The 118,606-nt window shown below is 47.0% G+C and overlaps 1 protein-coding gene and 1 long non-coding RNA gene across 6 annotated transcripts; one reads left to right on the plus strand and one right to left on the minus strand.

The window, feature by feature from the left end:
• Positions 1–805: 805 nt before the first annotated feature.
• Positions 806–97,986, minus strand: FLI1 (Fli-1 proto-oncogene, ETS transcription factor). 5 transcript variants are annotated; one of them, XM_077305291.1, is made up of 10 exons: positions 97,664–97,986; positions 94,441–94,548; positions 43,499–43,710; positions 34,444–34,601; positions 29,033–29,236; positions 22,743–22,811; positions 6,915–6,980; positions 5,406–5,468; positions 4,169–4,216; positions 806–2,491 (listed from the first exon to the last, which is right to left on the minus strand). In XM_077305291.1, exons 2-10 carry the CDS (start codon positions 94,504–94,506, stop codon positions 1,962–1,964), a joined length of 1,416 nt encoding a protein of 471 aa, XP_077161406.1. In that variant the 5' UTR covers positions 94,507–94,548; positions 97,664–97,986; the 3' UTR covers positions 806–1,961. The 5 variants fall into 5 exon arrangements, with proteins under 5 accessions (XP_077161406.1, XP_077161408.1, XP_077161409.1 ...); XM_077305293.1 differs by having other exon boundaries at positions 94,468–94,548; positions 97,664–97,985; XM_077305294.1 differs by lacking the exons at positions 94,441–94,548; positions 97,664–97,986 and adding an exon at positions 80,789–81,179.
• A 4,013-nt stretch (positions 97,987–101,999) lies between these two features.
• Positions 102,000–108,150, plus strand: LOC143821730 (uncharacterized). The gene is made up of 2 exons (XR_013225888.1): positions 102,000–102,128; positions 107,362–108,150. It is a non-coding gene; the product is annotated as an uncharacterized LOC143821730 (long non-coding RNA).
• Positions 108,151–118,606: the final 10,456 nt, after the last annotated feature.

Here is a 118,606-nt window from a genome sequence, read left to right on the forward strand (position 1 = left end):
CCACCAAAATGGCTGGAAGAGATTTCCATCGTAGGGAAACTGGTGGCATGGTGGCCTTGGAGTCACCATGGGCTGGATCCAACTGTTGGGAATGTTTCTAAAGATGTGCTTTCACTCATGGGAGAATTCCCACGACAGGAAGGACCTCATTGGATCCAGTTCATGGTCAGCTTTGGTCAGTAGAGTTTTAATATCATCAGAAAGAGACTAAATACTGTTCTTTTTGTATTGGGACCCAACTCCAGTTAATCATAACTCCAGTTAATCATAACTGGAGTGGGGGGTTGGGATTATATTATTTATTCATTCATTCACTTGAGTTATATACTCACTGCAACATCTCAGGGTGGCCTAATAATACTAAACCCCTTCCCTTCCATGCTGTAGTTTCTTGAGTAGAGCAAGGGACTCTAATAGAGTCCGTACACCAGCCCCATCAATTTACAGTTTTTTGGGGGGAAGCTATGAAAGTTTAGATCAGGGGTCCCTTCTTTGCGTCTATGGGCACCTTTTGAATTCTCTATATAGGGCGGTGGGCACAGCCACCAAACTGAAATGGAGCCACAAACAGAAACAGCTCATGTGCAAGGGAGAAGGTCATTTAAAAGAGCTACTCGGAAAGATGAGTGAGAAAGAATAAAGCCAACAATGAGGTGACGGCTGCCACTGAAAGAAAGTTATTTTCATCTGCCTAGCCAATTAGATTCCCAGTGCACCTAACCCTTTGCTTTTAGAACGGCTGCATTCTTCCTTCCAGAATCCAGGCATTCTATTTTTTTCCATCAACAGAGACGTTACATATATATATATTTTCCTTTTTTCCACTTTATTTTTTAGCAAAAAAAATTACAAAGCTGAAACCCAAATGTACAGATAGAAAAGATGTACAAATTAAACTTTAAAAAAAAAAAAAAAAACCAACAACGGATTTGCTAGTAAAAAACACCATCCCCCCAAAAAACCAAACAACTTGCATTTGTGACCGAGGTCAACTCGTTTAATTTTTTTAATCTTTTTCTTAACACTGTGAGATATAGGTAAAAACATAGCTCTGCATAATTTATACAGTAAACTGCCTTCTGGTTCGATTGACCTTCTGAGTGGCTGTCTGACAAACGCACAGCGTTCGTGAATCGGTTGTGTTTTTGCGACTCCCGGCACTGAAGCCAAGTGCTGGGAGCGGCTGTCATTTATTTGAGTCCCGTTTCATGTTCGTAAGAATGTCTGCCTCGATGCATTGCGATTTCCCACCCAAACTTGACTTTGGATGTTCCCAAAAAAACACACACCATATAACACAATGATCTTGACAAGTCCCTTCAATGCCCTTGATAGTCTTAAAATATACATATTTATTTATATGAATATATATATATATTTATATAATATGTATTTCTTTTTTTCCAGTTGGGTGAAAAGATAAGCCTTTATGGGCTTCAAAGCTTAGCTTCCAGTTGGCGCCACCAAAACAGGTCCTCTCCAGACAATATCTGGATCTTCCTTCTGGTTCCCCCAAACCGGAAAAATATTTGCCATTTTGTTTGGGGTGAACAATAATCTTCTAAGACCCATGGGTCTTTTTTTTCCCCTTGATGTTGACTGTGCTTTCCATCATTTGTTAGGAGCTGGCATGATGATCTCCACAACGTATCTGTAAAGCTCTCGACTTGGTCCAACAGAGGCTATAAGGCTTGGAACCAAAATAGTAAATATATATCATTATAATACTGGCCCGTTGGGAAAATCCATCTGCCCGTTTGAGACTGAAGAAGCAAAGTTACAAAAATAAAAAAAAAGGTTTACTCCAATAATTAGAATAATAATAATAAAAATAATATCCAGTTTTTCAGCTTTTCTCCCCGGCAAAACAATGGAAGTCCAACAAAAAAGACCATAGATACATCCAAGAAGGGAAGAGAATCGCCAGTTGGACTGAGAAAGGCCACATAAGGTGAAAAGATCTAGTAGTAGCTGCCTAGGTGTGATGGCATGTGGGAGTTTGGATGACGTGGTACGTTGGGATTTGGGTATATGCTTCCCGTGGGGGGAGTCCAATAGGGCGACGCAGCTCCAAAGAAACTGGAGGAAGTGACGGGCATGGAGGAAGGATGCGGAGGCACAAAGTTCACTTTCTGCTGGTGCGCATGATACGAAGGCATGTAGGGCAGATCCGACGGATACTTGTACATCGACGACTCAGTTGGATGGGGCTGAAGAGCTTGGGCAATGCCGTGGAAGTCAAATTTATAGGCGTACCTCTTGCCATGTACTTTGGTCATGATGTTTTTGTCATAGTAGTATCGGAGGGCCCGGCTCAGCTTGTCATAATTCATGTTGGGCTTGCTCTTGCGCTCTCCCCAGCGCCTGGCCACCTCGTCGGGGTCCGTCATCTTGAATTCCCCGTTAGTCCCTTCCCATGTGATGCAGCTGGCGTTGGAGCTATCCGACAGTAACTCCAGTAGGAACTGCCACAGCTGGATCTGTCCACTGCCTGCAGGAAGACAGAGGGAAAAGGCAGTGATGTTATTGCTACATTAGCTGATGGCAATGAAAGACTACCGTAAATCGTCTCTGTCCGTGAACCAGCTGCTGAGTTCATGGCAAGAAAGCAGCTTTTCCTAGAGAAAGGGGGATGTGGTGGGTTCGTAAAACCTTCTGCTTTGCTCCAGTCTGAATCAGACCACTTAAACCTTTAGAATTTACTTTCCCAAATGGCTGGGAGTTCTGGACACGGAATCCCCAGAGTACGTCCCTCTGCAATCACAGGAATTGTAACATTGCCTTACAGTAAAGGTAAAGGTATCCCCGGTGCAAGCACCGAGTCATGTCTGACCCTTGGGGTGACGCCCTCTAGCGTTTTCATGGCAGACTCAATACAGTAGGGCTGGCTAAACTGTCCTTACAGTAGGGCTGGCTAAACTGTGACTCTCCAGATGTCCATAGACTACAGTTCCAATGAGCCCCTGCCAGCATGTATAGTCCATGGACATCTGGAGAGCGACCAGTTTGGCCACCTCTGCCCTACAAGGTTGTTCTAAGAACGACAACAAAATACTGTATGTGAAGTGCTTTGAACATCTCAAAAGCACAAAATAAGGCGGGATGTAAATTTACAGATCAAGGAGAGGTTGATCTGGTGAGTTTAAGGAGGTTTCCACTAACAGGTGTGCCCTCTGTACAAAACTCCGCATTCAGAATATAACCTATGATAATCATATTTTTATTTCATGGAAGAAAGACACAGCTATAACTCCAGACCATAAAGAATCATGAAGTATTGATCTAACAGCACGAAGAAACGTGATGGAGATCACGTCTCGCCGTCCGTATACAAAAGAGAAACAATGGCCTCAGTTTGCCACAGGGTCATGCAGGGAAGAGAAAAGGGGCTTTTGCTAATCAAAACCAAGCTCCTCACTTAGGGATTCATATTTCAAAGGGGAAAAGATGTCTTCTTAAAGGACACACCATCCCCCCCCCCACACACACACAGTGTTTACAGCACAGTGGAAGAGCCAATTCTGGTTACAGGATTGAACCCAAACCAAAGTTGAAAGGTTAAACCTTCCCCCCTCCCTTTGGTTTCAAGGTAGAATCATAGAACAACAGAGTTGGAAGGGACCTCCGGGGTCATCTAGTCCAACCCCCTGCACTATGCAAAACACTTACAACCCTATTTTTATTGGCAGACAAATATGCAGTATCTTCACTACACCTGTTTGATGTCTGAGAAGTGGAAGATCAGTGTGAATAATTTGTAATTCCCCTTGGCTTGAACTTAAAAATCTCCGATTTGGCTTCATTTCTCCCTTGTGCAATTTGAAATTGTAAATCTTTATTTCCATATTTTGTTTCTCCCGGCAGCCAACATTCCCACCCATGAATGTTGACACTTGTAGCTCAGTTTGTGCATCAATAAGTCAACATTACGTATATGATAGGCATTAAAGAGAGAACAAGAATTGTTGACGAAGATACAAACCAGTATAAAAAGAAACTAAATAGGGAAACGGGGGAAAAAATTGAGTTCAGAGGCACCTTTAAGACCAACAAAGTTTCATTCAAGGTAGAAGCTTTCTTGTGTATGCACACTTCTTCAGGTAGGGAACATGCGCTCATCCCAATGTTGCCACATAGGTTAGTGATGTGCTGACCCACCTCAACTCACCTGGGTTAGCTAAACGGCTGCTGGTTGGTCCTAAAATCTGGTAAGGATCTATGTGCAACAGGACAAAAAGAAAATGAAAAAGAAACATCATTAAGCCTTGTGGCACAAGATGATGCAGATGTAATTTCATTTTAATTCCCATTATTCTTCCTGCCACCTACTTCTCAGACTGTTTGAGAAGTTTTTATCTGATACTAGTCTGAAGAACAGGCCCCGATATAGAGAAGAGTTAATATCTTTATACCCCACTTTTTCACTACCCAAAGGAGTCTCAAAGCGGCTTACAAACTCTTTTCCCTTTTTCACCCCCACAACAGACACCCTGTGAGGTCGTCGTGGCTGACCGAGAACTGCTGGAAGAGAACAGTTCCAAGAGAACTGTGACCAGCCCAAGGTCACTCAGTTGTCTGCATGTGGAGGAGGAGTAGGGGAGTCAAACCCAGTTCTCCAGATTAGAGTCTTCCATTCTTAACCACTACACCAAGTTGGCTCTAATACTACTTAGTATCCAGTTCCTTAAAATCATAATTCAGACATTAAGGTGCACGTCAGTCAAAAGTAAAGAAAGTGCAGAATGTGAAGGTTACGGATCCTTCTCGTGCCTAACGCCTCAGACAGAGGTAGCAGAAGTGGCTTCAGCTTCAGAACTAGCAGCCAGGGCTCATAAAGTCACCGGCCGGCCACCAACCTGCTAGATCAGCTCTGCAGAAAATGTATCTATACAATACCGCAGTCTCATGGCCAAAAGGGAGCTCCTTGGCCAGGCATTTGGTTGAGGTCGACCAGAACCACCTCTTCCAATCCCCCCCCCCCAGCCTCCCCCCTACAACCATCACCGCAAACTCTCAAAGCCATTGGGCCATCAGTAAGCGTTGCTCTATTGTTCTCCCCAATGTTGTGTTGCTCATAATGTTGTTATTGTTATCGTATTATTATAAACTGAGCAATTTGTATTATTCTTGTTTGATGTAAACCGCCCTGAGCCTTCGGGGAGGCCAGCAAACAAATAAACAAACAAGCAAGCAAGCAAGCAAGCAAGCAAGCAAGCAAGCAAGCAAGCAAGCAAGCAAGCAAGCAAACTGCTTTGGCTCCCCTGGGTCCTAGCTTCCTTCCATCTAATCTGGCAGATCAACTGGGATTGAGTCTGGTTGTTCCTAGCTGCTACCACACATCCCAGATTGGAATACAGGCATACCCATTTGTTTTGTTCCATTCCCAGCGCAGTTGCTGGACTTACCTGGCTGAGGCCGCTGCTGCTCTGGAGTTTTGCTCACATTTTGTGTCCCTCCTAACGGTGGGCCTAAGAATAACAGAGAAAAGGGGTTGATTCAGATGAGCAGTCGTGTTGGTCTGAAGGAACAGAGCAAAGCGGGAGTCCGGTGGCACCTTTTACACCAACTATGTTTTATTAATGGCATAAACTTGCACACGAAAGCTTATACCCAGAATAAAGCTTTATCGGTCCGAAAGGTCCCACTGGACTTGAACTTTGTCCGAGAGAAAAGGGAAATGTTCTCAACCAGCTGAATGTACAAGAGGAAGAAAGGATAAAACACATGGTCAGAATAGCGATTTAAAGGGAACAATTTGTATTTTTTATTGGGTATTATTGGGGGTGGGCAGGTTCACAATTCTATACAAAGTTAAAGCAGGAAAACATATTTTTAAAGATCTTTGCTGCACTGGGGAACGTTGCTGGTAGGTGTCCTTACCCCATTCCCAGCTCAGATAGTTATGGTCTCAGAGACAGATGTCTGCAACCACAGAGGTTATGGGACTTTTCTTCTAGGCTGCTGTTCTTAAAACAGCTGCTCCCCTTTCCCCTCCCTCTGCATCTGCCAGAGTTGGCAGCAATCCTCTCCTAAACCCTCAGATAGCCCTGTTAGCCACAGCTAGTCCGTTTAGGGACTACACAGTGCCTGGCGGAGGCCCCCTTTTAAAGCAAAATCCACCAATGTAGTTCTTGGTGAACAGAGAAAGCGGCCTGATGCCGAATCACATTGCTGATCCATCAAAGTCAGCAGATCTCCAGGGTCTCAGGCTCTTTCACAGCACCTACTACCTGGTTCTTTTAATGAGAGATGCCGAGGATCGAACCTGGGACCTTTGGCATGCCAAGCAGAGGTTCTATCTCTGAGCCATAGCCTTCTTCCCTCTTCTGGAAGAGCAAATGGTGGTAGGAATGGGACACAGTGGGGAAGCAGATCTAACCTCCAGGCCAGGTGTAGTCAAACTGCGGCCCTCCAGATGTCCATGGACTACAATTCCCATGAGCCCCCTGCCAGCGAATGCTGGCAGGGGCTTCTGGGAATTGTAGTCCATGGACATCTGGAGGGCCGCAGTTTGACTACCCCTGCTCCAGGCCTTCAGCATAACAAACAGATTCTCTTGCAGCACCATGCTGTTTTCTCCCATATTGAAATCCAGTCAAGGGGGCCCTTAACCCTTCCCTCCCTAGTATGAACAATAGCTCTGCCAGAGTCCTTCTTTTGTGCATGTCAGCTGATGGTTCCCATGAGAGAGCTCAGGGACAAGCAGCAGGGAACAGCTCAAGTACCCCAGAGGAAGATGCCTTTCAAAACCTCTACTGATGTTCATGAGCCCTTTGCCCACATCTTGGCAAATGTGAGCATGAATCTGGTGGGGGGACGGGCAGGACACTGTCCCTTTGCCTTCTTAAAACATGACACCTGTTAAAACGTAATTGCCAGACAATCTAGGAAAAAGGGGCAGTTTGGCAACTTACTTTTGTTGTGGCTGGAATTCATATTATTGCCCCATCCCGATCTCCTGACAGCATCATAAGACGGATCTAGTAAAAGGAAGCAAAAAAGGGAAAAGGACAGAAGTTATGTCATGGAACATGGGAAGCAGAAAAGAAAGACACTGGACCACTTGCATGCCCAGCTGCAAAAATGCCACCCTCTCCACCCTCCACCCTCAAATCACCAGGAATTTCCCAGCTTGGAGCTGGCAACCCTAGTATTCCTACAGGTGTCAATCGCTTTAGCAAAACCATATTAGCAGGAATGACTACCATTGCAAATCGTTCCTTTGCTTTTCTTGATGACATCTGAATTTGACATAATTGACTCACTTTGTACTTAATGCATTTCATAGTTTATCTGTCCTGCTATTTAGCGACAGATAGATTAGACAGCGAGATTCTTCTAATCAAGAGCTAGCAGTATGCTTAAACACTGGAGTCTATGTTGAAAACAGTCCCATGATTTATGGCCCACATTAATATTCTTACATGCAAGTAATGTAATTGGCATGACTGGAATAAAAGCTAACCAATGTAGATGTTGTGTTTTCTGGCCAAAAAAGATGAACGTTGCTAATTGAGTATAGTCCGTACAATGGATTGGATAAACCTCAAGATGAAGATTTGGAAACAGCCACTCTGTTCATATGCTACAGTGGGGTACAGGGCCACAGAGTCCCCCCTCCAACACATCCAATTACTCCGGGGGAACTGAGCTCTTCACAACAATCCTGTGAGATAGGCCAGGCTGTGACAGGCCCCAGGTCACCCAGCGAGCTTCCCATGGCTCAGAGCGGGTTCCAAACTGGATCTCCCGAGCAGGCGCTCTAAAGTCAAAAAGTGTAAAGAGCCAATTGACATTGATATTTTAAAGTATGTTTTAATTTTGATTTTAACACCTTCAAGTTCCTGTGAAGTCAGACCTTTTTATCTTTTATAATATTATTATGGTTTTCTCTCTTTTTAAATTGCTTCAGTTTTTAATTATGGGTGTTTGAATTTCGGTCTGAACGACCGTAAAATAAAGATTGAAAGATTGATTGCTGCACCACAACAAGTCTTTTGCGAACCAAGTTTTACTTGGTGACAAAAATAACAACAACAAAGTGGACAATGCTAAAGAAGGCATATGCCTCCTACCACATAAACCAGGGGTAATCAAACTGCGGCCCTCCAGATGTCCATGGACTACAATTCCCAGAAGCCCCTGCCAGCATTCGCTGACAGGGGCTTCTGGGAATTGTGGTCCATGGACACCTGGAGGGCCGCAGTTTGACTACCCCTGACCAATTTGCCATTTAAGATCAGCTTCAGACTCCTTTATGTGCTTTCTTTAACTGGGGTGACGTCTGGTCAATATAAAGGAAAGGGCTTTTTAGGTAGTTGCTTCCAAGTTTGGGAATTCTCTGGAACAAGAAGCCTCTTTGGTTTTGACTTGCCAGTGGTAACTATTTGCTGGAGGGGCTTTGATGGCAACTGAACCCAACATCCTGATGTTTTTGATTACTAGATCCAAGCCTTGCTCTGTTTAATTTTTATGATCAGCCCAATTTGCATGATTTAAAAAAAAATAGCTTAGAATTTACTGGCTGCTTTATGGCTAGTGGCTGTTTTAAGTTTTTTTTTGTTTTTGTTTTAAATTTAGTTTATGGCACTGCTTTTTATTATTGTTGTTACTGCTTTTTATTGTGTCTTTAGCCTTTATAGGCCACTCAAGATAGATGGGAGGATAAACGCACAGCAAATGAACAAAGGAATTATTTTTTTTAAAGCATTACAAAAAATGTCAGCCAAGAACAGGATGCCTCTCAACCACTATTTTTCGACAGCTGCCTACAAAAGTCAGCTTCTTAACCTTAAGAAAACTACAACACACAATTTGGAAGATAGGAAGTCAGCAAAAAATGAGAAGTGAATCTTGGGAGTAACTTAGGACAATGCTTAATTACACCTCTACTTTTCCTGTAATGATGGAGGAGTGTAGGAAAAGACAAGCTTGGCTTTACTTATGAATGGTTAAGGGGTTAAGAAGAAGAGATGGTTCTTATATTTATATTTATTTAATTTTTTAATATTTAGTATTTTAAATTAATTACATTTTTATGCCAGTTTTCTCTACCAGAAGGAATCTCAAAGTGGCTTAAAATCGCCTTCCTTTTTCTCTACCTACAACAGACTCCCTGTGAGGTAGGGGAGACTGAGAGAGCCCTGACATTACTGCTTAATCAGAACACCTTTATCAGTGCTGTGGCGAGCCCAAGGTCACCCAGCTGGCTGCATGTGGGGGAGCAGGGGATCAAACCTTGCTCGCCGGATTAGAACTAACCACTACACCAAGATTGCAATTCATTACCAGATTATAAGGGCCAGTTTTCCTGGAGAAAATGGCAGCTTCAGAGGGCAAGCTCTAGGTGTACCACACATTCTAGGTGAAACCTCCCGAGATACCCTCCCCAACAGAGGAATCACTCACAAATCTCCAGGAATTTCCAACCCTGTCTCTCACAGGGGTCCACCACCCCTCACTCCCTATTGCCTCTTGTAGCAGCAGCAGGAACATAATGTTTTTTCCCCAATGGCCATTGGGCTAACGGTGCCGTATCCCTTCTGGGGAAAATCTTTGAAGTGACATTAGCCCTCTTTAGGCTTGTTATGGATGTTCCCTGGGTGACACTGAGCCAGTCATTCCTTTTCAACCCGACCTGCCTCACAGGTTTGTTGCGACGAGGATAAAATCGTAAAGGGAAGAATTAGGTTCTCATTTGTTTTGGATCCCCAGTGTGGATAAACATAGGCTGCATGGATCTATATAAAGACTTCTAATTGAACCCAGGTCACTTTGCATGCAAAGTGTGTGCTTCACCACTAAATTATGGTCTCTCCCGTTTACAATTCAGAAGGGCTCTTTGGGTGGAGAAGATATGACAGCTTAATCAACTGAATTATTGCCTTGTGGTGACATACTTTCAGATGCCACAGTCTGAATTCAAAGTCTGAAACAAGGGACATCTGGAAACCAGGCTCCACTGGTGCAAATTTCCACATCTTTCCAAAACACCCACAATAGTTGCTCAGAGGAGCCAACAAGATCTGGGTTATTCTCCACCCCCACCCCCCCAAAACACACACACACATAATCCCCTGCCAAAAATGAGTGCGGCGTGTACTGCAGCAGCCCTGACAATCCAAGATTCTTTCGCTAAATGTGCTTGAAACACAATGCATGATCTTGAGCCAGGAACTCCATCCAGACACTTTTGACTTTCTTTTCTTTTTGCAAAAACAATACCATTCTCATGACCTGATATTCAGTGGCTCAAAGAGCTCTTGTAGAACGCCAGCCAGCCCTCTGAGTTAAACAGAGTTGTCAGAAGCTGCCCAGACTGTTTTTTAAGAACACCCCCCCCCACACACACACACAAACACAAACTACTCTGCATGATGAAGCTTATATTGAAAGTAATTGAGATCCACCCTTGGGTGTCGAGTGCTGTCGGCCCAACGTCAGCAGGATCACATCTGAAACCTCAGCTCCTCTGACGAATGTGTGGTTTCAGTTCCAAACAAGATAAATCATACAGGACTTTCAAGATATGTCATTCTGCAGCTGTCTGGTTTGCATCCAGAAAGTCCCTCGAATAAATGTAACAGCGTTTACAACTTGATGGACTTTCTGATCCAAAGATCTTTTAGGATCAAACCAAAGAGGGCACAGGGAGTGCTGTGCACGGATCTTTTGCCGTTTTAGGGGAAATTTGTACAGCAGGCTCAACTCTCCCCCCTCCTCCGTGGTTTTTAAAATTGAACTTGAGTACAGTTATTAGCCCCAGAAGGAAGGGGTGGTCTGTCTTTTCCCACCTGGCATTGCCGATTTTGGGTTTGGAAATACCTAGAGATTTTAGGGTGAAGCCTGAGAGATTGGGGTTTCGGGAAGGGAGGGACCAGGTTACCAAGCTCCAGGATGTGGAAATACATGGAGATTTAGGGGCTGGTGCCTGAGGAGGGCATGATTTGGAGAGGGATTTTAACAGAGTATCATTCCAGAGTCCACCTTCCAAAGCAGCCATTTTCTCCAAGTGATCACCTGGGGATCAGTTGTAATAGCAGCAGATCTACAGTCACCACCTGGAGGTTGGCAACCCTATATGCTCCTCAGGCTTCCAGGGCTCACAGCAGCCCAAGGAGGTGATGGTTTCAACTAACACAACTGCACAGGAGGGGGAATTACTCCGTTCTTCCTTCCCCGTACCCATCACTCCGTTTTCAACAAGCATCCCCCTTGACTGTTATTTCCCTTTAGAAAGCACTAGAGAGCTCCATTCACAGAAGATCTCTCTGCAGCGTGTCTAGCTTAGCTGCCCGTTTTCTAAATCATTTAGGATTCATTCATACTTTATGGGGATGGGCGTGTTTACTACATGTAAACTGGTGCTTCCTGTAGGGAATACTAAAAGTATGAATCATCTTGTACTACCCACACTGTTCCCTTTCCCTCTCTGTTCCCCGTTTTCTTTTTCAGTTTGCCTTCCCCTGTTGTTCAAGTCAGATTGGACATTCCCTGGGGCAGGGGTCTTCTTATGCACGTTACTCTGTAAAATGCCGCGTACCTGAAGGTGTCCTATACGTATTGTTCTCAACCTTCAGACTGAGCCTGTGTTAGCAGTCATTTTCTCCAGGAGAAGTAGAAGAAATGCTTCAAACAAATAATAAATAAGTGACTAATATAGTCTGGAGGTCACATATAATACCATGGGATTTCCAACTCTTACTTGGAGTTTGGCAACCTTAATAAGAGGTAGGCACGTGTCTCGAAATGGTTGAAGAGGAAGAGTTGCTTTGCATACCTAACTTTTTTCTACCTGAAGGGGTCCCAATGCAGATTACAATCACATTCCTTTCCTCTCCCCACAACAGACGTCCTGTTAAGGTCACTTAACTGGCTGCCTGTGGAGGAGGAACAGAGTATCCAGGGAGGTGGGCACCACGTGCCTTCAAACTTTACAGGTTCCCTTAAGGCAATTTTTGCTGTAAATGCAGCAAATACGCACCTGCGACCCACAATCAAGTAGCAGTTGGGTTTGGGATCTTTGCTGAGAAAATTTGCATCAAATTTTTGCAAAGCCTAGTGGAGCAAAAGGAGGCCTAAGGGTAGGGGTAGTGATGTCACTTCCAGGAGCGTGGCCAGCTGACATCACTTCCGGGGCTCCTCAAAGTCTGAGAAATTATTTCACGGTCTAAAGGTTGAACAAAAAGCTGTCTAGCCCAAGAGATCCATAATGGCTGAAGCGGTGTTTCTCCGTTTTAATTTATGGACTCTTTCATTACACAGTCCAAGGATCAGGTTGCATTTGGTATGTGCCAGCATGGTTCCGTTCTGAAGTAGCCATGGGGGAACCTGCAGGGCCTGGTTTCTTGCTATCTCAGCCTTCTCACCCCCTTTGCTCACTGAAGTAGGAGGGGAAAACGATATTCTCCTCAGATTTGTCGGTAGGCAATAAACCTGTTCCCACTTGGTGGTCATTTCGCACTTCATATTTTAAACTTTATGCAATCGTTTAAAAATATATCTATCCGAATGATTTCGTAAATTAAGCCTCGGTGACTCACATTAGGCCCGCGCTTCCGCCCACAAGCGGCCCACCCCATCCTATCTCCTCCCCACCGGCCAATGGCTGGCAACGGGCCCGATCCCCCACCCACCTCGCCCTGGCAGCGGAGGCGAGGGAGACACAAAGAAGCGGCTGTTCGGGACCTTTCTCATTAGAAACTAACTCCTGGCAGGAAAAGAAAAGGCAGTTTTTGAAAAGCCACCGGTTGTTCCGAGGCCGAGAGCCACGAGAGGCAGACGCCGCACCGAACCAAACAAGAGACGTCGTAGGATCCCAGGATCCCAGCCTGTTCATTGAGTGCTGACAGGCTTTTATTCTATTCTGTTTCCTCAGCTGCACCAAAATCAGACCGCGAAACTTGCTCTTCTAATAACATTATGGAGGGGAAATGCGCACGGGGCGGAGGGTTTGGCCTTTCTCCGCTGTTTTTTGGGCTGCCACCTGGCCAGTTCTAAACCAGCCTCAGGAACGCAGTTCTTTCTGGGCTGCGTTTTGGCGTCCCCTCTCCCTTTCACCTGGCCAGACTTTTCAAAGCTCACCCTTTTCAAAGTGCTGCCACTTAAAGTGAATTATTTGTATACAGTTTAACAGTGGCTAAGGTCTTCCCCCACCGTTTGATGGGACTGTCTTTCATAATCAGGTTGCCAACCTCCAGGTGGGGCCTGGAAATCTCCCATTACAACTGATCTCTAGACCAGGGTTAGTCAACCTGTGGTCCTCCAGCTGTCCATGGACTACAATTACCATGAGCCCCTGCCAGCGTTTGCCAGCAGGTGAAGGAAAACTTTTTAAAACTGATACCTAACCAAGATGAAGTCCGCACACATAGGATAATGCACTTTCAGTGCACTTTTGCAGCTGGATTTTCCAGTGCAGAACAGGATACTTTACTTCTAAAGTGCATTGAAAGTGCATTGTCCAATGTGTGTGAAATGAAATTGTGGATCCTTACAATTTTTGGGTTGCAATTATTCAGAACTCAGGGTATGGCATCTTGGGCATTTCTTGAACTGGAAAGATGGCCCGTAAAGCCCTAACTAAAATAAACACGGAAACAAGCATGAAATACTACGCTTGCGAACAGATGCTGAATAGATGGCAAATTTCACATAGATGGCAAGTTTCACATTTGCAGGTAGAACACGCTAGAGCAGGGGTAGTCAACCTGTGGTCCTCCAGATGTCCATGGACTACAATTCCCATGAGCGAACACTGGCAGGGGCTCATGGGAATTGTAATCCATGGACATCTGGAGGACCACATGTTGACTACCCCTGCACTAGAGTGAAAGAGAGAGAGAGAGAGAGAGAGAGAGAGAGAAAACACAGACGATAGTCCTTTCTAAAAAGGCTCTCGGGTACAACTGACCAACACACACACTACACAACAGACATGCACAAACGTGGTGCAACCAGGAGAAACAGCATGCCCTGCAGTTCTGCAGAAACAAGCCCCTGGGAACTGAATAGTACTTCATTTTAGGAAACAGCACTGCCAGTCCCAAGATCTTTTTTGAAAAGGAGCAAGCTCAAGTCGGTCGGGAAGCTCATAACCCCCACACATGTGCAGTAACACTGCATGCCGCACAACCGAGGCGAAGGGGGAGTCAAGCCTCCGCGTATTTTTTTGGCGGGGGGGGGGGGAAGGAGAGAGGAAGGATAATGGTTACTTAGAAAGTGTTCCAGACAAGCTGTCAGGTTGAATTCAGAGAACTGGAGTCTAGCTCTGGGACACTACTGGCCTGCCGTGATCCCCTGTGAGTAGGGTTTCCTGCACGCTTCAGCTTACAGACAACAGACCTTTGTTTCCAAAAGGGTGGTTGGAGTTTGGGGCTTTTTTTTTAAAGGGTTTTTCTTTTTTTGTTGGTGAAAAAAACACACGGCCGCCTCCAAAGAGGGCCAGGGAGAAAGCAGACACAACACTAGCTCTGGAATTTCAAAGGAAAACAATTTTTTTAAAGCCCAAAAGAGAGAGCTACTGTCTCTCTTGGAATCATAAATCTGTGCTTTTGAACCACAAAATCATAATAAAAGCAATGGCCGCTTCCCCCCCCCCCCACACACACACACACGGCCCAAAGGCGCCCTTTTAGGTGGCAGCGGTGCTAAAAGGAACGCCGATCATATTTTCATGAAAAGCGTTAAGAGTAATGAAAAATGCTGTCACAACTTGCAGGGAGAAGCCATTTAAACGCAGAGAAAGGCCACGCCACAGAACGAGTGGAAAGTTTTCATGATTAGGATGATTTGCTGTGTGAAGCTTAAAAAAAAACAAAGGAAACGGCCTCATCACATTTTACAGTATAATAAGGGATGCCAGCCCCCAGGTAGGACCTGGGGAACCCCTGGCATAAGGTTATCACCAAATTAAAGAGATCAGCGTCCCACGAGAAAATGGCTGATTTGGAGACTGGACTCCATAGCATTAAACAACACTGAGGTCTCTCCCCGCCCCAAATCTCACCCACTCCAGGCTCCACCCCCAAATCTGCAGGTATTTCCCAGTGTGGGGTTGGTGGCCATCTGCACTTCCTCACCCTCTATAAAATGGGAGTTCTCGTCTTCAAGTTCATAGTGGAGTAAGGAGGACAAATTTCACAAAGAACCAAAAAGCATTCTGATTCTACTACACTAACCCATTTGGGGTGTGTTCTTGATGGACTTAACTGCCATTTATTTCAACAGAGACTACTGTTGAGTGGCATGCAGTATTAGGGAAATAATTCATTCATCTGAGAGGTTTCGCAATTTCCCCCTCCTCTTTCACATTCATGCTCCCTTGCTAAGCCTTTTAAAGGCAATAAATCTAGAGGAAACCAGGAAGTGGCATCCGTTCTTGTTGGGAATCACTAGGAACTCTATGGTTTCTCCACAGTGTATTATCCTTCGATTCCTAGAGAGGTGTGATGTCACCAATGGTGCCCCCCATGTCCCTGCCCCCCAAACTCCTGCTGGTTGGCCAGCAACCCAACTTCACTGTTACTCTTTGCCAATGCTCCCTTTCCACACATTTTATTCCCTACAGCTGGCTCACACAATACATATTATATATACCAAGGGTAGTCAACCTGTAGTCCTCCAGATGTCCATGGACTACAATTCCCATGAGCCCCTGCCAGCAAATGCTGGCAGAGGCTCATGGGAATTGTAGTCCATGGACATCTGGAGGACCACAGGTTGACTATCCCAGATATATAGTGAATCCATATTCATTTGGTTAAGTTCTTCCTAGTGGGCCACTGTGGCTATCACAAGATCAGGACTCCTGATTCAGCAACAGCCTTTATTGCTAGCTGCTATGATCACAGGATAGAATGCTACAGAGTTCGCCCTCCAAAGCAGCCATTTTCTCCAGGGGAACCAGTCTCTGTAGTCTGGGAGATCTCCAGGGTCTGCTTGGAGGCTGTATGGAATGCACCTGTATGAATTGTAGGAACCAACTATTAGAAGTCCTTCAGGAACTTCCTTAAGGTCTGGATCTTCCCAAGCCTGCTCAGGAGCATCACTCTTCTGCTACAGTTCTTGGGAACTGTTGTTTCTGATGGGTCCATTAATTGGGGCGAGGAGAGCAGGAGACAAAAGAGCCACAGGGGAAGCTTCTGTTTGCAAAGCTTCTACTGGCAGTCTTCTCCACCCCACCAACACACGTCAATTGTTTAGGTCAGGGATTCCCAACCAGGGGCCCACGGACCCCCGAGGGTTCACGGGAGCTCCAGATGGGGTTTGCGGCCTTCCCCCTCCTGGCTTAATGGACTCTGCCACAAGCAAGGGGACTGGCCACTTCCAGTTCTCTTGTGGCTTCTGCGCCTGGGAGGGGGGCAGAGCCTGCACGCTTACTCCTGGTTTAAACCACCTCCTGTTTCTCACCTCCTCAGAGCTCCTTCAGCCTGCCTATTAACAAGGGTGGTGATGTCCTGGAGGTGTGGCAGGGAAGCTGACATGGCTTCTGAGACTCCTTGAAGCCTGGGAAATTATTTCAGGGGCTACTCCACTGTTGAAAAAGACTGGTCTGTGTAAAAATATTGGCATAATTCCCCACCTCTTAACTTTGTCTCTGCAATATTGCCTTCTTTATTGGCTCTATTATACTGATTTCTTTGGATTGTTTCTCTTACTGCATACTGCGGTTGTTTATTACATGTCTTTTACTGGTCTTGAGTGCATTGTTTTGTAACTTGTAACCTGCCTTGAGTCAACCAGAAAGGCAACCAACAAACGAAAAAAACAGAAGCTCCGTGGCTGACCTGTATTTCGTTCGTGGGGATGAAATCAACATCCCTCCTCTGCAATTTCATCTGGCCCTTTTTCTGTTTCTCACTTTTTACAGCCCTTCTGCCAAGGAGCTCAGAGAGGAATACATGGTTCTCGCAGAATTGCTGTGCTAAGACAGAACCATATATGCTACCCTGAACTGGAAGAAGAAAGAGGTAGCAAACTGGGCAGGGTCAGCCCAACCACAGGAACACCTTGGTGTCAAATGGGTTGCTAGAGATGTAAGGGTGCCCAAACCATCCCCTTCTGACTTCCTGCCTGCACATGGCATCATCATCATCATCATTATCACCATCATCATCATCAAATTTATTACCTGCCGCTCTCGGCAAGCCGGCTCATGGAGAGTTACAAAATAAAACAATACAATCCCCTAAAACCCCTATTTTTCTTAAAACCAACAATTAAATAACTACCAACAACCGGCGGCAACCAACCTACCCAACTTCCTGGGAAATCAGGGAGAGGATGATCACCACCGATGGCCTATGGTGTAATACCCCTCCTTTGCCCATAGATTTTCTCTTCACCCTGGCCTCAACCATAAACCTGGTGGAAGAGCTCCGTTCTCAGGGCCCTGCGGAAAGCCAGAAGCTCCTGCATCAGGGTCTGCGGTGGCGTGGCAGTCCTGGGCGGCCCCTCTAGCCCCCACTGGTGGGGCCTGGTGGAGGGGGACTCCCGATTGCGCAGGGGTCTGTGTGTGTCTGGTAACCCTATAAAGGGTTATGATGGCAAGTGTAGGTGCCAAAAGTCCTGGGGCTGGCCCTGAAACTGATAGAAAGGTATACTCACCCTGGCTCAAAGGGAATGAAGTTTTCTAGGGCTAAAGGGGATGCTGCATCTCCCCTCATTTGCTTAATCCATGCACTCAGTTATTGAAGCCCATGCCCAGCAGAGCACAAATGCACTTTAGGATGCCACTTGCTGAATTACCAGACCATCTGAATGATTTCTCCCTCTCCCTTATGTGCCTTGAATGGCTGTGTCATATTAAGCAAACCCTCAAGTCCCAAAAATTGAAACGGACTCTTTTCCATTAAAACAAAATAAGCAGATAGGCCTGAAATCATTCTTCTCAGCAATGAGAGAAGAGGCTCATTTCATTTACAAGGAAATTGCTCCTTGGCCAGGAAAGCCTGATGATTCTCATTAGGCCAATTTCGGTCTCCAAGGCAGCTGAAGACAATTTGTACCAAGGATGCTAAATGCCACGCATCAGAGAGCTGACGATGCTTGCTCACATCGAATTACTGCCAGCCTCCCAAAAGAGTTTGGGTTTGGTCCCAAAGGAACCTGCCACATGAACCACAAGACAGACTGGCGTCGAGGGAGCCAAAGACTACCTAAGCATATTCCCGAGCACTTCCACAGGTTATGAGCCATGTGCGGAACTGCTGAGTGGCTTGGCAACTCACACTGAACGCTGATTCTTGGGCCCCAGAAAGTCACTGCCAGTTTGAGTAGACAATGCTGACCTTGAGGGGCCAATTGTCTGACTCAGTATAAGGCAGCTTCGTGGTTTGTCTGTGCTTTCTGGGTGCTTTCTGCCCTCTCTGCAAACTGCACGTGTCATTTGGATTGTGGTCAATAGGGGAGAGGTATATTTAATTTTTTACAATTTAAAGGGGAGAGCAGTGTGCTTTTGTCTGCTCTGAATGTGGCTTTAAAGATCACCGTTGCTGCATCGTTTCTTGCAGCTCAACAGGTATATTTGGAAACAAACCCAGATTGCAAGTTCCAAGTAACTCCTTTATCACAGGACAACTCGTAGGGGAGAGGCTATTACCAGAATCTCCCACTGTTTATTCAAGTCAGGACCATAAAGCAATATGTTTATGGGGTGATTTTACAAGATTCAGTATCCTGGATTTACTGGAAAATTAGAGACCAATCAACCGTTGCAAGATGGTGGTGGTATAAATCTAGATATATGTCATAAAAGAGTATCGGTCGGATGTTCAATACGGTACTTCGTGGAGCAGTCACCAAGGACAGTCACCAAAACTGCAATTTACCTTTGTCACTTTGAACTCAAATACGGAATCCGTTTGATAAGTTCTGTGGGCCCCACTGCAAGAACTGACAACCAAGGGCTTAAAAAAATGTGGTAATTATAAAATCACCTGGTTTTAATTTAATGCATTGGACAATAGGGATGCGAGTCTGCATTTCCCTGAATGGGCTTCTCAACGGATGTCCAGGATCAAGGTCTTGAATAAAGAGCTTTCTGGGTAACAGTCCCCCGGCCGCCCAATCACTCCTGCGGTTTGGGGGCGATTCATTTCACTCTTTGCGAATCCACTTCTGTACAGCAAGAAATCAGGGAAAGTCCTCCCAAGGGCTTAAATTTAATGTACCCCTTTGAACAAGCTTCCCAGCCATATCTAGCACCATTCACTTTTGTTCATGCAAACGCAGTTCCCGAGAATGAGCAAAGTGACAACCGAACAAAACAGCAGAAGTGTCATTTTTTGCAGCCCGTGTTCCTTGCCTGTGTTTACAGTCTGCACCTGTCGCAGCCTGGGAGAGGGTCGAGTACCCAAGTGAGGTTCATGGGGGGACGGGGACTGCTTGGCAGACAGAGGCCCTTGGGCTTGGGTGTTTGCTTTGTCTGAGCTGGCTTTTATTATTATTATATTTTTAAATAGATGAACTCTCCGGCTTGAAAGGGAGTCAGACGTGGAGAGCAAGGACCTTTGTCACTACCTTTGCAAACGTGTTTTCTCTTCTGGAGGGCTGACGGCTGCACGGAGGGCCAGGAGCCTGGCGATGGGCAGCTGAAGTGGGCAGCCACTTCCGAGACAAAAGGAGCACCTGCAAAGTGCAGCGTTAATCCACGGCGCATCGGGTGGGGCGAGGGTGCGCACTTCTCCGAGGCAGATGGCGGAGGCGAAAAGCATCGCCATGGAATCACGGAACGCCCTCCTTTGAGTCCAAAATGGCACAAGGGCAGTTCACCTAATATTATTTTTTATCCTGCCCTTTTCCCCAACGAGCTCCGAGCAGGATTGTATTGTGCGGGACTTGGGCTGGGGTATTTGGCATTGAGGCAAGCAGCTTTAACCCTTTAGTGCCTTGGTCTGTCTTTGAGGCAGATGGCTGAGGTTAAACACACCGAGGCAGAGTCATTTCCTTTATGCAAACCAATCCTCCCCACATACATACCAAGTTAAGAAAGAACACTGGTGCAACACCCTCTTTCTACTGACTATTTCTGTCTAGGTACCGGGGAAAGGGTTAAACCCTCACTGACCCAGAATCATGGCCCAGATCAAATCTCAGCAGCCAAACACAGCAAAAAGCTCTAGCAACCGGGGGTGGGGGTGGGGGTGGGGGTGGGGAGGAAACAAATGATTGTTTCTAAACAGAAGGCAAGAAACCACAACATGAGAAACTGGGTGTGTTTGTGTGTGTGTATCTCTGCAGACTTACTGTATAGATAGCGTATGTGTGTGGATATCCTTCATAACAATTGGGCAATAATACAAATACTACCAAAATGAACATGTAGAAAAACAAAACCATCAATCCAATTACATCAGTAACGTGAAATATATTCTGGTGAGCCTAAAATCCTGTAGATAAACCAGCCAGAAACAGACCATAAAACATTTAGACCCAGCCCGGGTAACAGAAACATTTTGTCCTGGCTCCCTAAAGAAAACACCGAAGGTACCCGGGCAAGCCTCATAGGGGAGGGCGTTCAAAAGGTGAGATGCCACCACGGAAAAAGCCCTGCCTCTGTTGCCACCCATCTCATCTCTGAAGGCACAACGTACAAAGAGCAGGGCTTCCAAACAGAATCTTAATCGGTAGGCCAGACAATACAGACAGAGGCAGCCTCTGAAAATAACCTAGCCACAAGCCATTCGGGGCTTTAAATGTAAGAACCAGCCTGACAAACTGTGCCCAGAAACACAACCCTTCCTTAAAATTGTATCCGGACAAAATTATTTCTTTCTTTACATTTATAGACCGCCCTCTCCACCGAAGTAGACTCACGGTAGTGGACTCAGTGCATTAAATAGCAAAGAGGGAACAATAGAGCCAGTTCCCACGCCAAGACTCTAGGAACCGTAGATTCTAGGAACTGTAGCAAGTACAGCCTAGACAGGGCAAAAGAAAGATCCATCCAAAGCTGGAACAACTTCTCCTTGACGATCTTCTAAAGTCCCAGTCTGCGCATGTACTGGAGGTGCTACTGCAAAGCTATGACAATTCAGCTTTGCCGTTGCTGGCCAAGTTGAAGTAGGGCTTCCAGAATCAGCATTTTGCAAAGGCGAGGCTGTCTAAACACTGGGTTTGGGTTTTTTTTAAAGCTAAACTTTCACGAAGTTTGAACACATTACAAGAGTATACTTCGACAGAAAATACATTTTTTTAAAAAGAAAAGAAAAAGCTCTTTTAATTTCGTTTAAGCACAGATTTAGACAATTTGGGGGAGGGGGAAAGGCAGGATCGCTCATAATGTGACGTTCCAGGCAGGTTTCTTAAGCCAAACGCATCAGCTTGCAGCACACATTCAGGACTGGCAAACCTTAAACTGAAACAGACTCCGCCGGCTTGTCTGTAGGGGGAGAGGGTTAGGCTTATAAACCCCGGGTGAAGCTGGGATTTAGATTAAGTGATTGCTAGGGGAAATGGAGTCAGCTGCTGCAGGATGTGGGAATCAGGCAATATGACGAGACGTAACCTTTTGCAGAATTTATTTTAAATAAACTGTGTGCCTCATGCTGGAATACGCAGTCTCAAAGGCATGACTTAGCTAAAGCCCAAAACTCTCTTGTCGGAAAAGCACAGGCAGAGACGGTGTTTTTCCCCCGAAAAGGGAAGCATATTTCACTCAGTGAACTACACTAATTCTCCAGGCAAGCAGAAGTCCACGGGGGATGCCACCTGAAATTTTAAGTGATCTGTCATCCATTTTTTTTCTCTGGGTTTGTACACAGTGTTTTCGTTTCCCAGGTGTGGGAAGGAAACCCCCTGCTCCCTGCCATTGCTCACCAGGGAGGGGAAATGGGGGTGTGATTTGGCATTGCCTCAATGCCACAATGTCACCTCTGGCATGAATTGGAAGTGACATCATTGCATCCCTCTAGGATTCGCTCCAAAATCTATGGTTGGAGTCATAAGAGTTTTTGATGAATCCTAGAGAGTCACGCCAACTCGAAGACATTACTTCTGGTGTGCAGTGGAAGTGACTTCACAGTCTTGATGTGATGTCAGTCTTGTATACTCTCCCCCATAATCTCCCGGTGGGTGCCAGAACTGTGATTTCAACCTTATCTGTAAGAAACTGAGCCTAGTGAGACTTACTTCCAAGTAAACATGTTCGAGCCTGAACTGAACATGGAAAAGCAAAGTCAGAAGCCTGATTATAGCCACTTGCGGCTGTGAAAACTGGACAGTGAAGAAATCGGACAGGAGGAGAGTTGATTTGTTTGCACTCTGATGCTGGACGAAGCTTCTGCAGATTCCATAGGCAGTGAAAGTCACAAACAAGGAAATATGACAGCGCATAAAGCCCGACGTATCACTGGAAGGCAAAATCACGAACCTACGGCTCAACTGCTTTGGTCATATCATGCAAACCAACTCAGTGGAGAGAACAATTATGCTAGGACTGGTCAGTGGTGAGAGGGAACCTGGTCAACAAAGAAGACGGGGGTTGGACACAGTCAAAATGGACAGCGGCCAGAGCACTGCACAACTAAAAGAAGCGGTGCAAGATCGGAAATCGTGGAGACAGTAGGATCACCAAGAGCTTCATCATCACCATCACCATCATCAACATGCTTAGGATGGGACTGTAAGAACGCTTGGGTTTGGTTGGCTTTACAGAGTTACAAGCTGCAAAGAAGACGGCGTCTGGCAATTTCAAAACCAAACTTCAGGGCTAGAGAAATGACTAAGTGGAAGAAACTTACCTTCTTTGGTGCTGAGTCGCGAGGAGGGCTCTGTGTGGGTCGGTGTGTTGTAAGACAGCAATGAGCTACCTGGGGCGAGGGAAACAAGAGAGAAAAAATTAAAGACATGCAGTCACAAATAAAAAGTACATTTTGCAATGGTCAACAGAAATGCTGGGGAGATTTGGGGAGGGAGACATTAACATTATAGCTATCCACAATGGAGTTTGTTGTCTATGAAGGGAGCTGGGCTGCAAGCAGAAAACATGGTGGTGGTGGGGAAAGCATTTAAGTGAACAAGTTTTCAAACAAAGGATGCTCAGATTCTAAATTCTAAAGCGCTACAGTACCGGGGGCAACACCATGTATTTATTAATGCGGTTCGTTTTACTGTCACTCTTATTCCGAGGAGAAAAGACAGGCTTGTTGCTCTCCTCTTGCCGGGCTTATCTCACAACAGCCCTGCAAGGTAGACTGGGAGAGAATGATTGACCCATGGTCACTCAGTAAGCTTCACAAGTTGGGATTTGAACCCTCGACTGTCCTAGTCCAGCAGTATAACTGTTATGCCTCACTGATGATTTTTCTGAATGGGTCTGCTGGAGTGTTGAACCGTAGCAAAATCATCATCGTCCTGTGGAATTACTTTGCACTGACTCAGAACATTAATCCAGACAACTCTGTGTTTTCCAGTCTGACCGGGCTGAGAAAGGTATTTCTCAGCTAGGGTTGTTAACTTTGGGCTAGGAAATTCCTGGAAATTTGGGGTTGGAACCTGAATGGAAGGAATTTGGGGAAGGGGTCGGACCTCAGTGGGGCATAATGCCATACGGGCAACGTTCCAGGGCTGTCATTTTCTCCAGGGGAAATGATCCTGGTCATTTGGAGATCATGTTATTATTCTGGGAGAAAGTTGATAACCGTGTTCTGAATACCTAAGGATTAATGGTCAGGAAGTAAACCTGGAAATTCATTCATTCATTCATTCATTCATTCATTCATTCATTCATTCATTCATTCATTCATTCATTCATTCATTCATTCATTCATTCATTCATCCATCCATCCATCCATCCATCCATCCATCCATCCATCCATCCATCCATCCATCCATCCATTCTCTGCTGTTGGTCCCAGTAGAGACACAAAGCATCTTACATTTGTTCTCCCCACCTCAGTTTTTCCTCCATCCTCACAACAACCACCCTACGAGGTAGGTCAGGCCAAGATAATGATCAGCTTAAGGGCATCCAACAAACTTCCGCGGCAGAACGGGGAATTGAACCCGAGTCACGCAGCTCAAATACTCAAAATGTCACCATCGTGGCTGGCTCTACAAGTACTCTACAAGTGTTTTCACAACTGAAGGGATTTTGTGTTTGTGTGTGTGTATGGGGGGGGGGCAGTTTGACACATGCTTTTTGCAAGTACCCAAGAGGAGACTAATATCTGCCTGACATATTTTTCAGGCTGCCTGGAAAGGTATCCTGACTTCCAAGCTGAGCATGCCCCAGGACTCACCAGCCTAGTTCAGGGCCATGAGACAAGACTCCCTGTGATTACACGGCCTGCTCATGCTGCTGAGGTGCGGTGAAATTGGTCTGGAGGCGGACGGGGAGGGAGAGAATTACTGTTAAATGAACTTGTCAGAGAGATCTTGGGACTGCTCTGTGCTGAACAACGCAAGCTGGGCAAGCCGAAAAGGGAGCACCTCAGGCCCCAGTTTATTGCTGGAAGTTCTCACCTTTGCCCAACAGTCTGAGGTTTCTGGTGGGAACACCAGAAAAAGGGAGAGAAGAAATGTGTTTCCTATTAGCAGCTCTAAATGAAAAAAGGAGGGGAAGAAAAGAGAGAAAGCGAACCAGAGACGGCGAGGGCTTACAGGGCAGGAGACGGATGGGAAAGACAGAACCCCAAAGATTAATATCTAAAGGGGTTGCAGCCACAATCCCCAGACTAGGAAGGCACTGTGTGGGCTCATGAGACTTAGTGACGAGGGGGAAAACACTCTGTACGTGCTCAAATGGGTGCTTTTGAGAGCAATCTTAAGCAGGTCTTTTCCGAATTATACTGAAGTCTATTCAATGGAATAATAAAATCAGAGTCCAGGAGCACCTTTAAGACCAACAAAGATTTATTCAGGGCGTGAGCTTTCGAGTGCAAGCACTCTTCGTCAGTCATGATGGTCAGTTGATAGTCTGAGGAAGAGTGCTTGCACTTGAAAGCTCACGCCCTGAATAAACCTTTGTTGGTCTTAAAGGTGCTCCTGGACTCTGATTTCATTGGGCTACTTCAGACCAACACGGCTACTCATTTGAATCTATTCAATGGAGTTTTTTCTGGAGAAATGTTTTTAGGATTGCCCTGTTTGTCTTGTTGTTCCTCAAATCCTGAATGCAGATTCTAGGGCCGAGACCTAGCTCCCATTATATCTTGCTTACATTACATCCTGTAGGTCGTTTGCTGGCAGGGGCTCATGGGAACTGTAGTCCATGAACATCTGGAGGACCACAGGTTGACTACCCCTGCTGTAGGTAAAGAATCATTCTGCCCCATATGAACATATATCCCTTTGTTGAGATTATCATTGGTGTTCTTACTCCTGGGGCTACTCATTTATTGGGTCTATCCTATAACTCCTAGCAAGAAGATCGGATAATGGATTACACCTTTAAAAAGGGGCCCCTGTCCAAATATTTCCACACGGAAGGACATATAACTATTCACCCTTTTAGCTGCTTGCACTGTTCATCCTGCTTTTCAGCCAAAGGCGGATTCCAGTGGGGCTCGTGGGAATCAAAATCTTATCCGAATGACAAAGTTAAATATAAAACATTCCCTGAATGCGTGCTTCATCTGGGCTGGATGCAGACACGATGGAAGTCAATCTGGCGGCTTCCTGCCCCCTCCCAGATGGTCTCATCAACAGAAGCTAGCAGAACTGGATCTCCCAGCTCAGGCAGAAGGGGCATTGGGTCATTTCCCACCTTCCTTTTGGATAGCAGTCTTCCAAGCACCCCGGAGAAATCTGGGGTGACTGCTAGATCCTCCGTTTATTGATTTGTTGTATGGCATGTACAGTGCAGCCAGGAGATCCTTGGAGTGTCTGGCAGCAGGTCAAGGGACGTTCTGATGTAGTTTGCCATTCCTTGCCTCCGTGTCCTGTTCTTTAGAGCAGGGGTAGTCAACCTGTGGTCCTCCAGATGTTCATGGACTACAATTCCCATGAGCCCCTGCCAGCAAATGCTGGCAGAGGCTCATGGGAATTGTAGTCCATGAACATCTGGAGGACCACAGGTTGACTACCCCTGCCTTAGAGGTTTCCCATCCAAATACTAGCCAGGATGAGCCCTGCTTAGCTTCCGAGATCTGATGAGATTGGCGTCTCCTGGGCTAGGGGTAGTCAACCTGTGGTCCTCCAGAGGTCCATGGACTACAATTCCCATGAGCCCCTGCCAGTGTTTGCTAGCAGGGGATCGTGGGAATTGTAGTCCATGAACATCTGGAGGACCACAGGTTGACTACCCCTGTCAGGGCTAGATCCTTGGCATTAACATAATATTTACGTACAAAATCCTTCAGCAACCAGAGATAAATTGCTAGTTCTGTTGCCAGTTCCAAAGAAGACGTGCAAATTTTGGTCTTCACAATACCCCCCCCCCGCACACACACACCTTTGTAGATTGTTCTCTTATTAAATGGATCAATGCAAGACATACGTAACTCTCAAATGTAACTCTCAATGACTTGACTGTTTCAGAAGGAGTGTTTGCCAGATAGCGCAAGTGGTTAAGAGTGGCAGACTCTAATCTGGAGGACTGAGTTTGATTCCCCGCCCCTTCTTCACATGAAGCCTGCAGGGGGACCTTGGGCCAGTCACAGTTCCGTCAGAACTCTCTCCGACCCAACTGGCTCACAAGGTGCTTGTAGTTGGGAGAGGAAGGGAAGGCGATCTGTAAGCCGTTCTGTGACTCCTTCAGGTAGAGTAAAGCAGGGCATAATAACCAACTCTTCTTGCCTGCAGATCACAGGAAGGAGGCAGCAGATTTCCATACAAACGGGTAGAATGTGGGGGTCCAAAGCGCAACTGAGGGCATCCCCATTAGATTAAAGGGTCCCGAAACCCCCTTTGTCACAGGACAAAAAGAAGGCATCTCTCAAAGTGCCTTTCCCCCCCTTGCAGTCGAGAAACTCCGCACCAAAACTTCCCCTTGGAAATTAAGGCTGGAAAAAAACTATAAATTCCCTTCAAAGGGCTCGCGCCGCAAGGGAGTTACCCAGAAATCCAGAAACCAGACTGTCATTAGGCGGCTAGAGAACAGCTGCTTGGAAAAGGGGTTGTCTCCAGTAGCCGGCTAGCCTTCCTGGCCCACAAGCAGGCAGGAGCTGGCTTTAATGAGCACGACGGGGTTTTGTATCTTCGTCACGACATCTCCATGCTGGCCAAAGACGCTGGCAGGGAGATGTTCACGTTGCACTGGACGAGCAAAAGGCCGTCACCTTATCTTACTGGCTGCTCTGCAAGGGAATAGGGGCCAAATTAGGGTCACCAGCAACAGGCTGGGAAATACCTGGAGATGTTGGGGATGGAGCCAGAGGCGGGTTGAATTTGGGGAGGGGAGGGATTTCAGTGGGGGCCAATTTCCAAAGCGGCCATGTTCTCCAAGTGTACATTTCTCTGTCACCTAGTGCAGGGGTAGTCAACCTGTGGTCCTCCAGTTGTTCATGGACTACAATTCCCATGAGCCCCCTGCCAGCAAACGCTGGCAGGGGCTCATGGGAATTGTAGTCCATGAACATCTGGAGGACCACAGGTTGACTACCCCTGACCTAGTGATCAGTTGTAATCCCAGAAGATCCCCTTTCACCACCTGGAGGTTGGCAACTGTAGACCCGGATCAGGTGCAAAGAGGACTTAACACTAGTTCAGGAAACCATCACTCTATCCATAGAGGCCTGGCCCCTACTTCATTATCTTGCAGATACCTGCCAAAAACATGTTTATCTCCCCACCTTGCTTTTTCTCGACTTTCTAGAGCTTGTTAATGTGAAATATTGTTTTCCCCATGCTGGCCTTTATAATCATTTTCTTATCATTTAAATCGGTTTGCCGCTGCTCTTTAAAGTTAATCTGCTTTTTATAGCTTTGTCATCCCTCCCGTCGATTTTTTACCTTGCTGGGCTTTTCAATTGTTTCGTGTTCATCCTTTTTGTCGTGTCGCGAGCTTCCTTAGAAACGCACTATAGAAAAACTGGGAATAGAAATACCTTAAATAGCAGTGCCAGCGCAACTACTAGGGTGCTAAAGCAGGTGCCGGTGGACTTGCTTAGTATTTCAGATCTCAAGTTCACAAGTGACCTGGAGCACACTATGAAAGAACATGGCGAGAGGGTGGGCGTGGACCATGCTGGCGCCATTTGCTTTGCTCTGGAACTGAGACGGTGTTCTCTCACTACAAAGAAAGAGTTTTCATACCTCGCTTTCCCTCTTCCTTAAGGAGTCTCAAAGGACGAAGACAAGTAGCAGCTAAAAGACTAACAAAATTTGTGGGAGGGTATGACCTCTTGCGAGTCACTTTTCACTTCTCCAGATATCTGAAGAAGTAAGCAGTGACTCATGAAAGCTCAAATTCTGCCACACAGTTTGTTAGTCTTTAAAGTGATTCTGGGCTCTTAGTCTTGTCTGCCGCTACAGACAGACTAACATGGCTACCCATCTTGAAGGAGTTTCAAAGCGGCTGCCGATCTGCTTCCCTTCCTCTCCTCGTAACAGAGGTCGGTATGGCTGAGAGAGTTCTGTGAGAACTGTGACTGGCCCAAAGTCACGCAGCAGATCTCATGTGTCCAAAGTGTCTAAACTGACTGCAAAGACGCAAAGCGGAAAGTGGCAGACGGAGTGATAAACAGATAAGAAGCGGAACATTACATTTATTTATTTATTATATTTATTACATTTATGTACCGCCCCCTCCCCTGCGGCTATGGTTTTATTACGGTTTTAATTGTGATTTCATGGTGTTACGTATGGAGATATGCTGTGAACCGAGTCAAGCCTGCTTGTGGGATCTAGAAGTCAAGCAAGCAAACAGACAAACAAATTAATTAAATACATGCAGTGACTTACAATCGCCTTCCCTTTCTCTTTCAAAAACAGACACCTTGTGAGGTCGATGGGGCTGAGAGAGCTCTGGGAGAACTGTGACTGGCCCAAGGTCATACAGCAGGCTTTATGTGGTGGAGGAGTGCGGAATCTAACCCAGTTCCCCGGATTAGGGCAAAGAGCATAAAAACAGAGGCCAGTAACCGCTTACTTTCCCTGAGGTAACTGAGGTGAGACAGCAGGACTTCCGTGTTGTAGAGAGAGGTTGCCCGGAGGAAATCATCCTTATTCATTTTGCACAGCTCCTTCCCGTCCATGTTCTGGAAAAAACTGGTGTCCATCTCCATCAAACCGTATTCTTTTATGGCCCACTCCAGCCACTGGTGGACATGTTCCTGGGTCCATAAGGTGGGATCTAGAGAGAAAAGAAAAATATAGATTTTTTTTTTTTGCTTTAGGGAAAAAAATCAGAAGTATTTTTCTAATAGCATTAATGGAATTAGACTGACAGCCCCCAACCACTATTCGTGCGATGGGCTATTTATTCCAAAGCTGCTCAAGTTTCCCAAATATGTTGGCTCTGGAGAACATCCAAGCCGCCTTGCTTTGAAGGAGATAAAGCAGGATAGAAATGTTTAAATTAAATTACAGGAAAAAAGAAGAAGGGTTGGTTCTTATATGCCGCTTTTCTCTACCTGAAGGAGTCTCAAAGCAGCTTACATTTGACTTATTTATTTGATTTTTATACCGCCCTCCCATACGGCTCCTCTTCTCACAACAGACAACCTGTGAGGGAGATGAGGCTGAGAGAGCCCTGATATTATGAGCCCTGATATTATGGAAGAAGAAGAGTTGGTTCTTATATGCCGCTTTTCTCTACCCAAAGGAGACACAAAGTGGCTTACAGTCGCCTTCCCTTTCCTCTCCCCACAACAGATACCCTGTGAGGTGGGTGAGGCTGAGAGAGCTCTGATATTACTGCTCAGTCAGAACAGCTTTATCAGTGTTGTGGCGAGCCCAAGGTCACCCAGCTGGCTGCATGTGGGGGAGTGGGGAATGAAACCCGGCTCGCCAGATTAGAAGTCAGCACTCCTAACCACTACACCAAGCTGCATACAGAATGTCCCAGGTTCAATCCCCAGAAGCTAATTAAACTATCTCAGGTACCTGGACTGGGAAGGGTTAGTTTTAGCCTAAGACCCCAGAGAGTAGTTATCAGCCAAAGCAGATCATAATGATATACCGTGATACAAGTTAGCTTTTTATGGTCAAGGAAGGAAAGATAATTTCCTGCATTTCTATGCTCTTGTTCTCTACCACTAGATCAGGGGTAGTCAAACTGCGGCCCTCCAGATGTCCATGGACTACAATTCCCAGGAGCCCCCTGCCAGCGAACGCTGGCAGGGGGCTCCTGGGAATTGTAGTCCATGGACATCTGGAGGGCCGCAGTTTGACTACCCCTGCACTAGATCCTCTGCAGTGCATTTGATTTTGCGAAGACTACAGGGACAAGGAAAGTCATTCGCTGAAGGGCAAATAGCGAGTCTGTGGCAGAGTCCAGAATGACCAAGACTGGTCCAGCCATCTCCATGAATGGGCTACATTAGCCCAGTGACAGGGCTCTATTCTGTATTCATTTTCTCCCCTTCCACGTTCAGGTTTCCATGAGACAAGCAGTTCCAGCAATCTGGCCCGTGACAAATTTTGTACAGATGGTTATTAAACTTTTTTTTTGGGAGGGCTGTTTACGACCGGGCTCCAGAAAGCAGTAAATTCTATTCAATGACCTCTCCTCGCTCAGGCAACTTTGCTTTATACGTCTGACTCACAGCTCCAGACCGTACTGACAAAAACAAACTCCTTACTCCCACTCGCCCAAGCCCTGCTTGCAACTCTGGCCCTGCAGAATCAACACCGAGGGCGGAAGACAGGGCCCTGGACCCCGGCCACAACTTTCTCTTACCACGCCCACCATCAAACTAAGATCTGGCTTTAGGGTTCCTGTTACAGAGGGTGGCGTTATGAGCAATACTAATTCATTCACACACACACACTGTTTTCTGCACTAAAAGGTAAAGGTATCCCCTGTGCAAGCACCGAGTCATGTCTGATCCTTGGGGTGACGCCCTCTAGCGTTTTCATGGCAGACTCAATACAGGGTGGTTTGCCAGTGCCTTCCCCAGTCATTACCGTGTTACTCCCCGGCAAGCTGGGTACTCATTTTACCGACCTCGGAAGGATGGAAGGCTGAGTCAACCTTGAGCCGGCTGCTGGGATCGAACTCCCAACCTCATGGGCAGACAGCTTCAGACAGCATTTCTGCTGCCTTACCACTCTGCGCCACAAGAGGCTCTTGTTTTCTACACTACAGCAGGTAAAAAAGAAATGTGACCTAATAGGGTGGTGGTGATAGTAGTAGTAGTAGTAGTAGTAGTAGTAGTAGTAGTAGTAGTAGTAGTAGTAGTAGTAGTAGCAGCAGCAGCAGCAGCAGCAGCAAAAAAAAATAACAACACATTTTATTTGTATCACACCCTTCCAAATGCTCAAAGCCTTAAAACATATACAAAGATTAAAAATTTTAAAACATTTCCAAATTTCTGTTACTCAGACCCCTGACTAGAATGTCCGATGGGGAGGTTTGGCAGGAGCCCATCTTCGACTTCCTTCTCCTTCTCCCCCCCCCCCCAGCAGTCGGGAAAATACCTGGAGATTCTAGAGGTGGAGCCTGAGGAGGGCGGGGTGTGCAGAGGGGAGTGGCCTCTTCAGGGTCAAAGGGCATACAGTCAACCCACAAAAGCAGCCATTTGCTCCAGGGGAATGTATCTCAATTGCTTGGAGAACAGATGCAATGGCAGGATGTCTCCAGCCCCACCTGTAGTCTGGCAACCTTACAGATTGAGGTGAGGGGCTGTGAGGTATTGTGCCAGGCAGGTTCATGTGGTCTTAGCATATGATTGCCAGCCTCCAGGTGGTGGCTGGAGAGCTCCAGGGATTACAACTGATCTTCCAGGCGAGAGGGATTAGTTCACTGGGAGGAAATAAGCAGACTCTGTGGCATTATAGCCCATCAAAGTCCCTTGTCTCTCCGAACCTCACTTTACTCAGGCTGCCTCCGCCCTGCAAAAAGATAATCTTCCAGCATTTCCAACCCAGAGTATTTAACCAACGGTATTTATGTGTGATTTACATTTTATGTCATTTCCAGCCTTCAAGCAGGCTGCTATTTTTACAGCTTGACTTTATCACAGACTATCTGCCTTTCTAGCTGCTTCCTGTGCATTCTTCTCATGACTCTTATCTAAAAATGCCAGCCACCCTATCAAAACACTCGTCCGTGAAACATTACCAACAGCTAACAGCCTTCCTCATACGCTCCACCAGTATCTGCCTTCCGGATAATTCTTACCGTTTGAGTTATTCTACTTCCTCCGTGAAGCTCTTTCTCATTGCAAAACCGAGATTCTCATAAACAGGGTGTGGGTTTGGAGGTGGGATCAGTATGAGCAAAGAGGCCATAGTAGTGGGAAAACCATGGGATCATAAGCAGTGATGTTCCGTCCTCTTTCAAACATGAGGACTAGATGCTTGTTTCGGAGCTCTTGCTAGTCAGGAAGCAGCAGCAAGTTCTGTATTGCATCTTAATCATGTTATTTCGTTGTTTTTTGAATCCTCCTCTTCCTCCAAGCAGCTTTGTGATCTTTGCTGCGTGTGCACGGCATGGAGGAGTCCAGCAGAACTTTACATTTTCAAGATACATGCTCAGTCTGGCAGGAGCTCTTAAAGGTCTCTTCAGGGCATGCCAGCCCTCTGGCATCCCTTGGAATTACAGCTGATTGCTACACTACAGAGATCAGTTCCCCTGGAGAAAATGGATGCTTTACAGGTAGACTGTGGCTCTCCAGATGTCCGTGGACTGCAATTCCCCTTTGTTGAGCCGTAGTTTGGCCATCCCTGCTGTTTGGTATTCTGTAACCTGCTGAGGTACCCTATTCTCTCCTGGCTCCATCCCCAAATTTCCAGGAGTTTCCCAATCTGGAACAGGCAACCTAGCCCACCTCCCTCCACCAGTGGTAACCTGGTAACCCTAAACCTGTGAGGTAAGAGGTTGTGATTCAGGAACAGCCAAAGTGCGTAGTGCAAATGGGGCTTAGTGCAAAATGTCTCATTTTCTTCTTTCTGTGCAAGCCTTGATAGTAGACACAAAAGCCTTAATAGTAGGAAGTAGACACAAAATAGTAATAGTAGACACGAAAGCCTTAATAGTAGGAAGCCCTGTCGGAAATCTTATCTTTCTAGTCTTCCCCACCCCGAAAGATCTGGCTCGTTTCTTATCTGTGGCTTTTATCATTCTAACTTCAAAGGGCAAGCAAGTGCGCAGGACTGACAAAAGGGAGTGTTTCCGAAAATGCTTACCGAAGGCCACTACAAGACGTTGCGAGGGGCACATAATTGGTCTAAGATGGCTTTGAAACGATTTCCTATCTATGGCAATCAGCCATAACGCATCAGGGGGACCTCCATGTTGAGTGGTAGTCCATTAGAAATATTAGCTACCTGGGATGCACAGTAGGGCAGGGGCAGCCAAACTGTGGCTCTCCAGATGTCCATGGACTACATGCTGCAGGCAGGGACTCATGGGAATTGTAGTTCAACAAGGTAGTTTTTCAGCACTGTGTTCTGGTTAAGAACAGCAGACTCTAATCTGGAGAGCTGGGTGTGATTCCCCACTCTTCCTCCACATGCAGCCAGCTGGGTAACCTTGGGCCAGTCACAGTTCTCTTAGGGCTGTTCTCACAGAGCAGTTCTGTTGGAACTCTCTCAGCCCCACCTACCTCATAAGGGGTCTGTTGTGGGGAGAGGAAGGGAAAGGTGTTTGTAAGCCATTTTGAAAAGTGAAAAACAGGGTTATCAAAAAGCATCTCTTCTCTTCTCTCTGTTGCTATCGCCAGGATTAGAATGTCTAAAATTCATTAACTTGTCCAAAAGGGAAGATTCAGTGAATTATCTTCTCATAGTAAACCCTGTAGCCTTTTGCTGCTAGTATGTTTCCTTCATGACAGAAAGATGCGATTAGCTCTAGTCATCCATAACAAACCACAGTTTGTCAGTACAGGAATAAGCCTTGGAAATCCTCAACCTTACATGTTTCCCCTGCCTTCAATTACGTGTGTTCACACGCTATCAAGCTGCTTTTGATCAATGACCTCCAAGACATCCAATCCTTAACAGCCTTGTTCAGGCCTTGCAATCTGAAGGGCCGGGCTCCCTTTCATGGCTCACTGCATTTCACATTGGGACTTCTTCTCTTCCTAATGCTTTCAACTTTCCCTCGCGTTATGGTCTTTTTTTCAGTGAGTTCCCTCGTCCACAATGCAGAAATTTAGGACTTCCAGTCTGCAAGAGATCACCACTGGTCACGGCATCCAAACCGGACAAACCCACAAATGCTGACAAAACCAGATTCCAAAACCAGGTTCCTCATTGGCTTCAAGTCATGGTTTGTAAGTAAGATAACAAAATGTGTGATTTCCACACACCCCATTCCCTCCATCAGCCTGAGACCAAATTTCATGCAGTCTGGACACTTGACTGAAACTGGCATCCAAAACAGGGGCACCCTACCTGCCGGGACAATGACTCTCCTTTCATTGGTTGTCATGTTGGGGGGAGGAGGGCCATTCTTCTCATCCATGTAGGTGCCATAATTCAAGGGGTTGGACTCTGTCCCCGCAGTGACCAACTTGTTGCATTTGCTAACGCTGCAGTCCACCGGAGACTCCCTGCAATAAAAACCGTACAATCGGATCAAAAATTCTGCTTTGGTTTAGTTTCCCCTGTGCTTTTGTCCCCAAGTTAGAACCCTTTAGGACAGTGGTTCTCAACCTTCCTAATGCCGCGACCCTTTAATACAGTTCCTCATGCTGGGGTGACCCCCAACCATAGGATTATGCAAGGGTTCTTTCACAGAAGTTAAACCGAAACTGACTAGTGGCGTGAAGATCCATTGTTCACGATTGTAGATAAATTGTTTTTTCCCCAGGTTTCTCAGTTCAGTTCTGCCTCTTGTCCCACCATGCTGATCTCGCTCTTTTCTGCTGCTCCAGACAGATGAACGCTCTATCTCGATCTACCCCGCAAGGATGTTGTGTGGGTGGCGCCCCCCCCAGCCAAGCTGCTTGACCTGCCATGACCCCTGTGAAAGGGGCGTTCGACTCCCAAAGGGTCCCGACCCCCAGGTTGAGAACTACTGCTTTAGGACATAGAAATGAATTTCTGATGCACGAGGATGAAGAGAATGCTATCCCCCTGCATTATTGTGGCAGAAATAGAAGTCTGTTTAATAAACAACATATTTATGGCTTTATACAAACAATAAAACGCTGCTATTAAGATGCTTCCTAACAATAAAACCCTGCTGGTAAAATGTTCGCCCTGACCTGGATGGTCCAGGTTACCCTGATCTTGGCAGAACGCGGAAGCTCAGCGGGATCGGCCATGATTGGCATTTGGATGGGAGACCACCAAGGAAGTCTAGGGGCATCACGAGGCGGCAGGCAATGGCAAACCACCTCTGAAGGTCTCTTACTTTGAAAACCCCACAGGGTTGTCGTAAGTCAGCTGTGACTTGACGGCACAAAAATAAAAATAGCAACAACCATATGTTCAGAGGAACGAGCTCTACGTCTGAATGTCAGAGCATCTTGAATGAAAGCACGCTCGATTACGGTGCCCACTGAGGGCTCTTGGGAATCCCAGTTCACAATTGTCAGGTGACTTGCCAGGCAAGACAGCTTGGCCCACTCCCTCTTGGGAAATACCTGGATATTTGCAAGAGTGGGGCCTCAGCGTGGTGGAGGGTGGGAAAGGGACCGACCACATTGGGGTAAAATGCCACCGAGTCCCCCCTCCAAGGCAGCCATTTTCTCCAGGGGAACTGATCTGTGTCACCTGGAGGTCAGTGGTAATCCTGGGAGACCTCCAGCCCCCACCTGGAGGTTGGCAGCTCCATTCACACTCCTCCCCCCACTACGATTGACAGATCCGGCTGGAAAAACAGATTTGGGGTTTGGGGAGTGAGTCATAATGGCATGGAGTCCACCTTCCGACGTTTCTCGAGGAGATCAGTTGTAACCTCGGGAGATCTCCAGCTACCACCTGGAGGTTGGCATCCCTAAGACCACTCAGTCCACCTTCCAGCCCTCGCCAACCACTTGCAGGAAAGCGAGGCACTGAGCCTGCCCTCTTTGCCGCGGAGAAAAGGCCGCCGGGTGAACAAGCCTGGAGGGTTTGCCAGCTGAAAATGTCCATCATGGCCGGGAGATAAACGCTCTGCCGAGATATTCTTGAGGCGGATGGTAATTTTTTCCTCATGGCTTTCTGGAGGGAACGTGGCTTGGAAATGGGAATAAGACGTTTAAACGTACACATGTTAGAATTTAAGGTTGCAGCATTTCGCCTACTGTTTTTCCAGGCACGGGCCCAAGGGCGGCCTTTGGAGAGGCGGATCGCTGAAGTTTTAATGTCCCCGTGGCAGTGAGGGAAGGGGCTGAGCCACAGCAGGGCAGGCAGGCCTCGCAGGCGGAGGGGGAGAGAGGGAGGTTTCTTCACTCGCGGCAGAAATTCTCCGTGTCAGGTGTTAAAAGCCGCACGGATTTGGAGCACGAGACATCTGGCGCGCCGAAGGAGCTTTCTCCTGCCCGATGGGCTCGTCGCTCTACGAAGCACTGTCCCGTCGGTTGCCAACCGCCCGAAAAGAAGGGCTGGTGCACGAAACAGCAGGCTGCTAGTTTCACAGAACTAAAGCTGCCTCGAGCTACAGGCCAAGGGGCACCTGATCCATACGGTTGCCATCCTCCAGGTGAAGCAGGGAGCGCTCCAAGAATTACCATTGGTATCGAGTGCAGGGACCAATTTGCGTGGAGGAAATGACTGATTTAGAGGGTGGACTCCGTGGCGTTACAGCTATAGTGGGAGGTCTCCCAGCAATCTCCCAGCTACCAGTGTCCCAACATTGGTGGGAGGAACTGAGGGGGGGGGGTGTTCCCAGTCACTCAGTGAGTCATTCTGGACATGCAGCTCCAAATTTTTGGGCAAGACATCCCCAGTGGGCTCCCCTGGCTGAGCAGGCATTTCATTGTCACCGGCCACGCTTTTGCCTTCTCCCGCTGAGTCCATTGCACACTGCCACCCAGAAGGAGATGGGATCTTCCCCCTTACTTCTTCTACTGCTTCATCAAGGCTGATGGGAGCAGGCCATGGGGTGGGGGCACATGGTCGTGCGTCCAGCAAGAGGGCCGAGAGGAGACACAGCAGGACTAGGGTGGGCACAGGGCATTAGCTGGTACCAAATGGTGTTGACTCTTCATGCTCAGCCCTGATGGAGCAAAATAAGAGCCGGCTGGGTGCAGCGGCTAAGAGCGGTGGCCTCTGATCTGGAGAAGCGGGTTTGAAGCACCACTCTTCCTCCACATGCAGCCAGCTCCGTGACCTTGGGCCAGTCACAGTTCTCTCAGTGCTCTCTCAGCTTCACCAGCCCCAAAATGTTGTCTCCAGTGACATAATGTTACTGGGAGGGAGGAGGTTCCTGTAAGTGAGATGACAAACCAGCATGACATCAATGTGTCTGTCCCTGCCCCTCCGAACCTCCCAGGGTACCAGGCAGGGTACGCTGGTATTCCTAGAATATGCGCTTGACAGGAATCTGGCTCTGTGGCAAGAGTACCTGTATGATATCAGCATGCGCAAACCACTTAGCTTGACACATTCGCACAACATTACATCCCCCAAGTCTGCTCCTTGGGTTCTGGCCGGTTGGGAAAGCACCAGGAATTTTTAAGAGGTCATTAGCACCTTATAAACCAGGGAGGACGCAGAACATGAGAACTCTGTGCAAATATCACAGGGCAGACAAATCGCCCAGCAGGAGGCTGATGTAAAACCTGCACATAAAGCAGGCATTGTGAATAGACGCAGGGCCTCACAGCACAATACGTCCCATGCTTACCCTCAATGGGGACTTTGGGTCAGACCTCAGCACTCAGCTCCTAGCTGGGAATTCAGCCTTGTAAGCACTCAGGCCTCTGATTCGGATCAGGACCATGGTGCATGGGGAGAAGGAAAGAGCCCCCCCCCCCCCCGAGCCAGAAAACTGTCAGGGGCAGGATACCTAGCAAGCCTGCATTGTGAACACAGGATGGGGGAGGCAGAGAGAGGTTAACGAAATCATGCCTGGGTTAGAGAGAGTTGGCATGCAGCACATTTTTCCTTCTCCCAAAATATTAGAACTCAAGGGCATCCAATGAAGCTGATGGGCACTAGAAGGGACAGACAAAAGGAAATACTTCTTTTTCCCAGAGAGTGATAGATATGTAGAATTCTCTGCCAGAGGATGTAGTAATGGCCACTGGAATAAACAACTTTAAAAGAGGATTAAGATAGATTCATAGAGGAGAAACCTGTCAATGGCTACTGAGGGGAAACTCCACATTCAAAGGCACTAAGCCCCTGAATCCCAGAGCCAGGAGGCATCATGAGGAGAAAGCCTTGGCCTCTCTATGTCCTGTTGGCCCTTCAGAGCAGGGGTAGTCAACCTGTGGTCCTCCAGATGTCCATGGACTACAATTCCCATGAGCCCCTGCCAGCATTTGCTGGCAAGGGCTCATGGGAATTGTAGTTCATGGACATCTGGAGGACCACAGGTTGACTACCCCTGCTTCAGAGGACCTGGTTGGCCACTTTGGGAGACAAGTTGTTAGATGTCAGAGAAGTGACCATGGAAGTAAGATGTGGGAACCAGCCAATCAATCATCTCCCATATTTTCCATTGTGGAGAAAGAGACCAGGCCTGTAGCTCAACAGGGAAATGGGCTGAAACCACTCAGACAGTGGCAGGTTCTCCAGGCAGCTAATGGGCACACAAAACAGGTGAAAGAAGACAAGTAAGAGGGGTGAGCATGAACCCCAAAAAGGCTCAAGCCTCTGTGTTATTTGCAGGAAGACACAAAGCTGAGCATCTCCGTTAATTTGCTGGCTAAAAGGTGACCGTCTCTTGAGACTACTTAATTTTCATTTCCGACTCTTCCCTGTGGTAGCGAAACATGGAACGTTTAAACTAATCTATGTGGCTTTTCTCTCTGCACCGAGAGGGGGACAATTTGCCCGGGTTTTTAAGGAGTCTCTATTTCCAGGAGACGAGAGGTTGGAAAATAATAGCCAGGGAAACAAAGAGTTCACCACAGCCCCTAATAAGTTAATGAGGGTCTCTCCTAGGATTGCTTTGGCATTGTGAATGAATTCAGCAAGGGGATGGGGTGGAGACCCGTAAGCATTAGGGAAGGGAAGGGTGTCAGAGAGAAATGGAGTAGAAGAAAACCAGCCAAGAGGAAAATTAAAAATGCAGCACAATCTCAGTTGGTCAGGAAGGCTTGCTGATGAGGCTACCGGAGCCTTGGGATTTGTATATTTGGGAGGATTTCCCTTAAAATAATCTAAATGCATTGGGAACCCCAACCTGTGCAAGTGTTTCTTCTTGTGTTTGAAAGATATACCCCCTCCTCCTCTATAGTGCCACAGTCCAAATATGAACTGTAACACGAAAAAACAAGCGGTTCTGAATAAATATCCTAACAGGCAAAAAAAGAGAACCTGTCCCAAGCTATCAAAATCACTTAGCAATACCTTTTATACAATCTCTATTTTAATGGAAAATGAAAACAACCAGAACGGACTCTAGATTTTGTTCCGTTTTCAAAGTAGACCTTTCATCGGTGGTTGTTTCCTCCTATACTTTTCAAACTTATCCAAAAGGTTTTCAATATTTCAACCAACTCCAAAATTTTAATAAAAATTCTCTGCATATAATGTCGGCCTTCAGCTCGCAGGTATGGGAGAGCTTTGTCCAGTGGAGTGGTATCTGGACAAATATGAACTGTGACATTTTGACACTGCTTTTAGTCTTTTAAACTCATGGAAGGATAGTATAGAAATCAAATGAATGAATGAACCAGGGGTAGTCAAACTGCGGCCCTCCAGATGTCCATGGACTACAATTCCCAGGAGCCCCTGCCAGCATTCACTGGCTGGGGCTCCTGGGAATTGTAGTCCATGAACATCTGGAGGGCCGCAGTTTGACTACCCCTGGAATGAACGAACAAACGAACAAATTAAAAAACAGATGGACGGACAACTGACTCAATGAATGAATGGATGGATGGATGGATGGATGGATGGATGGATGGATGAATGAATGAATGAATGAATGAATGAATGAATGAATGAATGAATGAATGAATGAATGATCATGGGTCTCTCAGGTCACAGCTAGTTTGGTCCTAATCCAGAACACCTTGGTACCATTGACCTGACCTTCTTCTGACCTTTTCTGCCAAAACTCATACTTCCTGCCCACGAATGGTCCCTTCCTTTCTGGCCCATGGCACATTAGTACCTCCTTTCCCATTTCAGTGTTTTTGAGCACCCGCCAAAAGAAACATGCTTCACAGAAACACACACACACAAAGTAGCATCAGCATCCAAATTTGATCCCAGGAAACGTTTTGGACTACTGAATGGCCAGGGATCTGCCCTCCCCAGAATGAGACTACTGGCCTACCATGAGAAAAAAAAAGATTTTCTAGTCTGTTCATATATTTTCATAATAGGAAATAATGAAGGTTGGATGGGGGCACCGTCTTTGGACTCTAATATTTTTGTAACTTGGGGGTCCTTTTGAGGAGTGGCTGCAGCACTCATGCTGCTAGTTTGGTGGCTCTACCTCAATGCCCCCCCCCAACCCAGAAAAGATGGAAAGTGGAACTTTTTTCCTTTTCTGTTTCACTTTAAAGTTGAAATGGCTACTTGTCCGAATGGATGAACTGCGCCAAAACGCAATTCAGCAATTCAAACAAGCTTGATTCGGCTATTTAAACCAGGGGTAGTCAAACTGCGGCCCTCCAGATGTCCATGGACTACAATTCGCTGGCAGGGGCTCATGGGAATTGTAGTCCATGGACATCTGGAGGGCCGCAGTTTGACTACCTCTGATTTAAACTTATTGGAGAATGGCAATTTGGAACAGATTTGGCCAATTCATATACTTTTCAGCTGATCTGAATCAAATGGCACATCTCTACTTCTGCATATAAAGCAGAAGGTCCAGCACCCAGGGTCAAACCACATACAACATTTTACATGAGCTGCCAGTGGGGACTGTTAGCCTACACACAACTGAGACAGTGGCAAGGCGGGAATGGGGGCTCCTGACTCCCCCTCGTGCTGTTTTCTGGAGCTAAAACAGGAGGGGTGGGGGGGGGGAGGTGTTCTTTGCCCATTGGACAGCTGTATATACAAACAGTCAGTATACCCATAGCCACTCAGTGGTCCAAATTCCCCTTTTTCCAATCCATTTTTATTCTGGAAAACGGTTCAGAGGAAAAGGCAAGGAGGGCCACTTCTTTCGCAAGATTTGTAAAAGGGACAAGGATGGATATGAAAATGAGATTAAATTGGTTCAATAGCAGCTCTGGGGACAGGACTGGCTTAAATTTAGATACTTGGGCACAAGTCAACCAATGTTTTATTTATCCTCCCACAATCATAGTTTGCATTGTAATCTATCAGATACCAGGCCTGAAATAGCCATCTTTACCATCTCACACCCACAGACCAGCCTTAAAAGGGAAGTCTGACATTCTTTCTACGAAACTATGCTCTTTGAGGACATATTTCTGAAACAATAACAGTCACTAATCCAGTACAGACACAAGCACTCAAAAATATTTATCTGGTTCCTTGCTAGAAGGACAATTTTTAAATGGCTTGGCTTGTAGAACCTTACATATTGTCCCCATTTCTTTTGAAAGACAAGATTCCTTCTTTTATCTGCCTCTGGGCTCTGCTTCTGAATTTACACACATCAAGCAAAACAGATGGCGCTCCATCCAAAGCAGGAAAATTAATTGACCAGGATGAAAAAGATTCAAGTGCATAGCTGTGTTGGTCTGAAGCAGCAGAACAAATGTAGAGTCCGGTGGCACCTTTAAGACCAACAAGGTTTTATTCAAGGTATGAGCTTTCATGTGCACATGCGCTTCCTCAGATATGAGGTCATGGAATCCCATCACATTGTATCTGAGGAAGCGTGCATGCACATGAAAGATCATTCCTTGAATAAAACCTTATTGATCTTAAAGGTGCCACCGAACTCTAAATGTATGCAGAATGAAAAAGGTCATAAGTGCCAAAAAAATGAATTGATGATGACACTATACACTTTTGGAAATTACTCCGATGAAAACATAATATTGCCAACTGAGCACTAGCTCTATTCCTTCCTCTGATTCCTTTGTCTACCCCCCACTCCTTGCTTTTGTGTAAAACTGGGGTTGCCAAGTTTGCAGCAAAAATGCATGCGGATCTGTTGCGATTATTTTAATGCAATGGCGGTTAATTCTTAAAGACATAACAGAGCTGCTGGATCGGACCAACAGCTCTGAGTATTAATGCCAACTAGCAACTGGTTTGAGCGTTTTAACCATTTTTAATTCCTATGTTTAGAAGAGAGCTGTTGTCTCATTTTGTATTGTTTTTAGGAATTATTGTGTGGTTTCATTGGAAACTGCCCCAACTATGCCAAGAGGAATGGTCAAGAAATCCCAAAATAAATAAATAGTCCAGCATTCTGCCTCACACAATGGCCAGTCAGTTCCTCTGGAGGGTGAACAACAGGGCATGAAGGCCAAGGCCTTCCTAAGAGCATAAGAATAGCCCTACTGGATCAGACCAATAATCCCCCTAGTCCAGCATCCTGTCTCACACAATCATAGAATCATAGAATTGGAAGGGACCTCCAGGGTCATCTAGTCCAACCCCCTACACAAGGCAGGAAGTTACAACTACCTGCCCATCCACTCACAATCTGCTTAAGTTCATAAAAATCAGCATTTCTGTCAGATGACTATCTAGCTTCCCCGCAATGGTCCTGCTATGTCCCTATTCTTTTTCTTACTTTGAATATAAAGAACCCCTTTTTGTTGTTTTTAGCGTTTCTTGCTAGCCTAAGCTCATATTGAGCTTTAGCTTTTCTAACACTCAACCTAAAATTATATACACAGTGGTCAACCAATCCCAGGGCATAGAGGCTGTAGCCTTCCCTGATGTTGTCTCCTGGCACTGCGATCCAGAGGTTACCTGCCTCTGAATGTAAATGTTCCCTTTACTGACAGATTTCTCCTCCATGATTCTACCTAATCCCCTTTTAAAACTGTCTATCCCTGTGGCCATCACAATGTCCTCTGATAGGAAATGCCTCATTTTAATGACTCGCTGTGTGAAAAAAATATTTCCATTTGTCTGTCCTGAATTTATTACCCATCAACTTTGATGAATGCCTGTACAGCAGGGGGAAGTCAAACTGCGGCCCGTCCAGATGTCCATGGACTACAATTCCCATGAGCCCCTGCCAGCCTGGCAGGGGCTCATGAGAACTGTAGTCCATGAACATCTGGAGGGCTGCAGTTTGACTACCCCTGCTGCACACCTTCCAGGGGGCTCACTTTTGGATGGAAAATCCGTATATAAATATTTTACTTGCAATCAATAAATCAAAATAAAACCTGCTCAAAGGGAAACGGCCACCTTTCTCTAACATTCGCCTTCAGCGCACCGGGTCTGTTCTCACCTGGATCCGTTAATGTGATCATATTCCCTCTTCACGTTCACCCGGACCGGCTGATTGATCCACTCCTGCTGGGGAGGTAATGGGTTGATTTTGTGGGGCTGGCCATAATCTGGGTTCCCTGAGGCCGTCATGTCTGTTTTGGGGAGGTGAGCGGCAGCTCCGTAGGTGGAATCAAAAAGGGACTGATCTTCACTCACCACCGAGAGAGCCTCCTAGATGTCAAAGAGAAGGGGGGAGGGGAGAATTAATTTCCTTGTCATAATAAGACAGCACTCCGTTTATGTTTGCCTTTGTGTCGGCAAACAGATGTCCAGCCAGGCTGTCCCTGAAAACCGGCATTTGCCACAGGGGCTTGCAAACTGAATCTTCCAGCTACACTTTCTGCCACTAGGCAACAATTCCTGGGTTTGGGGAACAAAATTTGCTGAAATCAGGAACACAAGATTTATAGAGCAGGAAGACACGACGGCCTTACCCATTTTGGCAGGTTGCTAAATTCAGAACAGCTAAAGGTATGCTTCATGGAAACCATTAAAAAGCTGCACCAATCCAAAGATAAAAGTTAAGAGGGCAGGGGTAGTCAACCTGTGGTCCTCCAGATGTCCATGGACTACAATTCCCATGAGCCCCTGCCAGTGTTTGCTGGCAGGAGCTCATGGGAATTGTAATCCATGGACATCTGGAGGACCACAGGTTGACTACCCCTGTCTTAGGGTACCAAAGTTCATACAGCTTTTAACAGGTGCTATTTTTTGACTTTACGTAAGTTTTCTGTCTTTCTCAATTTTTTGACCATTCAGGATTACTCTGGCAGAGGCAGATGAGCAGCCAGCACAGCATCATGATTTAAAGCAGGGGTTGTCAAACTGCGGCCCTCCAGAGGTCAATGGACTACAATTCCCATGAGTCCCTGCCAGCATTCGCTGGCAGGGGCTCATGGTAATTGTAGCCCATAGGCTTCTGGACGGCCGTAGTTTGACTACCCCTGATTTAAAGCATCAGAACAGGGCAGATGAACTTAAAAAAAAAAACTATTTGGTTTTAATTATTGTAAGTCACTTTAGATACTAAATAGTGAAAATGCAGGATAGACAGTATAGCTGCTACTGAATTTCACCATTCCAACCTTTCGGCTCAGAAACTTAATCAGGTTTCTTCTGCAAACCAAATCTACAAACCTTTCTTTGCTACGGATGTTCTCTTTCATCACACCAACCTCCCCATTCAATCTGCATGATTTTCAGGATTATTTTTACATCAACTTCACATATGTGTATACATATATGGCACTTGACATATGAACAGTGCAAAACTGGTATGATAATCACAAGGAGATGCCCTCCTGACTGGTCCACAGATCAAAGATACTGTTTTGGTGGGCACGAGAGGAAGGGGCATTTTGATGGCAGCCCTACAATTTTGGAGGTGTGTTTGCCCTCCCTTAATTTTCAGGATGCAGCGGGTGACAGTTTAGGATTGCATCTGAGTGATTTCACTTTCATTATCCACTGTCCTCACTGGAGCTTTTAAATCAGGGGTAGTCAAACTGCGGCCCTCCAGATGTCCATGGACCACAATTCCCAGAAGCCCCTGCCAGCGAATGCTGGCAGGGGCTTCTGGGAATTGTAGTCCATGGACATCTGGAGGGCTGCAGTTTGACTACCCCTGTTTTAAATTGTGACTTTTCAATGGGGGTTACAATTGTTGTTGTTTTTTCCATACGGTTTTGTTCCTGCAAGGTAAGCCTTGCATTCTGCAAGGGAGAAAGGGGGCTAATGAATTGTTTGAGTCAATAAAAATGAGAACATCTGCAGTGACAACGGGGCAGACAAAGGTTCATCATAACAACACAGGAACACACACACATAAAAAGAAACTTTAAAAGGGTATATTCATTCATTCCAAGTTGAAAATCTTCCAGGCAGTCTGGGATTGTTGGCTCGTCACACGTAAATGGGGACATTCATTAAATGCTGAACTTGCACTTTGCCTATACATATATGAATATATTCCTTCACACACACACACACAGGTAAATCCTGGCACTCAGAAAGCAACGTCCAGGTATCCCCCAGCACTGTCGCTTTTGAAATGGGCTTCCTCAGCAGTCCACGGTTATACATAAAACTCTTAAGAGAGTCCTTCAGAGTGATAAAGTCCCCACTGCCACCACCTTGGAGTTCTTTCCACTCCACGCAATTGCTAGCCTGCCCTGATCTTTGTCAAAGCCGGCCAGACTGAGTCTGAGACAGAAGCCTTGTGTTTATATCTCGCACGGTATGGTCTTTGGGAAGGGGCCAGCTCCAGCTTTCCCCAATTTTAAGCCACATTCCGGGCATATTGCTGTGGGCTCCGTCTGTGGCAGAGCTGAGCCCAGACCTGCGACTATCGACAGAAAACAGCCGCTGCCTTCTTGAGCCAGATGTGCACCCGAATGCTGCAGAAGGCTGGCTTTGATGGCTGCCGCGGCCAGAATGATTGCAGGGCACAGCTAGGAAAAACACCTGGAGAACTAGGAGAGACCTATTAGAAAGGACAAGTTCTGTTCCTGAGGTGAGAAACCAGAACATGCTTCTAAAGTGGAACAGCAAGGGAACAGGATGTTGGTTTTGGGACTCAAAGCCCCAAAACCTCTTCCAAAGCATGTTCCTGGTTTTGCACATTATGCTAGCTTTCCGCCTTCTCCAAGCCCAGCGTTCTACGAAGTATTTCTAGGTGAGAAAATCTACAGGAAAGCCGGTGAAGCCTCCTTGCTGTGTCCACCTCAATAATTATCCAGGACTGGCCTGGCAACCAGTAGGAGGGGGACATGAGGGTGGCCACTGGTTTTACCAGTTTCAGGAGATTCATAATGAGGCATGATGTCACTTCCAGGTCATCCCGGAAGTGACATCACACCACAGGACCATTTTTTAAAATAATTTCTCCAGTCACCAATAAAACTCCCAGGCTCCACCCCCAAATCTCCAGGAATTTCCCAACCCTGAGTTGGCATCCCTATGTACAGTTTGCAAGTCTGAACCTGTGAGCCAGGGCCCTGGACTTCCACCCCGGAAATCCTGCTCTCATAATATCACCACTTTGTAAAATGTTCCAATGAAGTAATCCAATTACATACTGAGGGTAGTCCAGTAGGTACTAATCAGGGGCTTTTAATTCACAACGCTGCCATCTTTGGCTAAGCAATCGTGTGAACAAAGTTATTATCTGTCATGCACAGAGACGGGTGAAGAGTTCCCTGGAGAAAGACAAGGGTCCTATGAACCAGGCACCATAGTCAAGGGAAGGGTGTGGCGGGTCTGTGTGGTGCAGGCAATCAGGGATTGTTGATTCAAGATAACAGCTGGGTGTTAATAATTTCTGGATCCCTGATAGGGCAGAACGAGTCCTCTGTCGGCAAAGCTACCAAGCCCTTTTGAACTGTTGTTGAACCGCTACTTCAATCAGTGTTCTCCAGATTGCAAATTCACTTTCCAGAGCCTAGCCTGTGATGTACACCCATCCAAAGAGACTTGATGGAATGATTCCCATGACTGCAATGCAGTAGTGCAGGGGTAGTCAACCTGTGGTCCCTCCAGATGTTCATGGACCACAATTCCCATGAGAATTGTAGTCTACAGGTTGACTACCCCTGCAGTAGTGGATGGATACGAATAGTTCAAAAAACCAGAAAAGGCCGAAGAGGAGGCAAAGTGGCTCCATATGTGAGGAGTTGCCTTTGACTTGCCTGTCAAAAAAGGACTGTAGAAGGAGAGTGACACTCCAGTGGGAAGTATCTGGATGAAGATAAGGGAGGCAAACACAAAGAGTACAGTGGTTGGTGTCTGCTACAGACTGCCTGACCAGGTGGAGGACGTGGTTGCGGTCCTCCTTGAGCAGTCTGATAGAATATCTGGAAAACAGGGTCTTGTAATTATGGGAAACACACTCTGCTAAACATCCAGAATCATTTAAGATTCTTACCTGCCTGGCTGACAATTTCATTTATCGAATGGTGGAAGAACCCACAAGAAGAAGAAGAAGAAGAAGAGTTGGTTCTTATATGCCGCTTTTCCCTACCCGAAGGAGGCTCAAAGCGGCTTACAGTCGCCTTCACATTCCTCTCCCCACAACAGACACCCTGTGGGGTGGGTGAGGCTGAGAGAGCCCTGATATCACTGCTCGGTCAGAACAATTTTATCAGTGCCGTGGCGAGCCCAAGGTCACCCAGCTGGATGCATGTGGGGGAGCGCAGAATCGAACCCGGCTCGCCAGATTAGAAGTCCGCACTCCTAACCACTACACCAAACTGGCTCTCAAGAGGCTCAGAGAGCAAGCAAGAGCTGGTGGACGATGTGAAGGAGATGAGGTACTGGGGGGAAGTGACCACGTCTTCCTAGAATTCCTTTTGAGATGGGGGGGTAAGGAAGTTCATAGTCAGATGTGTATGTTACGTCATATAGCCCCAAGCTACCTGCTACGTTTTTTTTTAAGTAAGCTAAAGTACAAGGAGCCATCAGATTTTACTCCTGTTTTCCCTCCTGCCCCCCCCCCGTTTCCTCTCCTGTCTCTCAGCATGCACACATACACAGTAGTCTGTTCCCAGGCAGCAGAAAATGTCCACAGTCAGCTGCCTAAGGGGGTAGTGAGCTCCCCCTCATTGATGGCCTTTAAGCAGTGGGCTGGACAGCTCCTTATCACGGAAGCTTTAGGCCAGGGGTAGTCAAACTGCGGCCCTCCAGATGTCCATGGACTACAATTCCCATGAGCCCCTGCCAGCATTTGCTGGCATGGGCTCATGGGAATTGTAGTCCATGGACATCTGGAGGGCCGCAATTTGACTACCCCTGCTTTAGGCTGATCCTGCACTGAGCAGGGGGCTGGACTAGATGGCCTGTACAGTTCCTTCCAAGCCTGTGATTCAAAGCAGAGCATGAACTGGGCAAGCTGATAACATGGCAAGCTGATAAAACTCCAACCTGTAAAGATAGCTAATCCACCCTGATATTTGCAGTAAATTAAGGTCAACAACTGCATACAGTAAAATGCAATAAAGGCAGTGTGACTAAGCCTTCGTAAATTGCCAAACGAAACAGCCAGAAACAGAGTAAAAAGAAAAGTCAGTCATTCTAAAAAGAATCATTCAAAAGCAATGACGACTAACTAATTATGAATTATGAAACTGGAATTATGAAAGTAGAAGACAGGATGGTCTTATGGCCAAATGACACAGGGCCTGTTCTGTGATTCAGGTCTCTAATATATAAATCTGTTGCAAAAAGTACCCACAAAGTTCACCTTCCCCTCCCCTTCCTCAGCGATGGGATCCTGATCCATATCATCCTCCCCTGAAGTTGCTTATTACAGATCGATTACGGATCAAAGAATCTGATCACTGATACTCTGCATGTCGTTTTGTCTTTTAACACAGTCTTCTCCCAGCCTGGCAGAAAGCAGTTCCAATGGACCATTTCAACCTGGGTATTTGCACTGGTATCAATAAAATGGTTTCACCATAAAGAAGAAACTGGACAGAAACAGGTCGGTATCCTGACCTCATTCTCTGGAAACTGGGAAACAAGTCAGAAAAATGAATTAAGATCCTGCATTGAGCATTTTTGCATTTGAAATGATTGTCTCCTGTATTTGGTTGGTCTTTATACATTCATCATCCCTGTTCAGGTTGCCCTACTCTTCTCTGTTCTGGGGTGGGACGAGGGTGGGTGGGGAGGAAGGTGTTTCATCCTCCCTCTTCTTTGGCTTGTTTGCAAAATCCAGCTGAGTCAGACATAGCAATAATCGCTCAATGTGCATTTCATGTGCCTACAATGAAAGGATTTTCCTTCGCTACCTTCCAGCTCTTACTGTGGCTGAGTTGAGCATTGTGCCGAATTCCTCGTTCCGAACCACAGTAAATTTTCCAGTGCTGGCCTCGTTTACAAGGAACCCTGCTAAAAGATCAAAGCCCCATCGTCTTCCTACGAAGGCTGACTAAATATATTCCCCCCCCCCCAAAAAAAGGGGGGAGGGAGTGCTTTGTTGATTATATACAGCAGGGGTAGTCAACCTGTGGTCCTCCAGATGTCCATGGACTACAATTCCCATGAGCCCCTGCCAGCAGTTGCTGGCAGGGGCTCATGGGAATTGTAGTCCATTAACGTCTGGAGGACCACAGGTTGACTCCCCCTGATATACAGTGTAACAAAACAGTATCATTTTTTTTCTGAAGAAGTCCTGCTTTTTGACTAGCAAATGAACCACCACAAGTGTCTTCGTTCATTACTATCTCGAGTAAAGCCAATTTGTTTGTTTTCAGAAAGTTGAAGTCATGAGTGGGGGGGGGGAGACAATTGTTGCTGCCCTCATTAAATACTCTGGTACTTTCAACTCAGGACGAATAGGCCTATTTCACCAGGTAAATGTGTAGATGTATGCCTCCATCTAGCCTTGCCAGCCCCCAAGTGGGGCCTGGAGATCTCCAAGACTTCCTACTGCTCCTCAGACCACAGTTTCCCTTGGAGGAAACGGCAGCTTCAGAGGGTCAATTCTATGCCATCCCATCCTTGCTGAGCTCCCTTCCCTCCCTAAAGCCATTTCTGTGGTCTCTGCTGCCAACAGGAACCACTCCCTGCCCTCCTCCAAGTGACAGCCTTTCAAACACATAAAGAGAGCAATCAGGTCCTCTCTCAACTTCTTCTTCTCCAGGCTGAACATGCCTAAGTCCCTCAGCCTTTCCTTGGTCCCCGGGCCCCAGATCATCCTTGCCACTCTCCTCTGCACCCTCTTAATTTTGGCCACATCCTTTTGGAGAGCAGCAGAGTTGGTTTCTATGCCCTACTTTTCCCTGCCTGAAGGAGTCTCAAAGCGGCATACAATCACCTTCCCTTCCTCTCTCTGCAAAAGACACTCTGTGAGGTGGGTGAGGCTGAGAGAGCTTAGACAGGACTGCTAGGACAGAACAGCACTATCAGGGCTGTGACTAGTCCAAGGTCACCCAGCTGGCAGCTTGTGGAGGAAGAGTGGGGTACCCAACCTGGCTCACCAGATTACAAGTCATCCCTACACCATGCTGTGTCCACATACACATTTCCCTCCCCCCTCCCCAACTACTTCATATAATCTCTTTTTGTCTGGAGAAAAATAGGGTTTGTTTTTTGGGGAATTGAAGGGGGAAGCCCTGGGACTGCTACGCATCATGTTTGCCATGAGCTTGCTGCCATGTGGATATTCCTCCTTAATGCCAGGGTTTCCTGATGTATTTGCCTGGCCCTGATCCTGCACAGGTCTGAGCAACCGGACAACTAGGTGCGAAGCTCTGCCTGCCATTGTGTCTCCATCTCATAAAGGTCCACCTGTTAAAACCTTGTGCATCAGGTTGGTGCTAAAAGCACTGGAAGAGAGCCTGGTATGTAAAAAAAAAAAAACACAAACCCAAAACAAACCGCTAGGAAGTCTGCTTCTTTTTGTACACAATCTGGTTTTCGTTTGCATCTTGGTGCATCCAAATGAGGCCCGTAGAAGTCATAATCCACCGAGCAAGGGTAGTCAATCAACCCACACGCAGGCAATAACAAGACAAATGCATAAAGTAGTTTCCCACGGAGTCGGAACACATTCGGCCACCTAGCTCAGCAGCCTCAACTCTGATTGACAGACACTCTTGGCCATCTCGAGCTGAAAGAAGTGCTCCTTGCCCAACAACTGGAGTCTGCACCTTCATAACTGGAGTCACCATGGATTGGGCAGGGACCCCTCTGCAAATTCATCCCACATTCTCCCTGGGAGCCAACCCTTCTTGCTTTGCAAAACCGCAGAGCTGTCAGGCATCTGACGATCTAGCACACCCACGGTGAGCTGAATTCAGTATGGAAGGCCTGATCCAGAAGCATACCAAGCTTGCTGCAATGGCAACCATCTTCAACACTTGTTCTCTCTTTTCGCCTCCCCAAGCTTTCAGGCCATGACTTGGGTAGCCTGAGCTCATCGTATCTCAGAAGACAATCAGAGGCAGCCCTGGCTCGTATCTGGACAGAAACCCAGGGTTGCTATGGAGAGGCATAGCACCTCTGAATGATCCTTGCTTGCAGAACCTGATGGGGTCATCATACGGCAGCTGTGACTTAAGGCAGGTGGGAGCTTTCAGAACCCCTCCCTGTAGGTCAGTCCTCTTCCAGGTGCATCGTGCATCACAATGGGGAAAGGAGGAAGGGGTTCAAACAGCGTGTTTCAAACGATATCGACAGGCTACCTGGGCTTCTGAGTTCTGTCCGTGGTTAGGAATGGAGCCACGCCAGCCGGCAAAGCTGCAGCTGATTTGGCAGCCCGGCTGAACTTGTCATGCTAATCCCAACAAGAACCATCTGCGGCTTGATCCAGGCTGGCAAATCAGTTCAAGATTCGAGTCTTGCCTTCTCCACCGAAGACAACCCGGGTTCCCCTGAATGCTTGCTTACATCTGGCATGTACGTAATGATTTTCAGCACTGCCCATTTGCCCACAGACCCTGCCTGGGGAAACATGTTCTCTCTGGAAGCGCATATGCACCAATTTGATCCCTTCCCCTCCTGGCTCTCCCCCAGCTGTTTCCTTCATTTTCTTGGGAAATAATTAGGCATCTCTATTTGTCAGCATTGACCCGGGGCTATAAATACACAGTCGCATATTGCTGGCGCAATTATAAATATTGTTTTAGCAGGTTTTATGGTCTTTTCTTTTCAGCTGGAGATGCCTTGGGCCAGGGCTTCGAGAACTGGCCACACTGCAAACCAAGCCACTTCCCCGATGAATATATCTATGAAGCCCGTTGCATAGCCAGAACCAGCAATATGCTTTATTTTGTCTTGTTTACAGCAAAAGTCGAATTGGCTTGTTTGGCTGCACAGAACTGGAAGTGATTATAGTTTCCAGAGATACTCTCATTTATAGTGCTGAGCTGTTTGGAAGATATTGGATCAAGGGATCAAGCTGAATTTATTTCAATACATCGGACGAAGTGAGCTCTGACTCTTGGGAGCTGACGCTGGAATATATTTTGTTAGTCTTTAAGGTACCGCCAAACAACTATTTTATTTATCATTTGAGAGCCAGTGTGGTAAAGCAGGGTTAGAAAATCTGAAGAAAGACCTGGGAGACCCCAAGTGCATCTGCCCATCATTGGATATTGTGCCTTCATTACACCAGGATTTCTCAACCAGGGTTTCTTGGTGGCTCTGGAAGGATTTCTCGAGTGGGTGGAGTTAATTAAATATATATATTTAACATTTGTTAAACATTTATTGGGTGATATGACCATATATGATCATGTCTACCCTCCCACCCCTCCCAAAATGGCCAATGATGGGACTGGAGGGGGTGGGGAGGGGAGGGGCCCTTGGTGGGCATGTACACAACTATGTTGTGTTCTCTCAGCCTACCTTACCTTACAGCAGGGGTGGACAAACTATGACTCTCCAGATGTCCATGGATTCTGATTCCCATAAACCCTTGCCAGCAAGTACTGGCAGAGGTTCATGGGAATTGTAGTCCATGGACATCTGGAAAGCCAACATTTGGCCACCCTTGCCTTATAGGGATCCTGCTACAACCATGGGCTGCAGCTCTGTAGGGAAAAACCATGCAAATGCCCTGAGCGTCTTAGAGGATGGATGGAAGAAAAAAAAAAAAGTAAAACAGAAAGCAATACCCCTTTCATATGTCAATTGTACTTGCAGAGATATATCAATATGAGAGTGGTCTATTAATATATGGTATAATATAATAACAGGAGATACTGTTAGGGTTACCAGCCTAAAACTAGGGCCTGGAGATTTCCCAGAATTACTGTGGATTTCCAAAATATCGATTGGTTCACCTGGAGAAAAAGGCTGTTGTAGGCAATATAGCATGATATCAAGCTGAGATCTCTCACCTCCCCAAATCCCACCTTCTTCAGGCTCCACCCCCAAATCTCCAGGCTTATCTCAGTTTGGAGTTGGCAACCCTATATACCATATGTGTGTGTTTGTGTAATGGCAACACCTTTCAGGGACAGCTGCGTGAAGTTACCCATCTTCTCATCATAGAACCCTAGAACAGGGGTAGTCAACCTGTGGTCCTCCAGATGTCAATGGACTACAATTCCCATGAGCCCCTGCCAGCGTTAGCTGGGAGGGGCTCATGGGAATTGTGGTCCATGGACATCTGGAGGACCACTGGTTGACTACCCCTGCCCTAGAACATAGTCTGAAAGCCCTTGAATTACGCGACACATTCTAAGAAGTCAAAGAACGTTCAGATGCTTCTGTACGTTGGAACGATGACCTGGCACCCCCAACCAACGTCCCATTCATTTTTATTCTGCCTACCGCACGATCCTGTTCTTCCATCTACATTCATCAGCATTGTGAAACGACATCCTGTTTTGCTACCCCAACAGCATTCCCAAAACAATTAGCGGAAGCCCGGGAGGAAACATTCACAAGGTGCTGATAGAGTGTCGGACAGAGACCAAAACGTTCTCTTCCAACATGAGACGGCCAGAAAAACAATGGATTTTGCAAGGGAGGAAACAAACAAAAAAGAAAGAAAGAATGAAAGAAAACTCAAAGAAACCCCACTACTATCAGCAGAGAAAATGCAACATGAATATTCCTTAGCATTAGGTTGACGACTAGCATCTAAATCAGCGGTAGTCAAACTGTGGTCCTCCAGATGTCCATGGACTACAATCCCCACGAGCCCCTGCCAGTGAATGCTGGCAGGGGATCATGGGAATTGTAGTCCATGGACATCTGGAGGACCACAGATTGACTACCCCTGCTCTAGCGTGTTATACCTGCAAATGTGAAACTTGCCGTCTATTCAGCATCTGTTTGCAAGCGTAGGATTTCATGCTCGTCTCAGGGGCTCATGGTAATTGTAGTCCATGGGCAGCTGGAGAGCCACAGTTAGGCCACCCCTCTTCTAGAATGTGACCCTGAGCACCCTGCATGCATTTAGATGCTAGCTGTCAACCCAATGCTAAGGAATACTTCTCTGCTGATGGTAGTGGCGTTTTAAACCTTTGACTTTCCTCTTTTGTCTGGCATTGCATTTATTTTATTTTAAACCTTTGTAACTGGCCTTTTTGTCCAATTAGAGCCCTCAAGGCAGAAACACATTTTTTTAGACATTAGAATCCACATTCTATTTGTTTGTTTCTAAAATTCTGTTTATTTATCAAAGAGTGTGCGTCCCGTTTTTAAAGCTGATTTAAAATATCTTTTTCCACTGCAGTGGCCAGGTGCCCCAAAGCCATTGGTGAGGAATGGAGGAGAGGTAGAGACAATTGCTGGATCCAGGATGGGAAGCTCTTAAGAGATTTGGGGATGGAGCCTGGGGAGGGCAGGAACTGCAGTGGGGTACACTTCCACAGAATCCCCCCTCTAAAACATCCAATTTTTCCCCCAGAGGAATTGATCTCTGTAGTCTGGAGCAGGGGTAGTCAACCTGTGGTCCTCCAGATGTTCATGGGCTACAATTCCCATGAGCCCTTGCCAGCAATTGTAGCCCATGAACATCTGGAGGACCACAGGTTGATTACCCCTGGTCTGGAGAACAGTTGTATCTCTAGGAGATCCCTGGGTCCCTTCTGAAGGTTGGAACTCCTGTTTTATACTCTATAAACTTAATTTTTGTTTTTCAATGCTGGTTTTAGAAACATGGTGGCAGAAAGTGTCATCAAGTCAAAGTTGACTTAGGGCAACCCTGTAGGGCAGGGGTAGTCAACCTGTGGTCCTCCAGATGTCCATGGACTACAATTCCCATGAGCCCCTGCCAGCAAACGCTGGCAGGGGCTCATAGGAATTGTAGTCCATGGACATCTGGAGGACCACAGGTTGACTACCCCTGCTGTAGGGTTTTCAAAGCAAGAGGCCATTGCCTGCCTTTGGTCTGTGAGCCTGGATTTCCTTAGTGGTCTCCTACAGACACGCACACACATACCTGCACATATAGCCTGCTTTAATGTTGATTTTTAAATGTCTTTCAAATTATTGTTTGCTGCCTTAAGGGTACCGATTGGGCAGAAAGGTAGATTGCAACGGTTTGAAATAAAATAAATGCCTTAGAAGGATATTAACTCTACTGAGGTTTGTACAGCAAGTACTTTCAACTCTGAATTATTAAGAATAAAATTACTGTCCCTGCCCCCCCCCCCAGCAGTACCCGGACATTGTTAGAATTTGTCCATGAGAATTTTCCAGAAATGCAATCCTTAGCTGCCTCAAGTAGACCCTTCCCCTGAACTACTGTACACCTTTGCCTTTCCCTGGCCACACTCCTTTGAAAACAGAGCCCGAAGGTGCTGCCCTCCCCCTGGGTTGGCACTGCTCTGTGTTTTCTCAACACACCCAGCCCAACCTCTGGCTCCACAATGACCAGTTTGCCTCTGCACAGGCCTGGGGAGGGGGGAAGGATAGTTCCCCCCCTCCCCTTAGCAGACAAGTCTTCTTGTGGCATTCCAACAAAAACATCTCAATGGGACGACGTCACGATATTTTCTTTGTCTGTCGCACTGGCACCACGGGGATAGAAAACCCAGCTTTTCACCCCTGAAACTTCTCCAGGGTGGTTTGACTGACCTCATTTCTCTGCAAAAAAACAGAGAACGATTTGGTCTCTGAAAGACAGAGGGGAGGGGCCGGTGTGGCTCAGTGGGGTGCAGCCGTGGGCTCCTGGTGCACGGCAAGAACTGGGCTCACACCCAAAGTTAACAGAGCAATGTGCCGTTCAGTCCCAAACAGGGTGGCTCATGGAAGAAAGTAATCAACAGGCTTCCTTTCTAGTGACCACCCTGGGATCCTGCAGGGATCTCAGGACACTAAATAATCTCTTCCCCCAAGTGCCATGAAGACACGTTCTACCCAAATGCTGGGGAAGGCTTGGTTGCCCAAGGACACACATGCAGAAGGTTCTGAGATACATTGCTCAGTATAAGGGTCACAAGGAGCAGGAATGGGAGAAACCAAGTCTGAAGCCAAGGAGAGAAGCTAGATCCAAGTCTGGTAGCTTCTGAGAAAGCAACAAGATTTTCAGGATATTAGCTGTCAAAGGTGAGTTCCCTTCATCAGATATGAAGGGGAGAGGGGTTATTCTAGATCAGGCTTTTTCAACCAGGGTTTTGTGAAACCCTGGGGTTTCTTGAAAGCCTTGGAAAGGTTTCCTGAATGGGTGAGAGTCTGTCTGTCTGTCTGTCTGTCCGTCTGTCTATCAAAATTGCTAAACATTTATGGGTTGATATGACCATATATGGTCATGTTGACCTGTTTTCCCCCTCCCAAAATGGCCAATGATGGGCCTGGAGGGGGTAGGAAGGGGAGGTGCCCCAGGTAGGCTTGTACAGAGCTATGCTCCCCAACCATATCCTGCACAATCGCACAATTCCACTGGGCCTGTAAAATGGAGCTCTTCCGCCAGGCTTTTGGTTGGGGCTAAAGCTATCTAGCTATCTACCTATTTATGGCTCCACCAACTCATTTGAACCAGAGACCTCCTACAATAACCCTGTGGGGTAAGTCAGGCTGAGAGAAGGTGACAGGCCATACTTCACATACAGAGCATCAGGGTAGATTGGGGATTTAGAACCGGAGTCTTCCAGATGCTGGCAGGGGCTCATGGACATCTGGAGAAGCACAGTTTGGCCACCCCTAACCTAGTTAGGCAAATTGTGGCAAGTTCTTAAAGAGATGGGAATACCAGAGCATCTTATTTGTCTCTTGAGAAATTTATATGCAGGTCAAGAAGCAACAGTGAGAACTGAACATGGAATCACTGACTGGTTCAAAATTGAGAAAGGAGTTCGGCAAGGCTGTATACTGTCGCCTTGCCTATTTAACTTGTATGCAGAGCACATCATGAGAAATGCGGGATTAGAGGAGTCACAAATTGGGATCAAGATTGCAGGGAGAAATATCAACAACCTCAGATATGCAGATGATACCACTCTAATGGCAGAAAGTGAAGAGGAACTAAAGAGCCTGTTGATGCGGGTGAAGGAGGAGAGTGCAAAAGTTGGCTTGAAACTCAACATCAAGAAAACAAAGATCATGGCATCCGGCCCTCTCAATTCCTGGCAGATAGAAGGGGAAGAAATGGAGATAGTGACAGATTTTATTTTCCTGGGCTCCAAGATCACTGCAGATGGGGACTGCAGCAAAGAAATTAAAAGACGCTTGCTCCTGGGGAGGAAAGCTATGGCAAATCTAGAGAGCATTCTAAAAAGCAGAGACATCACCCTGCCAACAAAAGTGCGTTTAGTCAAGGCTATGGTCTTCCCAGTTGCAATGTATGGCTGCGAAAGTTGGACCATAAGGAAGGCCGAGCGTCAAAGAATTGAGGCTTTTGAACTCTGGTGCTGGAGAAGACTCTTGCGAGTCCCTTGGACTGCAAGGCGAACAAACCGGTCAGTCCTAGAGGAGATCAGCCCTGACTGCTCTTTAGAAGGCCAGATCCTGAAGATGAAACTCAAATATTTTGGCCACCTCATGAGAAGGAAGGACTCCCTGGAGAAGAGCCTAATGCTGGGAGCGATCGAGGGCAAAAGAAGAAGGGGACGACAGAGAATGAGGTGGCTGGATGGAGTCACTGAAGCAGTAGGTGCAAACTTAAATGGACTCCGGGGAATGGTAGAGGACAGGAAGGCCTGGAGGATCATTGTCCATGGGGTCGCGATGGGTCGGACACGACTTCGCACATAACAACAACAAACCTAGTTAGCTTCCATCGCAGCATGGGGAGCTGAACCTTGGTTTCCTAGATACTGGTCCTAACACTTTAAGCTCTACGCCCTACTGGCTGTCAAGTTGGTGGGAGTTGCAGCTTTAGATCCTCACAATAACCCTGCCAGGTAGGCGAGGCTTTGTAGAGAAAAGTGTGGGATGATGCTGAGTCATTCACCAAAGAATAGTACTTTTGGTGGGCTTGTGAATAAGGCTGGCTTGGGTACCTCTTTTGGAATGTCGGACAAACATCTCTAGTGAGTTCACTATGGATGAAGAGGGCTTTGTTACGGGGCAACATTTAACAGGGAATTGTCTCTTTTGCTTTGCTTGCACACCTTGACAAGCCCCACATTCCTCCCCCACTCCAAAAAAAGCAAACACTAAGAAGGTGTTGCCAGGATCCTATCCACTGACAAAGTGCACAGAGAAAGGACCTTAGAAATCAGGCCTTTGCAAAAAAATCTTTGCTTTTTTGGGTTGGGGTATTTGTGTGACCAACACTGAGGTGCAGTGGGACAGGAGGGGGTTGCTGTTGCTGTCTCTGCCATTGGTTGCCCGACAGTTTGAGAACACTCCCCCCCCCTGTCAAAATGGGGCTTTTAACAATCTGCTAACCTTTCCACGCAATTAAAGGCCACATCTGTCTCGCAGGCCTGCTTCTCCTCCGCTGCTGTCTGAGGCACAGACGTGAACTAAACACAGCCCGTCTTGCCGATTCCATCAGGGAACAAAGGGGTCTATTCATGGCGCAGGCGACTCAGGCCACGTGTGGGTGTGCAAAACTAACTTTGCATGAGGGGACGTGGGTGGAGGGGGGGGGGATATAGTCTTTGCTGGAAGTGAAGTTCTGCCCCCATCCCCTTAAAAAAAGAGTTAAACGGTTTCACTGGCCAAGTACAAGACATCTTTTGCAATCTGACTGGACAATAAGGAAGAAAGGAAGCAAGAAAGCAAAAAAGAAAGGAAGAAAGGAAGCAAGCAAGAAAGGAAGGAAGCAAGGAAGGACGGACGGACGGACGGAAATATAGCAACATGCTAGGCTAGACTGAATCTAAACCTAGCCCCAATTTCTCCCATTTATGTGGACCTACCAACTCTGGGTTGGGGAATGACTGGAGCCTAGGCATAGTGCAATTTTGGGAGGGAATGGTCCATAGGGCCCACTCTCCAAAGCAGAGCAAGGACTTGAACCAGGACCATCTAGATCAGGGGTCGTCAAACTGTAGCCCTCCAGATGTCCATGGACTACAATTCCCATGAGCCCCTGCCAGCGAATGCTCATGGGAATTGCAGTCCATGGACATCTGGAGGGCTGCAGTTTGACTACCCCTGATCTAGATCCCAGTGCAACTCTCTGACCGGTATACCACACTGGCACACCACACCCTTAGCGGGTATTTTACAGGAAAGCACGCAAGGCAGCGTTCTGCCCTATCGCTCACCAGAATTCAACCTGACACCCGCCTCTTCCAGCATCCTGGCCAATAAGTGCAAAGTAGGAAAACAGATGCAACTGAGGCATCTGCATCTCGGGTTTCGAAAATCATATTGCCTCATTCAATACGATTTAAAACGTTTCAAGCATATAAAGCTGCCTGCATTTAAAATGTGGCTTTTCTGGTTATCTGAGGCCTGGCATTTCTCATGAGTTGTGTCTAGGCCACTGTTATATGTCGAGCGAAGCCAAGTTCAGGTCTCCGTCTGAAGGTGCAACTCACAAACTTCTGCAACTGAGCTGCCGTACTTGGACTGAACAGAAGATTTAATGTCAGAGCGAAGACTGTGAACTGCCTTCAAATGAGGATTTTTGGGGGGTGGTAGGGAGGGGGAGTTAACTTGAGCATGTTATCCAAGTACAAAATCCAAGTGCTGAATTTGCACTGTGCAAGCAGACTTTTTTAGCTGTTAACCTCTGTAAAATAGAGACAAGCCGCAATGGGAAAGAGATATAGGCCCCGCTACCATTATTTTTTAAAAATAGAGATAACGGGATGAAATCCGATGTTCACAGCATGTACTTAGTACTCAAGTATCATTCCCCCGCCTAAGAAAAATATTATTTAAAGTAACCCTGCCTGTGCCAGCAAAACAGTGCTTCAACTGTAGCACGTTAGCCGCCAGCTCTACAATCCCTGCCTGAGCCTCATTTTCCACCCACATTTCCCACAGACTCCTCATCTGTATTCTCTGCAGATTTCCTTCAGGCTGTTTGGCCCAGGACTCTCTCAGGTTCCCCGTGTCCTCTTGCTAGGCCCTAGCCTTGGCGACATTTTTTCCTCAGAGCCCAGCTGGCAATCTACTCTTCCCTCACAGAAGCTCTACAGCAGGGGTAGTCAAACTGCGGCCCTCCAGATGTCCATGGACTACAATTCCCATGAGCCCCCTGCCAGCGAATGCTGGCAGGGGGCTCCTGGGAATTGTAGTCCATGGACATCTGGAGGGCCGCAGTTTGACTCCCCCTGCTCTACAGAGTGCTTCATTCCATGAGCAGCTGAACATTCCATGATGTCAGGGCAGCACAGCCAATCAGTGCTGGAGGCTACATGGCAACACGTGCAGAACAATAAGGAAAGGCAATGTGTTGGGCCCGAGTGTCAATCTTCCCATAATGATGTGCTGGCGAAATACAGGGGTTGGGGAAATGAGGGTTTTACACAGCCATGTGCATTGAAGAAGAAAAGTTGGTTCTTATACTCCACTTTTCACTACCTGCAGGAGCAGCTTACAATCGCGTTCCCTTCCTCTCCCCACAACAGAAACCCTGTGAGGGAGGTGAGGCCGAAGGAGCCTTGAGATTACTTGAGATTACTGAAGAAGAGTTGGTTTTTATATGTTGCTTTTCTCTACCCAAAGGAGTCTCAAAGCGGCTTACATTCGTCTTCCCTTCCCTTTCCTCAAGCTGTAGTACCCCTTCCCCCCTTCTGTGGTACTACACTTTCTAATGCACTTTCAATGCAATGTGTGACCAGAGGACCCTCCCCCCCCCGACCTAGCTCACATCACACACCTTGTGTAGACAAGATATCTGTAAATGCACTTCCCTAAGAAAAACCTATAGCATGCCATAGAATCTACAATAGGCTGCAATAGCCGTTTCTTAAAAATGCATCGTATGTTTTGGTCAAATGACATGGAAAGAAAACCTGAAAAGAGGGAGGGGGAGTATCCAGCAATAGAAAAATTTTCCAGGCCCCATGGCAACGGGGCACAAAAAAGCAAAAGAGGATGGTTAGTCAATGTGTCACAGTGCGGAGTACAGCCACGCCCTTGCCCAGACTCAAAGCTCTTACAAGCTGTAGGAAGAACAACAGGAAATGGCCCCGAGTATTTATAGAGTTATTGTGTTTATCCTGGGGTGACAGTCTGAAGCAACTACAAAGAATGGTTTGACCAAAAAAAAGAGAAGACCGCAGGTGGTAACTTATTTCGAGAGCACTAGCCGGGGGCAAAGGCACAGGTGAATGGCAGCCAACCCAATCAGAACAATGGCTTTTAAAAGAGATGCCACCGGGCCATTGGGCCTCCTTGCTCAGTGCTGCCAGATGGGCTACTTTTCCAACACTTGCAGAGATCATTTCATTGGAACCATCGGAGATTGAATTGGGGACATTGGACATAAACAACATACCTTTCGCCCTTAACCCTCACCTAGGAAAGGACCGAGAAGGGATGGTTCATAAATGTGCCCCAGCAAATGGGCCATGGCTGGGTGGGAGAGCATCTGCGTGGCATGCAGAAGGTCCCAGGTTCGGTCTCCAGCACCTCCAGTTCAAAGGACCTGGCAGTGGGTGATGTAATAGACTTTGAGGCCCTGGAGAGCCACTCCCAGCCTCTGAGTAGACATGACTGACTCAGATGATGACCCAGTAGAAGGCAGCTTCATGTCAAAGATGTGGAGAAGAGAAAGGAAGAGCATGAAGGTATAGGTCAAGATTGGTTTCAGTTATAGATAATTGTCATTGCTTCCTCCTTTCTCATCCCAGAAGTTGGATGCATGTCCTAAGCATTCTCTGCTAGTCACCTCTACTGCCTTACATGCATGTAGTACCAAGGCATGTTCACTTTGAAAATAAAACTAGGGACTACTATCAAGACAAATGTGGGGGCCTAAATCACATATTGGGCTATACACAGGCTGAATGCTATGCGGAATTTACTATGAGCATTCAAAGAAATAAAATAATATAACAATCATAATAACTTTATTGTTGTAGCCTGCCCTTCCCAGTTGACTCAGGGCGGGTATATACATTGTTCATTGTAACGAGCGTACAAGGCTACAGATGAAGAAAACCGGCAAGAGACAGACAGACAGACAGACAGACAAATTATTTGGTTTCTACATTGCAAGTTGAAGTTCAAAGGTTCTGAAAGTAGCTTTGAAAATACCGAAGAAATCTGGCAAGCATCCTATCCAGCAAGATTTGTATACAGGGCTTAAGAGATTGCACAGATTAAAATAAAATAAGTAACCAAACTATGGCATATTTCAAGCAATTTGGACCTCCTGCATGGCTTATATGGGCAAGAGACCAATCGGTGTAAGTTACTAGGCTCCTGGCTAATCAGAAGGATGGGGAGCCATGCTGGGCAACAAAGCTCCACCCACAACTAGAGAAGAGATACGCCCACCCCGTGGGTTTCAAGAGGCATACATGCACACTTGAGGCTGCCATGTCCTGAATCTGATTGTTGGCCCATCAATTTCAGTGCTGTTTACTCAGACTGGCAGTGGCTCTCCAGGGTCTTAGTTAGAGATCTTTTACACCACCTGCTATCTGATCACTTTAGTTGCAGGTACCAGGGACTGAACCGGAGATCTTCTGCAGACCAATCCGAGCCATACTTTGAAGCATGCCCTCTGAGTGACACAGGCTTTCTTAAGCTAGCGCAAAAAGCTGAAGACTTCCAGGAAGGTGAACTCAACACCCAAAACCACACTCTACAACTTTTCTGCAACTTTACTTGTAACCTGGCCTCTATTCAAAAGCCTCTGAACATACAGAGCAGCCAAGAATGGGACAGTCCACTAGTCCATCTTGCTCAGCATTCCACCTGTTGCCATTCATTAAGGACGATCTCTTTGCTGATACTTGTCTCTGGTGACTCAGGGCTGTAACAAATTCTGGGTGCAAACCGGTCCCTTTCCAATCTGTAGTTTCATGACAGTCATCTCATGCGTGCACCCGAAACAAGTCATAAAGCCTTGTCATTTGCTGACCACAGGGCAGGAAATGTCACATCCAAATCTAATCCAGCTGAAAAAATTCCCTGTACATGGAAAGTCAGCATGTCAGGGGCATGCATTCAGACTAGATTTCTGCTTTCCAGCTGGGGCAACAGGTTCTGCTCATAGGTCTTTTAAAAATGGGAGAAGCTCAGACATTCAGTTCTTCACCAGCCCCATCCAGGAACTAGCCTCTCAACTAGCCCCATCCAGGAAAAAACTTTGCTGCATAGTTCTGCTGAAGTTTATAAGTTCAACCCAAGACCAGGACTGAAGGGAAAAAAATATCCACTAATGCTAGTCAGCATTTCTAAATGCAGTGAGGAGAACTGAAGAGAAAAGGAACCGCAGGGGGAAAACCCATGTAATCGTTTGGCAATACCAAAAGACAGAACTTGCTAAACCGACAGCCATAAACTGCAGGAGCAAAGCAAGATACCCTAAAGAGGCAGGAAAAATATATTTGCAAATGACTGGATTTTAGATACTAGCCCATCATCTCAGCTGTGTTACCTTCACACTTTGCAAAGGTCATCCAAGGGGCTCTTCTGAGTCACTGGATGACCTGCATGGTCCCATCAACACAGATCTGCTGGGCCTGTTATAATCCCGAACAAGCAGGAATCGTTTCCGGTAATTTAAGTTTTTAGCAACAGAACTGCATACCCCTTCTATCTGTGGGAAACATCAGAGTTCCCCAAGCACATTGCTTGCAGAGGTAATGATACTTCCTGCCTCACTTATATATTTACGTGCACAAAAATATAAATAGTAACCAGAAAAGCCCCCCAAAGTCTCTCTCTTGTTTCGTCTCGGCTGCTTTTGCGTGGAGCGATGCTGCCTTTCTGTGATCCATTAATTAATGCAGTCGAGTCTGTATCCATTCAGGGACCTTCTCGGCTCTATTGTGCCAGGATTGATCAAGCCCAGATTTGCGGGGCTTATTTGCATCGTGTTTTGGCAGGTGCGAATCCAGGTGTCCTATTGGCATTCAGAAGCCCTGCACAGAAGACAATTCCGATCTGCCAACATCATTTGCACTAAGAGGGAAAAAGTGTGGAGATAAATAATAAAGCGAGGCTAATTAGTTCTCGTGCAGGGTCAGTTCACACGACCCTTCACACGTGGCTGGCTGCTTCTCTTCTGTTTGCAATGACATTTTTCATCGGCTTGGATTCTAATAAGCTCCAGAGAAAGCAATATATATGTATTCTGCCCCCTTTCAAACCATTTCAAGCCTGTTTAGTTGCAATCCCACCCAGCCTATGAGCCTTGGCTTAGAGATTGGGAACTCTTAAAAGATTCACCTATGCTGCTTTTCTCCTTTTTGTTACATGTGCTATCTATGGTTAGAATAGAAATTAGAAACCATTGCTTTAATGTTCCTGGCTCTGTCTGCTGACAAGACAACCCTCCCTGCCCTAGCATCAAGGGAATCACCAGCGATTTGCACCCTCTAGGATGGTTCCAGAAAAAGACTTTCCTCAATTAACCTTCGGATCCAGCCAGCTGCAGGTGAAACTGATAAGACGGATTTGGTGATTTAGTCAATTACGTTTGGTGACCACAATAAGCCAATCATCTAAGTATGGGAATATACTGCAACCTTTTGTGTGCAAATGCACTAACACTACCACCATACACATGGTGAAAACTCTGGGTGCCGTAGCCAGACTTAATGGGAAAGAAGAACACCTCGGAACCTTGTCTGAACCTTAGAATCCTCCTATGACTGAAACTGACTGAAATATGAAAATAGGAATCCTTTGAATCAAGAACCAAGAATCATATACCCAAGGGAAGGAGATTATAGGAGAAAATGGGACCATTCTGGACTTTGACATTTAAGACGTTTAATTTTGAAGACCATGTTTAATTTATGGAGATCCAAAATGACCCTGTGTTCACCATCCTCTTTATTAACTAGAAAAACCTTTTTAAAACCCTCTGGAATGTAAGCCACCTGAGACCTGTTCTACTGCCCCTTTCCCAAGGAGCTCTTCTAACTGCAATCTGAGCTTGTGGTATGAGTTATCCACCACCATCAAGGCTGGGTGGCAAGGGGTTTGGGACAAGAATTCTAACCTGCAACCTTCCTCTACTATAGAAAGGACCCAACTGTCTGAACTAATCTTCCATAAACTTAGCCTATCCTGGGAATTAGAACCAACATCAACTATAGTGGCAGAAAGAGCTTTGCTGATTGTGATCCCTGATCCCTGTGGGTGTGTTGTTTTTTTTTACAAAGCCCTCAGCCTCTGGATATCCTTCCACTTTGAAAAGGTAGGCAACTGGAATATGCGTTGAGGATACACAAATTGAGGCTCGTAAAATGTTATATTCTGAATCCCTGTTGTAGCCATTGTGGCCCACCAAATTCAATATTCATGCAGTTATCTTTTACACACACATGTATTTTTGCAGGCTGGAGCAGCCACCAAAACCAGGAATCTCCACCCATTAAGTACTTAGGTTTGCTCATTCTCCAGCTACCCCCGTTCACCTTCCTACAGGAAGTGAGAAGGAAACTGAATCCTGTGAACTGGAGCAAATATGTAACTTCTGTTGGTGGTTCACTACAAGGCCGTCCATGAACTCATTCATCTGAGGAAAAGCTGCTTCAAGTGTTATGGAACAGATTCATCTCTACTCAGCCTCTGATTGGTCTTTAATGTACTACTGAACCTAACTGAACTGAGTCACCGTCCACCTCTGAGGGCAGGGAGGGTATGAAGCCTCAAGATGCTCTTCCATTGGCCAAGGCTCTCAGATTCAGTGTGTGTTTTGACACACATGATTCCTGTGATTTTTGTCTAAAAGCTCTCAAGCCAGTCAAAGTCAACATCTCAGACCCAAAAGAAAGGTTTCTTGACCGCCAACCGATTTGTTTACCTTTAAAGTGCTGAGGGTTCACCCTTGGATCATTGCATTTTACAGTACAATCTGAGCCATGTCTACTCAGAAGTCAGTTTTGCCAGAGTCCAGCAGCACCACAATGACTAACAACGTTCATTCCAGGACATGCTTTTGCAGGTTGAAACTCAATTCATCAGATGCACAAAGTGCGCGTCCATCCGGTACGCTTATTGCTAAAGCTGCAATAAGGAGAAATGTATGGGAGATGCCAATCTGGAACAAAGATCCAATCAGAAAAGTACAAATCATTCCACTCCAAGTGGATGCGGAATGATCTCCCTCTTTGGATTGGATGCTTTTGTATTTAAACTGGCCTTTCTTTGTTAACAACACATCTTCTGTTTTTGCAGTTTTTACTACAAATGCATCTGTCTGATGGATGTAGCCCCCATGTATCTGATGAAGTGCATTCTGACTTACAAATTAAGGCGCCAGAATCATGTTAGTCTTTGAAGGTGCCCCAGGCTACCTGTCATGTTCTGCTGCTGCACACTAGCATGGCTGCTTACCCCTCTGGAATTGTGTTCAATGAGTCTTTCTCCCAGGTAAGACCCTCTTCACTGCACCTCTCAGTGGTCACTCACCTGGAAGACCTTACTCCTGGAGCTGATTGCAGGCAAGACTTGCAGGAGGAGTTTTCTAGCTGGAGTTCCCCCTTCTAGGCTTGGTGCATAGCGCACCAGAGTAACAATCCCTGCCTGCGGTTTGCTTTTACTGTTAAAAACATTATTCGAAATGAAAAACATGCTGGCCAGCGTTCAGACAATTCTTGTTTCTTTTTTTTAAAAAAGAGGAGGGGGGGTTCTTAAACGTTCAATGCAAACATTATGTGAAGTTCCCCCGGAGAGTTGGAACAGGAGCAGCCGAGGAGTTATAGCTTCCTTTGTTCTGTTAAAAGGAAAAAGGAAACACATCAGGAAGCCAGGCTGTGGAGCACAGGAAATCTCCCTTGGCCTGATAAAAAGAGCTCATGCGAAGTGGGTTGGGATGCAGTTGCAAGTCAATGAAATGTGAAAGAATAAGGAGCGGTATTCAGAAGCAATTATAACACTTCAAAAACAAAACAACCTTAACTGAACGGAGCGCTGAAAAACTATTCATCATAGCGCAAGCACAGTCCAAACCAAGCGCATGTATATTTAGATGTAGAATCACACGTTATCCAGCAAGCCCTGATTCCTATATCTGTATGTCCTTTGCAAATCTAACTTGGAGCTAATGCCTGTTTTTTCATAGGAGAATGGCCCACATACTTTTTGCATGTAAAGGAAGGGGTTGAGCAACTGCTTTGCTTGCAAAAAAGGTTGCAGGTCCAGATCCCAGCAATTCAAAGGATCAGGTAGGAGACAATGTGTAAGACCCCCTTGCCAGTTGGAGCAGATAATGCTGCCTTTGAGGAACCAATGATCATCAGTCGAAGGCAGATTCATGCTTTTTCATGGTTTTTCATTGCTAACCTGGATTTCTGCAATGCCTTTCCCCTTGTTTTGATGGGGAAATGATGGTATGAATCTATTAAGTCTGCAGGTTCAGTGATCATAGACTCCAAGTCTTCAGAACAGCTCTTTTCATTTGGCAATTCCAGAAAAAGACTGCAACTATGGAACAGAGGAAAACAGGCAAACTCATACACTTTTATACCTTTCAGGCAGACAGCTGCTGCCTCTGATTGGCTCCTTCTTGACCTGCACCAAGGAACTTGGGAAGCTAGCTCTTCTTCTGATGACCAACAGATCAGCATATCATCAAAATATGGAACCACCCTGGGCAGCCCTAACCGGAGGTCCTCCATCAGGTTTTGGAAGATGCTGGGGACTGTGCTGACCCCGAATTGTATGCGCCCCAATATATATAGGCTATGCTTAATCCCTGTGCATCCATAAAGTGTTATCCAATAGAGTGTCTTTATTCAGGATTCATAAATGCCTTCCACTCCTAATATGTTCCAGTGATACACTAGCTAATATCAGTAATGCAGAAACCTCTTAGTTGAGCTTTTTCCACCCCACTGGGTACTGCAACAGTTCATCCCAGGCCGAATGATGGATCAAAAGGGTAATTTGACAGAAAAAGGAAGTGCTGCTTCCTTCAAAGAGTAACGGACTTGTGAAATTCATGCTACTGTGTGTAGCAATGGTCCCTAGTTCAGTTGCCGTTAAGACAGGATTAGACAAGGCCACAGAGGTGAGATCAGCAGTGGGTATTCGCCAAGATGACAACATAGAACTTCCATGTTCAGAGGGAGTGCACCTCTGAATGCAAGGGACAATGAGAGGGGCTTTGGCCTCCAAAGCTTGCAGGCTTCCTGGTTGATCAAAACTGATTCCATCCAAATTTGTTACAAATCCAGGTCCTGCAAGTGCTGACAACCAAGGAGTAAGAGCAGCCAAGTGGAGCTGGTTATTCCACTCCTCTTTTCTACTGAGCTCCGGCCATGACAACACAACCAGGTTCCAGATTCTGAGCTTTCAGTGTCTACATCTGCCCTTGCCACCAGGCAGACACGGATGGAAGAAGCACCCTGACAGATCATCTAATTCAGTGGTTCTCAACCTTCCTAATGTCGTGACCCTTTAATACAGTTCCTCATGTTGCAGTGACACCCAACCATAAAATTATGCAAATGTTCTTTCACAGAAATTAAACCGAAACTGACCAAAGGTGTGAAGATCCACTGTTCATGATTGTATATAAATTGTTTTATTTTCTGGGGTTTCTCAGATCAGTTCTGCCTCTTGCCACACCATGCGGATCTCACTCTTTTCAGCTGCTTCAGACAGGCGCTCTATCTCGATCTACCCAGCAAGGCTGTTGTGTGGATGTTGCCCCCCTCCGCAGGCCAAGCTGCTTGTCCTACCGTGACCCCTGTGAAAGTGTCATCCGACCCACGACCACCACATTGAGAACCACTGATCTAATCCATCTAGTCAAGTATCCTGTCCGACAGAGTGGCCAGCCAGTCTTCTGTAGCAGGGGTAGTCAACCTGTGGTCCTCCAGATGTCCATGGACTACATTTCCCATGAGCCCCTGCCAGTGTTTGTGGTGGTATCTTCCATCTGGAGGACCACAGGCTGACTACCCCTGTTCTAGAGGGCCAACAACAGGGCATAGAGGCCAAGGCCTTCCCCTAATGTTGTCTTCTGCCTCGGGATGTGGAGGTGGAAAGTAGTATTTCTTTTTGTCCATCCTGAACCTACTGCCCATCAGCTTCACTGGATGCCCTCGAGTTCTTATATCTGGGGGAAGGATTTAAAAAAAAAGTCTCTCTGCAGTATTGCTAATGTTCCTGTTTAAAGAGACTCCCCAGACCTCAATCCACGGACGAAGCAGATTCAAAAATGACACGTGCCAACCATTTCTCGGACATTGTGCTGCGAGTCACATATTTAACCAATTTTCTGAAGTGCTTTTTAAAAGGGGAAGTCCGGAAACAATTGAGGAGAAGCTTTCAACCCATGAAAGGCGGTGGACCATTCCTTGACTGCCTTTTACTTTCCTTCTGAAGGAAGATATGATTTATGGCACACCTGAGCGAAATGGGGAATGGCAGCGACGCTACAGGCAGAGACGGTTTCCAACAATGACAAGATGAGATCGCTGACAGGTGTCAGGATGCACCTTCCTCTGGCAAGCACTGGCAAGCCTGCATTTTTAGCAAAGCGAGGGAAGGAGAAATCACGACCCAGTCGGCGTGGTCATCAGCTGCCCTCGGATTCCATTTGCTTTGGTGCAGAACACTCATTCTCAGTCAGCTCCGTGCGCTCTCATGCGCCGTGGAAGTTCAGCTCTTACAAAGCTGAAGTGCCAACAGAGGAGGCTGCCTGCCTCTGCAACAGGTCCCTGGTATTTCCTGAAAGCCTCCCATCCAAATATTAGCCAGGCCTGACCCTGCTGAGTTTGTAAGATCTGACGGCACAGGCTAGCCCAGGGTATCCAGGTCAGGGGCAGCTGTAGTTAGAGCAGGCGATTCTGATGTATCTCAAACACACTCACTGCAGAGGTACCATGGGATAAACCAACCTCAGAAGAGTCTGCCCGCTGCATCTCTGAATGAGTCACCGCTCAGTTCATTCTACAGTTCATTCATCAGCCTCTGCTGGTGCAGTATAATCATCTATGGGTTTAATTAATGCATAATATTTGAAAAACAAGCCATTCTTTGCTTTTTCACTGCGATTCTGGTTTATAAAAGCTTGCTTGAATGAGTGTTTGGGTGCTGTACATGGCATCTCATACCCCATCCAGAATGCTGGAAATAATGACTTCCAATTGCTGCCATGAACAGCAACAGGAACCTGCCAAGCAAATGACCCGGTCAGATGAGGACTTGCTCTTCTTAGGATCAAGTAGGTCATGCAAGCCAGGTGTGAGACCTGAATACTGTGAAACAAGGCACCCTGTCTACATGATACAAGTATAAAAGGGCAAGCTATTATTACATGCAACCCTTGAGGCAAGAGCAGGAAAGAACTAGAGTACCAACAGAGGACTAACAAGATTTGGGGCAGGCCACAAATTTTGTTAGTCTTAAAGGTGCTACTGGACTCTTGTTCTTTGCTATCAGACAGACTAACACAACTACCCACCTTAAAGAAGGAGCCACTCAACAGCCTGGTGTCTCTGTAGTGATGTCCAGGCATTTCCCCTCACCAAACTCACTGGCAGCCAAGATCACAAATGCCACCGGCCTGGCATTCTTCCATCTACGCCAGGAATGACAACTCAGCTCCTGACCTAGCCAGGGTGATCCATGCAATGATCCCTTCTAGGCTAGACTTCCGCCACTCACTCTATGCAGGGCTTCCCTTGAGACTGACCCAGAGATTCCAACTTGTCCAAAATACAGTGGCATGGGTCCTGCCAGGGACCCTGTGGAGGATGCACATGACACCAGTGCTTGTCCAACCGCACTGGCTCCAGATTGGAGACCCGATTAGATTCATGGTTTTGGTGCTGACCATTAAAGCCCTATACAATCTTGGACCAGTGGATCTGCAGAACCACCTCTTCCATTATGCCTTGCAAAGAGCAGTATGGTCAATGCACCAAAATCTGTTCAGGGTCCCTGGCCACAAGGGGGTGAGACTGACCTCAACCCAAACCAGGGTGTTTTCAGCCTTGGTCACAGCTTGGTAGAAAGCTCTGCCAACTGAGATCAGGGCCCTGCAGGGAGTGAGCTCTGCAGGGCCTGCAAGACAAAGCTCTTCCACCAGGCCAGCGGTCAAGGCCAGGAATATAACATCCAATGACATTTTGGCTGCCTTCCCTGAGGAAATATCCACCCGGACACCAGCCAGGGGCTATTACACCTGCTCAAAGGGATACCCTCTTCAGCACTCAATTAGTGGGTTGGGGATACTGAAATGTGTTTTTAACAAAATTCTATTTTACATTAAAAACACGTCAGTTATTACTGACTGAGGTTACCTGCCCTGAGCCTTACGAAAAGGGCGGGCTGCAAAAATAAATCTCTACTTCTTATTTTATTCATTTGGATAACCTTCAGCCAGGTTGTCTTTCTGCCTGACCTACCTCAACAGGGCTGGGGTGGAGATAAAACGAACGTAGGGGAGCTGAATATGAGCATCTTGGGAAAGAGAAGGAAGCTGATTCGAGTGTAGCTCCTTCCTCCTCCACAATTTGTAGCCCCTGCACCGAATCGGGCCCCTTTCGGCAGGGCATCTATCCCCGCAAAAGAAGACCAGGGCAGCTGCAGCATCACTCCCTTTCAAAACTCCTCTCTGCACAGCTAGTTGTTGTCCAGGAGCACAGATGCAAATTTTGTTTAAACATTATAATTCAGGATCATCGTGTCCTGTAGTTTTTCAGGCCCTTATTTTGTTTGGCTGTCAACTTGGGGTGGGGGGAGAGAAATCAAACAACGTTTTATTTGACCAAAGACAGACAGCAGCACCGAGAAACCAAAAAATGAAGGCTTACAGATTTCTCCCGCTTTGTACAATGTTCCTTTATTCGCTCCTAGGCAAAGCAGGGGCTATACTTTATTCTGTAGGGGGAGGGGGACATCATACTAAAATGGATCGTGAACTGAGGGTTTGATCACTACTTTTGACTGACGTATCACGAACTGCATTCTGTTCGGTGCGGAATAACATACTGAGAATGCCAAACCAGTGCAAAGGATCGTTTTGATGCATATTCCAGGAAATCTTTTTGCTGGAGTGATCAGCGTCAAATGTGAAACCCTCCCAGTCAGATTTGCAAAAGCCAAACAAGATGAAAAATTCTGGCCTTTGGTGGGGAGAATTAAGAAAACCAAATAGAGAGACCTATCCAATGGCAATACCAGGGGTAGTCAAACTGCGGCCCTCCAGATGTCCATGGACTACAATTCCCAGGAGCCCCCTGCCAGCGAATGCTGGCAGGGGGCTCCTGGGAATTGTAGTCCATGGACATCTGGAGGGCCGCAGTTTGACTACCCCTGGGCAATACAATAAATATATTCATAAAAGAAAGAAAAGTGTCCTTTTTTGTATCTGAATAAACAGATAAGGAAAACTACAAAAAAAGGACATTTTTCTTTCTTTTATGAGTATATTTATTGGATTGCCATTGGATAGGTCTGTTTCTCTCTGTTTGGTTTAATTATTAGACCGTCCTTCTTATACTCTTGTATGGGGAGAATGAAGAAACCTGATCTTCCTGTACTGGGGCTTTAGTCTGTTCAATTTTTCTTTTAAGGTCATCTTCCTCATGAGGACTAGGAACCTAATTCAGTTTTAGGGGGGGGGAAACAATTCTGGAAACGGAAATCTCCAGAGTCTTGAGGCCACATGGGTATCCTTTGAGGTTCAGAAGCCCTTCAAAGCAATTCCTATCAATATCAACAGGGTTGCAACTCAGAAAACGGTTTCGTGTCTATTTGTAAGATTGCAACACACACTCTGATGAATGCTGGATGATCGTGAGCGAAACACTTTGAGGGTTTGACACTCCAAACCTGTCTGCATTTAAAAAGCACGCTTAGGGTTGCAGCCTTCCAAACCGTTTATATGCCCGGTTATTTGAAAGTTCAAGGACATCATATAAAATAAATGAGCGTGTGATTGACGCCTGGGGATTAGAATCCTAAACAAATTTTCTTGGAAACGAGCTTGGTTTAGAACAACGGAGCCAACACACAAATGAACGCAAAAACGATTTAGACTCCAGAAAGAATATAGGGCCGATACCAATCGCCTCTCTGAACGAGTACACGGAAATGACCCTCGAGAGGTACAGCAGGCGAGTGGCATCTGAAAACTGCTGTATCTGTATCACAGGCCATGGTTTTTTTGACCAGAAACATATGGAGAGAAACAGATCTGGCCAATGAGTTTCACATGACCAAATGGGTTTTCAAAACAGCTGTGCGTTTCCATTCCTTCTCTTTGTTTAACAGCGAGATTGAATTCTTGCTGTAAATAAACGATCAGAAATTCTAACAGAAACACATCGCGTTCCGTGCTGCAGTGAAAACTGGAGCTCTCATCCCACTCTGAGGACCTCAATTGTTGCATTTCGGTTTCCCACTAATTTCAGCATAGCTCCCGATGTACATACACTTGAACACATGGGTGAGACCACCATTCTCAGAGGAGAAAATCTTGCAGATCTGGAGGAACTACAAGAATGCATTGGGGGCCTTGCATGAAAATATAAGCAAAGCCCTGTTGGATCAAGCCAGTGACCCACTTGGCCTAACGCTCTGCCATACAATGGCCGAAACCCAAATCCCACCAGGAGGTCCACCAGTGGAGCCCACACATGCATGATTGCTAGATTCAGGAACCAACTTACAGAGATGGTCCCAACGAGACAAAAGTCCACATCCAGATTCTTTATTCGCGCAAGGAGTGGAGGGACAACATCAACACACACACTGGAGGGGCAATATCCCACAAAGTAGATGAGAACCAAAGAGGCTGAGGGATACAACAGTATCAAAACATATACTGAATGAACCATTCATTAAACAGAGGTCAAGAGAATTTTTTAAAAAAACCATAATAAGGGAACACTGCTTTTCCCTATAGGTCCCACACATATAAAACGTGTATACCAGGGGTGGGTAAACTGTGACCCTCCAGATGTCAATGGACTACAATTCCCATGAGCCCCTGCCAGCATTTGCTCCCGATCTACATACACTGGCTGATGTGCAGTAGACTAGGGCCCTTTAGCACATACCAATTAAGCCACAGCCCTCCTGATATACTCTTGCTGTGTACATTTAAAAGCACCCATCACTGGATTGTGTCCCACACAAAACTCCCTAAGCGAGGTGCAGGTGGACAACGCAGGTCAAAGATATGGCTCAGGTGGCAGAAACAGGCCCTGCGCTGCAGAACAGAAGAACTGAAAGCCGGGCAAAGAACTCATGGACAGAAAAGACGTGCAGATAGCTGATTGTTCCTCTATGCCCCATAAAGCTGTACTGAGGAAGACGTATTCGAAACAAGCCTGCCCTTTCGACTGATACCTGTTGGCATGCGCTAGAACAGGGGTGGTCAACCTGTGGTCCTCCAGATGTCCATGGACTGCAATTCCCATGAGCCCCTGCCAGCAAACGCTGGCAGGGGCTCATGGGAATTGTAGTCCATGGACATCTGGAGGACCACAGGTTGACTACCCTTGCACTAGAAGATTAAAGAAAGCCATGCAGGAGACTCGTCCTGCCCTGATTCCCTGCCTGCTCTTTCGAATGATCTTCCCCCTCCTCCGTCGGTTACATTGCGGCCAACGAACTTTGTGCCACTAGGAGCACCAGCTGCAGCCCGGTGCCCGTTTACCGTTAGGACTACTTTGCCAGGTGCATCCAGAGGAGCCACTGATGTGACTCACAGACCCCTGCCCACCTCCCGAGGCTCCTCCAGAGCTACGAGGCCATCCAGAAGCTGTTATTGCACTCGACGACGTTGCTCACCGCTGCAACCACCGGGCAGAAGCGCCTGGCGAACAATCTGAGTTGCTTTTCTAAATATATACCAGGGTCTCTTTTTTTGTAGAAAGTAACAGGCATTTGCCTGCTAAAGTATTTTCTGGATAGGCGAAGGGCAGGGACTTGACAATGTGCATATCGAAGAGACTCATTTCACAAAGAGCCTCCTTATTCACTCATGCCTTTCCTTGATAGCAGTGAAACGGTTTCTTGAAGTTGGATCCGGAACATCTGCAGGTGCAAATACCAAGTGATTTTTTGTGAATTTCTCACTGCCTTTATGCAATTTGTCCCCTATGAGAAGCACCTGGTGCAGTGGGAGGGCAGTACAGTATTAGTGGAGAGGGGAGGAAGACACATTTCAAGCGTACAGATTGATGGGATGCGTGGTAAGCATAGTACTAGAATCCATGTAAGCAATCCATGGTGACCTCTGAGACTTCTATAACTTGTAAAAAGGTCAGGACAAGTCTCCTGCATTGCTTTCTTTAATCTTCTAGTGTGCACCAATGCATCACAGTAGAAAGGCAGAGTAGATAGGCTTGTTCCGAATATGTCTTCCTCAGTACAGTTTCATTGAACAAACAGGGGATCTGTTTAAAAAAAACTGTGTCTGACTTCACGTTCAATGAAACTGTACTGAGGAAGACATATTCGAAACAAGCTTGTCTACTCTCGCCTTGAGGTTACCCTTTCTACTATGAAGTGCTGGTGCACACAAGAAGATTAAAGAAAGCAATGCAAGAGACAAGTCCTGACCTTTTTGATAAGTTACAGAGGTCACAGAGGTCACCGTGCATTGCCTACATGGGTTCTTCCTAGCACTACACTTCAAAAGAAAACATCTTGCTACCGACAAGAATTTTTGACATAATCCAAGACATAATAATGGCCCCCATGTACCTGCTTGTGCTCTCCTCCTGAAGTACGTTGTTGAGTGGATATACATGGGTACCTGCCACCTTTCATCTAGGAGAGCCCCTCTTTAAGAACATGAAAAAAGCCCTGCTGAATCAGACCAGGGGTCCATCATCCTGTCTCACACACTGGCCAACCAGTTCCCCTGGAGGGCCAACAACAGGGCATGGAAGCCAAGGCCTTCCCCTGATGTTGCCTCCTGGCTTCATGATCCAGAAGTGTTGTGACTCTGAATGTAGAGCTTCCTCTCAGCTACCCTGGCAGTAACCATTGATAAGAACCTCTCCTCCATGACACTACTGGATTCCCCTTTAAAACAGCTCATGCCTGTGGTCATCACTGTAGCCTCTGGCAGCAAATTCCACATCTTAATCACTCTCTCTGTAAAGCAGTAATTGCAAATTGAAGGTCAGGATCCATTAGCGGGCTGCAACTTTCTTGTGGGCAGGTCATGAGGTCAAGAGGAAGGAGGAAGCATGGGGCTAGGAGCTCTGGGAGACTCTATGGTAAATGAACGGTTACCCCTGCAGAACGTTTGACATGGCCAGGAAATACAGCCTGTTGCTCCATCATGCCATCTATTCAGAAAGACTAAACCTGGGGCAAGGAGGGGAAAATATTCAGTGTTAACTGACAGATTCCTGCTTTCCATTCTAGGGAAGAAGAAGACTGAGTTGATTTTTCTACCCTGCTTTTCACAACCCAAAGGAGTCTCAAAGCAATTTACAACGGTCTTCCCTTCCTCGCCCCACAACAGACAGCCCATAAGGTAAGGTGGGGCTGAGAGAGCTCTGTGAGAAACTGCTCTGTGAGAATAGCTCTAACAGGACTGTGACTAGCCCAAGGTCACCCAGCTGGCTTCCCATGGCGGAGCAGGGAATCCAACCTGGCTTGCCAAATTAGAAGCCCCCATGCTTGGCCACGACACCTAGCTGGTTAGCACAGACAGTCTGCAATGCATTCAGGCGGGGAGCCATTTTGGTCTCCTGCAACAGAGCAAAGCTTGAGTCCAGCAGCATCTTTAAGCCTAACAAACTTGGGTCTAAGCTTTTATTTGCACACACACTATTTCAGATAATGCCCCAGCCTTTGACGCTGGTCCCTCTTATAAAAGTCAACAAACAAGGACTCCCATTATCAGCCTTTTCTGTGACCTAGTCCCATGCAAAGCACCTTGCTTAGGAGCCACAATGGCCACGTATAACAGGCCTGGAAGTCAAGCGTCGTTCAATGAATGGGGGCCTGCAGAAATGAGCAACACAGAAATGAGTTCTTCTGCTCATCTTTGCATGGCTATCCTGGCAGGCATTTCTATAGCATCGCTGCGGGGAAGGGAGCGGAACATTGCATTGATTCTCTGTTGCTAGTGCTGAACAGTAGTAAGAAACTATGGCTGAATCTCAACTTAACCCATTTTCCTTCCTCTTCTCTGAGCTTGCAAAAGCCATAAGAACACTCCATCATTATGCGCCATCATGTCACCTGAGCATAAACGTCATTGGCCACCCTGTTATGTTGGGATGGACTTGGCTGTAGGGAATTGGGGGTTTTACGGGGATTGTTTTATGTGAAACGTTTTGAGTCCTCGGAGGAAAGCGGCCTATAAATGTTATTATTCTTATTAATAATAATATTTATAGGCCGCTTTCCTCCGAGGACTCAAAACGTTTCACATAAAACAATCCCCGTAAAATAATTAGCTTGGCCTCTCCAGGCCGGCTTTATTGTTCACTGGGTGCATAAAGCATCATCAAGTTGTAACGGACTTCTGGCGACTCCGGCAAGGGGCTTTCAAGGCAGGTGAGAAGCAGCAGAGGGGGCTGGCCATGGCCTTCCTCTGCAGACTTCCTCAGTCTTACTTGCCAGCCTCTTTCTTGGTGGTCTCCCATCCAAGTGCCAGCCCTGCTTATCTTCCCTTCTGATGATTTTGTCCATTGCCGTGGTGAACCCCATTTAGGGTGCATGTGTGTGCGCATGCATCCACACAAACACAACAAACAAACCCAAAAAGACATTTTGTCTTCCATGCTACAAACATGGCCTCATTTACGTACTGCACACATTTTTCACAGAAAGCTCTGCCAATCACCCGTGTGTGCAAAACACATCTATCAGATTTTGTCTGACAAAATCTGAGCATGAGACACTTCCCTCCTTCAGCTTTTTGATGTATGCAGCAAAGGCCTCTGAAATGAAATAATATAATATATAATAAATGAACATGACAAAGATGCCTATAAGGTAGGAGCCAGGATCCCTTTGGGGCACACTTTCCAAGTTTATTGGTTGTTTATTTATGATTTTTTATAGTGCCCCTCCTCACAGGTTTGCTACTGTACAAAGGTTGAGTCATAGAACCATAGAGTTGGAAGGCACCTCCTGGGTCATCTAGTCCAACCCCCTGCTCTTTGCAGGACAATCACATCCCTATTGCTCATCCCCTGTAACTTGCCACTCCCTAGAACAGGGGTAGTCAAACTGCGGCCCTCCAGATGTCCATGGACTACAATTCCCAGGAGCCCTTGCCAGCATTCGCTGGCAAATGCTGGCAAGGGCTCCTGGGAATTGTAGTCCATGGACATCTGGAGGGCCGCAGTTTGACTACCCCTGCCCTAGAACCTTCACAGAATCAGCCTCTCCATCAGATGGCTAAAGCTTAGTCCTGGGTAGGCCTCCCTATGCACCCACAATTCATCAGACACTAGACACGGGGACGTGTGACTGACATAAAGAGCCAGGAGATGAATTGTGCTCAGTTTTCCCTGAGATTCACTCCTCTGCAAGCACCATTTCTCCTGACCCACTTAGCCCAGGCTACCCAGATCTCATCAGATCTTGGATGCTCAGTAGGAACAGCCCCAGCCAGTCTTTGGAGGGGAGACCACCGAGAAAGTCTAGGGTCCCTATGGAAGCAGGCCACGGCCAACCACCTCTGAATGCCTCTTGACTTGAAAACCTTACAAGCCCGGTGCTACTTAAGGGCAAACAAATACGGAAGTAAATAAAACCAAAGAATCATCGTCAACCATCACCAGTCAGGCAAACACCCCCCTCCCTCTTTTCATGCAAACATCCTCCCGTTTAACCAGGAGGCGGCTTAGGCTTGTGTAAAAAGGGAATTGGGAGAAAACGAATGTGGTCAGAGACCAGGAGGCTGACTAGGGAACTGGGCCGCTCTCCAGTAAACTGCGGTTAGCCAGGGAATAGCTGAAGCCTTCGTAAGAGCAAGCCTGCTGCTGCCTGGTCGCCTTCAGCCTCACGCTCTGGTTTTTTTTTTTTTTTGCTGCCCTCCCTGCAGGATGGATCTGTGCACTTGTCGAGGTGGATCCAGGCAGGACCCCCCCCCCCAACATGTTTAGATTCGGCAGAGATCTATTGTGGGAGGGGGGAGGGAAGGAGGCGAATGATCTCCCACCCACGGGGGGAAATCTGCCCTCCCTCCAAAATACACCATCGTCAATTTCATTTCAGGGCTGCCAAAGCCAGAAAAGTCTAACGCGGCGACCCGCCTTGCGCGCAAAAGTCGCGCAATGGAAAGGGGGAGCGCGCCTGTATCCAGCCAACTTTCTGGACCAGGTTTAGCTCGTGCGTCACCCCCCCCCCCCCGAAACACATGTTTTCCCCTTTCTCCTCGAAAGGGCTGTCTAGCCCCCCCACCCTCCCCATGGAGGTGTAGTGGACAGCCGGGGGGTACTTTAATCCCCAACCAGCTCCTAATGACGGGGGCTTATCTAAAGATCGCGAATACGAACGCAGCGTCTGGACGGGAGTGATTGGGACAAGGCAGGCAGCGACGGGCGTCGCGCTTTGATCGGGGCCTCTTCCGTCCCGGCGCGACCCCGGCCAGAGTCTTCCCGCCCCGCAGAGGATCGCAGTCCTTTCCTCGCATCCCAAGACGAGCGGCCGGCTCTCGCCTCAACTAGGGACGGCCAAAAAAGCGAGGACCGGAGCCGCTCCTGGAGCGCTAGCAGGCCAACCCGCGCCGGAGATCCTCTCCGCGGGCACACACCTCTCGGCAGCCCGCCGTTCACGCCAACGCAAAGCTCTCGCCGTCCCTCCTCCCACGCCGGAGCCCAAGATCCCTCCCCGCCTCGGTTCGGTCCCGAAGGCTACACACGCACAGAAAGAGCCGGTCCCGGCCGCTCGATCCCCAAGCCCTTCTCGCCGCCTCTCCACGAAAGCTCCTCCAAGCCTGTCCTCTCCCCCCCCCCCTCCAGCAGTCCCGATCTGGCCGCTCATGGGGGGGGGGGAGAGAGAGAGACGCCCCTCCCCTGAATTACTAACGGGGACCCAAGAGAATCCCAGTCCGGAGTCGAACTGCAGACAGCCACGCCGTCGTGGGCAGCGTCTGCCGCACCAAGGAAGCAGAAGCGGCGCAAGGCGAAGCGGGGCGACGGGGAGAGAACAGCCGCTCGCCCGAAGCAAAGTCGCCCGCCCGGCCGCTCATCCCCAATTTAGTGCGTAAACAAGACCGCCCCCCCCCCAAAAAAAAACCCGGTCCTCCCACCCGCGCCCCCCACGTCTCCACCCTCCCATCTCCCGCGGTCCTCTCGGGCCGGCCGCCTCCTACCTTAATCGTCCCGTCCATTTGGAAGGATTCCCAGCCGATGGCCACACGAGTCCACACATTGACCCGGTTCGAGGTTCGCCACCGACGGAAGCCCCTCCAAGTCCCCCGACTTTTCCCTCCCCGGCTTGGGCTGGCGGCGACTTGACTTGGCTCGTCTCCCCGCCTCACTCCCTCAAGAGTCTCTCTCTCTCTCTCTTCTTCTTCTTCTTCTCGCCGCAAAACGAAAGAGAGACAGTTAACCGGATGAACTTTTTTCCCCCTGCTAATTTTGGGAAGTGAAGTCACTTGAGGAGGAAACTTTGGGCCTGGCGGAGGGCTCCTGCCTCCTCGATCAAAATAGGATTTTGGAAAGAAAAAAAAAATATTATCTAGCCCTACAGGATATTTGCTCCCGTTAGATAAGGCGCAGAACAATAGCTCCTCGACGGGCAGATTCGGTGCGGCGCCGCAGCTGAGCCAGAAGGCACAAATTCCTCATATTTCTCTCCGCTATGGGGCATCCTGAAAAGTTAGCGATTCTTTCTCTTTTCCTTTCCTTTCTTGCAGAAATCCATCCAAGCGGGGGGGGGGGGGCGCCAAGCCGCCACGCGGCGCGATCCTGAGCGCGATTACTCGCGAGTAAACTCACCGCGCTCAGTAGGGCTCGCTTAACACCGCAGCCTGAAATTTCCGTTTCTTCCTACGCTTTCTTTCTTTTTTAAAACCCTAATGCCTCTTCCAGTCGCACAGAGCACTTGGTGAGGCATCCATGTAACTCAATCCAGCTTTTCGTACGGGGGGGGGGAATAAAAGTTAAAGATGACGATGTTCCGCTTTTGAAATTCGAAAGCCACTGCTTAGTGTCAAAGGCCCGCTAAGGGACGTTTGGCCATCTTTTGTTTTCTCGAGCGTTGCCAAAAAAGGAGCAGTTAAGGTAAGGGGTGGAAAAGACGAAGCGGCTATTTTATCAATGGGCGTTCGGCTCAGTGCGGATGATCTCTCTTTCTTTTTAAAGCAACGCGGCTACATGCTCCTTACATTTTAGAGACTATAGCCATGCGCCCAGCCCCCGGCCGGGATTTTGGGAACTTAATGGAAGAGTGCCCGACAATGAGCCCCTCTCAGCTGAAAGGTGTTCACTGTTTAGTAATTGGGCACGGTTGCACACGCTGCCTTTAAAAAAAAGCGGTTCGTATATATAAACGGACTACCCCCCCCCCCAAGAAAGTCATAAAGCAATGCAACTTCATTTAACCAGGTTTCCAGTCACTGAAATACCGGATTGGCCCTTTGCTATCGTTCCATTGCAGGTACGCACAGCAATCGTAACGTAAACCCACACCTCCCACCGATTCGGGGTACGCTGATGCTTGTTGTCTCTCTAGAAAACAAAGCCTCCCGAATTCGGGGGTGGGGACGGGGGAGGTCTGAGAATTGCAAGTGATTAGGGCTCACTGCCTTTCAAAGTTTTTTTGGGGGTGGAATTATGTACGCGTATGGCCAGATCCTGCAAACCTTTCAAAGGCGACTTCGCTGCATTGCAATGCCAGCCAGGCTGCAACAGCTTTTCTGAAATAAACTCCAGATTTCTGTGCAAAGTGATAAACGAAAGTTCCAGCTGCTTCTTGCATTAAGATTTTATTTCCGCCTTCTTGCTATAGAGCTGTTTGGGGGTGGGCTCTTTTCTTTTTCCTTTTTTTTTTTTTTTGGTGACAACAGGAACAGGTACTCCGCCCTTAGCCTCAGACTCAAGGCGGGCTGCTCGCTGAAACGGTGCGTGGGACGAAGCCCCATCCTATGCGGTGCGTGTTTTGGGAAGGAAGTCCAACCAGGCGCGTCAGATCAGCCTCTTGCGTCTAAACTGCTGCAAGACCGCAGTCCAAGCGGCTTAAGTGTTCAGTGCCGTGCGGCGCCTGGGCGTGTTTACTCGGAAGTAAACGGGCCTCGTGACCCCGTGGGACCTAAGCGCCCACCGGGCCATCCCTTCGTGCCTTGGGAGGGGGAGAAGCGAAGATCCCGCCCACTGTCCCGGCAGTTCCCTCCAAAGCCCGTTTATTGCCGTGGACACCCCCTGGGCAGAAAAAGACGTGCACGGACGGCCAACCCCGGGCGCGTTGCAAAGGGCAGCGCCTGGTCCAACCCCAAAATCACAACATTATTTCTTGCCCGAGTTGGCCTTTTTTTTTTTTTTTTTTGGCAGATCTGGACAAACTCCCCAAACACTCTAAACTTTTTCCCCCAAGCAGACACACCAAAGCGCCTTTTCCCCTCCCTGAAATCCGCCGCCGCAGCTACAGATCAATCGCGCTAGAGCAAGGGGCGGGCGGAGGGTGGGGAACCCTATAAACCAGGGGTAGTCAAACTGCGGCCCTCCAGATGTCCATGGACTACAATTCCCATGAGCCCCTGCCAGCATTCGCTGGCAGGGGCTCATGGGAACTGTAGTCCATGGACATCTGGAGGGCCGCAGTTTGACTACCCCTGCTATAAACGGTAAATGGGATGGGGGGGGGGGGTGTTCGTTCGCTTTTCCTTGGCATCATCTCTCTCCGCTCACACGGACGGGGTCACCTTCTGCAACGTCCACTGTCCCCCTCCTCCCCTTCCAAGTTTTGCGTCCAACCAAGAGGGTGAGATGTAGGGTGACCTAAAGGTCGATGCCATGATACCTCGCCCCTCCGACTCCCCTCGCCTGCCTCCCACAATATTTGAGGTTTGATTCGGCTGCAGCAACCCAAAGATGCGGGACTGCTCAATCAGCTGCCCAAAAAAGAGAGCAGGCAGCAAAGAAACCGGCTCACAGCCCCTCCCCCGGCCCTCCCCTGTGCCCGGCTCCTCCAAAACTAACCCCCATCAATTCGGTTCCAACCTGCCCTCCCCCCACCCACTTCAGTCGTGCGCTCGCACTTTACCAACGACGGTTGTCTCCAACCTGGGAGACTGGGAGGCCGCGGGGAGGGGAGGGGGTGGGGTGTGTGTGACTTTGGGGACAGAGCGGCCGCCTTCCCTCCCCCTCTCTCCTACGCGTCGTCTCCCCCCCCCCCTCCTCCGTCTTGTCTACTTTACAATCCAGCCCTGGGTCTGCAGCGGCGTCCCCGGAGATCTGCACATCTGGATGCTGCTAGCGAGGTCAGGTCCCCCTCTGCCTGGGGCCACAGGAATTGGCATTCAATTAAAAGAAAATCGCAGTTAACCCTTTGCAGCCCTCTGCTTTTGCTTTCACAGACTCTCCAACACGACGATCCCCCCCACCCCGGCCATTGTAGCCACAAAGGGTATCTCCCACCGCCGCTTCAGATTCTCCCCCCACCCCATATGCCTAAACATATTGCAGCCCGATCCCTTCGGCCCTTCTTACCCAGGTGTAGCAGCGGGCTTCATTCTTAAGTACTCACCCCCCCCCCCCGAACTACAAAAGAGATTGCGAGCAGGGCGTAGGGGGAGAGAAGACCGAAACTTTAAGCAATGATAGGACGATAGCGGCCAGCTTCAAGCTCCCCGGGTAACTTAACGAGGGGGCGGGGTCTTTAAAAAGGTATGATTGACCTTTGGGTGACCTACGAGCTGGCTGCCCTTAAAAGTAGCGAGTGAATTCCAAGGTCTGAAATTGACAAAGTTTCCGCAAAGGGGATTGAAATTTACAAGAGCTTCAAGGAGAGAAAATGGCCCCATCTCCTCTAACTTCGCAGCTCATTTCGAATCGATGAAGAAGCAGGACAGGGAGCTGCGCCGCTTTCAAGGTTTTGCTCCTGCGTTTTATTTTAGAAACAGAAACCAGGAGCCGTTTCCTTTAGAGGTCTGCCCACGTGGACAGGTGGAGCTGGGAGAAAGATTCTGCCATATTCCTTCAAATGGGAAATTTGCAGTTTGTAAAATAACATTGACAGCTTTGGGGTTGGATCGACAGGACAATCCGGGGTTCAATTGGATAGGGTTAACACCCACCTGCCCACCCCCAAACACACCAATTTGGGTGGGTGGGATGGCCCTGCCTTGCCTTTGTTTTGCCTTTTGTTCACCCCACTGCAAGATGCACCCCACACACATAATGCAAGGTAACTTCACACCTAACATGAAAACAATGCAGGAAATTCACAACTACCAGCCCACCCACAGTGACCCCAATTCTATGTCCAGATGATCCCTCCCCCCACAAAAAACACCAGAATCCCTGGCCAGTCTGGTCCAGATGAAATTTGCCTTTTGACCCCAAAGTGGCGATCAGTATTTCCCTGGGCGTGCAAGAAAGGGCCACAAGAGCCAAGCTCAGATATAATCCATTCTGCCCACCCACTTACAATCTGCCTAAGTTTAGTGCTGGACAACCCTCTGGGAGACTGGGGTTCTAATCCTTACTTGTGCCATGTCAGCTCCCTGGGTGAACTTGGGCTAGTCAGATGCTCTCAGTCTATCCTCCCTCACAGGAGGGGAGGATGCCTTGGGTGCTCATTGGGGAGAAAAGTGGGGTATAAATGAATTTAATAAATAACTGAATTGTCAGATATGGAGATGGGGGGGGGGGTCCATCAACATTTAGTACAACAAATTCATATACCATGAATACGCAGGGTGCTGCTCCATGTCTGAGGCAAAAACATGTCTATGCTGCTAAAGAACTTACAAAAGGAAGGCAGCAAATGGGCTGGAAGAAGAGAATTGTGCACATAAATGACTTCGATTCCTCGAAATGGGTGGCGGGGTGAAAATCAAAGCGCTGTACATTAATGGCATTAGGTCAGACCTCTGGCAGCAAAATGTCCCCTTTACAGCTTACATGCCACCGCCCTAAACACATTAGGTAGAATAATTTCTGCTGAAAACATTTTGCCTTCCTGTACTTTGGATGCAGGCCCGAGAACGTTGGAGCAGGACTGGTTTTCAGCTATTAGGGTCAGTGGGTGAGACCCTGGTTCTTTTTCACACCAGCAGCCTTCACATGTCTACTTGGATGTAAGACTCGCAGTGTACCACGGGGCTTACTCTCGGCTCAGCACGCACAGGGCTGCAGCCACAAGGTAATGAGCATCCATCATAAAAGTAGGCTTTAATGAAACAAACAAGCCAAGAACTATGAATGGTGAGTGGGTGGGCAGAAAGGATTATGTCAGTGCTTGGCTCTTGTAACCCTTTCTTGAATGCCCAGGCAAATGCCGATCACCACATCGGGATCAGGAGGTGAATTTCTTCCAGGCCAAATTGATCAGGGATTTTGGGGGGGGGGGGTTTGGGGGGGGTGGTAGCATCATCTGGGCAAGGAATTAGGGTCACTGTGGGTGCCCAGGTAGGGATGAGTTTCCTGCATTCTGCAGAGGGTTGGACTAGATGACCCTGGAGGTCCCTTCTAAGTCTATAATTCCAAGGATTTAAATGTTTGGTGACACTCTAGTTCAATCTTTGGCACACTAGGGGATGCCATCTCAGAGACTGATATTTTTGGCCAGCTCACAGCTACAGGTCAGGCACAATTAATTCATTAACTAACTTTCCCTAACTGGCTTGCGTCTGTCTCTTCCTCTCCATTTTATCCTCACAACAGCCCTGTGAGGTAGGCTAGGCTGAGAATGTGCAACTGGCCTATGGTTGCACAGCAAGCTTCCACAACAGAGTGGAGATCCATACCTGGGTCTCTTAGACCTTTGAGGCTGGCAGAGGAGGCATCTGCAGAACAGAAATAACAGCATCGTTGAAAAATTTCTGTCGTTCTGGTATTAAGGGCACAAGACCTCTGCCAGAAAAGAGGCACGATCTTGTTTTCCTCTGAACTGTCTGGCATAGTCTAAGGACGCATTCCGTGTGGTGAGCTCGCTTGTCTCTGGAAGCACAGGTTTCTCAGCTAATACATTGGTGCTTGGATAACCATAGAAGCATAGAGATGGAGGGGGCCATTGAGGCCAGCCAGTCCAACCCCTTTCGGAAAGCAAGAGCAGCCAAAAGCATCCCTGACAAAGCAGTTGCATCTTGCAACAGACACAACAAAGAGCCAGATCATTTCTTTGACTATGAAGTTCATTGCTGTGTTAACCTCAGCCGAGGTCACTTAGCAAAAAAGCAAAACAAAACCCCACACGCATGCTCAGAGGCACTGCCTCCCTAGTCTTCTTTCACATACTCCCCTCTCAGCCCTCACATCCAAATCCACTTCATATGTCGCCATCCCAAGTGGCTTTTCGCAGACGGATCAGGGATCTGGCCACAATCCCTATCAGCAGATCCTATTCTTCCTTCCCCAGTTTGCTCGGCCACCCTACAATTATTGAAAAGCCTAAAGCGAGGGGTGAGAGGGGGAGGGAAGGTAGAAGCCCAAAAACCCAGACTGCAATGCACCAGCTACAAATGTCTGGCCCCTCGCTTGAGGCCATAATTAATTTGAGATTTGTTTTTATTGGAGAACTCAGTCTCTTCTGACCTTAGCCAAACAAGGCTCCAGCTAGACCCTGATGCGCTTGAATGAAATGGAATATTTCTCTCCAAGTTCTCTTCAGGCAACCGTGCCTGCTTTGAATTTGTTCCTCAGACTTCATATATTTGGAGATTTGAAGGAAAGATTTAAGCCCCCCCCCCCATCTACCTCCCCGGCAGAGTGGTGGTGGGGGAGGGAGGGGGAAGAAGTGGGGGTACGGCAGACTAGACTGTTAGAAACTACAGCATGTTTTCTTAAAGGGGTGCTTTTCTCTGACTCCGTCCAATAATGGAACCTTTAGAAGGTCAGTTGAGTTAGTGAATTACTGACCGGGATTTGGTTACTTGAATTCTGGCGTCTGGAAAAGCAGGAGTCTTGTCGTGTTAAAGCTCACCCCTTCTGCCCCCATCCTTTTTTCTTTTTTTTTTCCAGATCCACTGTTTTCTTTTAACAGCTTCAGTATGTTGCATTTCTCAGGACAAATGTGCCTGTTCTTTATATCTTAAAAGACAGATACCTTAAAAGATATTATAGCTCTCTTGCTCCTTAGGAGAGCAAGACACAGACCAGATTAGGATGAGAAACTTTTTTTTTTAATGTGAATTTCCTAAAATTGCTCTGTCTGAACCAAAAAAACAAACCCTCTGCCCTTAAAAGAAAATAACAAAGATTCAGTATCTACATGCATAAATGCCGAAGCAGTAAACATTGTAAGTGAAGCCACTCAGCTGACTCAGGAAAGCTCGCCTCCCCCCCCCCCCCCAACCGACCCCCTTCGGAAAGGTAGGGTGACTGTATGTTTTTGTTCCTAGCGAGCCCTCTGAAGAATCTTCTCATTCATCCTCAGAGGCACTTCCTTTTTACAGGCGTAGAAGTATAGCCACGCGTCTGTGATTCGCCCAAGTCATATGGGAGGCGTCTCTGTGGATCAGGATTCAAACCCTCATCTCTGTCTTCTAAGCTGTAGTCTCAAGCGAGCAGACATATTTTGTTTATTATTTATTTCACCGACACCCTTCTCCCAAAGAGGGAACCAAAGCACCTCCACTTTATTTTCACAACAACCCTGCAAGGTAGGCCAGCCTTTCTCAACTTTTTTTTTTACCATTGAAAGCCCCCCTGGGACATTCCTCAGGCTTTGAGCAATCGCAGAAGTAGTTTGATCATGACAAAGATGGTTGAGGCGAAGAAGAACCTCGATTCCTCACCAAGTCAAGCCAAAGAAACAAAGGAAATCAGTAGGTTGGCGAAGAAAGATTTTCAAAGTCCAACATGTTCTTTAAGTGGTTTATTTCCAAAATCATGAGATAACTCTGAATCAGAAAAAAAGTATTGGAATCAAAATGGGGCCCTAGGTAAGATACCTGTTTTCCAGGAAATCTTCCCCAATTTATTCATATGAATGGACCCCAATACATCTGAACAGTTGCCTAAGTGATATTTTGAGATTTATAAATGTTTTATTAAGCCGTCTACATAACTGAGGAAGTAATCACTGAGGAGGAAGGTTGGGAAGCAGAGCTGTGGACACACCCACCTAGGGCCACCCCCCTTCCTACCCCTCCTTCAGACCCATTATTGGCCATTTTGGGAGGGGGGCAGGTTGACATGACCATACGTGTTCATATCACCCAATAAATGTTCAACAAGTTTTTAAAAAATCACTTACCTCCAATCAATTCAGGAAACCCTTCCAGGACTATCAAGAAACCCCAGGGTTTTCATGAAACCCTGGTTGATAAAGCCCACTTACCCAAAATCACCCAGCAAGCTTCTGCAGAGGAGTGGTGGATGAAAAAGCAACAGAGGGAGGGGTGATTTTGAGGAGTGATATGACTGGAGAGGAAAGGGATACGGTAGCTCTCCCTTCCCAGTTATAACTGCTGACAGCCTGTAGGACAAATGTTTCCCAAAGTTCTGGCAGCCAAGGAACACTTGTTTTTTATGCCAATAAAGGTTTTGTGTGTGAACACTTGTTTTAAAAATTGTAAGTAGAGGTACCCTTCAGTTAGTGCCTCAGATTAGAGTAGGGGTAGCCAAAACTGCGGCCCTCCAGATGTCCAAGGACTACAATTCCCATGGAGGACCGCAGTTTGACTATCCCTGGATTAGAGTGTATATAAGTAGGGATGTTGCAGCAGATGTTTCCAGGTGTTGCCAGAAGATGCAGTGATGGCCAGTGGCATTGACAGCTTTGAAAGGGGACTAGACAGATTCACGGGAGACAAGTCTATCCATGGCTACTAACCATGCTAACTAAAGGGAACCTCCACATCCAGAAGCAGTAAACCAGTGCCAGGAGGCAACCCCGGGAAAACTTCAGCCCCTATGCCCTGTTGTTAGACCTCCAGAGGATACTGGTTAGATGAACTCCCAGAATGATCCAGCATGGCTATTCCTATATTTTTAAATCACTGTTTTCAATATGCTTACTGCAAGGAAAGAAACAATCCCAGAATAGTGACTCATTCAGAGATGCACAGGCAACCTCCACTGAGAGTAGATAATTCTGGGACATCGTAGCCTGAAACATTATTGAAAGATACAAGCACACCTGAAGGGAGAGGGAGGAAAGAGTGGCCCGCTCCCCAAGCAGATGGAGAACAGCACTGAATCATGCAGAGATGCATCGGGCATCCTCAGCCTTTAATGTATCTTTCATGCTGTACTGCCAGCTGACTTGCAGTAGACATCCTGGGCTAACAGTTTAAGCCTTACAGATGTAGTATGACATGAATGCTCCTTCTGAGATGATTTAAGTGGTATCATTCATGCGCAAATGTACTTGATGACAGTAAATAAGTGATAAATACACGTATGTGTGGCAGCTTTAAATCACCTGCATAATTAAAACAAGAGAATAACCTGCTTCAAGTTTCTAATTTCCAGTCTTGGTTCATCAATTCAAGGGTAGTCAACCTGTGGTCCTCCAGATGTTCATGGACTACAATCCCCATGAGTCCCTGCCAGCATTTGTGGTGGTATCTTCCACCATACCAATAAGGTCACAGGACAATGGAAAATCAAGAGTTACCAGCTACCTATTGGTGGTGAGAGGTCAACCCAGAAGTGACATCATCCTACTGGAAAACTGGCTAGTATTTCCCCCAAATGCTATTTTCAAGCCATCATGTTTGGGGCAAATACTAGAGCTTCACCCTGACACAATTACATCACTTCCAGATCACTCAGGAAGTAACATTCCATCATCATTTCAGGGATGCCAACTGCCCCCCAAACAGGAACCTCTATCTTCAGCCAGTTGCCAGGCCTTTCCCAGCCATATTGGAGAGAAACACTAGACATAAACTTCCAATCACCATAAAAACAACCAGTGCATATTAAGCGCATATTAAGTGCATCACGTATGATGTATCTGTGTAGCAACGCAAAAGGAAATTAACCCACACCAAAACTTCCCCAGATTTGCTCAAATTGTCTGAGCCTTTCCCTTGTTCTGTTTATTGGGATACCAGTCCCCAGGTAGGGCTAGGAGATCACCTGGAATTATAGCTCATCTCAAAGCAACAGAGATCAGTCCCCCTGGAGAAAACGGCTGCATTGGATAACAGACTCATAGCATTATGCTCTATTGAGGTCCCTCCCTGCCCCAAATCCCGCCCACTCCTGGCTCCACCCCCAAAGTCTCCAGGTATTTCCCACCCCAGAGCTGGCAGCCCTACCCATTTGTATGTTATTACTTGCGCGATGCGCTAATAAAAGAAAACACAGGGATAATTTATCAAAATCATCTCTGTATTGTCTTCTCCTTCTATGTTTGCTAAACCGTTGCAGGCCCATGGCTAATGCAATAGATTTATTTTACTCAGGCTAGATTTTTATCAGGCGAACAGCATGTGAGTCTGTGGGTGGGTGTGTTCATCGTTACATGAGTCATTTAGATTCATACTACTGAAATAGTGAAAACAGGCTTCAGAATTTAAGAAGACCTCCTCGTGAAGCAAACAATCAAGGGGGGGGGGAAGAAAAGAACAACCCCCACCCTATTGATTGTGTCTGGGGAGCATTACACAGAGAAAGTTCGCAGGCTCTTTGCTTTGGAACGCAGCCCATCAGATGCAGTTAACTATATCACTACAAATGAGAGGGACTCGTTCATACCGAAATTGAATTCAGAGAAGCCTTTTTTGCCAGTGACATCAGGGGCTGCAAGTGAGGCTTGGATCAAAGGGAATTCAGGAAACAGCAGCCTGACTAGGTATGCCAGTGCCCAGGTGGGACTTGGGGATCCCCTGGAGGTATAGCTCCTCTCCAGGTGACAGAGCATGGAGGGCCACAGTTTGCCCACCCCTGCCATAGAGTCTACCCTCCGAAGCAGCCGTTTTCTCCAAGGCCCCCCCAGTGCTCAAAAAGACTTCCTACTTTTTGATCACACTTCCTTCCTGCTTGCCTCCAGAACAGTTGGAGAACAGGATTCATTTATTATTTTCGTTTCTGGACTGCCCCTATTGAACTGGTCATCTGCATACAACAGCTAGCTAGTCAGCTAGGTCTTGTCATCTCCTCCTTTCTAGGCGTAGTTGTTTCATTGCTTCAAGCAGCCTGGTGCTTTACTACTCTCTGCATATTGAAACCCTGGCAACATTCTCTTCCTACACACCACAGGTTATACTCAGACTGGGCCAGGGAGCTTGGGGGATTCCCAGGAGTGGGCACAACCCCTGACTGGGAGTCCCCAAGGGAGAGCCAGAGACAATCCCAGGGTTGCGTTGCCTACTGACAATGCCCTCCTAAGCACAGTTATGCTGCTCTAAGTCCATTGAAATCAACAGCTTTAGAAGCATGCAACTCTGCTTAGGATGGCCCTGTTAGGCCCCAAGACGCAAGCTCCTTGAGAGAAGGACCCCCCTTTCATTACTCGGCAAAAGCTCTCTTGAAGTTGACACAGCTCTAAAGGTGGGGAAATCTAAAAACAAAAACAGTCTACATGTCAGGCCCCAGCTGCCAAGGAAAACAGAAAAGGCTTACACTATGGCTGGAAAATATTCTGTCCGAGGCCTCAGCAAATGGAGCAGGGGAGCAAAGCCAAACATGCAAGGTATCCATTAAGAAAAATTGCTCTGTGCGTCCTTTGCCATTTGAACGTGCCACATGGGCAGCGTTGGTACGATGCCGGTCTTAGCCAGTCTATGTAGGCAGGATGGGCCAAAGAAAAGATGCAAGAATCTTCTAAGGGATCAGCTTGGAAGACTTGTCTAAGGTGCCCAACCAGCTGCTTGGGTTAAGTCAAAGTCCCCAACTTTTCAGCCAAGCAGCAGCTACTGCAGAGTTTGCCCTGGAAGGGGACATCCAAACACTGATTCTGGCATTAAGTGCTTCTGCTGGTAGTACCCAAAAGAAAAAGGGTTTTCTACCCCACCAGCCGGCTCAAGGTTGACTCAGCCTTCCATCCTTCCGAGGTCGGTAAAATGAATACCCAGCTTGCTGCTGGGGGGTAAACGGTAATGACTGGGGAAGGCACTGGCAAACCACCCCGTATTGAGTCTGCCATGAAAACGCTGGAGGGCGTCACCCCAAGGGTCAGACATGACTCAGCGCTTGCACAGGGGATACCTTTACCTTTACCTTTTTACCCCAACTTTCTCTACCCTAAGGAGTCCTAGAGTGGCTTACGTTTCCCTTCCCTTCCTCTCCCCACAACAGATGCCCTGTGAGGGAGGTTAGGCTGAGAAACTTGTGAGGAAACTGTGACTGGCCCAAAGTCACCCAACAGCTACATGGGGAGGAGTGCAGAATGAAACCCCATTCTCCAGATTCATTCTTAACTCCTATACAATGCTACTCAGGAAGCCTCCATGATTATACTGGCAAGATGCTCTGAATAAGGAACTGGGAAACCAATTTCAGCCTCTTCTTCCCCAATGATATGGGTGGCTGAGCCAGGAGCCAACTTGGTGTAGTTAGGAGTGCGGACTAATCTGGTGAGCTGGGTTTGATTCTGTGCTCCCCCACATTCAGCCAGTTGGGTGACCTTGGGCTTGTTACAGCCAAAGCTGTTCTGACTGAGCAGTAATATCAGGGCTCTCTCAGCCTCACCTGCCTCACAGGGTGTCTGTTGTGGGGAGAGGAAAGAGAAGGAGAATGTAAGCCGCTTTGAGACTCCTTCGGGTAGAGAAAAGTGGCATATAAGAACCAACTCTTCTTCTTCCTCCTCTTAAGGATTTGTGTGGCCCATAGCACCAGACCCAGTTTAAGGATTTGTAGGGCCCTAGCAGAATACAATTGCAGTGGGAGTAGTCAGACTGGGAGCGAAGGGGCTCTCCTCAGTGGAAAGGGGTGGCACTCCAAGTCCCCTTAAAAAGGGAAATGGGGGAGGGAAAGAGAGGCTATGACCTTACTCTATGGGGGGAAGGCATTGAGGGGCACCTAGCCCGTGGAAGCACAGGGCCTGTAGCCCGTACTCCATGTGCTCCATGGATAAACTGGCCCTGGGCTGGATGGAGGTTACAGTGTCTGTAAGCATGGAAATGTTATATTTCCCTCTAGAAGTTGTTGGCCTTGCAGATATCATAATTATGGGCATTTTGCTAGGAAATTAAGTGAAATTCAGAAAAGAAAGCTCTGCGGACAACAGGAAAACTTGTTATTATAATATGGCAAAGGGAAAGGCTGAAAAGCAGAATGAGAGGCAACAGACATTCAGGAAATTGTTGATTCCCAATGAGATGCTGTTGAGGGAAGCACACAAACCTTCATCAGATATGGAGACCACTGGTGCATAGTATAGAATCATAGAATAATAGAGTCGGAAGGGACCTCATGGGTCATCTAGTCCAACCCCCTGCACTATGCAGATCACTGCATAGCACTGACTTATTCCCTCCAACCACACAAACTTGTACGCAGTGAGTAAAAAGGATCACATTATTGATCCTGGTTAGAATTAGAAACCACATGATGTCTACATCAGGGGTAGTCAACCTGTGGTCCTCCAGATGTCCATGGACTACAATTCTCATGAGCCCCTGCCAGTGTTTGCTGGCAGGAGCTCATGGGAATTGTAGTCCATGGACATCTGGAGGACCACAAGTTGACTACCCCTGGTCTACATCATATCTACAGGGAAACCTCTACAGTTCCATTTAACTAATGCATTGCACACACAGAACATGACGGACAGTAGCTAGTTGACGATTCCCTTGAAGACATCCCCACATGCAACTCAGTTTATGCCTCTGCGCATCAACTCACATCTTTAAACAGAGAGTACAGAGTTTTGGAACACGGGAGGATTGTAAATGTTTGACATTACCTGTTTAAAGATGCTGTCAAGTCTTACCTTGACGTAAGACGAAGTATCTGGTACCGTCTGAAACATCCTTATTCGGAAACAGATGTTTGAAAAAGCCTCCGAGTTGGCCTGGAATAGAGATTGGCAAGCATGAAGTCCGTCACCCCCCAAAAGGGCTTATTTTTTGTAACAGAAGCAATCAAATGTTTTCAGACCATTCAGAAGAACTGTCTTAATGGGGAAAAGAATGCTGGCTTGTTTTGTGGTTTCCAGGCTTTTGGAAAGATTAGGGAAGAGAGCAGCTGTGGGATGACTTATCAGAGAAAGAACGTAATTTTTATTTCATATATGATAAACTGTATTTCTGCCTTTAGGATTAATAGTGGGGAAAGTATCACTCCTTTAAGCTAAGACTGCCTAACCTGAACATTTGCTTTCAGGATTCACTTTGTAAAATAGGATATGAATTGTATTAAATTCTATTCTTGTTGTTTTTTTTAAACTCATATCGCTCATGGCTCTCCTTACTAGGGCTTGGTTTCATGAAAAATATTTGTCCTCAACAAACTTGTAGATTCTATACAGGCTGCTGGAGCAAAAAAATATGAAAAGAACAAAGAAATTGAACGCCAGCTCTTTTTTCAAGGGTGTCATAGATAAGTCGTCTCTCTCACTTAGACACGTTTTATGAAATTACCATCTCACCATTCAAAGTTTTAACAAACAGAGAAGACATCCACAACTCCAGGCAGGGGTTCACTCTCAACTATTTGCTCACTGATTAAGTATGCATACACCTATACACACACACACACACAACACACACACACACAGCCATTATCAATAGATGTCAACATTGTGGCCTACAGCCAGTCCAAACAGAGCACTTTCAAGACCTTGTTGATTTCAGTTAGTGAAATAGGTGCTTAAATCTTGCCCATTAAAACAAATAAATCAAAGGGGACTGAGCATGTTCACCTTTGGGCTGAATCATGCCCTCTGGCGATCCTTACTGACTATGGGCATGCAAATGGAAAGAGCTGTAATCCGACATCAGAAATTAACAACCACAGTGCTTTGTCTCGGCCACACACCACCTTTCAGGCTTTGTTGGCCAGTCTTCTGTATGACTGCAAGCCATCCTCAAGTATGTGCATCAGGGCTCTTGGCCCCAGCACCCAGATACGGACAGTATCAGGTTCTTCCAATCTGTAGAAAAAAGTTGTCAACAGCAGCACTGACTCATGCAAAATTCAGGGAAAACAGAAACAACCCCCCCTGCAAGACTTTGTACTGGGGCCAACCCAAATGACACCAGCCACTGTGGAAGCTTAAAAGTTCTCTGGAACTCTTCATCTGGCCTGTCCAATGGAGAGTTCTGATGAACTCAACAATTTTTTCGCCATGTTTTGCATCCTTTGGGCTGCCCCAATAAAAAAGTATCACAGGGGGTTCATTTTTTTAAATTCCAGTTTGCTCAGGGGGATGCTCCCCAGAAGTCATGGTTCCTGCTGAGCTCTTTTGGGTGAGTGCAGATTCAACCCTGGCAGAGATGCTGCTAGCATCATTATGACCACCCAAAACCTCTGTTTGGTTATGACTGGGACCCCAAAACCTGAATGTCCCTCTTGACTGCCCTACAGATAGGTTTCTAAAAGCAATTGCACGCAGATCGGGGCAGAGAGCTCAGTGAACTTAGTAGGGCTTACTTTTGAGTAGGTGAGTTAGAGTGCCAGACGCAGAGAAGAGCTCAGGGATAAGGCAGAAATGTAAATCTTAGTTGAAATGGATAATGACACAAAATGGATTGGATCATATTTAAGCGTAGTGCTATTTTTTAAAAAAAGTGGGGAAGAAAGCCCTCCTGGTTTTAATAGAATTTATATCCAAGCAATTTCTTTAAAACTAGGGTGTTGGACTACGAAACATCCCTGAGGAGAAATTAATAGTTTGGAAATGCTGTCTCTGATTATTTATGATTAGAATGAGCCACCTCACACACATTATGGTCTAAGCCAGAAGAGCTGAACTGATTCTTAAAACACACACACACTGCAGAAACCATGGGACTTTGTTCATTCATACCTTTCAGGTTGTAAATGCTATGAGAGTTCTTTGATTCCTGAAGACATGAAGGATCTTTGCTTCAGATTTAGATGTTTGGAAATCCATACAATATTTATTTTTAATAGCCAATCCAAACAGATTTGCATGGAGATGGACGATTTATACAGCCCAAAGTTTCATGATTACTCTCTCCCCCCCCCACACGCACACAGTTAACCAAAATAAGATCCATCTTTGAAATAATATAGCTGAACTTCAGCAATTTATCTGGAGAAGTGTGCATGCACATGAAAGCTCGTACCTTGAATAAAACTTTGTGGGTCTTCAAGGTGCCCCTGGACTCAAATTTTGTTCTGCTGCTTTAGATCAAGGTGGCGACCCACCTGAATCTGCAATTTATGCTGAAGCTTCATACCGCCAGTTTCCTCATTAACTTCAGGCAATGAGAGCAATTCTAAGCGGGTATACTCAGGAGTAAGTCTTGTTATTTCAGTGGGGCTTACTCCCAGGAAAACATCCGTAGAAGTGCACTCAAGCTCCTGTGCAAACCTCACTGAATGTCAGAGGAGCAGATGAGACCACAGCCTATGTCTTCATTCATGAGAACTTCTCAACTTCTCTCTTGTCCATTTTAGCAGAGAACTTCTGGCTGGATCATGTCCCGGGCCTCTGTCTCCATTCTTCAAACCCACATCCAAAGTTTTATACGCTTGATCTTATTTCTGACACAACAAAAAACTTTCCTGTGTTTTCCCAAATTCTTTGAAGCTGAACTTTCCCCTAAAAACATCTGCTGCTCCCCCCCAAAAAAATATTTATTTGCATCTTACAGATTTTATTGCTTTTAAAAATAATATCCAACTAGCTTGAAAGAACAAAACTATCTTATCCTAGGTTTTCTGCTTCCGACACAGACCTGTAACTTTTGAACTTTCATCAAAAGGGGAAAAACACATCTTGAATTTGAGAGACAGAGTTTTTAAGGACAGGATGGGTTTTAACATGGTCACTTCCCCCCTCTGAAGGGACATTCCCATGCCTTATATAAGGTGCTAGCATGAACTGAACAACCCTTTCACCCCAAATGTTTCTTCCTTCCACCCCTGCAGCTCCTTTTAAAAATATGTATTTATTTCGCTCGTAATTTGTTAGTGCTGATAACTTGAAAAAAACTCACCTTTTGATGTACGCGCTCTCTGTGTGTTTTTCTCCGTAACCAACTGGAAGACTAAGTTGTAAAAATCCAGAACGGTGAGGACACTGAGAAAGGCCCCAGCAATTTGGTGTTACAACATAACTCTCTTTGGCTACGTAGCGCGATGTCTGCAAAAGGGAGAGTAACCCGGCAGTTGCATTCAAACCGGCCAAGAAACGAGGAAAAGTTTCTCTTTCTTCCCAGACAGACGGCATCAGCTCTGGCGTATCCTCAGGGGGGTCTCTGCAATGCTCTCCATCCAACGGGCTCCTTCCACCCCCCCTTTCCTTCCACCAGCCTCTCTCCTTTCCTCTTTTCAGTCAATTTCCTCTTCCCCCCCCCCCTTATCAATATTTCAACTGGTCCTTTGATAAATCACTCTAAGACGGCATCTTCACCCCGGCCCCCTCTTCTCGATGACTCTACTTTTCCACTGGAATGGCTTTCATCTTCTAGAAACCTATAAAAATACAACAATAAACAACTTTTTGGGGAAGGTGGGGCGGGAGGGATGCTGTCGAGAAGCCAGCCCCCAAAAGAGACACGGAGTGGAGCTCAAGTCCTGTTTTACCCTGGCTTTGAAAGAAAGAGGCTTTAAATCTCTGCTTCTAAATCATCACGTTCCTCAGCCGGGGCTTCTATTTCGTGGAAGGAAGGCTGTACTTCATTTCCAAAATGAGAGGTGTTGGGACTTTAAGCCGCCCTATAACTCACAATCTTTGACCTGAAAGCACTTCCCTCAAATTCCAGATGTGAGGAGACTGCTGGCTAGTTACCCAGTGGAGAGGCCAAGGCATATAAACGGAGCACTTAGGAGACAGACGGAGCTTTCAGGGTTCAAAACATCTCACATGCGCTGTCTTGTGGCAATCCTTGGCAACAGCCTTGTGAGGTAGACCCACATTATTGTCCATCTGTCCCTCCCCCCCAGTCCTGGCCGTGGGGGACGGCTGCTGAGGAAGAATGGTATGCCTGAGGCCATCTCCCCTCTGTGGCTGAGGCAAAATTTGAACCGGAGACTGGAAGGGTCATGGCTAATTGTCTAAGTCTGTATACCTAAGACCCCTTACTAGGGAGTAAGTCCCACTGAACTTACTGGTATTTACTTTTGTGCATACATGCCTGAAACTCAAATACTTTGGCCACCTCATGAGAAGGAAGGACTCCCTGGAGAAGAGCCTAATGCTGGGAGCGATCGAGGGCAAAAGAAGAAGGGGATGACAGAGAATGAGGTGGCTGGATGGAGTCTCTGAAGCAGTAGGTGCAAACTTAAATGGACTCTGGGGAATGGTAGAGGACAGGAAGGCCTGGAGGTCCATGGGGTCGCGATGGGTCGGACACGACTTCGCAACTAACAATAACAACAAAACATGCCTAGGTTTGCCCTGTTAACACTGTACTTTTAAACAGTGTCATATCTTTCTAAACCCACTGATTTCCATGAACTTGGAAGTATGTGCGATCCTATTTAGAACTTCATTGTAAGAGTGAGATCCTATGACCACTTTTCTGAGAGTAATCCTCATTTAATACATGTGAATAAGCCTAAGCAGACCTCTTAGAACCCTTAGACTGAGGAGACCTGTTGGAATCCTCATACAGAAACCAATTTTGGGTATGCAGGGATGGTTCTCTCTCATGCACACATAGATATACAACCAAATGAATCACATTTTTACCTGGCTTGATTGACAGATGGAAGAGAGTTGCAAGTAAAGCGCGTTGCTCTCTTCCACCATTTCAAGCAGGCATGCAGAGTCTAAGGAGCGCAAAACGGAGACAGACGGAAGCGAGACAGGCAGAAGGTGAGGAATGGCCAGAGGCGCAATTATTTTTAGCACTATGCCATTTCACTGGCATAACATTCTATTTTTAGATATGCAGAAATGCCATTAATGTTCCCAAAAAGTTGCTAAGGAGGAATCCCATTGGAAGGCTAAGCAAAGATCACTTCTCTCTGATGCCATCTGCCTTGGTAAGGAAGAAAAAACCCACAACTTCTAGTTTAATGAATTGAACGCTAAACAAAGGGAGTTTCAAGAGTCCTCCTCATGTCTCCAAGAGAAGAGGCAGGTTGCCAACTCCTACTTAGGAAATTCCTGGAGATCTGGGAGACAGAGCCTGGGAAGGCTGAGAGAGGAATTTCAGTAGGATAAAATGTCATAGACTCCCATCTTTTCAAAGCGACCGTTTTCCCCAGGAAAATGGACCTCTGTCACCTGAAAATCATTTTTAATCCCTTTTTTAATTTTTAATTTTTAATCATTTTTAATTCACCAGAGCAACCCTTTTCAACCTTTTGAGCATGGAGGAGCCCCTGAAATAGCTTTTCAGACTTTGGGTAGCCCCGGAAGTGATGTCATCTGGCAACACCCCCTGCCACACCCCCAAAAGGGACACCATTCTGCACGCTCTTAGACCTCCTTTCACTCCCCCCCTTTATTACTATTGCAGTGGCTCTCCCGCATGTAGTCCAGAAAGAGTATGAGCCCAGACATCCCCCCATATCATGCCCCTTCAGAGCCTCCATCGACCCCCTTCAGGACTGCTACGGATCCCTGGTTGGAAATTTCTGCTGCAGAGGATGAAACTTTGGGCACTTAGGATTCAAAACTGAGATGCTTTTTATACCCAAATTTAACTCTGTACAGTTAACTGAATGAATAACTAGTTGATCGGGAAAGAAAAGGCTATCAACCAGAAAACACGGGACTGTCTATTTGCATTTCTTAATGTCTCTGCCCCAGAAGACATACTTAAAAAAAAAAAAGCTTGTTCTTATACAGAAAGTATAAACATGGTGGGGCTCCAATAAGTCCAGTTTTATTGCAAAAGGCCTCTCCTGCTCTGAGCACTTGGAATAGTCTCTCCTGCAGCTTCCCCTCCTTGCTCAGTTCTACCCCTGAAGTCTAACATATTGAAACATTTTCCTCCTTATTAAGGGGAGTGTATAAAGTGACGGGGTGAAAGGGCAGCCCAGGAGTCGTGCCCATATACAATTTACTCTCCACCAGACAGAATTCCTGACAATTCCTAAAGAAAACAACACAGCTGAGATGTATATTCTGGAGCTAGCAAAAACATTTTTGAATGTCGGCATTCTTGGGATTTTTCCCCCCCTTCGAGGGCGATTGTCATGAAAACCAATTTTGTGAGCAGAGTAAATGTTGCAGGTTTGAAAGGAACGGCCACAAATAAAAAATATCCCTGCATTTTACGGAGGCTGAGGTGCCAGAGACCTGCCGGTCGCAGTTTGGAAAGACTCTGTGTGTATAGACGCGCTTTCACTGCTCCAGTGGACTGACTCATAGGTAACTGTATTTCGGTTCAGACCCCAAATGCTTGTAAACTACTGTTCACAGAAATGCAAAGCAGTTACACAACCCCATATTTTCTTGGTAGTGGAAAACTAAACCCGCAAGGTATATTATGCATATCTGAGATGCACTGGAAGAGGCCATGCAAACTGTATTTTCATAGGTCACACCTACTTACGGTAACTTAGAAAAGAACATAAATGATTAAATCTAATTAAGGCACCATGCCACACCACAGTCACTTTAAAGGCTCTCTATTCAAACATGCAGCTTATGGATGCCAAACTCTTCATTTTTTGTACTGCGTAAAGTACACGTTAAGAAAATGTTGGCTGCCATATATACACTGGCACATCATAGGTACATAGAGCTGGAAGGGACCTCAAAGGTCATGTAGCCCAACCCTCTGCAAACTGTAGGAAATTCACAACTACCTCCCACTCACCTGGTGCCCCCTGCTCTTCTCCCAGAGGATGGCAAACAACCCTCAGGATCCCTGGGCCAAAGTGGCCTGGAGGACAATTCCTTCCACCTCCTGAAGCATGTTCCACTGAAGAACAGCTTTGTCACTCCCTACCTGATTGGCCCTCCCTTGGGATGTGCTGCCAATAGGGAGAGAGCACTCTGCCAATAAGGGCCAATCAGTTCAAATTGCATGCAACCCACTCCCTACCTGATTGGCCCTCCCTGGAGGCGTGCTGCCAATAAGGAAAGAGGAAAAGCTGCCAATAAGGGCAATCTGCCAACAAGGAACAATCAGTTCAAATTGCACTCAGCTAAAGAGCACCAATCAGTTCAAATTGCATGCAACCAACTCACTTCTTACCTTTGTCCTTCCCTGGGTGTGTGCTGCCGATAGGGAGACAGCACTCTGCCAATGAGGGCCAATCAGTCCAAATTGCACTCTGCCAATGGGGGCCAATCAGTTCAAATTGTAATCTGCCATGAGGGTCAATTAGTTCAAATTGCATGCAGGTATCTCATTCCCTACCTGATTGGGGATGTGTCACCATTAGGGAGAGTATGCTTCCAATGAGAGCCAATCATTGGGCTTATCTGCCCTCTTCTTCCTTTTCCAGCTGCTTGTCTGGTGGAAGAAGTTCTGGCTTTTCTTTAAAACCCTGTTGCTGGTAAGTTGCTACATCCTCAGCCTCTTCCTATTCTCCATCTTCCCCAGGTAAGGGAAAGAAGCTAGCTGCTTCCTATACCTCCTGTGTTGGTCTCAGGTTTCAGCTCTCTGCTGGAAGGAAGCACAGAATGCCAATTTGGGATTAAGTCCTGGTTTACCTGCAGCTCCATTCCCTCCTACTGATCAGAGGTCTCTGCCTGTTGAACATCTGGCTGGGCTAAGCTCTTATTTAGCTGAGGCTCAGGTGAAGCTGGGAGCTCCTGGCAAGGCTTTTCCTCCTAGGAGTCCTCCCCAACAGGACCTGGGCTCACAACACTTCCCCATTCTTTGCTTTCCCCCACTTCCCTCTGCTCAGTGGGGCTGGGGGGATCCAGTAGCCTTTCCTACCCAGCCTAGCCTTTGGGAGATGTGGGGGGATGGGAAGGAGGCAGGTGGGGGTTAGGAGGGACAATGCCCCTCCAAAGCAGCAGTTTTCTCCAGGGGGACTGTCTTCCTTCCCTTCCCCTCTTTCTTTGTCTTTCCTCCTGTCTTTCCCTCTTTCATCTTCCTGAAGGTTTCCAGGCCCCCACCTGGACATTGGCAACTCAGCTGGCTGCATATGGAGGGGGAGTATTTTATTTTAAAACTACCTCCTTAAAGACCTTAATGGGGGGGGGGGTCAGTTGGATGCTGCAAGGAGACTGCAAAATTCTAAAGCCAACCTTTAAGGCCCCGACCTGGAACACAAAATATTCACCTTTCTTAAGAAGCAATGTTAAGAGAATGATTTAAATCATCCTGCAGGCTTTTAAAACGCAACTATTTCCTTTTTACAAACTCTACCTTGCACTTCTGATGTCATGACCAGTTCCTATGACAAGGGTTTTTTAAATGGAGCCGAAAAGGAAACAGTCCCCCAAAGTATATGACTATCGCCCTTTGTTGGGAAGGGAGGTCTAAGGAGAAAAGAGCCAGCGAAAGTTCTAGTGGTGGTGTTTTTTTAGTTTTATTTTTTAAAGGCCTACTTTCTGAAGTCCTCAAAAAACCTGTTCTTTTGTCTTTATAACCAACCCTCCTGGCAGAATCCAGATGCCCTTGTGGCTAGTTTATGCCATCTCCAGGGCTTTACTAGCCCAAAAGAAAATTGCAGGCAAATTGGAAACAGCTGAAGCCCCAGAAACGAAACAAGGGGAGGGGGAATCACCCCCAAGCAGAAAAAGTTAACAGACACGCAGACACAAAGAGGTCCCAGTTCAACCCGCCTTCTCAAGAGCTTGCCAGAAAATTAAGCGGCTTGTAGGTGAGCAATATTTCAACATCCCCATCACCAGATAGCACTTAACGGTGCCCGGGGAATCTTAACGATGCAGAATCTTAAACAATTGAGTTTCAACACACTTCCTAGGAAGCAAATTCCACCAAAACTCGTGAAATGGGCTTGTGCAGGGCAGATGCTGAGTTCTGGTGGCAGATTTCAAGTTAACTGGGGTACATCCCCAGGAGATTTGAGGGGTTTAAAACCATTTTTTAATTCAGGTATTAGGGATGCCAATCCCCAGGTGGGACCTGGGGATCTCTTGGAATTATAGCTCATCTCCAGGCAACAGAGATTAGTTCCCTTGGAGAAAATGGTTGCTTTGGAGGGTGAACTCCTTAGCATGATACTCCACTGAGGACCCTCCCTTTCCCAAATCCTGCACAATCCCGGCTCCACCTCCAAAGGCTCCAGGTATTTCTCAACCCAGAACCGGTAACCTGATTATACACTATTTTTCTCCCCAGTGGAGAACCAAAGCATAATTCTCACTCGCCACCGTCAAAGGGTTGCCATCCTCCAGGGCAGAGGTAGTCAACCTGTGGTCCTCCAGATGTCCATGGACTACAATTCCCATGAGCCCCTTCCAGCATTTGCTGGCAGGGGCTCATGGGAATTGTAGTCCATGGACATCTGGAGGACCACAGGTCGACTACCCCTGCTCCAGGGGCCTGGCAATTTCCCAGAATGGCAATTTATTTTCAGACTACAGAACTAAACTCAAGAAAACAGATGCTTTGGAAGATGGATTTCATGGCATCATACCAGCAGAGGTTTCTCCCCTCCCCGAATTCCAACTCTTCCAAATCTCTAGGAACTTCTCCATGAGGCATCTGCAACCTTACATAAGACTAAAGCTAGATGCAAATGGTTAGCCGTGTTGGTCTGAAGTAGCACGAGACAAAGACTGGAAACAAGCAAAGTAAGGATTCGAACCAGGCTCTCTCAGATCCTAATCCACCTATCCAACTGAGTGTGTGTGTGTGGGGGGGGTGTTTGTCTGTCTGTTTAGTCCATCTTTAAACTGTAAGAAATGGCCAAGTGTTGGTGGGCACCAGTAGCATTATCAGGATGCTCATATTTCCAATTGTGCTCTGAGAACAAAATTAAGGCATGTCTGTGAGATTTGCTTGGAGGATCCAGCCCAAAGCTTGCGTGAACAGATAACAAAATTAGGGTTGCTATCTCTTGAAAAGTAAAAAAAAAAAAAAAGAGGACCTATTTGCCAACTGTCTACTTCAGACAAGTAATCACTACAACAAATCTCATTTTAATACCCCAGTGATTTATGCTGTGGTAATCACTACTAACTAATAATGTCCCTGACCTTCCAACACTAAAAAGAAGACACTTTTGCCTGCTTTTTAGGACTGACACCACAAAAAGAGGACACGGCCTCTCAAAAGGGGGCATATGGTCACCTTTAAAAAAGCACAGGTATCTCTTTCCAGCTTGCCGGTTTCAGATTTTGCTCGTGCTGTGGTTTGCCAGCCATCCAGTAGAGCTCAGAAATCTCTCAGAATGGCCACTGGCCTCCAGATGACAGAGATCAACCCCCCTGGAGAAAACATATGTTTTGAAGGTGGATTCGACAGTGTCACATCCCTGCCAAATGGCCTCTCCAGCCTCTGCCCCGAATCTCCAGGAATTCCCCAAACTGGGGCTGGCAACCATACTTGTGTCCCTTAAGAAATCAAAAAAAAATGCTTGTCCTCTTGCAATTCTGCTGAAAAAAAAACTGCAATCTTCCAGAAAGCAGATTGTGGGGAAATGTTGCTCAGGGTGTAGGGGAATGTCCGAAAACGAACAAGCAATATTGACTTTTTGCATTTGGACCCTCAAACAAATAAACTTGTAGTTCTTGACTCCTTCCAAATCAGAACTAAAGGGTGACCATTGGGCGTCTCAATTTATTTCTGTCTGTAAATGTATCCAACTGGAGGTCCACCATGGTTACCTTTTGAAAACTGACCTGCTTTTAAAGCAGCTGGGATAATAGGAAAACCATCTCTGCTGTTGTTTCAATAGTCTGGAACTTCCCCACTTTTAAGAACACCAGAATGTGTTTTGCCAAATCCTCTCCGTCCATCCAGACCAGCCTTCCACGTTCATACCCACATGCTTCTCGGAGTTTACCACCAAGATGTCGTTACTCCATTCAAAGATACACTGCCTCTGAACATGGAGGTTCCATGTAGCTATCACAGCTAGTAGCTATCGCCAAGGAAACAGTGAATAAGAGGAGGAGGAATTAGAGTTAGGATGCAGAACAAAGGAAGAGTAGTGTTTTATCTGTCTAACCACCTTAAGGAGAGCAAATCTTGAAGGCAAACAAACCCAAATAATATTTCTTTCCGGTGCGTTCGGGTGTTCCGGAGAGCGTGCCAGTGGTCAGAATGTTCATGCTGAAGAATCAGGAAAACAAACGGATCTGCTCCAAGACAGGAAGAACAGGCCTTGCATTTCTGAGATGCTTAGGGAGAGGACAGACCGGAGGAAATCCCGGTAGGGACCCAAGCGTTAAAAGCAGCACTGGGCAACAATGAGGAATAGGCATCTGCCTTTCATTAAAGCCATCACAAAGGCTGGCGAAGGCAGGGGGGTTACTTGATACGCCAACCCCAGGGCTGCTTTAAGATGAATTATGACCCAAATAAGTCAATATAAAATTAGCAGTTTATGGATTGAGTGAGGGTTATAAATGCCAACGTCTAGCGCCGAACGAATGAGCTCTGCTTTCGGGAGGCCAGACGGGTTATTTAATGCGCTTCTGAAATGCATTAGGATATGCGCTGAGAATAGGGGAGAAGCTTCGAAAGGGTGGGTTCTGGAAAGCACCTCCATTGAGTCAGATCTTTCATTAGGGGTCTGTAAGGAGATATTAGAGCTTCTTGTGCCGCAGAGTGGTAAGACAGCAGACATGCAGTCTGAAGCTGTGCCCATGAGGCTGGGAGTTCGATCCCAACAGCCGGCTCAAGGTTGACTCAGCCTTCCATCCTTCCGAGGTCGGTAAAATGAGTACCCAGCTTGCTGGGGGGTAAACGGTAATGACTGGGGAAGGGAATGGCAAACCACCCCGTATTGAGTCTGCCAAGAAAACGCTGGAGGGCGTCACCCCAAGGGTCAGACATGACCCGGTGCTTGCACAGGGGATACCTTTACCTTTAAGGAGACATTTGTTGCTGAGCAGGTCTCTAACTGAAGAGACATTTATTATTTTCCAGAGCGCTAGCCCCCAAGCAGATCTGCTCACAGGAGGGTTGCCAGCCTCCAGGTAAGGCCCAGAGATATCCTGCTATTACAGTTGATCTCCAGATGACAGAGCTCAACTCCCTTGGAGAACATGGCTGCTTTGGAGGTGTTGGACCCCCATGAGGTCACTCGTCTCCCCAAGCGACACTCTTTCCATGCTCCATCTCCCAAATCTCCATGTATTTCAAACTGGCAACCTTAGCTCACAGTAGGAACATTACAACCTCCTGTGTCCTCTTGGAATGGAGACATTTCTCTACTTCTTCTTTCTAAGACAGCGGTAGTCAACCTGTGGTCCTCCAGATGTCCATGGACTACAATTCCCATGAGCCCCTGCCAGCAAACCCTGGCAGGGGCTCATGGGAATTGTAGTCTACAGACATCTGGAGGACCACAGGTTGACTACCCCTGTTCTAAGATATAACTGCTGCCAGGATCAGCCTCCTGTTTCACGCCAAAGGCTGCCTCTCTAAATCGCTATAGTTCTACTCAGAAGTCAGTCCCATATTATTCAACAGGGCTCCCTCCCAGGCAAGTCACTAAGGCTGCATTCTTCAGGACACTTCCCTGCGAGGAAGCTTTGTTGGCTAAAATAGTGGTGGGAGGGGGGGGGAGGCTGAGTTCTGAGTAGACCTGCTTAGGCTGCTGGCATCTAGAAACAAACAAACCGGTATCTCTTCTTTCCCAGCATAATCTGTGGATGGAGCATTCGTCAATGAATTGGACCGTCTCTTCGTGCCAGAACTGGTAATGTGACGGCCTACAAACAGATCTTGCAATCGTGCAGCTTTCTCGGATTTATTGCGCCAGCAACTTCTGTCAGCCACGGACTCTGGCTCGTCAAGGCCCCTGCCACAATGAGTCCGTTAGTCTTTAGGGGTGTCGAATCTCTTTGTTCTTTGGGCCGCACCAGCCTTGGACGCGGCTGCCCCTCTGGAATGTTGTCGTGACCGTGAGTCATCCCTTTGCGGGGATCCGGCCAGTCTGATAGTTCAGCTGGTTTGTTGACTCTGACCCAGGCGGTAGCTCAGTTTCCTGGACTTATCTCGCCCAGCAGATTTCCCTTTCGTGCCAACAGGCTCTCTTTCCTTCCTGCAGGCAAAAGGACCACCGAAAACCTCCCCCCACCCCCTACAGGTCCACAGCTTGTTGTGAGCCCCAGCACTGATAGCCAGAGATAACCAGCTGAACCAGCTGTTTGTTACCTTTTCCATCTGGGGGGGGGGGGGATCAGCTTTCCAATCTTGAAAGGCTTCACGGAAAAAGAAAGTGGATGCATTTGGCTGGAACAGTCAAGGAAGGCCAGGGACGCTGGAAAGGAGAGGATGTGCCTGAGAATAAATGAGAAAGAGAGAGAAAGAGAAATGTTTCTCTTTTCTTTATTTTTTATGCTGCCTTTCCAACCGACTGAAGGTCTCCAAGGTGGTAAACAATCAAGAACATTTCAATAAACTTCAAAAATACCTACATACAAAGAGATGGGTGGATGGATATACATGTGTCTGTGTGTGTCTGTGTATCCCCAATGGGGGAAACTTGCTGACAGCAATACATGAGCTTCCCAAGTGGGGGCACTTTCCTGGATCCATTTCTGGTTGGGGAAACAGTACAGGAAGGAAGCTGCTTCTCCTTGCACACAGTGGCCCTGATCCAAACCGGAGCCGTATGTGCCTGGGAATTGATTCCCCAGGATAGAACTCCAAGTGTACATTTAATTAGGAGACCGACGAGGATGATCTGGGGTCTGGGGACCAAACCCTATGAGGAAAGGTTGAGGGACTCAGGAATGTTCAGCCTGGAGAAGAGGAGGTTGAGAGGGGAAAGGATGGCTCTCTTGAAATCTTTGAAAGGTGGTCACTTAGAGAAGGCCAGGGAGCAGATAGGAACCGCAGGATGGCTTTATCTACATATTGAACAGTACCCACTGGATATCAGGAAATATTTTTTTGCAGTCAGTGTAGTTCAGCAATGCAGTCATCTGCCTAAGGAGGTGTTGAGCTCCCCTTCACTGGTGATCTTCGAGCGGCAGCTGGACAGATCCTGGATGCTTGAGGCTGATCCTGCCTTGAGCAGGGGGTTGGACTAGATGGTCTGTATGACCCAACTCTAGGATTCTGTGATTCTCACCCAAAGTGCTTCAGGCTTCCGCATGGGCTTTGAAATTCTTCCGTTTTAACTCACCAGGTCCCAGGTTCTACCCCTGACTCCCCCAGCTAGAAAGATCCCAGAGAAATGCCTGGTCTACTTGAGACCTTGCCGAGTTGCTGTCAGCCAGTTAGACAGAGACGGGGCAGCTAGTCTTTCAGTTGAGTAAAACAGATTCGTCTTCTTAAAAGGGAGCAAAACACTGGACTATGACACAGGAAGGAATCATCACCCGGCTGGCTGACCCAGGTGACAAGCCACACGGGGGGAGGGATCCTTTGGTCAGGTCCCGAATCCCATTTATAATGACACTTATTTACTTCCCATCATTCCAGTGCAGGACTCGATTTCCTGTCCCTGGTGTGGACTAGCCAGCCGTGACCTCCTAGGGAAATGGGGGCAATGCTACGTATCCTTCCCCGAGGAAGGCAGAAAGAGCACTAGATAAAAATCACTCCTTTCAAGCCTTGGCTCATTCTCCCCCCCCCCCCCCCTTTCATTGTTGTCCATGCTAGACTCCGTTAATTGCTTGATGGCACCAGCACCACCGCCATCCACGTGGCAAAAGAAGAGATTGATCTTATTTGGCCCTCCCCCAGTGCATGACCATGCCCCATCCATGCCCCCCCCCCCTCCATACACACCAAATGAGTTCACTGCCTAGAAAAACGTTAGCCATTCTAAGTGGGATTTCATGACCTAGCCTGGCAAGATTCTAGCAGAGGCAACACCAAGATAACTATGGGGGAAGGTGGTACATGTTACATCTGGGATATTTTTGCTCCCGCCCCCCCCCCCCCAGTTCTGGCCTTTTAAAAGAAAGCAGAAGAAAATTACATGCTTTTAGTTTGCAGCATGGGCAATTTCCCATTTATAGACTAGGAGCTTTTAAAAAAAATAGCAGGGGAAAGAGAAAAGGATTCCCTTTAGCCATTATGAGCAGAGGGACACACTAAATGGTGCGATTTCAGCCCAAGTCCACTGATTGAGATGAGCATAGAGTGGACTAACTCAGCGTAGGATTGCACTCTAATTTATGTATTTTGTACCTTAAAAAGATCCCTGGAAAAAAACCCTTCCTGCAAAGAGATCAGAGCAGCATACACTATTATCCTTCATGACTCCATTTTATCCTCTCAAGGACTCAAGTAACGTAGGCTACAAGAAGAGTTGGCTTTTATACCTCGCTTTTGACTGCCCGGCAGAATCTCAAAGCGGCTTACAATCGCCTTTCCTTCCTCTCCCCTAAGGCAACCTGTGAGGTGGGTGGGGCTGAGAGAGCTCTGAGAGGACTGCTCTGTCAGAATAGTACTGTCAGGACTGTGACTAGGCCAAGGTCACCCAGCTGGCTGCATGTGGGGGAGCGGGGAATCAAACCCAGCTTGCCAGATTGGAAGCTGCTCCTCTGAACAACTACACCATGCTGGCTCTCATGTTAGGCTGAGAGAGAGTGATCAGCCAACCCACAACTCAGGTATAATTACGTTTCATAAGATGGTGGTTCAGTCCTAGACTGTGTGCTCCGTAATGGGTGAAGACAACTGAGGTATCTCAGGAGGGGGACGAGGTCTAGTGGCCAGCATCAGTGATGCAGTGATGCAATCCCTTCACAAAGGGATTGATAGATATGATGCCTGAAGCAAAATAAAAGTGATAATAAAATCCAGTCAATGTGCTTTGGCCCTTCACTCCTGCTCTTTAGCTGCCAAGCTGCCAGCTTTGACCTCGCTGACCAATTGCACATTGGTAGGGACAGAAAGGAAAGGAAACCATCCCAAATTCCTGCCTGCAGGCCCTGGGAGCACAGCCCATTGGGCTAAAACCGACCCACCCATTCTCTGGGGAACAACTGCTGGCAGGGCTGAAGGAACGGTGTGGACGCTAGCAACAGGTCTCGATACAGAACTCATCCCCCCCCCTCTCCCCTTCCCCAGCCACCCTCCCAATGAACTTCAGCAGGTGGCCGAGGCAGCCAAGCGGAGTGCCCATTTTATTTAACTTGGAACGCCAGGCGGGCTGTTCCTTGCAGGGGCCTGCCGAGGTAATTCTGGCCTCCGCTAGACGGACGGCTCCTCGGCCCCTGGGACGGCCCATCTGAGACACATTATGCTCTCCGTTATGAAACGGCCATATAATATCCCCTCCTTTTATTTTGTTTTATTTGCGCCTCGGCTTTGAGGCCTCCTCCGGGGCATCGTCTTTCAAGTCCAGCGTCTGTCACCGGCTGAGCGCCCCGCCTCAAACCATGATGATTCATTCCTGCTGGCTGACAGGATGAAATGATAAATAATCCACTACTGTGGCCGGTTCAGAGACGCCCTTCTCGGGGCATCATGGATGTGGACGAGTCCGGTCAGTGGGGAACACCTGGGCACCAGGAGCCTCCGGGCCTTCGTGCTGGCAGGGATGCCAGAGTGCCAATGTGATGCCAGCCCACACACCCAATTGGTCCATTTCCTCCTGCCAGGTACCAGCAGGAAGAAAACCAAACGGCAGCGCTAAAGAAGGGAGAGTGATGAGGCAGGCGGCTTTGGGTCCCCCCTCGGGAGAAAAATGGGTCTATTATTATTAATAATAATTTTTATTTTATGATTATTGACCTATGAGGGTAGACTTGCCAAGATGTTCTATTGATGGAGAACATACAAGGGTTTTCTTTCACTTTAAGACCGCAAAAAAAAAGACCATAATATTTGTATTGAGGGTCAGACGTTTCCACACACCTTGGATAATGCACTTTCAATGCACTTCATAAGAAGATTTTCCTGTTTCGCATGGGAAAATCCAGCTGCACTGAGATGGATTAATGCTTTTATGGAGATGGTTATTGTTTGATGTTTTAGGGTTCTGTTGAGATTTATTCAAAGTTAATGTACTTTTGGTTGCTCTTATTGCTGTTGTATATCACCCTGAGTCGCTAGGGAGGTTAGTAAGTATATTGAATCATAATAATAATAATAATAATAATAATAATAATAATAATGAGAGTTAATTATCCAACGTGTGCAGAATGAGTATGAGCAGTATTTTTGGATTCATCGTCTGGCAAATGTTTACTGTGTTTGCTTTTGAGTTTTGAATTTTGAATGACTTCTCCGTGTACTTCAGCTCTTGTCTGAATGCATGTGGCGTTTTTTAAGAGACACGGCTAAGAACCAAGATTGTTGTACTCCCTATCTCTAAGAACACCAACGTGGAGGCCCAGAGATCACATTTGGAAAGATGGCTGGGGATCCTGTTGATGGGATGGAGCCAGGGCATCACACCCTGGCTGGATTTATTGTGACCTCTTCTGATCCCAGCAGGGTTTCAGATAACAAGGCCAAGTGCAGCTCTCAAGGTTCGTCTGCTTCCTCAGACAAGGGTTAAGGGCATAGATTTGAGCTGATTTGGGAGCCAGTCAAAGCAGCCGTCATGAATCAAATGGCTAATCCTGACATCCCAGGAGGGATGCCTGTGGATTCTGCCTCTCAGCAATTAGACCCTATCTGATGATCTGGGAGCTATTTGGAGCTTAGAGGAATTACACAGGCTTGACATCAGTGCGTTGAGATGGCAGACCAGAATTACACCGCTTGGTGTAGAGTTGGGAATGTGTTTTTAGTCCTGTTTGTTGCTAATCAAGCCCTTCGTCTATAAAGCTCAAATGTGAAAATCCATGACGACAGGGAGCCCATAAGGCTCCAAGTTGCAGTCATTTTCCACACCAACAGAAATTTATAAATGAATGGGGTTGCTGACCCCCCCCTCCCCCCCATTGGAGGTGGGAGATCCTCTGCCAGCAGGCCCTGCCCTCACTGCCAAAATCCTGCCTGGCAGAGGGATTTACCAGGAACAGGAGGAAGGCCCAGGTTACAGCACCACAGTAACATGGTGACATCACTTCTGGTGTGTCCCAGAAGTAAGGTCATTTCCCTGGCCATGTCACAGTGACACTCTGGTATTTCAGCAAAAACTCTATGGTAGAAGCTTTTTTTTAACCATAGAGTGTTTGCCATAATACCAGAGTGCTGTTGTGATGTCATAACATGATGATTTTACTTTGGGTACATCCTGAAAGTGACGTTGCCACATTACTGGAGACGTAAGTCCTCCCATCTCCTGCCACTTGCCAGAAGGGACTGGGGCAACCCTATGAATGGAATCAACTTCAGGGAACTCTGGGTAAGATTTCCAAATTCCAGGTGAGAGCTGGAGATCTCCCAGAATTACAGTTGATATGCAGACAACAGGGATTACTTCCCCTGGAGACAATGACCGTTTCAGAGGGTGGACTCTACGGCATTCTACTCCGTTGAGGTCCCTTCCCAAATCCCATCTTCCACATGCTCCGCTCCCAAATTTTCCAAAATTTTGCAAACCAGAGTTGGTAACTGTATGTCTAGGACTATTCCTGGGTTACCATCCTCCAGGTGGGGCCTAGAAATCTCCCATAATTACAGCTTGGAGGCCAGACTCTATGATAGGTTTTCTCAACCAGGGTTTCCTGAATGGGTGGGAGTTAAATAATTTTTAATACATTTGTAAAATTTGCTAAACACTTATTGGGTGATATAACCATATAAGGTCATGCTGACCTGCCCCCTCTCCCCAAATGGCCAATGGTGGGCCTGGTGGGGTGGGAAGGGGAGGGGTCCCAGGTGGGCATGTCCACAGCTCTGCTTCCCAACCATATTCTGCATAATCACGCCACTCCTGGGGTTTCTCAAAGGCTGAAGAATGTCTCAAGGGTCTCTCAATAGTAAGAAAGTGGAGAAAGGTTGCTCTGTGATATCCTGCTGGTGGTTCCTCCCCTTCCAAACCCCAGGTTCAACCCCCAGACCTCCAGCAATTTTCCAACCCAGTGCTGGCCACCATCATTACTTCACGCAACACCCAACCAAAAAGGTTGCAGGGTGTAGTAATGATGATCAAAGCTCCCATTGTAGACAGGATCGTGTGGGCCTCTTCCACAGCTGAGTCTTCAGGGAATCGTGTTTCTAGATAAACCCTACAGCTGCATTCATAAAAGAGTCTACTCAGAATGTAATCCTCCCCACCCCTCCGTTTTCGATTCATTCATCTCAGTAGGCCTTACTCCAAAAGGACATAGTTAAGATTTTACATTATTGACTCTGTACTGGGATGAAATTTGAAGTATTAATGGAAATAATTTTGATAAAAGGTTTATGGGATTTTTTTTTTTTTGGGAACAACCCTATTTCATAGCAGTTGTAACCGTAAGCCCCTCAACTTTTTCTTGCTCTCATCATCACCCTACAACTAAGGTAAAAAGTTGGCGATTGAGTGGGGCTTGCAAAGAGGCTGGTGACAAGCAGCTATTTGCCAAAAAAATACATTAAAAAAAAACAGGTTTAAACCCCTCTGTTGCTTGAGCTACACACAGCAGCATTCTGAGACACTGCCCCCTTGTGTTACTCAAGAAACACAATAGCATCCTCTGCATACTGCTGACCTCTCTACGCGGCAGCCTAGAATACAACAAAAAAATAATGCAGTTCTGCAAACGGAATTTGGGAGCGGTGAAAGCACTAGTGATCTTGTCACTGAGAATTCATCTTTGTCAACTTGCAGGAACCAGGATTCCTTGGGCTGCAGTGGCATTTCTTTTGAGTTCACGCGGCATTTCTTTGGCATAAGCGTGTTGGAACATCTGCCACCATCTCCCATGTGAAAACATGCTTGCACCACGCCGAATCTCAGCTGAAGATGTCCTGCCAACCCAAGATTTAATGCCTAATTCCCGCCGGTGAAGATTCCATTCTGTTCACTGCATGTTTTGCTTTGCCAACCTCCACGTGGGGACTGGAGTTCTCCCAGATTTCCAGCTGAGTTCCAGATGATCTCCAGACCAGTTCCCATGGAGAAAATGCCAACTTTGGAGGGAGGGCTCTTCAGCACCACATCCCTGCTGAGCTCTCTCCCCTTCCAACTCCACCCTCCCCAGGCTCCTCCCCCAAAGCTCCAAAAAAATTCCCAAATAAGATTTGGCAACCCCATGGTCCTGCCTAGCTTGAAAAAAACCAGAAACATTTTAAAGGGAAAATATATGCAGAGAAATTGCTAATGGACTTCACATTTGGTCTTGGAGGGTGCCCCTGAACTCAAACATTGTTCTCGTCTTGTTTGTTAACTCTTGTATTGATGATGAGGATGCTAGCCATTCAGTTGTGTCTGATGCATGGCAATCCCATGGCTCAGTTGTCTCCACACCTTTCAATCTTGCGCCGCTCAACTGCCATTGACAGATCTGCCTCATATAGGACACGCCCACTCTGCCCTCTTAGCCTTTAGCGAGTTATTTTAACAGCAAACCCACTGCTAAAGAAGCGAACCTGCTGTTAAAGATATATCCAGAATCAAGATATTCATTCACCCTGCTTTGTGGAGTGGAGAGGTGCTGCATGTATTGAAAAACTGTAACCGGTTGGCAATATTTATTCACTTGAAGAGGATTCGTCCAAGTGTGACATAGTGTTTGGAGTCAGGCTAGTATTGGGGAGACCCAAGTTCAAATCCTCACTCTGCCAAGGAAGCTTGCTGGGTGACCTTGGGCTAGTCACGTACTCTCTGCCTAACCTACCTTGCAGGGTTGTTGTGAGGATAAAATAGAGCAGCGATTGCTGCAAACACCCTTGGATCTCCACTGAGGAGAAAGATGGGGGTATAAATGAAATTGCTTGGCTAAAATAAATGCATAGTTACGTGAAAGGGACTGGCCAGAAATCTGCTTCCTCAAGGTGATTGTTCATCAGAAGTGTGCCTGTTCCTTCTGTGAAGCGCTAAGAAATGCTGTATCTTCCAGCGCTACCTCTGGCTTTCCCTGGGTTGGTCTGAGGCCAGCTGGATTGCATCCCAGATCGTATCTTGGTCAGATGCTGAGCAAGTAGAATGATTTAGACTCAGACCAAATGCAAAGCAGAGATGGGGGTCTGCCCTCCTCTGGCTGACGGGGACTGAGTCCATCTGCCCAGATCCACAGATTCATCACCTCCCCAGGCTGCAGACTGCAGTGCCGACCTTGGAATACGCGTTGCGATGAAACTCTTATCAGATTTAAGCCAAATGACTTTCATTGTCTAAGAATTCCCCGACCTGTCTGCCAGTTGGCTCTACGGTCCCATCTCCACCCCCCCCCCCCGCACCGGTTCAGTATTCTGCTCAACCCACCCAGAATGGTTTTTAAGACTATTTTTTTTAACACAAAAAAACATCTTGACATTTAAAAAGAAAAGAAAAAGCCAGAAGCCAGATTCACGGGGCTGTCCTATGAAACTGCCTTCTACTGAATCAAATCCTTGGTCCATCCGAGTCAGAATTGTCTGCTCAGGCTGGCAGCAGCTCTCCAGGGTCTTGAACTGGGGTCATTCACATCGCCTACTGATTGATCCTTTAACTGGAGATGCTGGGGATTGAACCTGGGACCTTCTGCATGCCAAGCAGATGCTCTACTACTTGAGCCACAGCTCCTCCTAATGACAGCTTAGGCTTTCTCCCCTGCATCCTTTCCCCACGCCAAGTCACAAAAACAGAGTCACAATTTGCCCCAAGAGGGAAAAGTTTCCAGAGCCCTGTATTATGTGTCCTTTGAAACAGCACTGCCAGTGGGAGTGCTGATCGACAAGCGACAGAGATCAACTCACTTGGAGAAAATAGCCACCTTGGAATTTTAATTCTATGGGACTATGCCCCCCAAACCCCACCCTCTTCAGGCTCCGCCCCCAAAACATCCAGGTGTTTCACAAACCTGAAGCCGGCAGTATTACAACACTGCCATCTTACAAAACATGGTGAGATTGAAAAGTTCTTGAAAAGGACCAGAAATAATTCTCCAAGCCAGGGGTGGTCAAACTGCGGCCCTCCAGATGTCCATGGACTACAATTCCCATGAGCCCCTGCCAGCGAATGCTGGCAGGGGCTCATGGGAATTATAATCCATGGACATCTGGAGGGCCGCAGTTTGACCACCCCTGCTCCAAACCAATGATGTTCCCCTAATCGCAACACACCACTGTGTTCAAAGAAGAATTAAGATGCCTACCGCATAGGTTTTGTACCGGTACATCACTACCCTGCGGCAGGCTAAACCTACACCAGGTAACGCTTTCTGCATTCAAACTCAACGGAACCTTATTTTTAGAGTGCATTTGCATGCAAGGGAGCTGTTGCAGGCACCACCGCACTCTGAACTCGCTTGCAAAGATCCCATCTGTTTCCTGCCTCACAAGAACAACAGGAACTGAACAAACTCGATACAATCAGCAAAATCAATAATTGCTGTTCCAATACAGCAGGTATTTGAATGGCTTTACACAACACAACCGAAGCGTGCAAAGAGGACAAGCCAAAGTCATCTTCTCCCTGACACTCCATGCACACTTTGTGCAGGGAGATTTTTGTGGAAGAATATGCGGAGCAATTTCTCCAGCCCGGAACGGCAGCCTAACCTGGCGTCATCCAGGAAAAAAAACATCACCTCTTGATTCGGCTCTGATTGCATAAATTCATTCCTAAAGTGCTTATCTCTTCTAAATCAAAAGCAAAGATGAAAGAATCCTAGTTGTAAAATTGTCTCGCTAGGTCAACGCACTTGCGTCCAGCGATCTTTCCACCTAGTTAATGCATTTTACTTTCATCTGTCTCGGGAAAAGGTTCTGAAGCATAACACAGGAATGAAACGGAGGGCAGGAGAAGCCTTCCTTTTATTGCCTCAATTACAGCTGTCAAGGTTTAGAAAGCGTCTCTCTCTTTGCAGCCACGAAGAATGTCAAAATGAAAAAGCAGTGGGACGTAACCCGCATTAAAAGCTAGGTCAGCATAGCTGCAGCCGTTACGATCCGGCGGTGCTGCTGCTTTACAAGTTTCCAGGGTAAAATCCCAAACTGGAACTCATCCTTTCCTCCAGCAGAGCACATGAAGCTGACAGGGTGTGTGTATGTGTGTGTGTGTGTGTGTGTGTGTGGGTGGGGGGGGGCTTCATCCACACATTGCAGGCAAACATTGCACACTAGAAATCATTCACAACCGGCTTGACCCACAAACCATCCGTGTTCTGTTGGGTACTGTGATACTACTGCGTGAGAGCAGTCGGTCTGCTCTGCACATCATTAGATACAGCGATAACAGATGCGCACCAGCAGTCCTTAGCAACTGGATGACCTGGTGGGCAATGCACCCACTGGTGGAAATTGCAATAGCAAGAACACAAAACGGGAGGGCCTTCTGGAGAATCCATATAGTTGGCAATGCAGTCCTTCCTCTGCAGTCCTTCAAAATTGGATTGCCCTCTCTGTATGTGTGAGGCTATCCAGACACTGTTGAAGACTGCCTACTCCAGCTTTGGACATTCTTGGAGAATCGGGGGCAGTTCTGTCCACAGGACAAGGCGCTGTTCCACACATCCAGTTTTCGAGGGTCGCCATGTTGGTTTGCTTAACTGTGTGGATTTAAAAAAAATTATTATGGGTGCAGATACCTTCACAACCCAAGGATTTTTACTGTGTGATTGAAGATGAGCTGTGGGCGCCATTTTGTGGCTGGCTCCGCCTTATGCAGCAGCCATTTTGTAGCTGTGGCCACCAAGCTGGGTCAGAATTCCTGAGGTGCCGCAGGGTCAGCACTAGGATGGGGGAAAACACCAAGGAAAAGTATACAGAGGGAGGTGACAGCAAGCCACCTCTGCTTCTCACTTGTCTCTGGAGCCCCTTGCTGGGGTCACTGTTAGTCAGTTGTGACTTGACAGCATGTATGTACATAGAGGAACTGAGGCCCTACAACTGCAGTTTATT

Source organism: Paroedura picta, chromosome 12, assembly GCF_049243985.1.
Source record: "Paroedura picta isolate Pp20150507F chromosome 12, Ppicta_v3.0, whole genome shotgun sequence".
Lineage (NCBI taxonomy): Eukaryota > Metazoa > Chordata > Lepidosauria > Squamata > Gekkonidae > Paroedura > Paroedura picta.

Coding starts and splice junctions, on each gene's coding strand:
- FLI1 (XM_077305291.1), bottom strand. CDS start 94,506: ATGTTTCAGACGGTACCAGATACTTCGTCTTACGTCAAGGTAAGACTT. Junction 43,711..94,440: donor TTGACAGCATCTTTAAACAG/GTAATGTCAAAC, acceptor TTTGACATCTAG/GAGGCTCTCTCGGTGGTGAG. Junction 5,469..6,914: donor GAATTCCAGCCACAACAAAA/GTAAGTTGCCAA, acceptor TGTTATTCTTAG/GCCCACCGTTAGGAGGGACA.